Genomic DNA, 144,179 nt, shown 5'->3' with positions numbered 1-144,179 from the left:
AGACATCTTCAAATATGAAGAGTGGTTATTTTTTAGTGTTGAAAGTTAAGTGAGTTCTTTAAACTATTATGTATATTTTAAATTTCCTGTTTTAAAAGTGCATTACTTTTGCAATTAAAAAAAAATGAAGTTTGTACAAGTGTGGGGAAGGGATAAGAAAAAGTCCAGGATTCAGGGTATTTTTATCTGTTTCTCAATGCGATTTGTGTTTTGTTTGCTAAGGTGCTAAGTCACTTTTAGTGAAGAACAAAATGAACTGGCGAAAACAAACAACATGGCAAACTCCCAGGATTCTACTTTACTTCAAAAATACTAATATTTCTGAAAATTTTCTTCTGTATGTTTCTAAGGAAAGAAAGAGGTACAGTAGAGGGAAATGGACTTTAAGTGATAAGAAAATATGGTAGATTGAATTAACTGGATTCTGGCTTTGGTTTTGTCATCTGTCTGTGTAACTTGGGTACATTTTATCCACTTTCTACTTCCATTTCAACCTTGGAGTCATGGAGATCAAAAGCCTGGAATTCTTTTCCTGTCTAGCCATCGCATTTCTCTATCTGAGAAAGATAATAAAGAGGAAGGAAGGCAAAATAATGACTTTATTGTAATTCCTCTGAAGAGTGGTTAATGAGAGTAGGAATCTGGTCCCCTTTTTTATGCTGTATAGTTACTGACTAATACAAAGCACAGTATAGACAGTATTCAATTTCTGCTGTTGAATGGACTTGGAAAAATTCCCATTAACAACATAATTTCACATTTTTAAAGCATAGCCAAACAAATATAGATGGCTTAGCTGGAGAAATTCTTTCTTTTTTGATTGTTCTTTTCTTTACAAATCATTTATACTGAGCACTAACTATGTGGCAGATAGTCTGCTAGATATGGACAAAACTAAGATAAATAGGCCCAAAGTCCCTGAAATTGTGTGTATTTATGTTTTCAAGGGTGAAAATCATTAACATCATTTTACTATACAAGTGATTATTTTGTTTTTACAAACAGACCGTTGTGCCTAAAATGCCCACTGTTCTTCTCAAAGTAAATACTATGAATCAATTTCAATGTCCTCACAAAATAAAGTAGTTTTAACTTTCTATTTTTGATTTTGTCTTCAGAATCTATTGAAATAGGCTTTGAGTGTCCTCAATAGTAGCAAATTTTGCCTTTTACTGATAAATTTAAGCTTCTGAAACAAGAGACAACTTAGCATTGCAGTGAAGAACATAAGCTTTAGCACTAAATTGAGTTTAAGTCTTGGTTATTTGATATTAGACTATTTTTAAAGCTTTTCTTTTTTATTTGTTTAATTTTACCTCTTTATTTTTTCACAATCTAGGATTTCTTCTCTCAGGGGTGGTCCCTATAATTTTCCCACAACCAAAGCATGATAGTCCTCCACCATAGTCCATTGTATTCCCTCTCCCTGCTTTTCTCCTCTCCCTCTCTCTCCCCAGCCCCTGCTGAAATGACCCAGATCTATAGTCTGCTTTTAAGGTACATCCTAAAGTTTGTCTTTGATATTGAACTTTATTTATTCTCTGTGCAAGTGAAATTCATTTGTAAAATGACTCAGTAAATGTAAAGAAGTTTGCTGAATTCCTGAAAGTTTATTTCTGTTGTTCTGTTGTTATTACTGAAACTAGTGAGGAACTTAATTGAGAGAAATTTCAGTAAAATATAAACTATGGCTGTAAAGTATTAAGTGCAGTTTTCTTATATGCTTAGTAAATTTATTCTGAAGATTATTACTGAAGGTAAATTTCTTTAAGCTTCAATACTTATTTGATTGGCTCGATCCTTGTATATATATCCATTTAATCATTTTCTTACTTTATAGTGAAACCTTTTGCCCTCAGACTTTAACACTGAGGAGTTCCTAACATCATAATAACAACATCACTCTATGTAGTTTTTGAATTTGCAGAGATCATAAAAAAGGTTATTTCCTTTTCAGTTTTTAATTGCTTTATGATTCATTGACTTTGAACATGCCTAATCTTAAATGAACTCTCTCCTGGGAACAAGGTCAACTCAGTTCAAAGGACTGATGTTCTCTCACTTTTTTTTTTTTTAAAGGCTTGTATTATTTCAAAAGACAAATCTACTTAGACAATGCATACTTTGTTTGATCTGTTTCTAAAGTTGTAGCTTAAATTAGAGAATGTTTCATTTCAAGTTTGTATTAGGAATTCACTCATTCATTCATTCATTCAACAATATTGAGAACAGAGTTATGTCATGTGCTAGTCTAGATTCTTGGCATACACTCATGATCAAAACAAGCAGAAAACTCTGGCCAGTAGAACTTATATTTGGTGGTGAGGGCAGGTAGATTGAAAAATTTTTTTTAAAGTAAGTATATTGGGCCTCCCTGGTGGCGCAGCAGTTGAGCGCTGGGTTGTGAAGCTGCCCGCAGCCTCTGCGGCGCCGGTTCGATCCCCGGCTGCTCCCAGGCCACCGGAGGAGGGTCCCACATGGTGCAGACCTCTCCTGCCGCCCGCTGCACCCCTCAGCAGTGTACTTCAGTCCTTCTTCCTGCTCTGCTTCCTGCTCTGGCTCTGGTGAATTCTCTCACCCTCCCGTGCTTCTGACTGTACCCAGTGCATGTATAAACAAACAAACAAATAAATAAATAAAATAAAAAACATGCCTCTATATAAAAAAAAATGTAAAATGCCATTTTAAAAAAAAAAGTAAGTATATTAAGTAAGTATTATTAAGTAAGTAGTATATTGAGGTAGAAAATGCTATGGGAGAAACAAGAGAAAGAGACTGGGTGTGCTAGTTGGGGAAAAATTGCAATTTTCAGTAGGATGACCAGGGTAGACAATTTTCAGTAGGATGACCAGGGTAGACAGGATAGAGCTAAGGAAAGTTTTAGTGGTTCCATTAAGATTTTGAAAATCCTTGAATATTAATACTTTTACAATTATTTCTGTAAAATAATTTTTATTGTAGGGTAATTTTCATGCTCCTGTGGCTTTCTCTAGGTTTAAACTTGTAAGAGAATGTCATCTTTTGCAGTACTTTCAATACACTGTGTCTCTCAAATGCTAAGGAACTTGACCTAAGCTATATAATCAGTAAAAAAAAAAAATTAAGTAACAACATAGGTTTTCTGACACTGCCTTTGCTATTCTTTCTGTCATGTTGAAAGAGGATTCTAATAGGAGGTTAGATTGGGTAGTGTGGGATACATGTTGGAGATGAAGCAATCATATTCTCTTCACTTTTGTATAAAATTTTGTTCATCTTGATTTTATTTTTGCCCTTGATCAAACTTGCCTGTTTTAATTACCATCCTTCAGGATGCAGGAGAATTATAGGTTCTGAGTATCTTTTTCTATTTGCCTGAGTAGTATCTACAATCCAATTATTCAGGATTCTAAAGCCAACCAACTGGCCCAAGGTTTATTCTATTGTACAAAGCTTGAAAAAAAAAAAGGATAAAAGAAATTAAAAACTTGTATTTTTTGTTATAATTAATATAAAAGTATTAAAATACCTGAAATGATATTAACATGGAAAATGAGGGGATGATGGTAGCTACGGTAATGTAAAAAATTACAAAACAATTTTTGCACATAGACTTAAATTTATTGTGTGACCTTTTCTTGAGACATGGATGAATTGCGATTCTTATCTTTAGTTGATTTCCCTTGCGTTAGTCCCAGCTAGGTATTCTGTAATTCTGCCAAATATTTGACTGTATTGTCTCTACTGCTTGCAATAGCACACTGTGACCTTGTAGCTGTTGTGTTCCTTCTAATTGGTAAGTCATACATCAGTATTCCTTTCTAGTTCTGACAATTTAGTTTGCAATTGATATTTTTCTATTAGTTCTACCTTTGTTCCTTTTCTTTTATTTGATTACTATGTGTTACAATCAAATTATGCTCACACAAGCCTAGTATATTATCCTTTTTCCATTTCATCACAAGGCAAAATCAAACTGTCTTACTCTTCTGTACACAAGTTTTCCTCATTCTCCATCATTTTGGTTAAAGGCAGTAAAGTCTAAAGATCACACTGTGGAAATTGCCACCAGGATAGCACTATCATCTCACATTAAGCACTGAGCTCTTCTTGATCCTGTCTCCAAATTGGCCTGTTTTTTAGAATTCAAGTCTAAGTAAACAACACCACCATTTACTTTTTATCAGAAACCTAAGGGGAAGGGGGGAAGGGAGGAGTCATGCCTGACACCCTCTTCTCCCTTACCTTCTCTGTCCAATCAGATCCATCTTCAAAATGATAGCAATAACCTTGTGCAAACTGCTCTTCTCTCTTACTATTAATTGACCAGCACTACCTAATTAGTTTCTCCACATCCATTGCACAGCCTCTCTTACTGGCATTCAAAATAGTAGCCAAATTTATGAAAATGCACATATGACCAAGTCATACCCCTAGTAAAATTTGCAAAAGATTTCCCTTGATCTCAGGTTCAGCTCCAAAGGCACTCCAGAATCTGTTTTTCTCCTCATCTATCTAGCCTTAGGCTACTTCACTCCTTGCTCACTTAAAATCCAGCCACAAGTTTACTTCTAGTTTGATGCCTTTATGATCAGAAAAGATTGCTGGTATGATTTTAATCTTAACGTATCTATTGATGTTTGTCTTGTGGCCCTGTATGTGAGAGGAGCAATCAAGCATTGTACAAAAATGAACAATGATGTAATATATATATATTAAAATAAATAGAATAAAATAAATAAATATAAAATATATTAAAAGACAAAATGATATATATATTTAAAAAATAAATAAAATCCAGCCATATTAACCTTTAGTCAGAGCCTTGGAGCTTTGCTGTGCTTTGTTTCCCTACTGTCAGACCTCTCGGCCCTCTACTGCCTATTAAAATTGCCCAACATGTGCTTGCATGTACACACACACATCATCATCCTCATCCTCCTCCTCATCATCATCACCTGACTAGTAATTTTTCATTCTGGCTTAGTTTAAAAGCTACTTTCTTAGGAAATGTTTCCTATGCTACCAGCAAATCATCTTTACTGAAGAAAATAAAAAGATATCATATAACTTGGAAATTTGGGGGAGACTGATGTGATCAAATTTGTGAACAATATTGGGAGGAGTTCCCTGCTCTTTGCCACCACATACTGTGCTCTGGCAATATGATGCCCCAGGTCATACATTATTATTTTTTTTAATTTAGCATAATGCAGATGGTTCCATTAGAGATAAGAATTTCATAACAACAAAATATATCGTATTTATTGAGCAATTGCATTGCGCATTATAGGTATAAAGAGAAATGATCAAGTCCTTGCCCTTAAAGAACTCCTAATGCATTTGAGGAAAGAAATTAAAATTAATGACTAACATTTATTGAACTCTGAGTCATGTGCTTCCTCACTTAATCCTTAATCCTGACCCAAGAAGGGCTATGACTATATTTATTTTAAAGAAGAGAATCTAAGAGATCATGAAATTTAAAAGCTGTGTAATATAATACAATCAGTAAATGGCAGATGGAAATTTGGATCCAGGATCCCATACAGAAATTTGAACTCAAATACACATTTTTAACCACTTCTCTAAGTTTCTTTAGGTTTAGAACATTATATATATAAAAAGCAGAACTGAGCTTTTTTAGCCAGCTAGTATTCTATGTAAGAATAGAACAATCTTTTTTCTTTTTTTTTGAGAGTCTATAGTACCAGTTTTTCCCCCAGATTAAATAAATTACAAAAGTTAATGCTAAATTCAGCTATGCTAGGGTTTGAGAAAACGAATATTTGAAGTACATTGTTTTGTTGTTGGAAGGAAACTTAAAATGGTCTCCACCTATGTCCCAAGGAATTAAATGAACTTCATGAAGACTTTAAGCCAAACTGAATTGGTAATTGTTACATCTTTTCAACAGTTTCTTAATAGTAAAATTAGACCTGTTAAAACTAATGAGGTGAAGTATGTCTGAATGGATTGATAAGCAGATTTCAGACATAGGTTTCAGATAACATGGCTTCAGAGTAGCCTTGGCACATGGGAAGATTTGCAATTAAATCCAGAAAGGTGTTGTCATAGTTCCTATGTTTGAAATGTTGGTGAGAGTGAGTTTTAGTAACTGCTGTCAGTTTGGGAGTGATGTTCTGAAATCTTAGTCTAGATGTACAAGTACACGTATTCCATGTTTTCATGAATAGAGGCTAAAAGAGTGTCTCATATGCTGATTTTAGGATCAAGAAGGACTACAGGTGTCCTATTTTAGTGGCTTCATGATGAAACAAGGACAGATAAGAAACAAAATTCTGTAGGATTTATCCCTAGTGGATGTAGATGTCAGTTTGCTCAAGATATCTCTTCTAGAGCCTGTTAGCGTAATGCTAGCATTATGTTAGAGCTCAAAAAGAAGGTATAAAGGCATTGCTAACCTCTATGACAATGAGAAAATGCTGCAAGAATTTCAATCTTACAATTAAACTTGATGGAAATGTCCCAAGTCTGCTCTGATGAGACAGTCTAAACGGTACAAAAATTATATCCAAAAATAATTATTAGTATATGGGTAACATTAATATAATTATTAATAATATACATTATTTCAATGAATATCTTAACCTTCTAGATATTGTAGAGGATGCACCAATTTATATTCCCACTAACAGAGTACTGTTTCTTTTTCTCCACATCCTCATCAACATTTGTGGTTTCCTCTCTTTTTTATGTAGGCCGTTCTCACGGAGGGGAGGTGATATCTCACTGTAGTTTCGATTTGCATTTTCCTCATAATGAGTGATGTTGAGCATTTTTTCATGTGTCTATCTGCCTCTAAATGTCTTTCCTGGAGAAGCATCAATGTCTTTTGCCCATTTTTTTTAAAGATTCATTCATCTATGCATACAAGAACTGGGGTACAGGCCAGAGGCGTGGGTGGTGAGAGGCCCCACCAGAGAGAGTGGGAAACATAACAGGCAGACTAAAACACATTGCTGAGGGGAGCAGTGGGCAAGCCAGGAGAGGTCCACTGTGCCATGTGGGTAGCTCCCTGGTCGGGGAACAAATGCCCATTTTTTTTTTTTTTAATGGAGGCATGTTTTATTTATTTATTTGTTTGTTTGTTTGTTTTGTTTATACATGCACTGGGTACAGTCAGAAGTGCAGGAGGGTGAGAGAATTCACCAGAGCCAGAGCGGGGAGCAGAGCAGGCAGAAGGACTGAAGTACACTGCTGAGGGGTGCAGCGGGCGGCAGGAGAGGTCTGCGCGCCATGTGGGACCCTCCTCTGGTGGCCGGGGAGCAGCCGGGGATCGAACCGGCGCCGCAGAGGCCGCGGGCAGCTTCGCAACCCAGCGCTCAACCGCTGCGCCACCGGGGAGGCCCTTTTTTTTTTTTTTTTTTTTTTTTTTTTGATTGGGGTTGTTATTGTTAGGTTGTATGAATTCTTTACATATTTTTGGAAATTCACTCCTTATTGGACAGTTGATGGTCAAATATCTTCTCCCAGTCTATAGGTTGATTTTTGTTTTTGTGGTGGTTTCTTTCACTGTTTAAAAACTTTTTAGTTTGATATAGTCCTATTTGTTAATTTTTGCTCTTGTTTCCTTTCCCAGCTCTGAAGCTGATATACAAGAGTGCATTACCAATATTTCTTTCTATGCATTTTATGGTTTTGGGGATTATATTCAAGTCTTTAATCTACTTTTAATTAATTTTTGCATATGAAACTAGATAATGATGTTGTTAACATATTTTTGTATGTGGCTCTCCATCAATTAATTGTTTTATATATATATTTTAAAGATATATTTATTTATTTATACAAGAACCAGGGTACAGGCCAGATACATGGGGGTGAGAGGATTCAGCAGAGACAGAGCTGGGAACAGAACAGGTAGACTGACGAAATACACTGCTGAGGGGAGCTGTGGGTGCAACAGGAGAGGTCTCCCGCGCCATGTGGGACCCTTGCCGGCAGGCCAGGATGGAACTGGTGCTGCAGAGGCTGCTGACAGCTTCACAACACTGGGCTCAACTGCCTGCACCACCAGGGGCGGCCCAGATTTTTATGCAGAGTGAGTTTATTTATTTATTTATTTATTTTTAAAGAGGCATGGATTTTTATTTATTTATTTGTTTGTTTGTTTGTTTATACATGCGCTGGGTACAGTCAGAAGCGCGGGAGGGTGAGAGAATTCACCAGAGCCAGAGCGGGGAGCAGAGCAGGCAGAAGGACCGAAGTACACTGCTGAGGGGAGCAGCGGGCGGCAGGAGAGGTCTGTGCGCCATGTGGGACCCTCCTGCGGTGGCTGGGGAGCAGCCGGGGATTGAACCAGCGCCGCAGAGGCCGCAGAGGCTTCGCAACCCAGCACTCAACCGCTGCGCCACCGGGGAGGCCCTCTCTCTCCTTTTTTCTTATTTTGCAATATATTTTTCCAGAGATAACTGAATTAAAGTTCAGTAACTTTATTGAAAAATTCTTCCTCAGATACAAAGTCTAAATATCAAAAATCGGATTTAAAAAAAGGAAATAACCAGCTTTGGAAGCCTTATTCCTTTTTATTAACCTATACAGACTTGACTGTTAAATTCTCCTTGGAGTCATGATAATATTTGATATCTTCTACTTATTTGCTCCTCTGTTTAGCCAAACTACTTTAAGTATTTTAATACTTTTTTTAATACTTTTTTTTATTTTATTAATTCTCTACCCAAACTCCCTCACCCCTCCCCCAATTATAATATGATGACAGGACAAATACATGACTGAAATTTATGTACTGTTGCTTACAACATTTCCTAATTTATAGCATTTCAGAGTTCATGCATGACCTTGCATTACAAGGCATAAGATCAAAATAAAGATATTCTTCAAGGTAAATGTTCATTGAATAAGAAGAGTGATGCAATCTAAAATAAAACAAACTCAAATATGTTAAAATAGAGCCTGTTTTGGTATTTACAATAATTTCTATTGTTTTTATCTGCTATTATTTGTTTCCTGTTTTCTGCTAAACTATAAATTTGTTAAGGAAGGAGCTCTGTCTATCTTGTCCACTTGTATAATCCCCAAAAAGTTTGCACCCAGAGTAGGACTTAATCCATATTGGTTGAATTAATGAATAAGATTTCACTGTGTTTAGTCCACTGAGAGTAAACGAGAGAACTAGGAGTGAAGAAAGGAAACATCAGGAATTACTCCAAAATAATCTTCCTGCACCTTGCCTCTGATGACAATCCCCTCCCATCTAAATTTCATCGTACCAGTAGACCTCTCTAAAGTCGCTAGAAAACAAGCCTAACCTAACACCTTCCTGACTAAAAGGTTTCAATGACTTTCAACTTCTTAAATAGAATGGTTCAGACTCCTAGCACATAAAGGCTTCCAAATTCTGGGCTTTTCTTACCTTTTTCAATCTTCTCTCCTGCCACCTTTTACTCTAGTTTTACTAACCAATTGCAGCTCCAATATCTGTTTTTTTCCAGACTATTACTGTCCTTTCTGCTTGGAAATCCTGTGGCTACCTACTCTCTGCTTCTGAAATCCAGTAGCTACTTACTCAGCAAGTCTTTTCCTATCTTTGACACTGATGTAAAACTAGTCACTTTCCCTTGCTCAAGCGCTGGGCCGCCGGGGAGGCCCTCATTTCACAATTTTATGTAATGAAATGGTTTATTTCATTAAACTTCATAAACCACCCTCTGTTACCTATAAACTCTTCTTCTGCAGCCTTCCACCTCTCCCAGCCTTCACAGACCTGAAGAGAATAAAGGATTTTGTTCTGGATTCAGCTCTGGCTTGAAGGAATGATCTGACAGGTTAGATCTATCCAGACCACTAAAATTTCCTCTGATCAGCAATAAGGTTGTTTCACATTTTTATCACACATGTGTTCACTGGAGTAGCATTTTAAAAATCTGTCAAGCAGTTTTTCTTTGCATTCACACTTGACTAGCTGTTTGACACAAGCGCCTAGTTGTTGGGCTGTTTTCAATATGCCTTTCTTACTAAGTTTAATCATTTCTCATTGTTGATTCAAAGTGAAAGACATGTGACTCCTACTTTCACTTGAACATTTAAGGGCCATTATAGCGCTATTAATTGACCAAATTTAGATATCATTGTGTCTTAGGGAATAAGGAGGCTCAAGAGGTTACTGAGGAAGGGAATGACTGGTCAGTGAAGCACTCAGAAGATACATTTATCAATTAAGTTTACTGTGTTAAATGGGTACCATTTGAGGCACCCCCAAACAATTACAATAGTAACATCAAAGATCACCGATGATCATCATATTTAAAAATAACGAAAAAGTTTAAAATATTGCAAAAATTACCAAAATGTGACAATGAAATAAAGTGAGCAAATGCTACTGGAAAAACAGCACCTATAGACTTGCTTGACTTCAGGTTACCACAAACTTTCAATTTGTAAGGAACTTACTATCTCTGCAAAACACAATGAAACCAAGCATGTCTTTATATATCAAGTACTATTCTAATAAGCGAACAAAGCAAAATTAAGTTTTTACACTAACGAAGATTTACATCTTAGGGAGAGAAGAAAAATAAATGGATGAGTGGAAGATGCAGAGTATTGAGACTGTGATAAGCACTAGAAACAAAGCAACGAAAAAAGATAAGGAATTCACAGGAAAGGAGTTTCTAATTTAAGTAGGGTACGTAGGAAGGCCACAATGAATAGGTGACTGAAGCAAGTAAAAGAATTGACCCTGCTGACATCTGGGGTACAAGAGTGCAAAGACCCCATGGTGAGAGTATCCTGTTATGTCCCAGGAGCAGCAAAGAGCTAGTGTGGCTAGAACAGAGTAACCAGGGAAATAAGCAGTGGGAAATGATGTCAAAGAAGTGACAACAATGTGTAATCCAATCTTGTAGAGCCTTATATTCAAATGAGAGCAGAATTATTGAAGAGTTTGGTGTAGAGGTATAACATAATTTTATCATTCTGACTGCTAAATTGAAAACAGGCTAGGGGTCAAGGGAAGAATCAGGAAGCCAGATGGAAAGTTGTTCCAATAATTCAGGTAAACCTAGAAGAACAGGAGTGTTCAGATTCTGGCCATATATTGAAGATATTGCCAAGAAGGTTGTAGAAGGCCTTAAATGCAATGATGACATCGTTTGTAGATTTTTGCAATAAAGTTGCTAACATAGCTTATTAAAAGGGAGTGATCAAAGGAAGAAAGAGAAGAATAGCAAGAGGTGATATCATAATTTCAAGGGTTTGTGAGTTTGAAAAGTCATGTTTGGCTTAATTTTACATAGGAAAATATGGATTTTGAAATACAGAGAACAGAAAGCAAAGACCTACAAAATCTTTTTGACTGCTATGGATGGGGAATACACAGAAGATCAAAGAAGAGAGCAGTAAGAGAGAACCTAACAATCAATCAACCTTGTGCTTGCCTTTTATAATAAGTATGGTCAAAGTAAATGAGAGGTATAATTTATACTGTTATGATTATTGCTTAGAGTAAGTATAACATGTTTTAAGGAGAGTAGAATTAACATAAAGTTTGAGTTTATAGCAATGAGATAAAATATGAATGTCATAAAAATTAGGTAGCTGTGTGCTATTTTATCTTATATTTGTATTTTCTATTACTTGGAATAAAAAAATATTAATATAGCCTGAGCTTTTAGTGGACTGTGAAGATTTTGAAGTCTTGTACAACATGTAGGTATATAAGAAAAGGAAAAAGATCATTAAAAACACTCTACTGGTGGGTCTCTCCGTCAGTGCAGCAGTTGAGCGCTGGGCTGCAAAGCTGCCCCACAGCCTCTGCAGTGCCGGTTTGATCCCTGCCTGCCAGCGAGGGTCCCACATGGTGCGACAGACCTCTCTTGCCATGCCCGCTGCTCCCCTCAGCAGTGTACTTCGTCAATCTGCCTGTTCTGTTCCCCACTCTGGTCTGGTGAATTCTCTCACCCTCCTGTGCTTCTGACTGTACCCAGTGTTTGTATAAATAAATAAATAAATCTTCAAAAAAACAAAACACTCTACTGGGATATTCAAGGAATGATAAGATGTTCGTTATAAGATTATGAAGAAGAAATGTCTGATAAGGAAGGACAGATGTTCTGCCAATCTGGAACTGACACAATTTCTTGTGCTTAAAACAATGTGAAGGTCAAATTCATAAAGCCCCAGGCAAGCCATGTAATAGAATTGTAGAAACACTAGCTGAATCCAGAATCAATGTTCTGGTGCCCATTCCAGAAAGAACAATTAATAATAATAGCTAACACTCATGGAACATTTACTATATACAGACCTTGTTTTAAAAGCTTCATTTGATTTCCATTTTATGTTCCTCCAAATCCTATGAAATAGGTATTATCATCATTATCCCAACCTTAGCAGAAGAAGGAAGTACATAAAAATTATTTAACTTCCCTAAGGTCATAGAGATCATGAAGGACAAAGCTAAAAATCTATTATATAACCCTGTGGTAAGGGTAGATAGAATTTGTCTGAAAAGAACTCAGTAGGACATATTCACTGCATCATTCGTCAAAGAGATAACAAAAATTGCATGTATTATTAATGAAGAATAGGTAGTATGATAATTAATTTTATGCGTTTACTTGATGGCTACAGAGTACCCAGTTTAAACAGTATTTCTGGGTGTGTTTGTGAGATTTTTTTTTGCATGAGATTAGCATTTGAATAGCAGTTTCAGTAAAATGAGGGTTTGAAGAAAATAAAGAGCAGGTAAAGAGGAGGAATTTATGGGCCTCCCAGGTGGCACAGCAGGATAAGCACAGTGCTGTGAATCTGTCCACAGCCTCTGCAACGGGGTTTGATTCCCGGCCAGCCAGGGAGAAACCCACATGGCATGGCAGGCCTCTCCTGTCTCACCTGCTGCTCCCCTCAGCAGTGTATTTCATCAGTCTACCTGTTCTGTTCCCTGCTCTGTCTCTGGTGAATCCTCTCACCCTTCCATGCCTCTGGCCTGTACCCCAGTTCTTATATAAAATAAAATTTTAAAAAAAGAGGAAGAATTTATCCCATTTCCCCCCCACCCCCTTGCTTCACTGATTGAGCTCAGACATCTCATCGTCTCCCCTAGGACTATGGTTTATTCCATTGGCTTACCTGCTTCTCACACCTTTCAACTCAGACTGAATCACACCATGGCTTTCCTAGGTCACCAGGTTGCGGATGGCAGTGTGGACTTCTTGGCCTCCACAATTGAGCCAATTATAGATGTATAAATAAGTGACATACATATGTGCTACTGATTCTGCTTCTCTACCCCTAATCCAGGTAAGAATTGTATATGTGTGGCAAGACAGAGCAGGGGACAAGTCCATGAGAGTGTGGGCTGATTTAGGTTATATATTTAATGTAGTATATCATTAATTAGAGTTCTGCCTCATCCTGCAAACAAGGAATCACAAACTATTGAATAGTAAAATAAGATTTCCTAGTTATGCAGGCCAGGGGTTTGTTAAATAGTTTAGGACATTGGTCTGATTGCTAAATTTCATTTATGTGGAAGGGAGCTTAGACCTAGACAGCAGAATCTTGCACTCAGACATTGACTTTATAAATTATGTATCAGTTGTCCAGGAAAGTCTCACTTTCTTATCTGTTTGTTCTCTAATTTTTTTTTTCTTTTGGGTAGAAGACAATAACGGCCCATGTCACCAAAACTGATGAGGCGTATGTTAAGTGGATATTTCCTTATATTATAAAGGAAATATAATAAAGGGGTTTTTCCATTAACAACCTCACAATTGTTGCTGGTTAGAAAATAGTGAAGAACAAAAGAGGTGAAAGACCTATACAAAGAAAGTTACAAAATATTGTTGTTGTTGTTTTTTTTTTTGCCACATCAATCTGATTTTATCTTTTTAATTATTTTTATTTTTTACAGCATTGCTCATTTTTAAACAAGTGTTTGCTTCCCCCATCCCCTCAGGTGTAGTCCCCATAGAGTTTCCTTCACCAGTGCACCCATGCACCATCACCTCAGTCCCCTGTGCTCCTCCCTACCTCCCTCTGATGCCTCTCCCTCCTCCTCCCATGCAGTATGTCTCTGATTTATAATTGTCCATTTTTGCTTTGTTGTGTTTGAAAATTATATAACATTGTTAAAAGAAGTAAAAGAAGACACAAAGAAATGGAGTGACATTCCCTGCTCCTGGATTGGAAGAATTAATATTATAAAAATGGTCATCCTGCCAAAAGCAATTTACAGACTCAATGCAATTCCAATAAAAATCTCAATGGCATTCTTCAAAAAATATTAGAACAAATATTACCAAAATTCATATGAAATCACAAAAAACCTCATATAGCCAAAACTCTCCTTAATAAAGGAAAGAAAACAGATATTACACAGTTAGACTTCAAACTATACTACAAAGCCATAATAATAAAAACAGCATGGTACTGGAACAAAAACAGATACACAGACCAATGGAATCAAATTGAAAACCCAGAAATAAAGACACACATATGTAGTCAACTAATATGTGACAAAGGAGCAAAGAATACCCACTGGAATAAGGACAGTGTCTTCAACAATTGGTGCTGGGAAAACTGGACCGCCACATGCAAAAGATTGGAACTAGACTACCACATCATGCCATAGAGAAAAACCAACCCAAAATGGATTAAATACTTGAAAATAAGACTTGAAACTATAAAACATGTAGACAAAAACATAGGCAAAAGACTCCATGAAATACACTTCAGAAACATCTTTGAAGACTCATCCCCAGAAGCAAGGAAAATGAAGGAAAAGATAAGCAGCTGGGACTACATTAAACTAAAAAGCTTCTGCACAGAAAGAGACAGTAACCAAAAGGAAGTGACACCCCATGGAATGGGAGAAAATATTTGCACACCATGCAACTGATAAGGGGCTGTATCAAAGATCTACAAAGAGCTTACACAACTCAACAAAAACAAAGCAACAACCCAATAAAAAAATGGGCAGCAGAGAGAAAAAGACACTTTTTAAAAGTAGAAATACAAATGGCCAACAAGTATTTGAAAAAATGTACAACACTTATAATCATGGAAATGCAAGTCAAATCACAATGAGATACCATCTTACACCTATGAGAATGGCTCATATTAAAAAAAAAAAAAAACAACTGGTAACAACATATGTTGGTGAGGATGCAGAGAAAAAGGAATACTCTTACATTGTTGGTGGGAATGCAACTGATTGTTCCAGCCACTGTGGAAAGCTGTGTGGAGGATCCTTAAAACACTAAAAATGGATCTACCATATTACCCAGAGATTCCACTCCTGGCAATATACTCAAAGGACACAAAAATATTTGAAGGGAAACCTGAATTCCTATGCTTATTTGCAGCACTATTTACAATAGCAAAGATATGGAAACAACTAAATGACCCAAAATAGACAAATGGATTAAGAAGATGTGGTGTATATACACAGTAGAATACTACTCAGCAATCAAAAAAGATAAACTCATGCCATTTGTGGCAGCAATCAAAAAAGATAAATTCATGCCATTTGTGGCAACATGGATGGAGCTAGAAGGGATTATGCTAAGTAAAATAAGTCAGAAGGAAAAATATTGAATGGTCATAATTATAAGGGGAATATAGGGCAACTGAACAGAAGATACAAAAGATCAGGAAAAAAGACAAAACTTACAGACAAAAAGACAAAACTAACATAGATTGGAGACATACAGGGTGGGGAGAGCACAGGGTGTCAAAACAGGGGAGGGAAGAACATAAGGATCTACGGTGATGGTCAGAGAGCAGCGGTGGTGGGAGAATTATGGGGACTGCACATGAGGGGAGAAATCAAATGTACAAAAAAGAACGATATAAGAAAAAAATAAAAATAAACCACTGAGGAATGACAACATGTCGTTTTCTCATTTGAAGCAAAACCACAGGTGCATTATTGAAAAAAATGGTGGAAGTTTTTTTGTCTTGTTATTTTTCTTCTTCTACAAAGTATACCTTGTCTCAGTACATGAGATTGACTGTGTATTAGCACTGATTTTAAGGAACCTACTAAATATTTAAAGCAAAAACTTGAGACTTCAATAACAAAACCTAGAAAACCCTAAATCTGTAGAGAATCTAATGAAGTCTTATTGTCAAACCTCATGTATGGTGCTGTCTGCCTTTTGTTTTGAACTGTTTCAAGGACTTCTCAGTGCTCTTAAGATTAAATGTAAAATTGTTTGATGTGACTCGTGATAGCACTCGTGATAGCAAGTCCTGTCTTTCCAGTCCTATGTTCAACAATATCCTGCTAGTCCCCCTCATTCTGAGTTCCAGTCACACTCACCAGTCACAGATAATTTTTACAAGCCAGCATGCTTTCCATACCATAAGTCACTCTAACTAATAAATTCCTAATTCTTCTTTCACACTTCAGCTCAACCATTACTTCCTTCCCTGACATCTCAAGAATTACACTGAGTGTTGACAATGAATCCAATGGGAGTAGTGACTCCTGGGTTCCTATTTCAAACTGACTTCCCCTTTTATATGTTCTTCTGAACTTTGGAGTTGTGTCATACTTTTTAAGTTTATATGTGTGTACTTAGTTTATGATTAATACCTGTTTCTCCTATCCAAAGCTCAAACTCTATGAAATCTGAAACTTTTGCTTACCATTCACTCACATAACTTAGAATAATATCTGGCACACAATGGGCAACTTTGATGGTTAATTTTATGATTCATGCTGACCAGGCTAAGAGATTTACACATAGCTGGTAAAATGATATTTCTGTTTGTGACTGAAAGAAATTAACATTTGAATCAGTAAGTTCACATTCAACAATTTAGGTAAACATTGTCCAATCTTCTGAGGGCTTGAAAAAGACAAAATGGGAAGGTCAAAATTGGCTCTCTTTGCTGCAGCTGAGTATTCCACTGTCTCCTGCCTGTGTACCACTAGGTCACAAATGATAAATCAATAGATTAGAATTGAAAATCCAGCAATAGATGCAAATATCTACAAACATGCAGCACCAGACAAAGGTAGCATTTCATATCAGTTGAGAAAGGATCCATTGTTTACTAGCTTTGCATAACTATTGGTCATTTAAAAAAATTATTTTTCACCAATTGGCTCTCACATCATTGGTGCTCCTTATTGTCTAGTCTTTCTACTCAGACCATGACTTCCTTTCACCCCTTACCCACCATTTACCCTTGTCTGATTCTTGGACTCAGACTTATACCATCCACTGCTTGATTCTTTTTTTTTTTTTTTTTTTTTTATAGAGGCATGCTTTTTATTTATTTGTTTGCTGGTTTGTTTGTTTGTTTTGTTTATACATGCACTGGGTACAGTCAGAAGCGCGGGAGGGCGAGAGAATTCACCAGAGCCAGAGTGGGGAGCAGAGCAGGCAGAAGGACCGAAGTACACTGCTGAGGGGAGCAGCGGGCGGCAGGAGAGGTCTGCGCGCCATGTGGGACCCTCCTCTGGTGGCCGGGGAGCAGCCGGGAACGAGCCGGCGCCGCAGAGGCCGCGCGCAGCTTCGCAACCCAGCGCTCAACCGCTGCGCCACCGGGGAGGCCCCACTGCTTGATTCTTAAACCTTCAGTCTTGTATTGAATAATACTCCCATTTGCAGTTTCTGGGATACATATATATAGTAATTATATATATATATATATATATATATATATATATATATATGTTCCCCTCCTATACATATATATTATATTATCATGAACACTCATATTTGAATATGAAAAATATACAAAATATATGATTAAATTATCTTTAAAAATTTAGGGCAACAACTATTACTCTCATTGTCAGTTTGGTATGCAGGTATAAGCAAAACTCATCTGTGTATCAAATAAATTGGTACTAAGATTACCTTTGATTCATTTGACTTTATTGATCACTCAAAGAAGATTTTCTTGAAATTTAACTTAAGGAGAAAATGTCTCATTTAGTCTTTCTGAAGGAAGAATTAAAGCAATATTTTTTGAGTCCTTAATAGTATGGCTTAAAATTTGATTTACAAGTTTGTGAGTAGCCTGTTTTTCACTGATGTCTAACTTTTGCAGTAATATCCCCAAGATGATTATTTTTTTTCAGAACTAATATCTGTAAAATAACTTACAGAAATTTACTTTCAGAATTGTTATTCATAGATATTTAGCTATGAAAATAATTTTTTAACTATGAAAAATAATATTTGAAATGCACTTGTGTTGTTACTTAACTAGTCTTACTATTAATATTTTTATTTTTGATCTAGTATCTTGCCATTTTTTAATATAATTTATATTCTTTAGAATATATTTTAATTCTGGGCTTCCCCGGTGGCACAGTGCGTTGAGCGCAGCGCTGTGAAATTGTCCGCAGCCCCTGCAGCTCGAGTTTGATTCCCAGCCGGCCAGGGAGCAACCCATATGGTGCAGCAGACCTCTCTTGATTCGCCCACTGCTCCCCTCAGCAGTGTACTTCAGTCTGTCTGTTCTGTTCCCTGCTCTGTCTCTAATGGATCCTCTCACCTCCCACTCTTCTGGCCTGTACCCCAGTTCTTGTTCTTGTAATCATAAATAAATAAATCTTAATATATATATATTTTAATTCTGATAAGCCAAGTTTTCCTTTGTTACTCTTACCAAATAGTCTTGGCTGTATTTACATGTTTATACTTAGAGATGAAATTTAGAATCCTCTTGCCAAGATCTGAAAATGTAAACCTATCTACATTATCATGGACAATTTAGTCTTTCTGATAACTTACAAATATAAATAATAACAAGAATCTTAACACTCACACCTAATGCTTATTAAATACTTTCAAATGTCTCTCAGTATTACAAGTTCTGTATGAGTAATTCAGACGATACAACTTTTTACCTGGACAACTAAGAGAAACAACTGAAAACTTATTAAAAGCAGTAAACACACTTAGGCAAGTAAAAAAAATTGTAAGTTGTGGAATGGAAAAGAAAATAACCACTCACAGTGTCACTATGGAACTCTATGACAAGAATTATAAAATAGTAAAATAAAAGAACATGTGAGGAAATAAAAAAATTAGATGATCTTAGAACATTGCAAATTTTGAAGAGATATTAAATTTAACCTATTATGTAAGTGCAAGTTAATCAGAGTCTCAATAGGTTTCTTGGGGAAATTATTTCAAAATGATTCAAATGTTTGTATGACAGAATAGGCATTCTGGAATTACTTAAAAACATTCTGAAACAGGATAATTATATTCAAGCTCTACTAGATATTTAAGTCACTTATAAAACTTCAGCACTTATTGTACCACTAGGTCACAAATGATAAATCAATAGATCAGAATTGAAAATCCAGCAATAGATGCAAATATCTACAAACATTTAGCACCAGACAAAGGTAGCATTTCACATCAGTTGAGAAAGGATCCATTGTTTACTAGCTTTGCATAACTATTGGTCATTTAAAAAAGTTATTTTTCACCAATTGGCTCTCACATCAATAAACATATCACTGAAAGATAGGTAAACATTTTAATAATCTTAAGTGTACAGAAAGCTTTTCTGACCATGAAACACCCCACTTCATAAACCAAAAATATACAAATTTGACTGCATAAAAACACAACTTGTTTTAAAGGAAGAAAACATAAACAACCACAAACAAATAGTGACAGTGAAAATATATGTTGGCTATACAAACATGAACCTATATAGGTAAAATTAAGTCCATATATCTCTATCATATGTCTAGAGAGAAATCTAGAAAACAATTGCTGTAAAACATTTATGGTAGCTGTCTCTGTGGATTTATTATCATGAGCAAACAATGTTATTGCAAATATAAAATTACTATTAAAATTATTACATGATAGATTTAATATTTCAAATGAATAAGGAAAAAATGGATCATTTAATAAGTAGATTTGGATAACTGGCTAATTATTTGGAAAAAATAGTTACGGCCTAATTTCACACCTTCATTATCCATACAGATGGACTATTTTTAATTCAAAAAATATTTATTCAATACTAACATCAACATGTCAGATGCTGAACATAATAAAAATGTTATCTGTCCTCCTAGAATCATTGTGCATATTAATTCTAGGGAAATGTATTTTTAAATGAGAACAATAGATGATCTATTTTTGATAAAAGAAATTATAAAATACCTGTAATTTTAAGGGGTGGCAAAGGTCTTTCCAAAGTGACTAAATTAAAAACATTAAAAGAGAATATTGATGAATTTCATTTATATAAAATATTTCAGTATCTCTCTCTATAATAGCTCTATAATGCCACCATAAACAAGGCAACAACAAACTAGAACAGTATGATAAGACAGTATAAAAAAGACTAATATATTTTTGGAAAATGTGGGTAGGCAAAGTACATGAATGGGTAAAAACCAAAGACAAAACCTAAATGTGTAATAATTACATGAAATAAAGTACATGAAACATGAAAGTTAAAATATAATTAGCAATTTGATCTTATTTATATAGAAACGTAGCAAAAACAATGACAGTTCTTAGAGTAAGCAAGGGTGAAAGGAAATGCTCTAATGTACTATTAGTAGATTGTAAATTGGTAAAAAAAATCTGAAGAAATGTTTAACTTGTAACTATTATATTGTTTTTATATTCTTTGACTTGATAAATATTGGAATCAAAAAGTATATGGAAGAATTTCTCTTAAATCAGTAAACTTGGATATGCAAATAGTGCATATCTACAATAAAAGTTGAACAATATGGGGTTGATTTAATAAATTAATATAGTACTTATACCATAGAAAATTATTTTGTTATGATATTTTAGTATTCGTTGACATTAAGGTGACATAGAATATTGATAGTGTCTGTTAATAGAAAATTAACAAACAAGTGGTTTATCCACACAATGAAATACTATTCACTCATAAGAAAAGATGAAATGTTGCCATTTACAGCAAAATAGAAGGACTGCAAAGGAATTATGTGTAATAAAGATAGTTGGAATGGCAAAGACAAATACTGGACATTTACATAGCAGACACTTTCACAAAGTACTGGATACCACACTTGGAGAACCCCTGGTCTAGAACCAAACTGCCCAATGTGGTAGCCACTACTCACACACAGCTATTAAGTGCCTGAAATATACTTGAATATTTGAAATTTGTCTAAAGCAAATTGACATGTGCAGTTTATGTAAAAGACACACTGGGCTTCAAAGATTTAGCATAAAAAGAAGAAATAGCTAATTTTTATATGGATTACATGTTAAGATTGTAGACTCTATTGTGTTAAATAAAATGTATTCAAGTTAAAAATGTACTTATAAAACTACCAAAGATTAATAAATGAAATAAATTTCCTGAGCTTTAAGGAAGAAGAAGGGGGAAAACATTCATGGGCATATAAGGGGTGGTGCTGAGGATCAAAGAAAAAATAATAAAATATTGAGAAAGACATTGATAGAAACACAGAAAAGGAGGGGAGTGTGTAGAAAACTAAATTATCGTGTTGGCATATGCTGACAATTACCTTTGGTATAAAGGTATTCTATCTCACACTATATGAGACTAGGGTTCTAAAGTAAAGAGAAGAGTAAGAGGAGAAATGAAAGAATTGCTGCCTTCTCTAAGTTTATCAGGTTAACTGCCTTGCTGGTTCCCATGGTGAAACTCACTCCAAATTTCTTATAAGGACTTTTAGAGGCCTGAGCTCCGCTGCTTTCACCTCCCTGCATTCCATAGATAATGCAACTGATCCTTGTACTTGCCCTTCTTTTTTTTTTTTTTTTTTAAACAGTTGCAATTACTTAATTATCCTTGATTTCCAGGTCTGTTTTATGGTGTGCACCAAATTTTCCAGTGCACAAGAATTTACTGAATTTACTTGGGATTGCTTGTTTTCTTCAGGATGACTTTTGAATTCCATGCTGTGGCTTATGGAGAGTCATGACATTTGATTTGGGAAAATGAGATATTTTATCTTGGAGGTTTTCTTATCACATTGTTATCTGCTGAAGTGTCCACTGTCCTACCTGATGTAACAATATAGTCCACGCTGATTTTTCCTCCAGTTTTATTGAGATATCTTTGACCTGTGTTACTATATAAGTTTAAGGTACACAGCATAATGGTTTGACTTACACAAATATGAAATGATTACCACAATAAATTTTATTACCATCCATCATTTCAGATGGGTACAATAAAAAGAGGAGAAAAAAAAATTCTGTGGGATGGAAACTTTCAGAATTTACTTTCTTAATAATTTACATACACGTAATACAACATTAACTATAGTCATCACATTGCATACTGCATTGCCAGTGTTTATTCATCTTGTAACTAGAACTTTGAACCTTTTGACCACATTCCTTTCCTCTAGTCCCCATCTTTCTCTAATTTACTTCTTGATTCTTAAGCACTATGGGAACAAAGCAGAATTTTTGTGTTTAAGCTTTATCTAGAGTTATTTTCTCAAAAGACATTAAAACATGTGAGAAAAAAGGACGATAGATTCATTTTGTCTTAAGATTTTAATCTTGACTATGTCACTTATTGTGTGACTTTTTGCAAGACCTAAGTCTCTGTTTCCTTGCTTGCAAATGGGAGAATATAACCATACCTACTTCAGAGAATGGCTGTGAAGATTAATTAATAGAACTCATGCACTGTCTATCGTCTGCATTTTTGGCTTAATGTCTTTCTCCAAGATAAAAAAAAGAAAAGCTCTCTAAGCTAAGAACACTTTAAAAAAAAAGCTGGAGTACAAAATCCATCTTATTTTGGTCAACCCTTATTCAAAGAGTAAGCCACTTTACAAAGAACAATTTGTGAGACCTGTCAAGGTACTTCTTCAACATAGCCTGTAAGGCCCTTCTCACCATCTGTATACTACCTACCAAAATGCTTTGCACTGCCATGCCCTTGACTTTGTCGCCACTCCCTTCCATGATGTCCTCTGGAACTTTGGCTCTCTGGGCACTATTTCCTTAAATCCTCCCCTTCTTTTGAATGGTCCCTCCACCCAATTTCCTCAACGGAAATCTGGATTTCTCCCGAGGACTCTGCTTCCCTTGTTGTACTCTCAAACGGATGTTTTTGTTTTGTTTTGTTTTAAGTATTTTCACCCCTTTCATACCTCAGGACCAGAGGAATAGTATCCTCCTGGTTTCTGTTGCCATCTCTAGACTATTATTTCCCCATCTTTTGTAAAAAATCAAGCAAACCAACAAAATTTATTCTCAGTCCTTGTATCTTAAGTAATTTGAAAGTATTGCCATCTAGCAGTCTCCCTCTTATTGTCCCTAAATTACTAAAGATAAAACAGCAGCTACTGTGTACTCTATATTCTGCCATAATTCTGGGACACTTCATAATAACATAACTGGCCATTCAACACCCTGACTTCTGATTTTTTTTTAAACCTCCTTCTATCATCAAACCTATCCTTCTACTCCTCATTATCACATATTACCATATTAGATCTTGGATGTTGTCATCACACATAACAGTTCAATTTCCAAAAGTGCTAATTCAAACACATCATTTTCTGACCACAGTCATCAATGGCCATTCCTAGCTTGCTTGTTTAACTGTATCTATTATGATTATTCTTTAAACTCAACAGATCATCCCTCTTTGTTACTCCAATCCATAACTTATTTTTTCTTCATTTCAAACCAACTGAAAATGCTACTAGAGTCACCTCTTGTTAATATCCCAAACTTTTTGTATTTGCCCTTTCCTTTCACCCTCTCATAAAATCCCAATCCTGCATGAAATAAACATCTTCCTTATTATCCACATACCAACAGTCTAACTATTCTGGATGGAATGCTTGACCTAAGCAAGTTCCCATCTGATAGCTTCTGCTTTGACTGAAAAAATAAAAATCACCAGCTGCAAGATTCAAACAGACCTTTTTATAGTGAGTATTAGAATAACTTGACTAATGAAATTTAGTCCCAAAATTCATAATTGAAGCCATAACACTCAATGTGATGGTATTTGAAGATGGAGCCTTTGGGAGGTAATTAGTGTTGGATGGTATCATGAGGTTAGGCCTTACTGATGGCTTTGGTACCTTGATAAGAAGAGACATGATAGAGTTCTCTCTCCCATCCCTCACACAATCCCCTACATGCAAAGAAGACATGTGAGCATGTGGAGATGAAGGCTACCAATAAGGCAGGAATAGAGTTATCAACTGGAAGCAAATCAACTGGCATTTTGATCTTGGACTTCCCAGCCTTTAGAACTGTGAAAAAATAAATCGGTTGTTTAAACCACTTAGGCTTTAGTATTTTGCTATGACTGCTATGTTTAAGACACTGACAACGTCCAAGAAAGTGACACAATTATAAATTCATCATTTCCCTTCTCAAGTGGATCCTCAAAAACTCACAAGGAGTTCTAAATTTCATTAGTCAAGTTATTCCAATACTCACTATAAAAAGGACTTTGAATCTTGCTGCTGGCGATTTTTATTTTTTCAGTCAAAGCAGAAGCTATCAGATGGGAACTTGTTCAATTCCCTAATAATAGCAGTTCAACTCCAAACCTTGTCTCTAGTTACATTTGAGAATTGGTATCTTTAACTAAAGTTCAGTGATCCATCTGTGCTTTGGATCCCAATACTTTTCTGCATTCTTCACTTTTGATCATTCCACCTCCCGCCTCTTGCATTACTAACCTTTTCCATCTAGTAAAGTCATTTCATCAGCTTTAAATTGTGCTCAAGTCTATTCTGTGAAAAGTTAACAATACAGTAACAGGGATAAAATACCAACTTTCCCCTACTCAACATTCCCCTCTGCCACTCCTCTCTTTTTGTCCCCCTTCACAATTTCTTAAAAGAGTTGTGTGACCCTCTCTTCCCACTAACTCTTTTGCTTCCTTCTTTTTGCCTTCCATCTTCATTGTTCTACTGAAATAGTACTTATTGATTTATGGGAGTACCATGTATATAAAGGAAATTTATGTCCATATGTATCATTTTTCTTTTGATTTTGCTTCTGATTAAGATTACTTTGTGGATTAAAAAAACTTGTGTCTTCAATCTCATCAATCTTTTCTATACAGCTGTTGGGTTTGAGGCTTATTAGAAAGTCTACTCTGAGATTAAAATAAACAATGGTTTGGTAATCTCTCTGGCTTATAGCATTTTAGATTTGAAGATATTTTATATGTTATAGTTGTAATTGTGTCTTTTTTTTGATGGGGAGGATAAAGTTGGGAAAATGGGTCTACCAATTAAGGTCTACAGAATCTTCATAGTTTATATTAGACTGCCAGTGTTTTCATTATTTTAATACAAAGCAGACTTTTTTTTCACCTCTGAATAACCTTTGTGTAATGCTCAAATAAAGAATTGCAGTAGGTGCCACCAAAAGAAGTACAAAAAATAACACGAAACTCATGTGGCTCTCTAGTAGTAGTATACTTTGTACTGGTTATAAATGATTAACAATCTCCAGATTAGTAATCTAGAGAAAGAATGAGATCCAGGGCATACTGCTCAAGATGGTTAAGAAAAAGCATTATCAAATAAGGCCCCCATGTGGCAGTTTAATGAGTCACTGTACATGTAAAAAATGGTTTGCATTATTGTGAAATCTTGTTCAGCAAGTACTAATGTCAACTGAATGTCCCTAAAAGTAGCACTTGAAAACTAATATTATTACTTAATCACCTAAGATGCAGTTTTACTAACTTTTCATAGATAAAACATCATAGTATAAGTGATATGGAAATGTACTTGAGATAGAAAACCAATTTTGAGAATAATAATACCTAACTTTTCTCCATTTGATGTGATTTCTCAGTTTTGTCTTCTAAGTATATATGTGCTCGCTCTCCCTTAGGACAAACCAGCATGGGTGTCTCGGAATTTTTAATTGATGACTTTTCACTCTTTTCCCAATGCAGTTTTCATCTGTTTTAAACAATTGCAGTTTGAGTAGTATATGTCATTCATGAGTATCATATGTTTTTTGATGGTTACTTCAGAATTCAAACTATTGGGCTAGCAGTAAGTGATATACAGGACATGGTAAGCTGTAGCTTTTTAGGAGGGCAAATAGATGTATGTCACTATGGAGAAGACAAATGTGTGGAAACAAAGCACTGACCTAGAAAATCCTCCTGATTTTTATTAATGTGAAAGACAAAGTTTACAGATCATCTAGATTATTTTCTTACAATTTAAATGTGTGACTATCAATTGTAGTGAAGGAATTAAGACAATTTTTTCTATACATATTTTATTGTACTATGACTATACCTAGTGGCTGAAAAGTCCTTGCCCTGATGATTAAAAAAAAAGTTGTATCTCAGAAATTAGTAATCTACAACTTTATTATGCAAAGTCTTGTATTTAGAAGGCTTTCAATATAGAACTGTACTTCCTATAGTATTTTGTACTTTACACAAGAAGTATAGAGATATCTTACCTGAACTGCACAGTGTATTTTATCATATTCTTCTTTGACAGAAACTTCAAAACTGTAAGTGGAATTTATATGGATTTTGAAGCTACCAAAAACTTAACTGCAAACTTTCAACCAAATCATGCCAATTGTGACTTCAAGTTAAATTCAATGAACATTTACCAAAAACCTGTTTTATGCTCACCACCATGTTAGGCCTAAAAGGGACAGCAGTTACTAAGGATTTCACTCTAAAAGCTGGACTTACTGATGCAAAGGGAAGTGAAGTGCCAGAGAACACCGGCTGGCTCAGGGAAGCCTGGACCTTCTGGAAGGTTAAGCTGGAGGGGTGGTGATGAATCTCTATAAAGTGGATGCCACTTTCCGAACCCACGCGGCACGGGCGCCACTCCCAGTGGTTCTCAGGGAGCAACGGAGCAGGGCCCAAGGACGATTAAACCCCTAAGCTTACAACCACCCACCTAATACCGGGTCATTGCTCAGGACTGGAGAAGGGCGCAGGGAGAAGACCACACAGGCATCTTGAGTCTCATTACCGAGGCAGTCAGTCCGCTCCAGGCTGTCCTGGGAAATTAAGGGTTGTTGTGTCGCTGTAATTTATCAAGCTTGGGGAGAGCGTTAGAACAAAGGGAACCCGCCTTCCTTCCTGGGAGTCAGATCCTGGATCGGGAGTGGGAGCCCCAGTTGCTGCATTCTAGGTACTTGCAGCTACCGATGCCACAGAAACTGGGTGTCGGTTTCCGGGAAAATGATCAGTCCCGATAGAGATCCGAGCCGTTAAACCTGGGCACCAAGCCAGGGTCGGTCATCCGCACGGGGCTCACCTGGGCCCCCTGGTTCTCCAGCCCCCCGACACGCACTACCACCTCATCCCACAATCCCGAGGCAAACCACGGCGCTCCTGCCCTGGCTGCCGACTGCCCGCGGCACCCTGGTGGCGGCCGCGAGCCAGGCATCTTGACAGCTGCCCACGCGCCGGGGCGGAGCTCGGTGCACGCTGCTTATAAGGTGCCCACGGCTGGCGCCGCCCCTCACGCGCCACGATTGGCTCCAGACGGGGCGGTGTTGCCCCAAGGTGTAGGGAAGGCGGGACTGCGAGCGCGAGGCTCGTGGCCTCACCGCAGCTGCGGCTGCCGGGGTGGAGTGGCGGCCAAACGTGGGTGGTTGGGCTTGCGGGGCCTGCGGGCACGCGCGCGCTCGGCGGCCGAAGTCCCTCGGGAAGTAGCGGAGCGCCAGACGCCAGCCCGCACGCGCCGCCCGGCGGCCGACGGCGCACGCGGGGGCGGGGGTGGTGCGTGCGTGTGTGCGCGCGGGTATGTGTGGAGCGCGGGTGAGAAACGCGAGCCGTCGCTCCCCGGGTGCGAGTTCCCTGCCGTCTTCCACATCGCCCCTGCACCCCCGGTCCTCTCCGGCAGCCTCCAGTGCCCTCACAGTTGCGCACCGGGCGAACGCCGGAGGAAGCAGGTGTGGGGGGTGACGGAGGTGTCACCAGACAAAAGGGGCGCAGGGGTCAGCCCGCCATGGCCACCCGGAGCCTGGGGGGCCTGAGCGGGAGCCGCGCCGGCGGCAAGAAGAACCTGAGCGCACGAAACGCTGCGGTGGAGAGGAAGAACCTGATCACCGTGTGCAGGTACGGCGCGGCCCGCCGCTCGCCGCGAGGGAAGGGGGCCGCGGGCGCCGCGGGCTGAGGGTTTTGTGGAACGCGCGAATGCCTGGGGGTCCCGGCGACAGGGGACTGGGTCTGGGCGCCGCGACCCCAGCACCCCGGGCGTGTCCGCGGGCTCGGGCGCCCTGAGAGGAGTCCGGATCTGGGCACCGCTGAGGCCCGGACTTTTCGTCAGTTCCAGGGCTGGTGGCAGCTGAGGGTAGGGCTTGGGGCGGGGCTGGGGGAGGATTTGTTTTGAATGTGCAATCTTGTGTCAGAGTAAAAGAGGAGGGCAGGAGGAAGAGCTCTTTCATTTAGGGCGCATTAAGCTGTCAGCTGGCTTTTGGTAAACGCGTCGTTACTGTGATTATACTGTGTTGCCTCGGAATCGGCTCATTTTGGTTTTGTTTTGGCTTGTTTACATATTTACTCAGTCCTTTCATCCCACCGGTATTGAGTGCCTGCTACATGGCAGCCACTGTGTGCCAGTCTGTGTGTCTCTCTCCTTTTCAAGCGCAGTGCTAGTGCTGCTTCTGCAGTTACTGAGTGGGACATGAAGGATACCTAGTCTCCGTGGCAATGATTTGTTCCGAGGTCAGCCTTTCCTTCAGTGTTTTCTAATTATACGTGTGGTATTCCTCACTATAGAAAATATAGGAACAGCGCAGGCCTAATTACTACGTATAAGCTTAGGATTCAGAAATAACTCATTTATTTTAACATGCTGACTTTTTTCTTTTAGTTTTATTTGTGGTCGTTAAAAATTTGAAGTAATTGCCATCGATTTCTTAGGAAATTCTCTGAACCATTAGTCATTCAACATTACTTTGTTCCATCACATCCCTCATCCTCAGCCATGGATAATCCCCTAAGAATCAGAGAATGATGAAATCTTTTCCTCCTTTGCCATTAGCATCTCTGTTTTTTTTCTTGTGTATAGATGTGTCTGGCATCTTAAGTGAAATACAGATATATATACTATGACATAGTCAATGACTTTAAGTGACTTTTTTTTTTTTTTTTAATTTGGACTGGTACAAATGTTCACCTGTCTGGTAAGAAGACTGCCTCACTGAGAGTTATGGCAATTTGAGCTGTTATTAGTAAAAAATGATATGAAATCTGTTTAATTTACCATGTGTTCTATCTAGGATACAACCTTTTGAGGAAGATAGGTTGTATTAATTTTTTAAAAATCTAGGCAAATCTTAAGCAAACAGAATAATAAGCAAGACTGATTTTCTTACCTTTATTTTACAAATACTAAAATGAATATTCTTAAAAGGATGATTTAAAACTGGCCTCAACATATTTAGTGCTTCTAAATATGGAATGAATTTCATAAATATTCTATTAAACTTAAGCTTTACCTTGTCTGTCTTTTGCTAAGACTTTTTAAAAATATATAGGATTATTGTTGGTTGTGGGTACTATTTCTTTTGCTTCTCCATTTGTGTCATGTGTGGTTTTAGGTTACTTAGTGTTCATATACTCCCTTATGAGTGGCCATTTAGGAAAATAATGGGGCTTGTATGTCAACTTATTTAAATTATAGTTTAAGAACTTTTAGCGATATCACACTGACTGGGAGAACAACTGTTTGGGCTAGCTGAATTTTTGTTATTTTTATTTGCTTATTATTTTGTGAAATTAATATAAATGCTGACTGTAGTTATGTATTACACATAATAGCTAAATAAATTTCCCTCTGACTTGGATTTCCACTTGTGTATTTATGTGTATAGTATTACTAAGGTGGTTTTTCATGTCCAAGTAGTTGATGGTGCATATAAATTAGCCATTTTATGTTTTAAGTAGCCCTACCTCAAATTCAGCAAAATGAACAAATCGATGTTTATGAATTTCTGATGCTTTTCTCTGCCCATCAGAATTACTAAAAGCCATGACTCTAAATGAATTAGTTTTAAAATATTATATTAAATAAGAGGTGATCTCATCTTTAGGTTGGGACATAGTGGAAATGTAATTGGTTTCTAAATTTGTCTTTAACTAGCCATGCAACCTTCATTTTTTCCAGTTTCCTTGTTTGTAAAATAATTGTGAACTAGAGATTATTGGTAACCTTCAACTATAGCTCTAAAATTAATAATAACTTCAAGCAAATGTGTTCATATTCGATTTCAAGTTTCTCTAAATATGAGCAGAATAGTGGTAGACATGTTTAATGGTATCCAGATGAGGGATGTGCATTTTTGTCTGTACACAAAAAATCATTTTGAAGTGTGTTTTCCATTTGGTGATTCTCTGCTGACCGTTGTATAAATAATCAGTTTACAAAACCAAACCAAAACACCTTCCTCCATGTCATTCTAGTATTATCTGTAAATACTTACACAGTAATGCCAACATTTTAAACACCTAGGTATACTCTTAGTTTAGGTTTAAAAACTTATTCTATAACTAAATTCTTTAGGTTTAAAGTCTTTGAAAATAACATTATTCTTATACTTTGAACTTTGGAAGTGGGTTATTTGGTTAGGTAGGAGTTGAATTTTGGTTCATTGTGATTGTGTATGTAATTATTTCCATCAGTTTTTTTTCCAGTGAACTTTATATTTTGTAGACTAAAAACATTTTGGTATTTTCTTAACAAATCACTACTGTTTTATCACACTTTTCACAGGTTGTGGTAGAGAGAAAGTAGGTCATTTGAGGCCTCAAAATATTCCACACTCAACTCAAAAATATTCATGGACAGATTTTGCTAAGTGCATCAACTAGTATTTTCCTTGCTTTTCTCTAGCATTTGGAATTTTGAAAAATTAAATTGTTAATGTTTTTCTAAACCTGCATTTTTCATTCATGGGTAATCAGGTACTAGTCATTTTTGTCATTTTTAAGCTCCGTGGTTTATTGAAAAGTTTATGTATTACATTGATTTTAGTTCTGTTGACAAAAAGAACTAAAATCCAAAGTCTCTTTCTATGGGCTAACATTGTTTTGTAAGAACTTTTAAAATGCATATGTTTAAATATATATATGCACAAGCATTGTAAAAATTTGTTAAACTCGTAAATCAATACTTTAAGAGAAACTCCCCACTCCACGGTCATAATTTTCTGTGTTATGGATAGAAGGGACTAACAAGAGCAATTTAAGGAGATAGTGTGATGAGCTATGCAGGGTGGAAACAAATGATGATTTAAAAATGAAAGTACTTTTAATAAAATGTAATGGTTATCCTTAGTTTTCTGTAGATCAAGATATTATTTCATAGCTTGAATGTCTTCAAATAACAGTAAGATAACTTTTTTCTGTAGTCATGCTCATGTTTTCCTTGTAACTAATGTTTGCGTCAAGTTTAAAATTCTCCCAACAACTGTAGTGCTGTATTCAGAATTTATTGTGGAGTACAGTCTTTTATATAACTGACACTTGTAATTTCAGTATTTAAATTTAAACCACAGTAAACAATATTTAAAATATTTTGGATAAGTTGCTTCTGAAACAAGTATTGCATATATCCTTATGTTTCTTAGAAAGACTCTACAAAACTAATATTATCCTCATTAATAACTTTATTCTGAATCTGTTTCTGTCAATCTGCCCTGTACAGTGAATGTCCTTGGAGACTCTTAAGGTACATAGAGCTTTTTGCTACATGGTTCTAGAAGATTGTGTGTTTGTAGTTGTCTGCTTTTGTATTTTGCTGATTTTTCCTACCAAGTTAGCTATTTCTACCAGCGCTCTGTGTTTAGCAGTTCTTTGTATTCCCTATCCTACCTCGCTCAATACTATTGTGAACTGAGAAAGTCAACATGTTTTTAAATAACAACAGACGCCCATAGACTTAAGTGACTGAACTTTAATGGTCTGAACTTAATATTCTGATTGCTAGTAGTCAGAAAAACTGTATACTCCTATGTTTGAACCTGGTGAATGAAATGCAGATATGTGAAATGTTGCAGAAGGATAGCTAATACAATCTTTTAAACAACTTTAAATTCATTGACTTTTGTTATTCTTTACTTGAGTGTGCCTCATTAGAATGTTTAGAATGTTTATACCTTGACTATAATCAAATATAGTGGTTAAATTTTTGGTTAAAACTCTTGTTGTGCTATATGTAATAGAACTTTGGATTGGGATTCTGATATAACATTAGTTATATTTCTTTGGAGCAGAATCAATACCATTTCTAAGGAAAATACTTAAGAGATCTATAGTAGGTGTTTATAATAAAGTTAGCTTTAGGACGATCATCTTTTTAGGTACTAGTCTTGAGTGGACTTCTCAGCATTCAGGGACGGTTATTATCTCCTCCCTAGCTAAACTGGCTTCATATTCAAATGACAGCAAAGAATAGATGTCCCTCCCACATTCATCAGAAGATACTATCTTAACCTTACGGATGACTATTCAGTCAGAAGCTCTGTTGAGAGACAAAGTTTTCAAGGACAGATTCTGTGACGCATATCCACTCTTGAACTGCTTTGTCATTTCATATAACCAGGAAGCAATTGAATATGTAGATGGCATTGCTTCACACTATCCTATCCCTTGTTGATGTTCACTCACCTATGCTTTTGGAGGATTCCATCAGCCCACATGGAATGTCTGTCAGAACAGTCACAGAGGGTTTTTTTAAAGTTGTTGTCAAGAACATTGTTATGTCTAAAATGTCTTTTTTGTGAAGACTTCTATGAAAAATATGAGTTTTATTTTAGTGAATTATTTCTAGTCAGTGGATTTATATACATATACAAGACATGAATGTGTAACAGACAACTTCTCTTTCTTTCCTAATAGCTACAAGAAATCTTAGTGTTTTAAATCATTGGCCAACCTCTAAATAATGCATGTAGAACATCAAAGTAATGCATTTAATCTTATTGGTAGACTACTTTACTCCCACATTTATCATATAAATATTTTCTGGTATAATATGCACGCAGAAAATTACACTTAGAATAAGTGTACCACTCAATGACTTTCCTGCAAAGAGGAAAAACATTGTAACTAGTACCCAGGTCAAGAACAAGGATGTTACCCAAAGAAAATTAAATAAAATCTACTCCTACATTCATTGCCACATTATTTACAACAACAAAGACAGGGGATGAAAACAAGCCATTTGCTGTTTTCTGTTCTGATGGACCCTGGGATCTGTGGCAGAGACAGGAATAAATGCATTGTAAACCACATTATTGTCCACTCATCAGTATTAAATGCTGCCTTGAATCTGGTGAAATCAGGAGGGCCTTGCATGGCTTTAATGCAAGTGTCTTGCCCTATTCTACTCTCATGGATAAGGTTTCCTAGACAAACAGCACTCCTTACCAAATGGCCCAGGTATAGTTCCTGCTTCTCCCTGAGTCGCAGGTTCCCTGCCAGCCCTTATTCTTCAAATAATTCAATCGCTTCTTCCCACAGGAACCAGGGACTACCATAACCTTCTTAATACTACAAAAATTACCTCTACCACACTTGCTTGTTCACTCTGTTTCTAAATAAAATCTTGTGTAGCCTGGTGGTGTCCTCTTGCCCCATATGTGACCAATAAACTGCTCTCAATCTCAAAAAAAAAGAAGAGACATGGAAAGAAAATGTGGTGTATATATACACGAGAGATAATCATTCTGCTGTAAAAGGGAAGGAGGTGCTGCTATTTGTGACAAAACATGGATCAGCCCTGAGGGCATTATGCTAAATAAAGTAAGTCAAATGAGAAACAAATATGTGATCTTATTTGCATATGGAACCTTAAAACAACAAAACAAAACAGAAAAAATGAACTGATAGATTCAGAGAACAAATTGGTAGTTGCCAGAGATTGGAGGTGTGGGTTGAGGGGATGGGAATAGGCAAAATGGGTAAAAGTGATCAGATGGTCCAAACTTACAGTTTTAAGGTCAATAACTCCTGGGGAAATTTAAAAAATAAAGAACATTACTCATATCACAGATACCTCATCCTTGCTTTCTTTCACTTCTTACCTCTGTTGAGGGTGACTGCTCTCCTGGCCATTAACAACATGGTATAGTTTTGCTTTTTTTGGATTTTAAGTGAGTGGAATAATTGATACCTGAGATTACCTCAAATGAAAATAGTTTTGCACTGTGAAAAAATTTCAAGTGTATTAAAAAGACATTCTACTGAGTAGGAGAAAATATTTACACTTTACACAGCTGATAAGGGGTTAATATCCAAGATGTATAAAAAAAAACTTTTACAATTCAACAGTAAGAAAAACAAACAACTTAATCAATAAATGTGCAGCAGATCTAAACAGATAATTCACCTAAGAGGATATCCAGAGAGCCACTAGATAAATGGAAAAACGTTCATCATTGCTTTTAATAAGGGAGATGCAGATAAAACCATATACCTGTGAGAAAGGCACACGTTAAAAACAACAGGAACAAAATACTGGAGGGCACACGTTAAAAACAACAGGAACAAAATGCTGGAGGGGATGGAAAGAAAGAAGATTATATTGGTTTTGAGTACAACCATTTTGTAAAGCAATCTGAATTTACCTCGGAAAAACAAAAATGGAAATACCTATATGACCCAGCTATCCTACTCCTGGATATCTATCCGAAGAGCATGATACTATCAACTCAAAAACCCGTATGTTCTACAGCTCTACAGTATTTATTGCAGTATGATATACAATAGGTATGGCATAGAAACAATCTAAATGCCCATGAATAGAAGATTGGATCAGGAGAACATGGTGTATCCACACTGTAAAATATTTTTCAACCATAAGGAAAGACAAAATGTTGCCATCTATAGCAAAATGAAAGAAGTTTGAGGTAATTTTGTGTATTAAAGCAAGTCAGAATGACAAAGACAAATATTTGACCCTTAAATAGTAAGTGATTTCACAAAGTAAAATACTTGTCTTTAATAAATGAAATGAGCTTTCCAAGGTTAAGAGTGAGGTAGGAGGGAACAAGGATCAGAGACTATAAGGGATATTTACTAAATGAAAGGGATAGTGTAATATGTACCTTTTTGTATTTAACTTCTTTTGCTCAACATTGTTTCTGAGATTCATCCTTTTTGTTGAATGTAACTGTAGTGTGTTCATTTTCATTGTTGAATCTTATTCTGTTGCATGAATATACCACATTACATCTACTCTGCCTGATGGATATTTGAATTGTTTCCACTTTCTGAATATTACTAGCTGAATATTCGTGAATATATATTTTGGTGAATATATGTACATCTTTCAAATGTATATCTAGGAGTGGAATTGCTGGGTCATACAGCATCCATTTGTTCAGTTTCAGGAAATACAAGAGTTTTCCAAAGGAATTGTACCAGTTTATGTAGTTGTGTACAATATATAAGTTCTAGGTGCTTTGTATCCTCACTAACACTTGAAATTTTCTGTCTGATTTTAGCCATTCTAATGTGTTTGGTGGGTGTCATATGGTGGTTTTAATTTGTATTACTTGAATGAAGTTAAGGCCATTTGGAAGTGTGCTCTTTTGTGAAATATGATTCAAGTAATTTGTGAACTATCTGTGACTTTTTTACTCATTTTGTATGTAGCTGTGCCTTTTGTATACAGGTCTTTTACTGGATATATGTAATGCAAATATCTTCTCCCATTTGGTGGCTTGATTTTTCATTTTCTGTATAATGTCTTTTAATGAATAGGAGTTCTTAATTGTAAAGTAGTCCACAAATTTCCTTTATGATTAGTGCTTATTATGACCTATTAAGAAATCAGGCTGTTCCACAGTAATGACAATATTAACTTGTTTTCTATAAATAACTTTATTGTCATTCTTTTACATTTATATTCATAATTCACTGTAGTTTATTTTCATTTATTCTGGGAAGTGTGGAGGTCAAGATTAAATATATCCTGAAAGAAGATCAGTTACCTAGATCCATTTATTAAAAAGACTGGACTTTCCCCACGACAGTCATGTTTATCATAAGTCATGACTCCACTGGATCATTGGTGTGTTCCTTCTGGACACTCCTGTTCCATTATTTTGTCTATCCTTGAGCTAAGAGCAGACTATTTTAGTAATTATAACTTTATAATATATCTTGATATTTGGTAATATAAGTTCTTTAGCTTCGTTGTTCAAGATTATCTTGGCTACTCATGGCATTTGCAAACTAAATTTTAGAATCAGTTTGCTAATTTTCATTAAAAAGATCTGCTTGGAATTTTATTAAGACTGTACTGAATCTATAAATCAATTTTGGGAAAACTGTCGTCTTTACAATATTAAGACTTATATGCAGCCCATGAGCATAAGATATTCATGTATTTAAATAGTCTGAAATTTTCCTCAAAAGTGTTTTATGGTTTTGAATAAATAGATATTATATATCTAAGATTTTTCTTAGTTCCCTTTTACTTCTGGATTATTGAAAAATTTTACCATAAGTAGATACTGAATACTGTATTATTAAATACTTTTTCTTTCAACATAAACATGATTTCTCTCCCTTTTTATCTGTTTATGTGTCGAATTAGGTAGATTGACTTTTTGAATGCACAACCACTATGGAAAAATACCAGTTGGTTGGGCTGTATTATCTCTTTACATATATTTACCTCCTTTAATGAGTTAGTATTTTCTTTGGGAATATGTATGTTCATTTATGGAAGAGATTGATCTCTGTAACTGTCCTTTTACATAGTATGTACTCTTCTAGTTTTATCACTAAGAATACCTGACTTTTTAAAATTTTATATATTTTTTACATCATTTTTCATTTTTGCACAATGTATGCATTTTCATCTTGGTTATAGTCCCCATACAATTCCCACCCCCCCTTGTTTTAATCCCTCTCCCTTATAGTGACCCCCCCCCCATAGTGTGTTTCTGGTTTATAGTTGCTTGTTGATTTTGATTTTCACTTTATTATAATTAGTCTTTTTCCTGGCCCCTTTTTTAGGTTTTCTAAATTCCTGCTATGAGTGAGACCATCCAGAAGAATATCTGACTTTTAAAAACAAGTTGGAATATACACTTTAATCCTGTTCTAGAGAATAGTTTGGGTTATATTAATATTATTTCTTAAATTTTTGGAAGAATTCACCAGGGAAAAAATCTAAACCACAAATTGTCTTTGTGGGATATTACATATTCAGTTTACTTAATGGATGTTGAATATTCAGATTCCTGTTTCTTATATCAGTTTCAGTAAAGTCTTTGAAGAATAGCCCCATTTCATTTACATTATCAAATTTATTCTTAAAGTTTTTCTTAATATTCTCTTAATATCTTCTTGTCATTCAAAAAAGCTATGGCCATCCATTTTCTCTCTTGATATTCTTGATCATCTCTATTTTTCCCAGTTTATTTCCTGCTAGGAATTTATAATTTTTTAATAAGAACTTTCTCTTTGCTTTGTTAATTTTCTATGTCATGCATTTGTTTCTTAATTTATTGACTTCTCTTCTTGTCTTTATTTCCTGCCTTCCAGTTTCTTTGAGCTAAATTCCTGTACTTTTTGTAATTTCTTGAGATGGGAATTTAGATCATTATTTTTCAGCCTCCTTTTCTCATATGTGCATTTTAAGACTACAGATTTCCTTGTTTGCTTTGGGATGGTTTACAGGATTTTAAAATTATCCTCGTTATTAATTAATGTAAAACATTTTCTAATTTCTGTTGAGATTTCTTCTTTGACTCATGAATTATTTAAAAGGCTATTTAAATTTCAAACAGTTAAGGGTTGTCTAGTTACATTTATTTATTTTTTATTTTTTTTAAAGATTTATTTTATTCATTCATACAAGGACTGGGTAAAGTCAGACACACAGGAGGGTGAGAGAATTCACCAGAGCCAGAGCGGAGAGCAGAACAGGCAGACCGAGGAAACACACTGCTGAGGGGGAACAGCAAGCATGGCAGGAGAGGTCTGCGCACCATGTGGGACCCTCGCCAGGCAGCCTGGCATCGAACCAGCGCTGCAGAAGTTGTGGACAGCTTCACAACCCAGAACTCAACTGCTGCGCCACTGGGGAGGCCCTTGTCTAGTTACATTTAGATATTGACTTATAAACTAATTCTACTGGGCAGAGAATATAGTTGGAAAGATTTTAAACTTGAAATTTTGCTAATGCTTGCTTTATGACACAGCATATGGTTACTCTGACAAATACCTAATGTACATTGTTGATTGTCTATTCAGTATGTGCCAGTTAGATCTAGTGTTTTGATTGTATCATTCATATTTTCTGTACCCTTACTAGTATTTCATATGTGTAGTTAACCTGGTATTGAAAGAGATGTATTGAATTTTATCTCTGTGAGTGTAGATTTATCTGTTTTCCCTTTTAGTTATATCAGTTTTTTCTGTTAATATCTTGTTCCTCTATTAGTGGTGTATACAGATTTATAATTGTGATCTCTTCCTAGTTGTTAGGTTCCTTAGTATCATCAAGTATCTCTAATATTGTGACTGCCTTAAAGTCTATTTTGTCTGCTATCAATATAGTAAAAAAGTTTTCTTTTAATTGAATATATATTTTTCCATCCTTGACTTTTAATATTTCAGGGTCCTTAAACTTTAAGTGTCTTTTGCAGACAGGATATAATTGAATTTTGTATTTTATCTACATAGTCTTTAAAGTATTTAGCCCATTTACATTTAATGTTAATAAATTTGGGTTTATAGCACCATCTTAATATCTTTATGTTTACATAAAAATGTTTCACATATAAAATGTGAGAAAGGAAATAAACCTTCCAGTGAACAGATAAATGGATACTGTGCTCATTATCATTATAATTACTGTTTTACATATTTGGAATGGATTCTATCATATCTCTTTTTTTTTTAAAAAAGGTTTATTTATTTTTACATAGAAGAACTGGGGTGTAGGTCAGAGATGTGAGCGGGAGAGAGGAAGTGAGAGGATTCACCAGAGACAGAGTAGGGAGCAGTACAGGTGTATCTACTGAAATACATTGCTAAGGGCAGCAGCAGGCCAGACAGGAGAGGTCTTCTATGCTATATGTGGGTAAGTTATCTCCCAGGCTGGGGATTGAGATCAGGCCATAATAGTGATAGTGCTGAAACTTTGCCCCTCGAGCACCAGGGAGACCCTCCCTATCTTATCACTTGGTAACTATCACTTTGATGATGATTGATGATGAATATTATATTAATGGTAGAAGATAGTTGTTCCATCCCTTTAATAAAGTCTACTGGCAATCATATAAAGAATCCTGTAAATTTGGTGTGAAAGCACTTTTATTTCAGAACTTTGGTGCTTAAGTTCTAATAAAGTTACTCTTATTGAATGAATCTAACTTTTAGTTTCGAAATGCGATGATTCTGATTGCTTTTTTGTATTTTAATTATCTTCAGATATAATTCCACATAAAGGGAAATAGAAGTGTAAATAAACTTTTTCATGTGAAATTCATTTTTTTTCTGAAACTTGTTTGATAAGTAGTTAAGATGATATAAAAGGATGGAAATACATTTCTTACTAGAATGTTCTGAGTATATGTATATATTATTAATGCAGGATAAATATTAAAAATGAACTATTTTTTAAATTGTTTCTTTCAAGCTAAGAGTGTAGAAATCTAATAAAGTAATCATTTTATTTTTAATTGTTGTCACATTTTTTGCATTTTAACTTTTTGTAGTCAAATTATGTTACCAATTTATGAACTGTGGAAAAAATTAATTTGGTATGGTTTTAATGAAAATTTTTAAGCTTTGTTAACTGCCTCATTTTTCTTGATATTTGCCAAGGAGGGAAAGGTAATTAATGCTTTCTTAGGTTTGAAGATTTTCATCCAATCATCCTTTCTTATTGTTAAGCTCACAAAATTTCCTTTGGTCATTGAAGGTGGGAAAGAAAACCTTCTTAGACACGTTTCAAATTTTATAATTTCTACGTTTAATTATAAGAGTCTTTTATGTAAATTTTTGATTCTTATGTAAAAGCTGTTACACCGACTTGATTTGGTATTTTTAGACATTCATCAAATTGTCATTTCATTATTTTAAGATCATTCCTCTTCAGGAAATAGATGACTAATATTAATGTCATCGTTATCAGGAATAACTCAGCATCTGTGTGATATTTTTTAGATGTATTGAAATTCTCCACAAGTTTGGTTTTTATAGCATGTTTTAGCTAGTTACTGTCTTATGGAGGAAAAGATTCTCATTATTCTGGCATAATGGAGCTAGCTAGCTACATGATTCTACAGAAGTAAGTGTTGAGTGGGAAGACTTGGCTAACTAGAAGTAAAACATGGAATCTCTGGAACTAATCTGCATTGTGAAATTTGGGTTTTTGTATTGGCAAGAAGAGAGTGGGATATAAGTGATGAAGCAAAGCTGGGAAACATTCCTTTTTTAAAAAAGATTTATTTATTTATGCATACAAGAATTTATGCATACAAGTACAGGCCAGAGGTATGGGGCATGAGAGGATTCACTAGAGACAGAGTGGGGAATAGAACAGACGGATTGACTGAATTACACTGCTGAGGGGAGCAGAAGGTGAGTCAGGAGAGGCCTGGATCAAACTTATGCTGCAGTGGCTGCAGGCAGCTTGATAGGTTGCATCTTAACCCCTTGCACCAAAAGGGAGGCCCTGGGAAACATTTTTTCCCTTCGTTGTTAGCCTTGATGTAGTAGTAATTATTTAAAATATTTTCTCATCCTTGATTTATCTTCATGCTTGGAATTAACAGAAATCTTGTCTAATGGTATGTCTTGGGATATTTGCACTTTGTTTTGTTTTAGTTTTTAGTCCAATGTTGAGTTAAAAGTAATTCAGTACAGGAGTGTCACCTTTGTAAATTTTTGTCATGCAGATAGGTCTTATGTAGGAATGTAACCTACTGGTAGCGTGATTAAAAGACTCCTTTTGTTTACTGCTGATTGATAGGTACATGGCTCTTGATGTTACTGAAATGTGTTACTACCCATGGCTTTTTCTTCCCATTACATTTGACAAAGTAGATTGTTGGTTTTAGGACAATAGTGACTAAAATCTTATCAAACTATTACAGGTGGAACTTGGGTTCTAATGTAGCGCTTTTGATGAAATAAGCACTTTGTTATTTTTATCTTTAAATATAATTTTCAGTTAATTTTTACCAATATGCATTACTATCTTAAGGTGATGCCAGAATTTTTTTTCTAGCAATAACTTACTCCTACCTTGAAGGTGATTTCAGTGTCAATTTTTCTATTCCGTGCTACCTAGTAAGGATTAGAGAGAAACGCTCAAACATCCAGAAGTTTCCTTCTATTTAGATCAAAGGTGGAGGTGGAGACTGTGCAGTTTTTGTTTATTTATTTCAGGAGCACTTCCCTTTCATTCACTTACTGAATAAGAACATTATACTTATTTATTATTATTAAATGTTTGCTGAGGAGTGGCAGCATTTTTCTTCTGTTCGGTCAATGAAATGGACATAAAACTGAGTTTTTCAAGTCTTTCTTTAGTCTGGTTTCTGTTTACCTTCTTTATATTTCTATTCCATTTACTCATGCATCACATCCAATATTTATCTAACATTTTGACTGTCCTTTAAACAAGTTCTTCAGTGTTACTTCCTTTCTTTTACATTATGTTTTCCTCCTTTGAATTCCAGTGCAGTCATAGATAGTACTTTGTGGTTGAACATTAATTTCTCACTCACTTTTTCTAAGTCTAGTTTATTTGTCTGACCAAAGAAGACAGAAAATTACTTGAATAACTATTTTCTCACTTCTCTCACCATTCTTTGTTGTGTAGGGAAGAAGTTAATTTCCATTATATTCAAAGTATGTCTTAGGATAGTGGTTTTCAAAGTGTACTCTTAAACTGAGACCTTTTCACAAATCTGAAAGATCAGAATTTTTTTTTTAATATTTATTTATTTATGCACGAACTGGGGTACAGTCGGAGGCACAGGAGGGTGAGAGAATTCACCAGAGACAGTGCAATTTTCCAGAGGCTACATGGTTTATAATATTAAAATAGATTGAATTCAGAAGCAGATCTGAGAATATGGTGGTCTTCTATGAAACACAACATTGAAGATATTTGCAATGGTATAAAATGATGATATTCCTGCCCATTTTTTGTTGTTTAGGAAAATATACTTTTCATAAAATATTATTTATGCTTACATATAGCAGATCTATTTTGTTTATAATTAATAAATAAGGCAGTCCCCACATTGCACAGTTCCAATATGCACAGCATAAGTATTCAATATACAATATGTAATCATTTCAGTTATTACAGTTTAATTAAATAACCAACCCTACAACAACATGATTCTAATTGACTGTTGTCATATATTAACTGGGAGTAAACTGGTAAAACAAAATTTTACTGGTACTTACTTAGTTCACAAATCACTGTGTAAGTAACAAATGTACATCATAATTAGTAACCAGTCATATCTCTTTTTTCAGTCTGTCTAGGATTGGTCACTATACATCTATTATTAGTTCATGCACAGAAAACAAAACCTATAGTTGTATTGTCTTCTTGTCTCTTGGTGATAAACAGATATGCTTTGCTAAGTAATGGATAGAGTGAATTGGCCAAAAAAGATGAAAGTATGGCAAAGAAACAGAAAGTAATAGCACTGGAAGTGAAAATTATATATGGAAAGCAAAAGGAATTATGAAAAAATAGTTGATCATAGGATATGCAGGTAGAGGAACTTAGTGAAAGCAAACATTGACATAAATGAGCAAGGTGTTTATGACAAAGAGAATGATGTCCCAGAAGAAGTGATACTGTGAAACCACTTCACATCTTAAGGCCTCTTAGAGACTTTTACTATGAAAATGCACAGGACACATTGTTGTAAACTGGTCCAAATACACTACTATGATGGCGTACCAAGGCATAGGAAATATGCTCAATCTTAAATTTTAAATTATGGAATGAGGAGGCAAGCTTGGTTGAAAATACTTTTGATAAGATTTTTCCAAAGAAAATACTTTAATTCTTAGAGTTTTCAGTGTTTCACAGTGTGTACTAAATAGTGTCTCCCCCATTTCCCTATACATCATGACTGTCAGTGGCTTTTTAATGTTTTGACAAAAGTTTGTAAAGGTCACAGAATAATTGTAATTCTTTCCACTAGTGAGGTCACATTGCATAGTTTCAACTTATAGTCATTTTATTCTCCTGGCTACTCTGCAAAATGAGGACTGCTTGTATTTAAAATTCTTCAGTTTAATTACTACTGTGATAAATATTGATAGATATAATCCATAAAATAAGTCTTTCTGTATTTCCCTTTATACTTGCTGCCTTGGCTTTCTGTCTTCTTTCAATAGCATAACCAACAAGGCTAAACCTAAGAAACAGTTTGTATTCCTTTATCTCCCTCAGATTTTACATTTCTAATTATTTAGTAACTGTCATTTCTCCTATAGCTCGTAAAAACTTTGAATCTATACTTTCCGAATACTCACATCTTTTTTTATGCTCCAAAACTCTTTTTTTTTTTTTTAAAGATTTATTTATTTATTTATACAAGCACTGGGTACAGTCAGAAGTGTGGGAGGGTGAGAGAATTCACCAGAGCCAGAGCGGGGAGCAGAGCAGGTGGAAGGACCAAAGTACACTGCTGAGGGGAGCAGCGGGCAGCAGGAGAGGTCTTCGCGCCATGTGGGACCCTCCTCCGGTGACGGGGAGCAGCCAGGGATCAAACCGGCGCTGCAGCTTCTTCGCAACCCAGTGCTCAACCGCTGCACCACGGGGGGAGGCCCTATGCTCCAAAACTCTTAAAAGCATCTGGATCTGACAATCAAGTTTCTTGCAAGTAGAATTATGACTTTTAGTATTTTGTAGTTAATAAATATAGGTCTTTTTAATTGTCCTTTTATTGACTATGAAGATCGTGAGCTATTCCTAAATTTTAACTTTGTCAGTAGATGGTGGTAAATATGTAAGTGAAAATCCTGATATTTCTGTAAAATTTTCTGTTTGCAAAGTGAATATGAATAAATTGAGTTTTCAGAATATATAATCTTTTCAGTGTTTCTGTAATACTCAAATTGCCCACCTCTCATTTTTCCTACTTAGGTGAATGAATCAGCTCTGTTTGAAAGCTATTGTAATCTCCCTTTTTTTCATAGGTTTTCTGTGAAGACCCTGATTGATCGGTCTTGCTTTGAGACAATTGATGACTCTTCTCCTGAATTTAACAATTTTGCGGCTATATTGGAACAGATCCTAAGTCACCGGCTAAAAGGTAACAACAGTAATATATGTTTATTATCTCAATAGTTGTTTTTAGTGTACTTGAAATTTTAGAAACTATATAGTCAGGTTTGATTTAGATAATATATTCAGAAACAAAACTGATTTTAGAATATCTTATCTTTTGGCCCGTGTATCTGAAAAGATTTTCTATACTCTGATTTGAACCTTTTTCCAGGATACTTTAAAAATATTGTCAAGTGTATTAGTTTCGCATACAAGGAACAGGGACACCTCCATAAGTGATGGAAACTAAAAGCTTAAATTAAAAGATAGCTTACTAGATGGTACTTTAATCAGTTTACAAAGAAACATCAAGGCATTAAGTTTGTTTGCTTAATCTCTCTATTAAGCTGTGATCTCTGACAACTTTTTAACAGTAAATATGTTAAAAAAAGAGATATGTAAAAAAGATTCTCTGCTTCAGTTTTCTTAAATGAGTAGTTATATTTATATCAAAAGCATGAATATCTTAAAATGTTTTTAAGGGCATGATGTAAACCATGCTCTCCCAGATATAAAATATTTTTATCTCAGCAGACAGATAAAAACATTATCTATTAAATTTGGCTAATAACATAAAGAAATATGTAGTTAAATCTTAATAATAATAAATACTAACCATTCCACATTATTCCATTATCTAGTCTTCCCAAAGAAAGCCAGATCATCAAATAATTTCACTTAAGTTTTCATTATCTTTACAACCTTAATAGTATAGTTTCAAATCAGTAATCTCCTTTGTATTACCAAAGATTAAGATGAAAGGTAATTCTGTCCCGTACTATTTGATACTGACTTGTATCAAAAGTTTTACTATAAATATCTAAGTTGAGCAGTCCTATAGGTCTATTAAAAAAGGTTGAATTTAATTACACGATGAGACAAAATTTGAATTCATTTAACCCTCTGTACTTTAACATGACTCCATAGTCATGATTGACTTTCTGTTAAAAGTTGATTATTTTACATTTTAAAAGGATAGTTTTTTCCTTATTTTTGTTTTTATATGTTTTTCTAAACTTTCTGCCTTGTTACCCTTTATAACAAAATAAGTTTTATAAAAGCAAAGGACATACAAGTATTTGGGGATATTTTCAATGGTACTGTGTTGTGTGATGATCATATTTTAAATTTTCATATGTAAATTGGTAAATAGTACCTAACTAAAAAACACATGTGATATACTAGTACTAGATGTATTTTTATTTTCACAAGTCTTTTTTTATCATGACCTCAGTACCCTTTATTGGTGTTACCACTTAGCATATTACAACTATTAACAGAGAACATGTTGAAATATCCATTCTGAGTGATTGGACAGACTTGCTACCATGTAAGTGGTTCCCTCCTGCATGTTTGGAGTCATGCCCCAGCAAAATATAGATCATAGGCATTAGAATTACTTCTTAATCAAATCTGTAGATGTTTTTCCTAAGAGGTCAGTGAATTACCACATGAAAAAAAAAAAGAATGTTTAGTTGAGTTATGGGTTAAAATTCCACTGACATAATAAGAAAGGTGATGTAGTGAGGTTTGTGTTAATTTTTAAACTAGGTAAGACTAATGATTAAAAGAATGCTTAAAAAATTGTATAGTGGAGGATTGTGCTGACTGATTAGTATAGTTATGAATCACAAATTGATCAGTAATTTTTGAAATGAGGTATTTTAAGTACTCTAGTGTCTACAGACTTCCACATACTTTTCTTTTTTGGATAGCCTAATTTATAACAAATTGCATTTACTTTTAGAGAAATTATTTTTTTTGATATTAAACTGTTCACTTAAAATTTAATTATACAACAATCAACTTTTCTTATGTTTTTCATTATGTAAGAACAGATTAAAATGTATAACTTCATAGTTTATAAAATTTACTTTTCTCCAGCTTTTATTTTTAATTTTTGAAATAAAATTGTATTTAGTTTAAATATTAAATTCTTTCAGGAAAAGATAAAATACACTGTTCTTAGGGATAGTATAGGTTATGCTGACATAGGTAAAATGGAGAACTGAGAGTTACCTACTTAGTTCAGTTTAAAGCCTCATTATTAAAGAAAAAGAGGCTTTTTAAAATCACATACATTAATCTTGCTTACAGTTAATCATTGTCTTTTTTGAATATTAGCTGAGGATTAGGAATTAATCACAGAATATAAAATTCAAAGTTCAGTTCAGTAATTTTTGAACTTTTCTTTTTAAATCATAATTCCTTTCTCCACCCTGTCCTCACCTACCCTAATAACAACCACCGAAGCTGCTGGATACATAAATGGAATGTCTTATTAAAGCAGGGTGGGGAAATCATTCATTTTGCCTGCTCAGCTGTAATCCCATTCTACCCAGAAACTCCCAGCACCACTTCAGATACCACCATGGATTATAAATCAGAAATCACCATTTTAGTCACTCTTTTGCTGAATCAGTCCACTCAGCAATCTTTCTAACTAGCAGATATATAGTCTTTTAATACTTCTGTTATCTGGGTACTTAGGATAAGCAGTCCATTATATTTTGGGACAATTCAAATAATTAGAAATTTCTTAGGTAAATGAAGCAACTTGATCTATTTTTGGTCACTTTTTTCACTTGTCAGCTAATAAATATTAAAAGGTTACTATTATATAACCCTTTGTTCTCAGTTTCCCATTTTCTTTTTTGTACAAGAACCCTAGTTCTTCAGTCTTTTGGAACAACCACAATCTTAGTTAATATTCTGGTTTATCAATAGATTTTTAGTATTGCCCTTAAAGTCTTGTACTCACCTGAGGAAAGTGCTTCAGATAGCCCTAATCTCTGTACCAGTCAGAATTTAAGATTACATTTTGATTCCCCTATGACTCTTTTGGTTCATCTTAAAGTTGAGGCCAAGTAAAATTCCAAGGCTTCTAAAAATTTTAACTATTACTTTTCTTTAGTTGCTTGAGTTCAAGTTTGATAGGAAAAATGCAGTATTATTTTCTTTCTTATTGACCTTAGAGATGGATGATGCAACTGACCAAATGAAATTTAGGAGGACTTCTTCTTTCAGGAAGATAAGTTGGTCATATTTTTCTGTATTTCTCCCAAGTGTAATCAGATACCCTGGACATTGTACATAAAGCATTTCAAGGAGACTCCAAAAGATAGAAATAAGAAAGATGACTCTCTAGGTACTGCTGGACATTAGGAATGACATGATGCTAGGTTCCTTAGATTTTCTGGTTGCCTCATATATCCAGAACTGGTGCTAAGTAAACCAGTGACCTGGGAAAGTTAACAGGCACAGGAATACAAATGCTGACAAGTACTTGCTCTAGCTAGAAGACCGGTAATACAACCTAACAAGATAATACAAGGTAAACAGCCTAACAAGATAAAGATAATATAAATGGAAGACTTTCACATAGCTGCGGTCCCAGAAAGGCTCTGATATTACTCCCCACCTAGACCAAAAAAGTATCATGAGGTGTCCTTAACACCACTGTCAGAGTGATTATCAGAGGAGACCAAGTAGAGAGCTGGGACTTCTTCCCTCTTGGATGGCTGTGAGGCTTCTCTACCCACCTCCTCCTGCACTGCCCAGCACCCATGAAGAGCCTGAATTTCCATCCCCACCCAGCAGTAATGAGGTGCTGCTTCCCTGCCACATTGAGTTTGTATCAGAAGAGGTCTATTGGAAAATTACATCCTTCACTGTCATCTAGTAGGAAAAAGGCTGTCTGCAGTGGAGACCACTTAGGAAAACTACACCTAGCAGTAATGAGGACTTTTCCCTTGTGTCAATAGAGACTAAGTGGGAAACTTGTACTTTCACTACATTTGGCAGTGACAAAGTAATGACTTATAAATACCACAGAAATACTTATAAATACCACCTTCTCTTGCACTGCAGTAATATAAAAAGTCAGTTAACACAAAAAGTTTAAATAACTTCCAGAGTCTCATAAAATAATATGAGCATGTGTGTATTACATTTGAAGACCAGAATTATCTCAGATGACAAAAGATAACTGACGTCAATATGTTATGAAATAGTCATGATAAAAATGCCTCATGGGGCAGTGACAAACATGCTTGCAGCAAATGAAAACATAGGAAACTTTAGAAACAGAGAAGCTATACGAACCAAAACTAAATAAACCCAAAACTAAAAGGCTCAACAGGAAAATGAAGGGGACAGAGGAAAAAATCAGAACTAGAAGATGGAACATAGAAGTTTTCTAATTTAAATAACAGTAATCAAATAGTCTAAATATAGAAAACAGACCCTCCCCCCCCCCAAAATGCACAGAGCTTCAGAAATCTGTGAACTACAACAAAAGACCAAATATTCTTGTAATCAGAGTCCTTAATGGAAAGGATAAAGAGGAAAGAAAAATACTCAAAAAATACTTGGAGAAATAGTGATTGAAAATTATCCAAAGTTGGCAAGAGAAAAACATGGATTCAAGAAGCCAAGTGAATCCCAAACAGAATAAATTCATGGAGATGCCTATCAAGACACATATAATTAAACTTTTGAAAAGAGAAAGAAAGGTTCATAGTAGCTAGAAAAGCAATACTTTGTCTATTAGGGAAAACCAATTTGACTGATAGCAGGTCTCTCATCAGAAACCATGGAGGTGAGAAGGAAGCAGATTTTTATTAGAAACAATGGAAGTACTTCTTCCTAGTGCTAAAAGAAAAGAAATGTCAACAAAAAAGTCCTATATCCAACAGGAAGGAAATTATAAGAGAAGGAACTTTTGGAAAGAATAACTTGATAAACAAAAGTATGGGTAAATACAATAGACTTTCCATATTATTTAGCTTTGTGTGTTTCCTCTGGTTTTTATTTTTCTGTTTTCTTACACCTATCTTCCTGTAGGTTACTTGAACCACTTTTGGAACTCCATTTTTATTTATCTCTGTTGAGTGTATCTTTTTGTATGAATTTTTTAGTGGTTCTAGGTATTACATTATATGTGCATAACTTACTGCAGTCTACTAGCATCATCATTATCCAGTCTGAAATTTAAAAACCTTTCCTTTCTCATGTTTCTTTACTCTCCTCCATTTATAATGTAATTTTTTTAAAATATTTTCTCTACATTGGCCTGCCTGGTGGTGCAGGGATTAAATCATAGCTCTGACAAGCTATCGCCAGCCACTGCAGCATTGAGTTCAATCCCTGGTCAGGGAGTTAACCCACATGATGAAGCAGACCTCTCCTGTCTTGCCTGCTGCTCCCCTCAGCAGTGTATTGCAGTAGATCTGCCTGTTCTGCTCCCCACTGTGTCTCTGGTGAATCCTCTTACCCCCCCGCACCTCTGGCCTAAGCCCCAGTTCTTGTATGCATAAATACATCTTTAAAAAATATAATTTGTCTAAAATTTAGAACCACGTTTTCCTATATAATTCAGAGCCACACTAGTCTTAGTATTTTTGTTTCCATATTCAAACAGAATTTAGAAAACTCAAGAGGAGAGGTGAGCTTACTATTTCAGGTTATTGACGTATGAGGCAGAAAGAAAACCTAGGATCTTTTATGTTCATTTTGTATATAACTTTCCAGGATCTTCACTGTATTTAGTGGTAGGAAGGTACTTCTGCTTTATCTTATCTGGACCCAGAAATCTCCTTGAATTTTTTAACGTGAAGAATTTCAGCAATAGTTTTTTCTATTTTAAATCATCTATCCTTGGGGTAAATCTAAATTGAGCCTCATGCACTGTTTTAGTATACCTTGCTATATTTAGGATTTAGCTTGCTAATACTTTATAATTTTGGTTCTGTGTTTATAAGAAAAATATGTGTAACTTTTTTGCTTTGTACTTGTTTTGGTTTTGTTATCAAGATTGTATTAGCCTCGTTAAATGAACGGGAGGTATTTTGTCTTTTTAGTCTTTTGGAATAATCTTACCTAAAGTTGTAATCTTTTATTAGGTAGAATTCACCAATAAAAATTCTGGGTGAAGTGGAGTGTGTATGCATGCTCTTTAACTACTAATTCACTTTCTTTAATGCTTGTGTCAGTTTGGGTCGTTGATTTCTTTCAGTCTGTATTCTGTTTTACGGTGGTTGTTTTTTCTGTAGACTTAATTATTTGATTTCTAATTAGATGCAGTTTTTCCTTTCAATATGAAACACTTAAAATAGAGAAATTCTACTGAATTGTTTAAAAAGTTAAAGCTCACTAAAGTCTGAAATTTAAGGCATATGTCCATATCTTTACAGCATTGTTAAAAGCTAAAGTTCTATTTTTATTTTATTTTTAAAACACCTACTTCCTACCCTCATCATTTGCTAGCCATCCCCCTCCTCTGAAGGACGTGAAATATTTAATTCAGGTTACTGTTGAGGAGTAAAACCAAAATATTCCATCAATAAATTCCTATTATTTTCTACATGTATACCAGCTAGTTGGTCAGTTTTTACATCCTTAATATCAGTTATAATTCCTTTTCTCTCTTTTCGTGAACCTGATTTTGTCAATTTTATTAGTCTTTCAAATAACCTAATGGCTTTGTTGATCATTTATGTATACTCATGGCAGCTTTACGTCTTGCATCATATCTTCTTTGAGTGAATTCTGTTAATGTGGAATACTCACTACATTAACGCTCAGGCTTGTCTCCGGTATGCAAATAATTTTTGCATATTTAAAACTTTATTCATACTCATTTTTAAGTGATTTCTACTTTAGTCTTCTTTGGCTTATGTGTTTTTGGAAATTTATTTTGACATATTTGAAAATAGAAACTTTTTTTGCTAGTCTAAAATACCTTTTACTGAGGTAGCATTGGTTTACAACATTGTATGTAATTCAGATACATAGAGTCACACATCCTCAAATGCATGTCCTCATATAATACCCACCATCAAGGCACCCACAGTCCTCTACCATAGTGCCACCTTCCACACTGAATTTTCCTTTGCCCCTGTTGTTGCCTGATTCCACAATCAGTTTTATAGGCTACTGATTTGGTTTCATCTGAGCCTATTTTTTAAATCTTATTTCACATGTAAGTGATATCATCCAGTATTTACCATTTTCCTGACTTATATCATGAAGTGTTATTTCCTCCATATTGTTGCAATTGTTCATGTTTTTCATAGCAGAGTAGTATTCCATTATGTATGTATACCACAATTTTCTACTCCTCCTCTCTTTCACTTAGGTGGAGCACTTAGGTTGTTTCCATAGTGTGGTTATTATAAATAGTGCTGCAGTGAACATAGGAGTGCACATTTCCCTTCAAATTAGTGTTTCTTTATTCCTCATATAAACACCTGGGAGTAGAATTTCTGGGTCATATGGTAGCTCCATTATGAATATTTTGAGGCACTTCTATACTGTTTTCCATAGGGGCTGGACCAGTCTACATTACAACAACAGTTGACGAGAGTTCCTTTTTTCCTATACCTCACCAACACTTGTTGTTTCTGGTCTTTTTGATATGGGTCATTCTTATAGGTGTGAAGTGGTATCTCATTGTGATTTTGGTTTGTAGTTCCTTGATAAGTGATGATGAGCATTTTTTCATGTGCCTGTTGACCATCTTTCTGTCTTCTTTGGAGAAGTTGCCTATTAGTTCTTCAGTCATTCATTTTTGCTTTTTTTGTTGAGTTGTATATGTTCTCTGCTTATCTTGAATATCAGTCCCTTGCTGGAAAAATATTTTCTCTCATTCATTAAGGTGCTTTTAGTTTTAGCGGCATTTCTTTCACTGTGCAGAAGCTTTTCCTTGACTGTACTAGACACATTCCTGCCATAGTGTACCATTCACTGGTTTTTCCCCCTGAATTGATCACACTTCTAGATATCAGAATGGTTAACTACCCCACTGTTAACCATTTATGGCCTCTTTATGGCCTCTTTCATCATAGTTTAAATTATAATTCACCTCCCCTGAATTAAATTATACTTTTACCCCCAATTACTACCGACCTCTTTTCCATTAATTTCTGACATATTATTTGATTTACTTATTAAGTTTATTGTCTGTCTTTACCACCTCTGAAATGTAAGCTTCATCATGGCAAAGACCTTTGTTTATATATCCAAAACTTGTAGAACTTATTACTGACATCCTTTCTGTTAATTTCTAACATATTATGTGATTTACTTATTAAGTTTTTTTTCAATCTGTCTTTACCTCCTTGGAAATGTAAGCTTCATCATGGCAAAGATCTTGATTTTGTTTCTATATCCAAATCTGAAGAACAGTGCTTGGCATATAGTAGGCATTCAGCGAATATTTGTTGAAAAATCGAATTTTGATGCAAGAATGATAATCTGACTTTTTTTCCCTAATAGCATCATCTGGATTCAGACCCTTAAAATGAGTTAGAATGCCTATTGCTTGACATTTTAGAAGTTATCCAGTCCAATCGAACTGTTATGATACCTAAGCATTGGTCAGGAACACTGGCTTGAACCTCAAAGCTCTTCCTGACTTAGATGATAAATAGTTACCTCCCCATGAGGCCACCTTTTGAAGTGAAGTATAAACACTGTTAGAAACAATGGGTAAAGATAAACCTGATCATTTGGCTTTTGAATTTTCTTTGTTCATTTTTGAAGGTTTTCCAACTTTTGATTCTTGGTTTGCATACAAAATGAAACTTGAATTGTTTCTGTTGTAGCATATGAACACAACTCATTCAATAAAAACCCATATACTCAGGCCAAAACATGATATGAGAGATAAGAAAGTAACTCTGAAGGTTAGACCTTGGCTTGTAGACAATGGACAAGGTCTCTCAGAGAAACACCCTTTTAAGTTATGTACTTGAAAATTTAAGGAACGCTTCAGCAGATTTTGTGTCTCAGAAAATCATAATACTCAAGTTACTCTTGAAACATCTATGGTATATTTGTTACAATATCTTAAATTGTATAGGAAATAAAATTAATCTCTATATTAATGTTTTATGGTAAATTTAAGTTTCTGTAGTAAGTATGCAGATGCTAAAAAAACAAAAACAACTTAGTGTCTAGAGCATGCATGGTGAACAAGTTTAGTAACTGGAAACATTTAGGTATCAAATTTCCACATTTTTTCTGTACCTTTTTGAAATCATACTCCTATGTTTTCTTTTAAATGTTATAATTCTCTTGTTTTTATGATACCTTTTGAAAAGCCTCTTTCTTCATTTTAAGAATTTATCTTGTAACAGTAAAGTAGACGACTTGACTTTTTTTGCATTCTTATTAATGATCTACTATGCTAAGAAAGAAGGAAAGTAAGGAAAGAATAATTTTCTATTTTAATTCTTTAATGTAACCTGTTTGTGTGTATATATTTTTGTCTTATTGAGCTACCAGTTTTTGCCTTCTGTCTTCATCAAAAAAGGGAGGAAAGGTTCAGTTATAAAGATGTAGGCTCTAAATAAAAACTTCTAGAAATCCCAGATAGAATTGCAGGTAGCAAATTTGCTCATCTGTCATGTGTGTAATATATGTAAATTCCTATGAGTATGTGTGTATATACATATATATTATATATATGATATGTGTATGTGTATATTTTCTTTCATATCAACTGTATTTTACCCTTGCTATATTGTAGGTATTTTGTCATTACCATACTGTACTTTTCATTATTTTTTATTTTTTAGTATTTTTAAACTTGATGTTAAATTCATATAACTTAAAATTCACTATTTTAACTATTTACTACTGTCTAGTTCTAGAATATTGTTATCATCTTAGAAAGACTATATACCTATTAAGTGTTTGCTTCCTTTTCTCTCCTCCCCCCATTACCTGAGAAATTCTGATCTAATTTTGATCTTTAGAGATTACTTATTCTGGACATTTCATATGAATGTGCCCTTTTGTGTCTCACATCTTTCTCTTACCAGTGTTTTCATGGTTCATCCATGTTATAGTGTGTATCAGTACTTTGTTCTTTATGGTGTAATAATATTCTATTAATATGGATATGTCACATACCATATTTTGTTTATCTGCTAATAATTTAATGGACATTTAGATTGTTTTAATATTTTTTCTTATAAATTATGCTCCTGTAAACATTTATTTATACATTTTTGCTTGAACATGTATCTTTTCTTCTAAATGTATTTCCATATTATACATAGAAAATTCTAAAGACTCTATCAAAAAGACTATTAGAAATAATAATCAAATATAGTAAAAGTTTCAAACTACAAAATCAATATGCAAAAACCCATTATGTCTCTCTATTATAAATAATGAACTAACAGAAAGAGAAATGAGGAATCAATGCCATTCACAGTTGCATCAAAAAAATATAAAATACCAAGGAACAAATTTAACCAAGGAAGTGTAGTCCTATGCACTGAAAACTGTAAGACACTATTGAAAGAATTAAGGAAGACACAATGAAATAGAAAGACATTGCATGCTCATGTATCAGAAGAATCAATGTTGTCAAAGTGGCCATTCTACCTAAGGCAGAACACAAATTCAGTGTAATCCCTATTAAGATGCTAATGGTATTCACAAAAATCCTCAAATTTGTATAGGACCATGAAAGAGCTTGAATACTCAAAACGTTTCCAAGAAAAAAGAATGAAAGTGGAGGCATTCTTCTCCCTGATTTCAAAGTATGTTACAAAGGTTTAATAATCAGAACAGAAAGTTATTGAAATAAAAATAAGTGCTCAGGTCAATGAAATAGAATTGAAAGCCTAGGGAGAAAAAAATCACACCTATGTGGACAGCTAATTTATGACAGAGGAATCAATAGATAAAGAAAGTATCTTTAATAAATGGCGCTGGAGAAAGCAGCCAATCAACATGTAAAAGAATGAAACTCGATCACTATGTTATGTCACATGTTAAAATCAACTAATGGGTTAAAATCAATTAAATGGATTAAATAACTGAATATAAGACCTGAAACCATAAAGTACATTGAAGAAAACATAGGTTAAGTGCTCTTTGACATTGGTCTAAATGATGTCTTTGTGAATGTGTCTCTTGCAGCAAGAGAAATGAGAATATAAACAAATGGAACTATATTAAATTAAAAGTGTTGTGCAAAGCAGAAGAAACTGTCACTAAAATGAAAAGCCTGTTGAATGAAAGAAGATACTGATAAATCATTTATCAGATAAGAGGTTAATATCCAATATATATAAGCAATTTATACAACTGAACAATAAAAAATAAACAACTATTAAAAAATAGGCAGAGGATCTAAATAGGCATTTCACTGAAGATATATAGATGACCAATAGAACCATGAAAAGATGCTCTATATTGCTTATTACTAGGGAAATGCAAATTAAAACTATAGTGAAATTCATCTCACACCAATTAGAAAGGTTGTTATCAAAAAAGTCAAGAAAGAATAAAAGTTGGCAAGCATGTGGAGGGAAAGGAAAACCCTTGTTCATTATTGGTGGGAATGGAAATTGATGCAACCATTATGAAAACAGTATAGAGATTCCTTAAAATTAAAAATAGAAATTCCATGTGATCCAATAATCCTATTTCTGGATATTTATCTGAAGAATATGAAAACACTAACTCAAAAGGACATATACACGCCTATGTTCATTGTAGCACTATTCACAATGGCCAAGATATCAAAACATACAAGTGCGCAATGACATTGAAATGAATAAAGAAGCTGTGGTATACATACTCAAAGAAATACCACTCAGCCATAAAAAATGATGTGACGTTTGTGACAGCATGGATGGACCTTGACAGTATTATGTTAAGTGAAATAAGTTAAAGGAGAAAAACAAAACTCTATGATTTCACTCATTTGTGGAATATAAAGAAAAAAACCAAACCTTTAGACTCTGACAACAGAATGGTGGCTGCCAACATAGGGGAAGGCAGGGGAAGGATTAGATTCAAGAGGGGCAGATTGGTGCATGGTAAATGGACATTTTGGTGGCACACAGGGAGAGAAAATGTAATCTTAGAATCTTTACAGCATTGTAAACAAATATTACCCCAAATACAAATAAGAACTAATGAATTCTTAGAATTGCAATTACTGAAACCAAAGGGTATGCACAGTTTGATATATCTACTATATTATATTTAATATATGTTGTCATATTGTCTACCAGAAAGGTTGAACCTACAATAATATATGTGATTGTTATTTTTCTCATAATCTCCTTGTACTGTTAATTAATATTTAAAAATTTTAACTTAATGGGAAAATATTTTTGGCCTTCTGTTAATATGTAATATATAAAAATATTTTGATATTTTAATTTGTATTTGTTTGCCCATGAAATTGAATGTATTTTCTTTTTTTTTTTTTTTTTTTTTATTTTATAGAGGCATGTTTATTTATTTATTTGTTTGTTTGTTTGTTTTGTTTACACATGCACTGGGTACAGCCAGAAGCACGGGAGGGTGAGAGAATTCACCAGAGCCAGAGAAGGGAGCAGAGCAGGCAGAAGGACCGAAGTACACTGCTGAGGGGAGCAGCGGGCGGCAGGAGAGGTCTGCGCGCCATGTGGGACCCTCCTCTGGTGGCCGGGGAGCAGACGGGGATCGAACCAGTGCCGTAGAGGCCGCGGGCAGGTTCGCAACCCAGCGCTCAACCGCTGCGCCACCGGGGAGGCCCTGTATTTTCATACTCATTAATCGTTTTTCCTAATTTCCTGACTCTGACTTTGCCTTCTTTTGTGAAGTGAGTTTTTTAATTACCCTAGAAAAGAAAAAAACTAATTTTTTTATATCACATGGAACTAGTTTTTTTATAGCACATTTTGATCAGTAATGACTTTTTTCTCTCTTGAGATTAGTCTTCTTACACTATTTCTCTTGGTAGTTTATTATTTTATGTTTATCATTTTTCATTTGACAGTTTTGAAACCTCCGAAATATTTTACTTGTCTTAGTATTGTAACGTTTTATATAATTTTGAATGTCTAAAATTCTAAAACATACACTCTGCATATTTGGTTATTTCTGTTTACGGCTATTTGATTATCATGATACTCTTAATTACTACATTTGTTGTAGGCATTTGTGAGTGAAGAGCAAAAAAATAGCTCAAATATTTGTACTTGCTAAGAGATATGGACTAAATTATCTTTATATGTTACAAACAAACCAGAATTTTCAAGAGTCATTTAAATTGATACCACAATTTAGTGGACTTGCTTTAATTTTGAGGGCATCATATTAATTTCAGTTCCTATATCTTTCTGGTTTTTTAATTTCAGTAAGTTGCTCATTCAGATAACCTAATATTTTTACTTTATTAATTTTTTCCTACATTTCTTTCCTTAAAGTCACTATGATTTTTAAAATGTAACATAGTTGTATATTTTTGGTACTCAGTTTTTAAAAATTGTTGAATTGGTGAACAAATACTTCCATTTTTAATGCACCTATCATCTTCCAATAAATGGTATTTTTAAATCAGCCTTTTAAAACTTTAAGATAAATTATATATAATATTACATTTTAATTTCTAAACTTATTAAGAAATGAAAAATGGCTGCATATAAAAGATAACATTGTTTTGTTGTTCACTAGATTGCACTGCATGTTGCAATTGTAAATATTGCTTCATTAAATTTTTTTTCCTCTATATAAATAACATGGTTGAAGATTCAGAGTTTCAAACAATAAGAACTTGCATTAATATTTTCATTCACAGAATAGAGTATATTCTATTTGATATTGACAATTTAAAAAGAAAACTTGAGTATTGCATATTACTATCTGGTAACTTATTATCAAATTTGTTGGTTGCCTTACAAATAGTAATTAACTTACAAATTGATACTTGGAGTATATTTAATAATCCATCTTGGATCATTTATAAACAAAGTCATGTACCTTTACTTTATTAGAAATATATATTTACACATATCTAGAGAGAATTAGAATAAATGTAGCAAAGGAAATATTCACCATCTACATTTAGCAAATTATTTCAATCAGAACAGCTCAGTCACGAACATAATTGAAATAAATAGAAAGCTGAAGTTGGAACAAGTGCTAACATGAAAGAAAATGGAAGAGAAAATGTTATATTCAGTCTCATTACCAAAGTAAATTCAATCATTTAAAGCAGTGGTCAGTAATATTTTTAGAATGAGGGTCAACTTCATCCTTTTATTCCATTCATCTCCCAAGAGATTCTTTTGGCTAGAATTTCACAAACTAAATAACTAATATAATTATATATAATATTATAATGGAACATTTGAATGGATTTTGTTCGTCAACAAAACATATTCTGTTTACTTGACTCTTGGTTTTGTCTCAGCTGTTTTTCTAAGCTACTTAATGGTAAAATACAGTTTTACTTTCTCTTAACATTATATATTTCACACAAAGGATTTTATTTTAGTTGCTAATAAAAACTTTTTTTCTGCAGACAAGCATTCCTTGGGCCACTTTAAAATAATGTGAACTTTGTTACTAACATTTTCTGCATTAGTGGCAACTACACTAAAGATTTTAATTTTATATGAAAAATATTCACCCCAGTCACATTACATATTTACCACTTCATTTTTTTTCCTTCTTATTTTTTGAGGATGTCAGTAAGAACTCATAACCAAGAAAACCAACTGACTCATTTCCCTGCATCTATCAAATATAATCTATAGCCAAAGGAGTAGATCAACATGAGGCTCTGGGGAACAGCGATATGCTGGGTCTAGGCATTTTCTCTCCGTGCCTCTCCTTTCCCATCCCAAATGGAGGGGTATGGCAATTTTACTACAACTTCGAGATTCTGGAATCTAGTGGGTTGTCGGTTGTCATTTGTTGTGGATGCTTCTGGTTGCTTATAACTTACATAGCGTGATATATCAAGTTGTGACTAAAGCAGTTAATGTCTGCAAATAAGTGAAGATGTTTTAATTTTTAAACTTTTCACAAGATGTTTCACAGCCAAGATCAAAATAATATGCATAATCAGGGCATAAATGCTAATATTAACAGCTTAAAAAAAGTCTATCTATAAATTGAGTCTTATAATTGATTCAGTAATTATTTCCCACTTTATATCACAGATTGTTTAAGCCGTGTCATAAATCTGGACATGATATATCTCATTTGATACACTTTTGAAGAAAATTTCTTTAAGATTTTCTTGGAAATTGTTTTTACTTTGGTAACCTTCTGACTGCGCTAATAACTACAAATAAGATACATAATTTGATTTTCAGGGTGGTGATACACAGTAAATGTGATTTAAACATTAATAATTAATATTTGCAATGAAAAGCATTATGTTCTGATTTACATTTCAGTGCTGAGACACTTATTTTTGTTTATTGTACTTGTAGCAAGATATTATGTCTAATATAGCCATGAACTCAGATACCAAATTATAAATTTTTTTGGACATGTGTTTGCAAATGTAATATTTTTTTAAATATTGCATATGAAGTTAGGAGTATAGAGAATATATGGTAGAAATATAGCCAGTAGCACAACTGTATATATCGCCTTCCTTCCATTTTTCATAAAACATTGGTAACTCTATGTGTTTGGTTCTTGTTTAGTTTCAGAAATGATCTAAATATTTGGAAAGGTGTGGGATCATGTTCTATTAGAGATTTCAGTGTTTGCTTATGAGAGAAGAAAATATCCTTTTTTTAGGAATGTGACTTCAGAAATTTGGCTTTGTAATTTTCCTGTATAATTATACTAGGAATTTCCAAACAAATTGCAAGAATTTACAGTGCTTTTCCAGATGTGATTGTTAAACAATAATTGGAAGCTCTACAGTAGTATTTTGCCTAGAGTAGACATTAGTCACTGTTGGTTAAACTGAACATTATTTTACTTGATATCTAGTGCTAGTCTCAAAATTAAGGAAAAAACAAAAACATACATTTTAACTCATCTTAGACTGAAGAAAGAGAATGCTCTTCAAAATGTACTTTTGTATAACTTTCAGAAAACTTAACAGTAAAAAAAAAGTATTTTTAAAGTTAAAACTTTCTGATAGTTCATTAAGTAATTTTCCTAACCAGTCTTATAAATTCTGACACAGAAGACTACCAATTTCCGTCAAGCATTTTGCTCATTTTATATTCTGTCTTTATCCTTTCAACATATTTGGAGAATGATGGAAATGAAAGTAAACAGGGAGCAATTGCTTCTCATTTATTTCTGATTTAAAGACACCTTAGCTTCTCCAATGGAATATATATGAAGGATCAGCTTGGTTTATATGCTGAGTGTAGCTCAAATTCATCTTGAGTTCATTTTACTTACTAAGTAAAAGTTGTGTTTATTGTTTCAAGATTATTTGTAGCCATCTTACTTGGACTGTTCAGTTTGCAATTGTAAACTTGATGGCAGGTTTCTTAAATATCTGTGTATTGTTGTTGTTGTTTATTTTTTTAAAGAGATATCCCAAAGTTGCAGATGGCTGGCTCATCTCCAAATACCTCTTCAAGGTACTCTATGCTGGTGATGTCTCCCGCCACTGAGCTGCACGGGAGCATGGAATTGACTTACTGGGGAGGGCTGTATCAGTTAAGTGATCTTTTTTAGTATGTTGCATGGGTTTTGCAAAGCATTCTGTTTTTGTTAATCCAGAGGGCACAGACATATTTATGCAAATTTTAACATTAAAATCTGTGTTGTAAACCCACACAATAATCTGTTTGCTCTCTTTCTTCTCCCTTGTAACCCCCTTCAGATTTCTATTAAGTTTGTGATTTTCATCAAGATTTTATTACTCAGGCATATCTGTCTTATTTACATTTATTCTAACTCTTAGTGATATAAGAATTATTGGTTATTTTCTTAATTTGTAAGTGCTGTGTGATAACGTTGGTATTACATTCAAACTGGGAGCTCAGGGAAGTTATGTGAAATTTTCAAAGCCACTCAGTAAAACTTCCGTGGGTGCTATCAGCAGTACCTGCTTTGCTGAACTTAAACCATTAGTGGGAACATATTTCTTAGTTTCCTTTTTCCCATCTAGAATGCATGCCTTTATACACTTATGTCAAAAATATTTTACTGAACTCTGTTGTATACAAAACACAGCTAGGTTTCTGTACTTACACCTAGATTTTTATTATATTTTTTAATTTGAAGTGAAATGCAGTCATTATTTTTAAACATTATAGTAGGACAAAAGATATAAAGTAGAAGACAAATATTTCCTCAATTCTGGTTTCACAAGTAATCATTTTAATCACTTTCTTTTGTTGTGTCCCTACATGTAAACTTAACCACTGTTGAAACAAATTACACTTTATTCCTCAGGGCTACACATTTATGTATAGCACTATGTATGGACTTCACCCTTTGGTTCTCTAATTCAATCTACAAATATTTAAGCTTTATGTTAAAAAAAAATGCCAGTGGGAGAAGAAAGAAGAAAGGACTTTTGTACTCTTCTTGAAAAGATGGTAAAATTACTGGGATAAAAGAAAGATCTTGCTGTCATTCAGTTTCCAAATTTTTGGTGAATCTTAAATTTTTTGTTTTTAAGCGTTGACAAATATTTATTGTATAGTTACATACTTTTATTATTTGTGATAAATTCCTTACCAGTGAACAAGACATCATCAGTAACAAAGGAAAATAATTACATTTTACAGATTAATAACTATAATTCATAGTTACTAAATGAAGGTATCCTGTAAGTAATATACAGAGCTGATAGTGTAAATACAATTGAGTAACTTAGGATTAGATTTCTTTTGATTCAGTTTAAAGTATAAATAAAATCATTTTTAAAGTTTAAATTCACATCGTTTTAGAACATTAATATGAGATTTTACTTAGAAAATTAGTCAAAGTCACAAAATAAATATGTACCTTAATAGTAGTACTTTTTATAAAAGAAGACTCTGAACTCCTGCAAAAAAGGGACTTTAGTTAGCAAGAAATGGAAAATATTAAACTGACTTTCATAAATAAGTTCTGATGCTACAAAATTTAAAGTATAAAGTTGAAAGTATGTGAATATTAATTAATGGCAACAATAAATCCACAACTAACCTATCTCCTTTAAGTATCTAAAAACTCTTACAGTAGTCAGAGTGGCTTATTAAAATTTGATGGGACTATCTTTTATTGTTTGTCTAGATGAATAGTAGTTCCAAGGTAGTAGTCTTTGATAATGTCGTCTGAGTGATGTATTGAAATACTAATAGAACTTCAGTTTGTGAGATGTTTTTCATTTGCTATTTACCTAGCTAGACACAATTACAAAGGGTGGAGAGAGGAAGTCACTTAACAGATTCATTTATATTTTATATTATCTAAAGACGATATGTCATTAGCCACCACTTAGTAGAGAATCACTTTAGAAAATTTAGTTCCTGTTCTTAGAAGATCTCATTTGGCCATAAAATAAGATAAAAAATGAACATATTGCATGATATGAATAGATGTCTACCTTATTGAGTATAGGAGCGGTTTGAGAATAACATTGATTCCCAGAAAGTAAGGTTATTTTTTAGATGCTGAAATTTAGGCAGTTTAGTGGAAAATAACATCACATATATGGTTAGTAGTAGGAAGTCTTTTGGACACTTATTTTCTGTGTGTAAAATGAATTAGAGTTGGCCTGATGAAATGGAAATCTATTTTTAAAACACTTTGTCATTGTTAGAAAGCAAAAAAAGGCAATTGCTAAGAACACATATAATTAAAAGCATGTCATACAGTCACAGTCATCAAGATCTTTAAAAGAGAATTTTATTAGTTACAGCTTATCTTTGGAATGAAATTTCTTCAAAATATAGACTGGTCAGTTTTATGCTGTGTGATTGCCTTCTGTAGTTATTTTTTTTTAAAGAAAATGGGACTATCTTGGGAGTTATTTTTTTCAATAGTTGTTTTTAAAGGTATAATCGTCTTTTAGCTTTGCTTTTTCATTTTTTTGTTGGATACTAGTTACAGATTAAAAGTCCACCTTTTATTAGTAGTTTTTCTGTGTTTAAGTAAAAGTGATCTTCAAATAATATCTCAACCAATTGAACCCTTCTATTAAATTAAATCCTTTTCATAGATGTAGAAATTATTTAAATAAAATTTTAGGATATACAAACAATTTACTTGGGAATTTGTTTGAGGGTTCTGAGTTTATAAATTTCATTATTTTGAACTAAGAACTTCACTTTGGAAATGATGCACATGGTATAAAAAGGAAGGCAGAATCAACCAAGTCGTTTTCACATTTAGTCTGTTGGTTTATTTAAGATCCTACAAGTCATAAAAATATGTCATTCTGTTAGTTGTTTAGTTTCTCAGCTTGTAATGTAAGAGGTCTTGTTGTTATCTTTTGGGTGGAAGTCTTGTAGATAGCATAACCTATCCATAGCAGGAAAGGATTTAGTGTCTCTTCCTTCTCTGTTTATCCTAGGCCTACATTTTTAGTTTTTGTATAGATTTGTTTCCTTGCCTCCAAATGGTACTTTATTAAATTCTTTTGGTATCTGACAGCTCTACTTTAAAACATCTTGTAAATGGTTTTCCTTAGTGTAGGGTAAAGAAAATGTCAGGCTTTTCTGCCCTTCCGCCATCAGGATAGATGATGGATCCTTGTCCTGAATGCATGCCTGATGGCGGGCACCTGGAATAGGGTGTGGGCATAGGTAGATGGGATTCAGCTGAGTTAAGACTGTGCTTTTAAGGGCGGCGTCTCGGGGGGACGCCAGCAGCCCCAGCCAGCAGCAGCAGAACCTGAAGGAGAAGCCGACGCAGAAGCAGAGAACGCCAGAGAGCCCAGATAGAGTAAAGATTTGCTGGGGGCTGGGAGGCCTGCCAGCCTCCCAGCCCCCCAGCCAGCACCCCTGCCTGCCATATGCCTGGTGAACCCCAATAAAGGACCTGCAAAACTACTGAGGACTCTGACTCCTCCTTTACCCGGTCTGCATGGGATCAGAAAACCTGCACTCTGCCAATTCCTGCCCCTACAATTGGCGTATGTCGGCAAGATCCATGCAGACGGGTATTGGAGCCCTCCGAAGACCTGGAGGGACTAAGGAGAACAGACTTTGCCTGTGACGACGCTGGAGGCACCATGGCGGTATAGAAGATGGATACGTCCACGAGCTACAGGATGAGACCTGGCGTGAAGGAGACGCCCGAAAGGACCAGCCAACGACACCGGAAAGGACCAGCCAACGACACCGGATAGGACCAGCCAACGACACTGGATAGGACCAGCCAACGACACCAGATAGGACCAGCCAACGACACCGGAAAGGACCAGCCAATGACCCCTGAGGCAGCAGGCCATTGCTGAAGCAGGGAGAGGCCAATGGACTGATAGACTGATTAACTGATGATTTTGGACTGACAATCCCGCCAGAAGGCGGAGGACCTTAGCAGGTTGTTTATTTTTTGAGAATCTGGGGGTGGCCAGTGGGCCTAGATGGCCAAAAGCAGCCTGTGTATGCCCAGTGGCCAGGTGGAGGAGAAAAGCCAACTAAGGTGGCAAAAGCTGGTACTGATGCTAAGTTGAGAAGCCCTAAAGCGGCTGTTAAGCAGCCTGGGTATGCTGAAGCCCTGTGAGTCTCGTAAAATCACCTATGGGTGATGCCCTGCTCATTCTTGAGTGAGGGTGAGGAGCTGAGGAGCCCGTCCTTGGGGGACGGGTGGGGAATGTGGCTTGGGGTGGAGCCCAAGCCAAATGCAAAGTTTGGATCCCCAACCCATGTGCTTGTGCAGTGGGTTGGCTTGAGAGCAGGGGTCTGTGAGTCGCATGGGTGGCCATGAAGGCCGAGTGTTGGAGCGACTGCAGACAGAAACCCTGAGGGTTGGCGATTACCCCCAACAGAATAAAATTGCCAATCCCAGAGCTAGTGCATCCTGGGGGTGGATGCTGTGTGTGCCTTGTAGCCTAGACTACAGCCGGAGAAGGCCAGGAAGCCTGACGGCTCCTGGTATGTTATAGTAGATGCCGTGAGTGATTCCCCTCCCTTATATGAGCAGTGCCTTCGGCAGCAGATTTGGTGGCTCATCTGCTGGTACCAATAATTGTCTTTTGCACTTGGTTGGTGCCCTGCCTGGACTTATTTGTGTTCTGTTGTATTTTGTTATATTGTATTTTGTTATATTTGATGTATTTGCTTTTGTGGGCCATGGCTGCATTGTTTGTTTGCTTAGAAAATTGTATATACTGTATTGTATAGACTGTATGGCAGAAAATCCTGAGGGGGTGGACTGTAGGGTAAAGAAAATGTCAGGCTTTTCTGCCCTTCCGCCATCAGGATAGATGATGGATCCTTGTCCTGAATGCATGCCTGATGGCGGGCACCTGGAATAGGGTGTGGGCATAGGTAGATGGGATTCAGCTGAGTTAAGACTGTGCTTTTAAGGGCGGCGTCTCGGGGGGACGCCAGCAGCCCCAGCCAGCAGCAGCAGAACCTGAAGGAGAAGCCGACGCAGAAGCAGAGAACGCCAGAGAGCCCAGATAGAGTAAAGATTTGCTGGGGGCTGGGAGGCCTGCCAGCCTCCCAGCCCCCCAGCCAGCACCCCTGCCTGCCATATGCCTGGTGAACCCCAATAAAGGACCTGCAAAACTACTGAGGACTCTGACTCCTCCTTTACCCGGTCTGCATGGGATCAGAAAACCTGCACTCTGCCAATTCCTGCCCCTACACTTAGTCTGTGAAACTCGTGAGAAGGTTTAAAATTAATTCCCCAGTCAAACATTGTGATTCTCTCTTTTAGGATCCCTGTCAGTATTTTAGTATCCATTTCTTGAGAGAAATCTGATAGTTGTAGTTCTCATTTGAAAAATATGGAATGATATAATTAATAGGAGCCAGAGGAAATTAGTTGAAACTAAAAACATTTGGGGGAGGCAAATATATGGGAAAAGTTTGAATTAAGGAGAACATTTTAAAGATTGTTTTTTTCTAGATTCTAACCAAGTATGGGAAAAAGCTTAACTTTATATCTCATTTGCACTTTGTGGTATAAGAGGAGTTTGAGTCCCTTAACTGTTTGTATGATAATAGTGGTAAATTACAATAGTATAATTGTTAACATGTGTATTATATTAATTTCTAATTACTGCATGCATATTATCTAATTTAATCCTCATAGCAGTTATCAGGTAGGTTCTACCATTATTGTTAACTAATAGAAGAAACTTAGATTTGTAAAGTGACATTATTTGCTCAAGATTGTATAGTTAGAAAGTAATTTAATTCAGTTCCATCCAACTCAAAAGCCCGTAATAGCTTTTTTTTTTTTTAATTAAGGTTACATTCATTTACAACACTGTAAGTGTTGGAGTACATTTCAGGAATACATCTTCTCACCTCAGTAACCACATATATGTTATCACACCCAGCACTAAAGGTCCAGTTACTATCCACTAGTCAGCCCTTTCTCCCACTCCTTCCTCTCTCATAACCACCATTCTTTCATCAGAGTCTAAGGTTTTGGTTTTGTTTATATTTTGTTTGTTCATTTGCAAAAGCCCATATTCTTTTTTTTTTTTTAAGATTTATTTATTCATGCATACAAGAACTGGGGTACAGGCCAGATGTGCAGGAGGGTGAGAGGATTCACCAGAGACAGAGTGGGGAACAGAACAGGCAGACTGACTGAAATACACTGCTGAGGGGAGCAGTGGGTGAGACAGGAAGGTCCGCTGCACCGTGTGGGTATCTCCCCTGCCAGCCGGGATCGAATCTGCACTGCAAAGGCTGTGGACAGCTTCACAGCACTGCACTCAACTGTCTGTGCCACCAGGGAGGCCCAAAAGTCCATATTCTTAACCATCAACATTCCTGTCTCCTCCCACATGGCTAACAAGTTGATGACATGAAAATTGCCTTAAAGACAAACTCCACTGAGGTACTCTACTGTGAATTTTTTGTTTTTAACTCAAAGAAGATAAGGGATAAAAGAAAGTGATGGGTAAAAATTGAGAGGAAGAAGGGAGAGTATAAACATTCCTGTAGATTTTTATTTGTAGGTAAGACAGGTTTAACTTTTAAAGAGATGTAAAAATACATAGGCGTTTGAATAAGAATTTGTAGATTTTCAATATTTTTTAATATTCTTATTTATATATACTAAAGGTAAATGTACTTGTCTAGAATTTTTAATATTTGTAGTTAGCCATACAGACATCTTAATGCCAGATAGCACTGCAATTGTTACTAGAAAAAGATACATACTTTGCAAATAAGATTACCTGTTTTATGCTAACTTACCAAAACATTTGTTTAATAAGTATTTATTGAATGCCTACTGTGATCCAATGTGTCAAGCACTGGAGCTTGATTTAAAGACAATTAAGAAACAATCCCTGCCTTACTGATTTTACAACCTAATATTGGAGACAATCAAATGTATAGAAAATTATGAGGAAAGTAAGCACAGATTGTTATGTCAGCACATAAAGAGGGAATCAACCTACTGTATAGATCACTTATGGTTTATCAGCAGAGGAGGTCTTTAAAATGTCCTAAATTATAAGACTACCTATATTATGTAAGATTTCCATTGGTTGATTAACCATAAATATATTAGAAATATCATAAGGATCTTTTTAAAAATACCAATCCCATAGCCCCTTCCCTAAAGATTCTGATTATTTAGTTGGAATGAAACCCAGGCATGAGTATTTCTTAAAAGAGCCCTGTTATTCTTATGATTGTGAACTACTCAGATGCCATTTCAGGCAATTCTCCTAAAATATTGTTTGTTGACAAAACTCCTAGTGATGTTGTGGGAGAGAAACTATTACTGGGGAAAGGAAGATTTATTTTAATTAGTTCAAAACAAAAAAGCATAGATTTAATAATATAAAAGCAAATCTTTATACATTAAGATTAAAACAACTTCCCTAGGTAAGAATAATCTTGACAGACAGCTGAAGAAGGTATTAAGATATCGCTCATATCCTATTTAAAAACAACAACAAAGGATAAGACAATACTAAACCAAAACAAACCCTAGAAATCTGACTGTAGAATTAAGTCTATTGAGTAGGAAGGTGAAGGGTAGGGAGCAAAGTGGGAGGGGGGCACTGGATTATGGTAGAGGATTATTAAAGTTTTTGTAGTGGGTGAGGTCTGGTTACACATCTGAGGAAGCATGACCCTATTCCCTTAAATTGTACAAAGTTTTGTAAACAAACATTACCTCAATAAAAAATAATAGTTAAAAAAATTTTTTTAAATACTAAGAACAAAATTGTTCTGTCAACCTAGTACGCAGACGCTGCATGGTTCTGTAATATTAATATAAGAACATTTGTTCCTGAACAGACATGTAACTGCCCACATCTCAAAAAATTAGAATGGTACATGTCCACAGGACTTTTTCATGGGTTGGAACTAGAAAGGAGCAGATGAATGATGATATGGAGCTTTATGGCTTTATAGATGAGAGTAGTAGGAGATACATGAAAAGTTAGTAAAAGTAGCATTCTGGTTGATTATATAGTAGAGTAGACCACATATTGATTTATTTCTTTTAAATATCCCTATGCAGTAGAGGAAAGGTTTTTTTCTTTTCTTTTCTATTTCTAAGTAGAGAAAACTTTAGAATTCAGCTGTTGACATTTAAACTGGACCGCAGTAAAGGTTTTCTGTGTACTATCCAACAGACTATATTAGAACAGATAGATATTAAGCTGCAAGACTTTTTTTAGAGTCTAGTCTCCTTTTTATTTCATTTTGTTTTATTCTTAAAACACTATAATCAAAGTTATATAGTTTTTTTTTTTTTAAGATTTATTTATTTATACAAGAACCAGGGCAAAGGCCAGATGTGCGGGAGCATGAGAGAATTCACCAGAGACAAAGTGGGGAACAGAACAGGCATACTGACAAAATACACTGCTGAGGGGAGCAGCGGGTGAGACAGGAGAGGATGCTGCGCCATGTGGGATTCTTGCTGGCCGGCCGGGTTCGAACGCACGCTGCAGAGGTTGTGGACAGCTTCACAGTGCGATGCTCAACCATCTGTGCCACCAGGGAGGCCCTATATAGTTAGTTTTACAGCTAGTTAAACTTATAACAGGACTAGATTGAAGACTTTTTACACCAAAGTTAGTACCCTCTCCACTAGAGCATGCTATGTTATCTTTTATTTTTCAGAATTTTTGTGTTCCCGTTTTTTTGAATTTTCTAGTCTAGTTTTCTTTTATTTTGTATCACAATTTGTCTCCTGAAGGTCAAGTAACCTGGTTTGGTTATGAAAGTCCACGTAGCTTCTGGGACTATATCAGAGTGGCTTGCCGGAAAGTTTCACAGAATTGTATCTGCAGCATTGAAAATATGGAAAATGTCAGTTCCTCTAGAGCTAAGGTAAGATATCAATAATAATATGCAGCATATTTAATCTAATTGTAAGTGGTTTTGAACCAAAGGGAAAGTTGTTTTTTTATGTTGTATATTTTTTTCTTTGTTGATATTAAACACTTGATCAAATTTAACATCTTTCAGAGACCTATTTCCTTTTCTTTTAAATTGCATGTAGTTATTTTAGAAAGTTCTTAAATCTTTATTGTTTCCTTATGAATAGTAGGATGGTACATAGCTAGTCACTTTAGAAAGCATAATACAGTGTTTCCTATTTCATAAAGTTTCTACATTTTATGAATAATCTAAATCTGTTATGTAGAATCCAGAGAGTCCAAAATGTCAAAACTGTTTTCATTAAAATCAAGATATTATTTGCCTTTTGCACTGTGTTGATATTGTCCTACTAAGCAGAAGCAATGGTGAATAAAACTACTGCTGCCTTAGCATGAATTAAAGCAGTGGCATCAAACTATACCAGCTGCATTTGAGTTCTTTACTACCATGCACTCAGTCAAAAAAAAAAGAGAAAGAGAGAGAGAGAGAGAGAGAGAGAGAGAGAGAGAACGAAAGTCCCATTTTCACTTATATTTTCAATATTCTGAGTGACAAAATAGAAGATATGCATAAAACAGTATATTGAAATATTGCCTCAAGGAAATACACACATATAGTTCTTTGAGTTGTGAGCCAAGCATGAAACTTTTTTCCATGCAAAACTCTTTTTACTTGAAGAAAAGTCTACCTTTGAATCATATACAGTGTTGTATATATTACATCAATAAAAGAATAATAGAATAGAAAAAGAAAAATCTACAAGCTATATATTTTTAGACTTAAGCATTTGCTTTAAATAAAAATGAACAGAGTAAGCCTGTTACTTCAAGGACAACAGCTGACAGTATTTGTTGTCAATAGTAAAATAAAAGCTCGCCAGTAAAAATTAGTAACTTGGAAAACTTGTATTCACCATCTTAAATTTTATATCTTTTCAGAAATAAACACTTTTCTGATAACATTGGTGGCAAAATTAACAAATGCATTTTTTACTGGTTAATGAAATGTGTCAACATTTGGTAGACCTGCATGTCTCATTTTCCAAATGACTGATGCATGGAATTACAAAATCATGTATGGTTAAAAGATCTTTTTAAATAGAATATGGACTGATGAATTTAGTGTAAGGTAGTATGAAAAGTTCATTGATGTGGTTATAGATTCCATGTTGCAATTAATTTTAAAAAATTATCACTTACTGAGTTTTGATATAAAATCATACTATCCAGTTATCTGAAAAGGCTATTAAAAGACTCACTTTTTCAATGGTATATCTTTGTGAGACAACATTTTCCTCATATATTTGAATCAAAAAATACATTGTAACAGATGAAATGCAGAAGCAGATCTATTACTCTCTTTTCCCTAAGTCATTTTAAAGATTTGAAGTATGTAAAAAAGAGCCACTTTCACTAATATTTTTGTTTAGAAAAAAATGCTTCCATAAAAATACTAATGCAATGGGTTAATTATTTTTATTTGGAATAACCTAATATTTTTAAGTTTCCTGTTTTAAATTATAAAATAGTAAATATTGATAAATATAACCTATATCAAAGCTTTTTTGGGGGTTCTCTAATATATTTAAGATTGTGAAAAGTCTAAGCTGCTGATAATAAGCTTTATCAGCTTTTTGTTTTTTTATTGGATTTCCATAGTAGCTTTCCTTACTATTTTTGACACTTAAGAGAAAAAACAATTATAAAATGAAATGTAAATTGAATATAAAGATTACAAATGGATGTACAGTTTAAGACCAAGGCATCATTCATTATTTCATAATTATAAGTTTATAAATTACATATTTTTATAATAAATATGTCAAAAGAATAGTTTCTAAGTTTATTATTCCTAAGTTTATTATTTCTAAGTTTATTATTCTAAGTTTATTATATAATAAATATGTTAAAAGAATAGTTTCTAAGTTTATTTTTCCTGCACTCATTGTTATTTAGGAATTTTTTTCTTTTGGAAAAATTTTGTTTGGTAAAATTGAAAATTATATGTCAAAATTTAATAAAATAATTTGTAAAACATCAACTTGATATCTTATTTTTAAAAGATGCTATTTATAAAATTTAAATTTAGTGACAATAATTAAAAATGTAGCTAAAACATATCAAACTTCATAATATGGAAAAGTACAGATAAAGTTGATAGCTATGATTTTTGACATCTTTTGAAGACTCTGAGAGGCAGAAGAATATTCAGAAGAGACCCCCAAATACTAGAACTTCACAATAATATGTAATATTGCAAAGAGATTGCTTTAATGACCACTTTCTATTATGACTCATAAAACTTTATCTCCTCTTTTAACCACCACTTGACATTTCCTGTCCCCAGTTCTGATTGTTTTATACTCTATTCATATTAAATACTAATTTCATACGAATTTTTGTGAAATACTGTTTTCCTCATATTGTGCCTTTTCTGCACTTCTCATGGGTAATTCCAGTGCCCAGTAGCTAAATTACTTTAGTTCTTTACTTTTTATCCATATTCAGCAAGTGTTTATATTGAGTGTGTCAGAAATTGTAAATACATAGGATACAGTGACAATGGTGAAAAAGATGACCAAGAAACAAGTGATATGTATATTGCTTTTCATTAATGCAACAAATATGTATTTAATCTCAGAAAATAAAACTAAAAGGTTAGAAAAAGAAATGGTGGAAGAGGGAAGATTGGATAGTTAGGGATGCCTTCTACGAAGAAACATTTGAACCAGGATGTGACTAATTGGAATTGTGCTGTGCAAATCTTGACCAACTCTTTGTATCTTATGAATGAGAGTTTGTAGATATATAATGCAAATAGATTTGTCTGCTTTGTGGTTTGTCTTTTCACTCTCTTAAATGATTTTAGTTCCCCCCTGAAACATAGGGAAATGTATGCATGAGTATTAATTCAATGAGGTTGGTTGGTTTGGCTCTGAGAAGATGCATTTCCTGACTTACAGTTGTTTCTTTGTTTTGTTTCTTCATACATAAGGTAGTGACCATGGTGTAACCTAACTCCCACAACTCTTGGGAAGATTAAGTATCTTTATGTATTATAAAGTTCTTAAAACAGATCTGTGTGTGTGTGTGTGTGTGTGTGTGTGTGAGTGAGTGAATTGCATTCTTTATATATATGCAATTGATATATATTGTTCTATCAATTGTTTTATCAATTGATATATATAACAATATATATCAATATTTATAAATATTGAGTACTGTTATTGACTTTTTTCCCCCAAAAGCCTTCAACAGCCTTCGTCATTATTTAGCTGATAGAGTCTAAAACATTAAACCTATTTTGCTACTTTCCACTTAATGGACACAACAGACTTTATAAGGCTGTTTGCCTTTTGTTCTATCAGTTTTTTTGTTGAAAGAAAAGAGCCGTTAAAATTAGAACAATTTATTATCACAGTCTAATGAAAAATTCCACAAACATCCAGGGACAGGAAACTGGGTGCAGCCCAGTTTTGTATGGGTTGAAATTAATAAATTTGGAAACAGGGCTTTCTCCACATTTCTTATATAGCAATAGCACAGTCTCCTTTGTCTAACTTTCTGGAGAACAATTTTCTCTGCTTTTGTACTGGTGAAATTGTAGCCTTTTGATTCAAAACCCCACTACTAGTGTCTGAATCTTTTAAATGAAATGTTAAGAGAGAATTTGGAGATTGCTGGCTAGGGACTGACTTGCCTCTTCCTTTTTCTGTTCTAATCAGGTAATTGTAGGTTCTAAACTTACTAAGAAGGACCTATGAACTAACAGGTACTGGGCAAGCTGAAAGTGAGTGTTGAGCCTGGCAGGCAAACTGGATGGCATACTGACTACACTCATATCATTCCTTTTTTTTCCAATACTACTACTGCTTATAGTATAGCCTTTCATTACATTCTTATTTTTTTTATTCTAAACAAAGAATCCAGAAGAAATGCTTTGGATTATTTAAAAAAAGTTAATTCACTAGTCCCAACTATTGAAACGATGTCACGCTTTTTCAAAAGTAAAATTTGATTATTCATATTTAATATTTTCTGTTTCTGTGATTATGTGCTAGAATATTCATTTTGAGGCATTTTTGTTGTTCGTTTTTTTCTGATTTAAATATTCAGTAGTAGTTTTTAGTATTCTCTGGGGTTAACTCATGATTTGTATGCATGACAAGTAATGAAATTTCAGGTTCATTATTAATTGCATAAACTTCCATCTGGAACAATAGGTAGGAAATTGTTTCACACACTGATGTGAGTATAATGATTTTTATTAACAAGAATGAAATCTGTTCCTCATGTTTTATAAGGGAACACAATTTTAATTAGCATGTTGATTTTGGGTGTTGAAGTAGAGAGTTACAACTTAAATTACATTATATGATTCAAAAGTTTTCTCTAACACAAGAAATTCAATAGTAATGGTTCTGTTCCTTCAGAGGATAGAAAGTTAATCTGACATTCTGTACCCTCTACCTTCAGAGAAACAAAATTTGTGATTATATATAATTAAAATTTACCTATTTTATCTACTTAAATATTTTCTCAATCTTTATTGTGTATTCTGAATGAGTTGTTCTTTACATATTGAAATGCTTATGATTTTTGATGCCACAGTGGGCAAAATATTTTTAACTTACAATTTTTTTCATATTGATTCTTTCTTTCTTCCTTTTAGGGTAGAGCCTGGATCAGAGTAGCACTCATGGAAAAACATTTATCTGAATACATCTCTGCAGCCTTGAGAGACTTCAAAACAACCAGGTTTAAAAGTCCTTTATTTTCAAATATATATGTGAAAAAGTCCTCTAAAATTTTAAAATAAGAATAGAATGAGGCATCATTCCATTTCCAAAATCTTCAGCTATTTTATTTCCCCCCTTTTTTTTTGTACTGCTCAGAAAAACCCATATTTTCTCAGGAAAATATAATATGTCAACTAAACATACATCTACCTTGGTTTATCTTTTCAGGCTTGAGATTATGCCTGGAATCTCGTATCTGAATTATTTCCAGTTCCTTCTCTTTCAACACTTAAAGTTTCATTCTCTCCACAGACTTTATTGGCCAGTTTGAAGAAAAGCCTAACTGTGAAATTTCTGTGGTACTCCTTTTCTTACCACATTACAACATTTCTTTCTTTTTTTTTAAAGATTTATTTATTTATTTATTTTTATTATTATTATTTTTTAATAGAGACATGTTATTTATTTATTTATTTGTTTGTTTGTTTTGTTTATACATGCACTGGGTACAGTCAGAAGTGCGGGAGGGTGAGAGAATTCATCAGAGCCAGAGCGGGGAGCAGAACAGGCAGGAGGACCGAAGTACACTGCTGAGGGAAGCAGCGGGCGGCAGGAGAGGTCTGCGCGCCATGTGGGACCCTCCTCTGGTGGCCGGGGAGCAGCTGGGGATCGAATCGGCACTGCAGGGGCCGCGGGCAGCTTCGCAACCCAGTGCTCAACCGCTGCGCCACCGGGGAGGCCCTAAAGATTTATTTATTTTTATGCAAGAACTGGAGTACAGGCCAGAGGCGCGGGAGGGTGACAGGATTCACCAGAGACAAAGCAGGGCTCAGAATAGGCAGATGACCAAAATACACTCCTGAGGCGAGCAGCGGGCGAGACAAGAAAGGTCTGCCACACTATGTGGGAATCTCCATGACCGGCTGGGAATCAAACCCGTGCTGCAGAGGCTGTGGACAGCTTCCCAGTGCTGTGCTCAACATGCTATACCACTGGAGAGGCCCTACAACCAACCCTCCCTCCCTCCCTCCCTCCCTCCCTCCCTCCCTCCCTCCCTCCCTCCCTTCCTTCCTCCCTCCCTCCCTCCCTCCCTCCCTCCTTCATAAAGACTATAAATAAATTATTTATTTCATTCGTATGTATATATTACTACGTTGTAGTTATGTATAAATTAATGATTGCTCTATTGCCTTTTTAGGGCAATCTATACCAATGTTGTTTTTCTTGGGTTGTATAATAGACTTAAGAGATGATACCCTGGCCCATAGGAAAATAGGACTTCATTAATTTTTTATGATGGAAATAATGCTCATATTAGGGCCTCCCCGGTGGCTCAGCATTTGAGCGCTGGGTTGCGAAGCTGCCCGCAGCCTCTGCAGTGCCAGTTTGATCCCCGGCCACCAGGTGAGGGTCCCACATGGCACGCAGACCTCTCCTGCCGCCCGCTGCTCCCCTCCGCAGTACTTCAGTACTTCTGCCTGCTCTGCTCCCTGCTCTGGCTCTGGTGAATTCTCTCACCCTCCCTCGCTTCTGACTGTATCCAGTGCTTTTATAAATAAATAAATAAATCTTTAAGAAAAATGCTCATATTAGACAACAGTCACTCCTATATTAAAGTCTGGTCCACTGATCAGTTTTTGTAGCTTTTGTTAAATTGTGTTTCTCCCATATCGAAAGCATTTTTAAATATAAGTATTCAATAATGTCAGTGCTTTAGACATGTATTGTTCAATACAATAGACACATGCCACTATGTAAATTAAAATTGATAATGATTAAAATACTAATTCAGTTTTCAGTCACTGTGTCACATTTCAGGTGTTCATTAACTGTGTGTGACTAATGACTATGAAATTGTATAGCATAGAGACAGAACATTTGTTCAATAAAGTTCTGTAATGCCTCATACAGTGCAGCTTCCTACAATTCTAAATTGGTCTACTTATTGCTACCTCAGCTATATTTCTGAAAGAGAGGAAAGAGTGACAACTATACACCAGTATGATGGAGAAAATTAGGAATCTATATAAAGCTATCTTACCTTGAATATTTATTTACAAGTCCTGATACAGTATTTGACATTTCAGATTTTGAGTAAATTTCATCTTTTTTTTTAGTTAATCAACTGATACAAATTATATCTTTACTTAGGAGCCTCTTTGTTTTTAGATAATAAAAGTGTAAGTTTCTCATTTGGTGAGTACAAAATAATCATGTTTATAAATTCAGCCAGGATAAGAGAGTTCTTAACTAAAAGAAGTATCTGTGTTATTGAGATTTATATTTGTTGAATTATTTTAAAGCAACATGATACCATAATATACTTTTGGGATATTTCTATAGATGAACAATGATGACAGGCTTTTAGACATCATTTTTTGAGTTTGCAATGAACTTTAGGAAATGAAACGTGGTTCTTTCATTTATTATCACTAATAAATTAAAGTTTAATTATGAAAGATACTATATATTGAAGCTACTAAGACCTTGAAAATAAAAATAGTATTTGAATCTCATACCTTAAACCTAAAAATCCTAAGTAAAAAAATCAAAACCAGTTTACAATGAAGTCATCTCCCATGCAATGACAAGATTGCATTATAATTATGATAGTCTTTTCAAAATAGAATTTTAAAGCGTTAGTCATCTCTAAATTGCTAGTTTTTTTTTTTAGTTTAGATTGGGTGGGGTAGAAATAATTCTTGAATAGATTACTTTTAGAATTTGTAGTTTAAATATTTAAAAGGAAATGCTTTTTCTTTTGTTCATAGGTGTTAGATATCATTTTTTGATAAAAAGGAAATGATCCTATTCTAAAAATGTCCATGAAGTGAAAATATTCCTGTATAAATTGTGAATTAGCATTATTCAAACAGAAACATGGCTTAGCATATAATATGGTGTATACACTCACAAATACGTGATGTTTATATATTTGCATGTGAATATAGTAGTTCTGTGATTCCCAAGACAGAAGTAGTTATTTCAGAATTCTTATCATTTAAATTATCATTTAAAAATTTTTAAAAAATTAAAAAAACTTATCATTTAAAACACATTTGTGGAAAGACAAGAAATTCTCCCTCATTAAATATGATTTTTACTTTCCCCAAAATCAATCTAGAAACTTTTTAATTATGTTAAAGTAGATTTGATGGCAACCTTTTAGCCAAAACATATATATTTGGAAAATGAGGTTTTTAAAATACTAGCAGACTGTTGGAAAGAATAGTTGTATCTTACTTTATGTCTGGATGCTTCCTGATATAAGTGATTGTAGAACAATGAAATATCTCTAATCCTTAGGACTCTTGAAAGAATCTGAATCAAGTGATTTCTTCTTGTTCTACCCTTCACAGTTAAGGATTAAAAGACATCCTCTTACATGTAATATAAGTATTAATCCCAATACAGAAGGAGAAGGTACATGAACTAAGATGGGGAAGTTTGAAAGTATTGATCAGTGAAAATCCAAAGAAGGATAAGATTGGGTGGAGAATGTGTGGGGAACAGAAATACAATAACTTTTCTTGAAGTACAAGGTGATGGCGCCAAAGTTTATGAGAAATTCATGTGTTCTTTATGCTAAGGTAAAGGATGTCTTGGTGAACAATTGAAAAAAGCCATTGAAGAATTTTATGGTTTAGCAGTTGAAGTATTATTGGAACATAACTAGAGTTGGGAAGTTTGGCAGAGACAAAATTGGAATCCAAGCTTAAAGGAAAAAATGGGGAATTGTTTGGGTAGGTTACTGGAAAGATCTAGAAACAGAGAAGTAAGGAAGAATCTGAATTAATTTGCTTTCAAGATTTAATTTTCCCCCAACCACAGAGTAAAAATTTAATTAGAAAATGTAAGCAAAAGATTGCCAAAGCAACATTTAAAACAACATTAAAGGTATTCTGAGTTAAAGAATTTAAATTAACTAATAGGAAAACAAAGTTAGAGATACTGCCTATAATGACAGAAGTTGTGTTAAGAAATGCTAGTTTTCTTGATATTAAAGTAGGAATAGGAGGATTAAAATATAAAGTAACTTCAAAAATTACTAAACTGTCACAGCTTGAAAAAACCAAGTTGATAAAAGCTTTTTTGAATTATAGAAAAGTAGATAGAATAATGACAAATTAACATTCTTTCAAGAACTAAGAAAGACTTGGTATCTGAATCTGTCTGAAAGCTTTACACTATGAAGATGAAAAAATAAACATTATTAAAAGGTGCTTATGGACTGTTGCCTCACAGCTTTAAAAGATTAACTCAAAATTGGTCAGATTTAAATGGAAAACTTTTAGAAAATAGCATAGATAATAAATCTTTATGATCATACAGTAGTCAGTAGTTCCCTAGATATGATACTAAATACATAAGCAACAAGAGAAAATATATAAATTGGATAGTTAAAGATTAAAAACTTAGTGCTTTGAAGAATGCCACCAAGAAAGTAAAAAAGACCCACCAAATAGGAGAAAAAAATTGCAAAGCTTGTATATGGTGTCTACTGTACACACACACACACACACACGCTATAGTAATATAATGGATATATATTTGTATATTATATATAGGAACTCTTACAACTCAATAATTAAAAAAGTAAACAATTTTAATTGGCAATAAATCTGAATAGACATTTTTCCAAAGAAGATATTCAGGTGACCAGCAAACACATGAAAAATGCTCAACATCATTAGACATCAGGGAAATTCAAATCAAAACACAATGAGATACCACTGAACACCCACTATGATGACTATAGTGACAGAACATGTAATAACAAGTTGGCAAGGATCTGGAAAATTGGAACCCTCATACATTGATGATATGAAAGTGAAATAATACAAGTTTGAAAATCAGTCTTTCTATTTCTTAAAAGGTTAAACAGAATTACCATATGGCCTGGGACATGACTTTTAGTTATAGAGATGCAGATACAGAGATATAGATAAAATCTCTAAGTAAATTGAAAGCATGTTCACAAAATATGTGTTCTCAAATATTCACAACAGCATTATTTATGGCAGCCAAAAGTGGAAGCAACCCAGTGGTCAATCAAGTGATGAATGAGTAAATAAAATGTGTATTCCAGACAGTGGAATGTTACTCAGTTGTATGAAAGGATCAAAGTTCTTCTTCTGCCCCTTCTAGTGTTTGTATGAGTGTATGCCCTTTCATAAAGACCAACAATCTTATTAATTTGAAGGTTAATGGCTGGATGGTACTGTGGTGAGATATAAGATTAAGAGGTATACACCACTTAGTAAATCTACTGTGAATGACAGTGTTTGGCATGAAACAGATCAGATTCCAGTTTAAGGGTAGTCAGTCAACACAACAGACACTTCTTACACAGTTGCAGATGAAGAATGATGATGCAATACTGGTGATGTTTATAGCAGCAGGCAGAAATTATCTACTAGGGAGGGAACCTGCTACTTTGTTCTAGAATTATTCCTATAGACCAAGAATACATTCTCAGTTAGAAAAATAACAATTTGACTTTACTACATCCTGATTACTTTAGTATAGTTTTCTTTCATCCATTTATTATTCACAAATCAACTGGTGTATGTACATCATAAGCATATTGCTTTTTTTATCAAGTGTCCATTGGTATGTTTTGATAAATGAAAGTGGGGTGGGGAAAAATCACTGCTTCCTTCTCCATTGGCAGTATGATCAATTTATTCCTTTCTATTACAATAAGTTATTTTGTTTTTACTCTTCAAAAAAAAAAGAATAAGGTAAAAATATTTGTGTACCTTATTTAATTGGGAAATTTAATATTTCTCATTTATCATTGAAAAACCAAAGATGATTTTATGTTTTTGTGCATAGCCATTATATATAGAGTGCTATATATTTAAGTGGGAATAAATTACTCTTAAAAGAAATGAATCCTAGAAACTTTTCTACTCAAGTGTTTTGTTATCTAAACAAACTCTTTTCTTTTTTTTGAAAGGAAGGAATGAAATACAGATACATGTTATAACATAATAAACTTTGAAAAGATTATACTGTCAAGCCAGTCAGGAAAGACCAGATAGTGTACACAACAAATTACATGAAATGTTCAGAATAAATCAGTACAAACAGAAAGTATATCAGTGATTGTGGGTAGGGTGGAAATGTACAGGTTTGAAGGAAAATGGGATGTGATTGGTAATGGATACTTGATACCTATTCTAGGGTAATGAAGGTATGTTACAATTGGTTGTGACAATTGCACATCTCTATGAATATATTAAAACCATTGACTTATACTTTAAATGGTGAATTGTATGGTATGTGAATAGTATCTCAATAAAGTTTTAACTTTTTTTAAATTATTGAAATTTTATGTCAGGTGGGAAAATAATTCAGGTTTTTATAACTGAAGAAAGAGAAGTGAGTTTTCTTGCATGGGGAAAATATAAAACGTAAGACGTTCACTTAAAAGGTGATTGATATTCAATTTTTGTCTTTTTGTCTTGTCTATGAAAATAATTTTACACCTATTAAATATATGAAAGGACTTTTATTAATTTTGTTTCAGACATTTGTCCTTGTTTTTAAATTTGTATACAAGCAATAATTCCACATTTTCCTGGACACCAGAAAAAACTTCAGAATTTTTTCTATAGTAATATAAGAATAATCTTCCTGGTGTTCCATACAGACATGTGACCTGAGAGTAATAAGTACTCTAACTTTTAAAATTGCTAATTAGAAAGAACTAAATATTTATTTTGACATACTAGTACAAGATCTCCTTTCAGAATTGAAACTTTATAAATTAATGGTGTTATTTCTATCACCAAGCACACCTTAGCCATATTATCTTTTGTGTTTTCTTACAGTGTGGCATGTCTCTTCTATCAGAGCTACTTTCTTCTGGATTCTATTCCATTACATTTTCCTTTACCTTTCCCAGCAGTCTCCCACTGCTGAGTCATGTCTACCCATGTGGAAATATATGCAGTAATCTCCTCCCCTAAAAAGAAAAACTATTGAACCTGTATTACCCACTACTATTGCTCATTTACATGTTCTATTTCATCACCAAACTTTTCAAAAATGTCTATATACACTGTCATTTTCTTATCTTAGAATCACTCTTGTATCCACTTTTGTCTAGCTTCTGCTCTAAATAGGAGAGAACTATATTTGCATTAAATTATATATAATAAGAGAAAAGGTGTTATTTTTATTGGAATGTTATTTTTAAAGTATGTTTGTATTGTCTTCAGACTTTTTTTTTAAAGATTTATTTATTTATGCATACAAGGGCTGGGGTACAGGCCAGAGGCATGTGTGTTGTGGGGGCTGGTGAGAGAGGATTCACCAGAGACAGAATGGGGAACAGAACAGGCAGATTGACCTAAGTACACTGCCGAGGGGAGCAGGTGAGTCAGGAGAGGTCTGCTGCGCCATGTGGGTTGCTCCCTAGCCAGCCAGGGATTGAACTCGTGCTGCAGAGGCTGCAGACAGCTTCATCGGCTGCGTGCTAACCCCTTGCGCCACCAGGGAGGCCCTGGGATGTTATTTTAAATATTTCTCTAGTTTCTAATATTTTCTAGTCAACATACAATTAATTTGAATAAGAAGTGGTGGCTTTCAGATCACAGTAATAGCAAATTTGTCTTCTAAAATACATATTTAAAGATAGTCTACTATACACTTGTGACTGGTTGGGATACCTGAAAAATTAGGGACCAAGTTAATAGACTATTTTCATTTGCAAAGCACATTTCATAGCACTTTTGAAAACAAATGTCATCAAAATTTTTCCTTCTAGGAATTACTAGGCGGAAATCTCTTAAGACCAAATTTCAAGGTGGACTCCACATTCATGTTCTTACAATTCTATTTATCAGCTTCTTCCCATCCTATTACACCTGAAAATGGAAGATTAGAACAATTAAGAAGGACTCATCTGACCACACTTAATCTAGACTAAGATATGGTCTTAAAGCTCCCTAAGTAAAGGAATTATCTCTGATTCATTTGCACACTCCCCCCTAACAAGGCCTTATACTGTACCCTACAAGTACTAGGCACTTAACAAATATTAAGATTTTTTTCAGTTTTAAACTGGTGTTATCTCCACTAAAAAAAAATACAGTCAGTAAAATTTTTATTATTAAAAAATTAAACTTGGGAACAATAAATACATTTTTAAAAAATTCCTTTAAAAAATATTCTAAGATAAATAAAGGAAATTTTTTTATATCTTTTCACCTGAATACTTGCAATATTTATAATACTTTCTTGCAACTCAGTACACTGTTTTGGTTAGATCCTTCTCATAAAAATATTTTCTTTAGAACAAAAAATATTTTCAACAAAAGAAAGGGAATTTTTTTTAGTGTATCCTTTACTATTATTGGATTAGTCATCATAGACTTTACTCGGCTCATTTGTTACGTAATCTTGGTTGTAAAAGCAAACTTTATTAATGCTCCAATTTTCTTTGAGATCAAATGAAGAGGCTGAAGCTTACAATCTTTTGAAGTCTTTAAAAGTATTGATAATAGGAATCAGATTTTCAGTCAAAATTATTGATATGTTGGTTTGATTAAGGAAATAAAGAATTAATTTTTCCTATCAGCTTCTGTTACTTAGTGCAAGTGAATGACTTAAGTCTTTGATTATTTGTTAGTATCTTTTTTAGATCATTTCAATTTGGTACTTTTTTAAATGATACATTGTTATTTTTAAAATATGTAAAACATAGAAGTGTAATTTGGGGGAAAAATGCTTTTTTTCTTAACTAGAACTAATAATGAAAACATTAGCATACAGTGGACAGTTTTGTTAACTAGCTCTTCCTCTTCCATTCTCTCTTCCTATTGCAGTAAGGACATATTAAATCAGGTTTGCAATACTATGTTTCAAGAATAGTTTCATTTAAATAGAATTATTGATTTCATATATAGCAAACATTTCACTTCTATTGGTTAGCTTAAGAAATGATTAGTAAAACTAAAGGCCCCAAAATTCATTGGAACAGATGAATACTTCAGATGCAGCCATCTTGGTAGCCTATTAGCCCTACTAGTATTTCGTTGTTAAAGGTTTGCATAAATTAGTAATGATTGAGTTAATAACTTGAAATTAAAGAAAAAATGTATTTCTTCACTTTAGAGAACAATAGTCTACATAGTATGGAAAACAGGCCAGTATAAATGACCCCAAATTTGTACCTTTTCTGATTACATTTGTATTGCCTCACTATTAGGGAAAATTCTAGGTACTGTAGGCCCAGTCAAAGATTCACTTTGGAGATTCTTTTTAAGATAGATGGAAATTCTTTGAATGATTTTTTTGTTCTTACATGGAAGTTTTTTTAAATTTTCCTAAGTGTCTAAATGACTTAGGTGATCCAAGTATTTTTTTTTATTAAGTAAGTAAAATTTTGTTCTTTCTATTTTAGTTTGAGCTCTAAGTGATTTTGCTAGATGAAACTTAACTCCATTTTTAATATTTATATATTCACCCATTTTTTTTTTCAGGAGATTTTATGAAGATGGAGCAATTGTCTTGGGTGAGGAAGCAAATATGCTTGCTGGCATGCTGCTTGGACTCAATGCTATTGATTTCAGGTACTTAATCTAAATATATTTGTATTTTAAATTATTCCACTTCATAATAGTTTATACTTATGTTGTTTTCTTTCAGTTGTCTAAGTAAAGCACATAGTTGTATATTGATATTTGATACATGTTGTGCCCTTTCAGATGACATCATTTTTCTAAATGGTTTCTAAATACTATTAGAAATGGTTTCTAAATGCTATTAGAAAAGGGATTAATTGACAGGCTTGCTCTCTAGCTTGGGCAAAAAAAATTAGACTATATTACTCCAAGTAGAAAAACCCTGTACTCTGATAGCGTTGGGGAGGTTTTTGGTCTTACCTCTTAGTATTTTTCACCTACTGCTTTAAAATGGAAAGAAATATGCTAAAAAGTAGACTCAAAGCCAGAAAGATTTTCATTATCTCTTGTATTAAGTTCTGACAGATATGCTAGTGTTAGGTATATTACTTGTGTGATGTATCTAGAATATTAAAAATTGCTAATATTTGATTTTGTTATCAACAAAATGAATTGATTTCATGCTAAGATTAAGTATTAAAAATGGACAATGTGAGCTCTTTTTATATTTATGGAAACATTTTATTGACTTTATTTACTTGATCAAAAATTTCACATTATAGGGCCTCCCCGGTGGTGTAGTGGTTGAGTGCTGGGTTGCGAAGCTCCCCGTGGTCTCTGCAGCGCCTGTTCGATCCCCAGCTGCTCCCCAGCCACCGGAGGAGGGTCCCACATGGCGCGCAGACCTCTCCTGCCGCCCACTGCTCCCCTCAGCAGTGTACTTCGGTCCTTCTGCCTGCTCTGCTCCCCGCTTTGGCTCTGGTGAATTCTCTCACCCTCCTGAGCTTCTGACTATACCCAGTGCTTGTATAAATAAATAAATAAATCTTTAAAAATTTTTTTTTTAAAAAAATTCACATTATAATAAAAAAAACCCTGACCATAACAAGAACTCAAACATAAGAATGAAGGAAATGCATTTTTATAGAACATCACTTCAATGTTTAAATGTATTAGGTATGCTACATCACTTAAATATTTAAGTATATTAACATAGTAAGTATAACACTTGAATGAAAACCTGCTTTAAGTCTTGAATTAAAAGTAATGCCCATTTTCACCAAGATTACCTTTTTCTAGCAAACTACTGCCTTTTCAAAGTATTTTTTACTTGATAAGTATAATTTTCCTCTATTTAAAATTTAATAATGTAGTGTGAGGTTGACTAGCTTAATCAGGTTTAAGATGACGATGATAGATGCAATATAAAGGCTGTCTTTTTTATTTCCATAATTGTATTTACTTTTACATAGCATGTTGCTGACTTTGTCTAAATCCTGTACAGAATTTCTTTTTTTAGGTTAAATAAAAGCCAAACTCTAAGTTAAGAATGTGTACTGTTGATATAACAAATTGAAACTGTGTAATTAGCTGAAAGCATAAACTAATTACACGAGTAATGTTTCAGTAAATAAAGGAAAACTCATATAAAGTGTTTCCACTTTGATTATAGCCTTATTCAAGTCTTGAAAGATAACATACACACCCTTGATATTAATATATTACAACAAGAACTTCAACAGGCAAACTTTCCAAAGAAACCAGAAGGTGGGAGTTCATAGAGGGATTTATTCCTTTGAAAGATCAACCTTATAAATATTTCTGTTTATCTTCTTAGAAGATGTACTTTATTCTAATAACAGTAATCATAAAATAAACTTTATTTTAAAAATTTACAGAACTGGATATAGCATCATACAAAACAAAGATTGCTGAATTGGGTAACTGAGAGACTTAGATTTTTTTTTTTACTGACTTTATAGACAGACTTTGGGGAAGTCTTGTTGCCATAGTCACAAAAAGGATAGACTGGAGATTAGATTTTTAGCTTTCTTTTAGGTATAGACTTTTCAGATATTCAAATACTTTAAAAAAGCCTTATTTTCTAGTTAGGTCTTTCTAGGAAATATTCCTTATTAGCTGAAAATTTTTATCTAAATATGAACAGTTCCTTATTTGAAAATTCTTTAGTGATATCTGAAAAGTCCAGTGAAGGGCCTCCCCAGTGGCGCAGCGGTTGAGTGCTGGGTTGCGAAGCTGCCCACGGCCTCTGCAGCGCCGGTTCGATCCCCGGCTGCTCCCCGGCCACTGGAGGAGGGTCCCACATGGCGCGCAGACCTCTCCTGCCGCCTGCTGCTCCCCTCAGCAGTGTACTTCGTCAGTCTGCCTGTTCTCTTCCCCGCTCTGGCTCTGGTGAATTCTCTTACCCTCCCGCGCTTCTGACTGTACCCAGTGCTTGTATAAATAAATAAAAAAATCTTTAAAAAAAAAAAAAAAGTCCAGTGAAGACCAGGAGTGTCAAATATATAAACCAAGGTTGAACAAGTTTCTCAGTAAGTTTTACTTTTATGTGATATGTTTATATAACAGTATATTAATTTTTGCAATGCTTTCTCTTTGAATTGAAGGTAGAATATCTTTATTGAGGAGTTTATTTGTAACAAGTGACATTTAAATTATAAACAAAATATTCACTTGCAATTTGATGAAACAAATGTCTCTTACAAAATATTTTTATAATACTTAAATTTTATTTAAAAATTTCATGTAATAATTTACAAATATATGTAACTCATATGTCTGTTGTCTTAGCTTCTGTTTAAAGGGAGAAGGATTGGATGGCAACTTTCCTGCTGTAATAGACTATACACCATATTTGAAGTTTACCCAAAGGTATTTTGACATTTTTAAATATGTTATTAAAATCTTTAATTGAACATCTTGTTTTGCATTATATTCATCTAATTAAAATGACTTTTTTAAAAAACATTTGAATATCAAAAATCATTCAAAAATACAAATTGTGGTTTGATAGGGATTACATTGTCTGTGTTCTCTTTGGGTAAGATGGCCATTTTAGCAATGTTAATTCTTCCAATCTATGAGCAGGGAACATCTTTCCATTTTTTTTGTGTATTGTCTTCTATTTCTTTTAACAATGTCATATAGTTTTCATTGTATAGTTCCTTTATGTCCTTTGTTAAGTTTACTCCTAGGTATTTCTTTTTTGATGTTTGTGAATGAGGGTGTTTACTTGATTACTTTCTCCTAGTTTTCTGTTTGCCAGTAGGAATGCAGCTGATGTTGTATATTGATTTTTGTAAACTACAACTTTGCTGAACTGATTATTAGTTTTTTAATGGAGTCTTTAGGTTTTTCTGTGTATATTATTATATATTATATCATCTGCAAGTAGTCAAGTTTTACTTCTTCTCTCCTAACTTTGATTCCTTTTATAGTCTTCTCATCTAGTTGCTCTAGCTAGAATTTCCAATACTATGTTGAATAATAGTGATGAAGGTGAGTATTCTTTTCTTGTACCACATCTTAGTGTAGAAGCTTTCAATTTTTCACCATTGAGAGTGATATTAGGTATGAGTTTGTCATATATGGCCTTTATTATATTGAGGTATGTTTCACCTATCCCCATATTCCTAAGGTTTTTCTTTTTTTTTTTTTTTATCACAAATGGACATTGAATCTTATCAGATACTTTCTCAACATTCATTGATCTGTTCATATGATTTTTATCTTTCCTTTCATTGATGTGGTGAGTAATATTGATTGATTTTTGGATGTTGAACTATCCCTGTGTCCTAGAACAAGTTCTGCTTAGTCATTGTGTGTGATCTTTTTAATGCATTATTGAATTTGGTTTGCTAAGATTTTGTGAATGATTTTGTCTCTATATTTGCAAGGGAATTGATGTGTAGTTTTCTCTTTTTGTGATTTCTTTGATTTTGGTATCAGGGTACTATTCACTTCATAAATATGTCTGAATGTATTGTCATTCACTTTTTTGATACAGTTTGATGAGAATATGAGAATAGTTATGTAGTTCATCTCTGAACTGGTAGAACCACTAATGCGAAGTCCTGGACTTTTGTTTTTTTGGGAATTTTGACTATTGTTTCAGTTTACTTGCTTGTGATTGGTCTGTTTAGGCTATCTATTTCTACCTGTTCAGTCTTGTATGGTTGTATATTTCAAAGAATTTGGCCATGTCCTCTACCCAATAATATTGGCTCTAATTAATTTGGCTCTAATTCAATAATATTGAATTATTCAATAACATACAAATGTTCACAGTAATATCTTTTTTTCCCCTTACACTTCTGAGATGCTATTGTAACCTTTCCTTTTTCATTTCTGATTGTATTTATATGAGTTTTCTCCAGTTTTTTTCTTAGTGTGCCCAGCTAGAGGCTTGTCTATTTTGTTTATTTTTTAAAAAGAACCAGCTTTTGGTTATTAATCAAATTTTCATTAATCTCTTGGACTGTCTTTTTTATTTATACTTGATTTCTCTAATTTTTACTATTTCCTTCTTTCTCTTGCCTTTTGTTTTTCTTTTTCATTTGTTCATCTTTTTCTAGTTCCTTAAGGTGATGCAGATTATTTATTTGAACTATTTCTTGTTTCTTGATGTGGTCCTGTTTTACTGTGTAATTTCCTCTTACTGCTACTTTTGCTGTGTGCCATAGGTTCTGGTTGGTTGTGCCTCATTTTCATTTGTTTTGAGGTATATTTTAATTTCTTCTTTGGTTCCCTCATTAGCTCAATAGTGATTCTGTTGTGTGCTGTGTAGTCTCCACATATTAGATTTTTTTTCTGCTTTCTTTTTTGTTTGATTTCTAGTTTGATACCATTGTCATCAGCAAAGTTATTTGATATGATTTTAATTCTTCATGAATTTATTGATACTTATTTTGTAACCCAGTATGTGGTCTATCCTGGAGATTGTCCCATGTGTTCAGCTTTTTGGGATTACAGTGCCCTATAAATGTCTATTAAGCCTATATGGTCTAACTATTTAAGGTTTCTGTTTTGTTGCTTATTTTTGTCTGGTTCATCTATCTGTTGGTGAAAATGGAATGCGGAAGTCCCCAACCACTACTATGTTGCTGCCTCGGTCTGTTTTCAGATTTTATCATCATTGCCTTACATTTTCTAATGCATCCTCATTAGATGATACATAATAATACTATGTATTCCTGACTTATTGTTCCTTTAATCATATAATTCCATCCCTATTTCTTGTTACTTTTATTTTTTAGCTAGAAAGCTATTTTATTCTATATAAATATGACTGTCCCTACCATCCTTTGCTCTCATTTGCTTGTAGGATTACTTTCCAACTCTTTAGTTTGAGCCTACTTTTATATTTGGAGCTCATGTGCATTTCCTAGAGACAGCAAAAAGTTGGATTTTTGTTTTTTGATTCACACAGCTGCTCTGTGCCATTTGATTGGTGAGTTCAGTCCATTTAAATTTAAAGTAATTATTGATATAATGGGTCTTCTACTTCCATTTTGTCCTCAGTTTCTGGTTCTATCTATTTTATTGTTGAGTTTTTATGGATGGTCTCTTTGATTCAAATAGGAGTGCTCCTTTCACCATATCTTATAGGGAAGTCTAGTATTTGCATACTTCTGTTGTCTGAGAAGGCCTTTATTTCTCCCTCATATCTGAAGGAGAGTCTTGCAGGATGTATTATTCTTGCTGGCAGTTTTTATCTTTAACTATTTTGAACACATCATTCCATTTTCACCTTGCCCAAAGTGTTTCACACTCAGAGAAGTCTGATATAGCCTGGTAGACATAGCTTTATAGGTTATCAGCTTCATCCCCACTAGACACCTTTGATATTCTTTCTTGGTCCTGAACTCTTGGAAATTTCATGACTGTGTCTTGTTGTAGTTCTCATTACATTTAGGTTACCAGTTGATCTTTTAGCTTCATGTGCTTATACATTTAGTTTCTTCCCCAGGCTTGGGAAATTTTCCTCTGTCGTTTCTTTGAATAAGTTCTGTGTTACCGTCTTTTTCTCATCTCCTTTTAATATACCTGTTACTGTTATAGTGCCTTTACTCATGAAGTTGGGTGAGATGTTTCTTCATTTTTCCCCTTCATATTCTTTCTTCTCCCACCTAGATTCTTTGTACATTATCATTTTCAAGGTCACTGTTTCAGTCTTCCATTTTGTCTGTTCTGTTTCCATACCTTCTCTAGAAATTTATGGCTCCCCTATTGCTCTTTTTTTACATTCTGCCATCTCATTAATATTATATATTATTAATTTTACGTATTTTTATTTTTATAATTTTATTTATTATTAATTTTATTTTTCAAGATACCCATTTGTATTTCCGAGTTTTCTTACATATCTTTTATCAACTTTTCTGGAGATTTATTCTCTCTTACAGTGAAATATCTCCTTGAGGACTCCAGGTGTCTTGTGTTTCGTTTTACCATCTGCCCATTTTGCCCACTTTACTATCAAGTACAATCATTAGAAGTTATTTTTATGAAAATTTAGTTTTCTAAAATGTGCTTATACTGCCCTCTTCCTGGGAAGATTGTTTTGCTGTCCTCAGGTTGCAGTGCTTCCACTTTTTAGCAGATGGTGTTATTGGTTTGTTTGTTTTAGCTTTTCCTAGGCTGATGTTTTAGTATATTGTATGATGTTGTATGTCAGAGAGAACTGATCTGCAGCTGCAGAGTCAGGAGGTGGGAATGGGGCTTGAAGAAGTCCTGTCATGGTGAACATGGTGTGTGGTGTGGCTCATGTTTTTGGTAGCGCTGATAACCTTCCTTTCTGGATTTTCATAGCTGATAACCCTCCTCTCTGCATTTTTATAGCTGGTAGGTTGAATTTTCAGCACCACTTCATGGGATAAACTCAAGACCCAAAACAGGTGGAAGAGGGGGACCACAATTTCCCACACTGTCCTCTTCATTGTACACCCTTCCCAACTAGCTCACCCCAGCACCTCTATATGCATCACCCCTCGGTTAAGGATGTAACTTCACACTAACCAACATTCCTCCCCCTAAGGCTGCCATTAAAACATGGGAACACACCTTTGAAACCTGCTTAAGTATCATTTTTTCCACTAAAATATATTTTCAGATTGCTATTTTATTTTGAATAAGAGATGCTTTCAGGGCTATTAACTTTTCATTGTCCATAGGATAAAATAACTAACTCAGCAGAACTTACATATGTTCCATGACAGGTGTAAATTTGCCTTATTAGCCATGTTATTTATTTATTACACATTCAGCTTTTTTTGACATCTGTAGCAATAGGCATTGTAATACTGAGAGGCAATGTGATAATTGCTTTAAAAAGGTATAGTATAATACCATATTACCTTACTGGGGTGACTTAGAGCAAATTACTTGCCATTTCTTATTGTCATTCTTTGTTAAATAAATCCATTAAATAATAGAGCAGTACCTCATAGAGTTATCATGAGGATTAATGAGATGGTGTATAGAAGTGTTTGTACAGTTCTTGCAATCATTGTAGGTATTTTCTTCCTTGTCCTTACAGGAAACTTTCCTAGTACAGTTCTCCCTTTCTACTCTTGTGGAGAGTTAATTTACTGAATTCCTAGAAAGTTAAGCTTTTAAAATTTAATTTTCTTGTGTAATTCTGTCTCTGATTAATTATGTCATATTAAAAATGAACCTAATTCACCCGTTAGCATTTTAAATTAAACTTAACTTTTAAGATTAATGTGATTAAAAGTAAACTGTTTGTTGATATGAATTATTTTTAGAAACTTATGTTGACTAATTGACTTATAATGCAACTTATAAAAAGTGTGTCTAGTTAAGGATAATGGGTTGAACACATGTATTTATCTTCTCTATTTCTTGTGACTGCTGAAATTATACCAAGGAATAAATGTGCAAATATAGTGAAACAAAGAGAATTAGAAAGTGTTTATTAGGTGGAAAAAATATTCAACCAGTGTTTATTGAATCCTTACTATGTTCTGGACATTGTTCTGGATACTGAGGAAAAGTTTCCAGTGAAACTGAAAAGTGAATAAAACTTGCAAAAGTTTCTTTGTTATGTCTTTTACATAAATGAAATATATAGTATGTTACATAGTGATAGATGTTATAAGATAGAAAAGGCAAGTAGGATGATATGGGTGGTAGGTGGTAGATTGCAATTAAAATTATTTTCTTACTGTTCCACCTTAGCTTATTTTCCTTTACTATCAAGTATAATCATTAGAAGTTATTTTTATGAAAATTTAGTTTTCTAAAATGTGCTTATACTGCCCTCTTCCTGGGAAGATTGTTTTGCTGGCTTTGCTATCCTAGTGTAACAGTTATTTTTTCTTAGCATTTTGAAAATCTTTGCTAATACTATAATTTCTTCATATATATATATATTGTATTTTACTAAATCCTTTACAATTACATCTGCTTCATTTTTAATGTGAAATATCATTTTTAAAGTTGTATTTGTCTGTTTTTCAAGAACAGAACTTTAGTCATTGCTTTCTTCCCTCCAATTTACCCAAAATCATGCCTAAGAGAGACAAATTTCCTTTAGTCTGTGTTTGTTTTTTGGTTTATTTCTCAGACCACTGGCTAAAAACATCTCCTTTGCTAGGCCTTCCTTTGATGCAGAAGTCTTCTGATTCACATTTGCAACATGCATAGATTCCAGACTGGTATCCAGCAAATTACTGAGGATGAACTATTTAATGTATTTCCTTCATCCTTTTGATATTTCCATAATTTTCTCTATGTTAATCAATGAAATCATTGTTTCTGACCTGAATTTCTTTGGGTAGATTTTTTTTTTATGTATTACCATGTCTTTTATTTTAATTATTCTGTAGTCATGTGTCCCTTGTTATTGGCTCTTTTTTGACTTAATCAAACCTGAGCATCTGGCTTTTGATTCTTGAATTATAAATGTTGGTTCAACATTTATGATTATAACTATTCATAATTATATGAGTTTCATATTTTCTTTTTGTATTTGTTATTTTTCTCATGATAGATCAGAGTTTCTTTTTATACTTTGAAGCTTATTTAGACTATTTTTAATTCCCTGTTTTATAGATGGTAATTACTTTTTATATTTTGAATTTTATTTTTCTCTGATCCTTTTAAAATATGCAGCTGTATATTTCTTCTAAACCCAGCAGCCATTTTAGCATACGTTCCTCTCCATGTAGTTTCCCCGCTTCAGTTTTTTCCACCTTATTCTGGCTCCTTTATTCTATTGATGTCATAAGTAATTTTGTTTTTTATGATATGTTTTTAAAAATTTTAGATAATGCATTTTAATGGATGATCTCTCTGCTACACCTCTACTTCTCTTTCTTCCCCTAGTAGAAAATGCTTAGGGATAAATAGTTTTTCTGAACTTGTGGTTACCTGCTCTTTGCCAAAGCTGAGCTGACTTTGAACCTGTTATACCCTACTGGAATTAGGCTGGTAGTACTGTTTTTCTGCTTTGCGTGGGATTAGACAGAAAGGTCCCCCTTGGACCAGAGGACCTGCTAGTAAGCTCTTCCCTACACATCTGGAGTTTCTGATTCTTTTCTTTGAAAACCTTTTCTTTCTCCTTAGGACAGTCTCACAGTTTTAATGTTAGTTCCTGTGTCTATAAACCTCACTTAAACATCAGTGGCATCTCGAAGCTTGACTTCGTAAGAGGAATAAGCAGCCCCTACTTTTCATTTTTATGAGGAAGACTTTAGAACATTATCATAATTGTATTATTTTGTGTAAACATTTTGGAGTTTGCTTACCAGTAACTTGCAAATTCAGAAGTATTCCTTAAAATCAAAGTGTAACATTATTAATTTTAATTTTCTAAAATATTAATCTTTCCAGTTCTGGTAGTATCAGCAGTGATGAGGAAGAACTAAGGACTTTGGGAAGCAGTGGTAGTGAAAGCAGCACTCCAGAGAATGTTGGGCCTCCATTCATCACCGATGAGAATAGTTGGTTCAACAAATGTAAAAGAGTTAAACAAAAGTATCAACTAACCCTGGAGCAGAAGGTATTTATCAGTTGTCAAAATCATTTGAATTGGTTCTAGTTACTGCCTTTAGACTGTGACAAAAGGTTTCAGCTGAATGAAACTATTTACCCATTGCTACTTCCTTTCTGTTCTTAAATTTATTAAATTGTTCTCCTCTTAATTAAAAATCAGCTAAAGTTTTTGTTTGTTAAGTTTTGAGAGGTTTTTGTTTGTTAAGTTTTGTTTAATTTTGTGTTTTAATGTAAAAATGAGCCACTTATTTTTCTGAATGCAGTTTTATTTATTATTTTTGAAAATGTAATGATTGCCTAAACAAATTCCATCTATTTTGTTTTTTTAATCAGATTTTTCAGCAACTCTTTTGTGCGAAGCACTGTACTAGGCAAAGTGGAGTAGATATCAGAAAGGAAAATAAACTCCATTATATTTTTAAAATATTTATTTATTCATGCATAGAAGAACTGGGGTGTAGGCCAGAGGTGGGGGGCGAGAGGATTCACCAGAGACAGAGTGAGCAGAACAGGCAGACCTACTGAAATACACTGCTGAGGGGAGCAGTGGGTGAGACAGGAGAGGTCTGCTGTGTTATATGTGGGTAGCTCCCTGCCTGGGGATCAGACTCAGGCCACAGCAATGAATAAACTCCATTTTCTGGAGAGTTTATTTAAAAAATAAATTATTTTTTATTTTCCCGTCTTTTTCATTTTCCCGTCTATCTTTCCTTTCCAAGTTTATTATTCATTATTCATAAGGAACATGCAATGGAATTAGTGATAAAGATATAGAACATTTAAATATGTTCTATCAGGAAAATGGTTATCAAATGAATTTACAAATATGAATGGATTTCCTATACATAAACAACTACTAATTAGAAAATATAAAGAGGCATTTATAATAGCTACAAAAATGTGCCTAATATACTTGAATAAACTCTAATGCCCTATTAAAGACTTCTGGTACTAGCAAAAAGTCAGAAAGAGATAATCTGAAAAGCTTTAAATCACAGACATCTGAAATCCTTTACTATAATACAGTTTTTTAAAGAGTTTCATGCAGAGGCACTCTCTCATTGAACAGGAGCTCACTAAGGACCAGAAATATAAGAAGTACCTAAAAAAACATGTAGAATAACTCATAACTTAAAACACATTGTAGGGACCTAGTGCTGGAGCTAAGGGGCCATCCTCTTGTAATTAAACACCAGAAGGGAAACCACAGAGGTAGGCCACAATCATTGAAGTTATACTGAAACTAGAAGGCAGGAATGAAATGCAAAATAGCAGAGTAAATACAGAATTTGGTAAGTAAGGTTTGACAATATGAAACAACTACAGTATTACTATTATGGGGTGGTAATGGTATAAAGGATATTTAATAATTGACTTGTAGAGAAAATAGATAGAGAAAATAGAGGATTTCAAATTTTTTAGCTTTTGCTAATTTTGCAGCAAATGGGTAAATACCCCCATGGTGGTCATTGACATCACTTTTGCAAAATTGGGAAGAGATGCATAGTAGCACACCATTATGTGGTATTTCTACCAGGCAGAGAAAATAGATGTACATGACTTCAAAAGATAGCTAATAATAGTAAAAATACTTCGAAACTGATGAGGTTTAGTAGTTATTTCCTTTTTATATATAATTAAAACTTTATTAATAGCATTATTTAACCAATAAATTACTAACTTTTTAAAATTTAACAATTAGCTCTTCTAAGCTGGATGGACTTGGAAGAGTATCCCACCACTTAGAGCAAAATGGAATTAAAACACTAACAGTATTAGAAAGGGTGGTAGAGGATGCTTGAAAATAAATCTTTTTGAAATTTTTGTATTATAGTGAAGGAATGTAGACTCATTTTTTTAATACTTTTTATTTTTTTATTTTTATTTTTTTAAGATTTATTTATTTATTTATACAAGCATTGGGTACAGTCAGAAGCACGGGAGGGTGAGAGAATTCACCAGAGCCAGAGCAGGGAGCAGAGCAGGCAGAAGGACCGAAGTACACTGCTGAGGGGAGCAGTGGGCGGCAGGAGAGGTCTGCGCGCCATGTGGGATCCTCCTCCCGTGGCTGGGGAGCAGCCGGGGAACGAACAGGTGCTGCAGAAGCTGCGGGCAGCCACGCAACCCAGCACTCCACCGCTGCGCCACCGGGGAGGCCCTGTAGACTCATCTTTAAATGTGCATACCTGTTTCCAAAGTTGCAGTTATAAGAGGTGTAGGATATTTAACTTACAAATTAATAGTGAGAAAAAGAATAAGGAAAATTTGGTTAATACAATAGAAAGGAGCAAATGAGAAAAAAATGAGGATGATTAAAAAGCAAACACAAAACAAAGTAGTAGAAATAAATCTTAATATCTTTAAGAGTCAGCATGATAAAAATAAATGTTAACTTGCTGGTTAACATTGCCTATATGTATAAAAAAAAGAATTCACCAGAAGAATATAACAGTGCTAAACTTACATGCATTTAACAATGTACATGTGAAAAATATGAGTAGACTATCCAGGAGAAATTTAATAAATTCATAATTATAGTAGGAAATGTTAACATTTTCAAACTAATGCATAAAGTGAATAGACAGAAAAAATAGGTAGTCAAACAACACAATAAGTTTTATATAAAATATGTTAAGTGCTAACAATTAGAATACCAATTCTTTTCAAGTATCCATAGGACAGCTATTTAATTTTTATGTAGCATGTTTTGTCACAAAGCAAATGCCCACAAATACCAAAGAAGTGATATTAGTCATCATAATGCAATAAAGATAGAGGCAATACAAAAAGCTTGCTACCACCAGGGGATTTTAAAAAAAAATAAAGACTTCTAATTCTGGTCAAAAGAATTAAGAAATAAATAAGAATGAAAATAATTGACTGTAAGTTTCAAATGTGCAGTACTTAGAAAAGAAAAAATAAAAATTAATTATGTATAAAAGTGTTTAAAAACCAAAACAGGAAGGAAAATAATAAAAATAAAAGCTGTATTGATTAAATTAAAAAATGGAAATAGAAATAACAAACCAAAAACTGATTATTATAAAATTTAATGAAATAGAGAAATCTTCTCAAGAATAATTAAATTCATAAAAAAAATTAAGGCAGAGACAGATGATTTCACGAATGCAGAGAGGCAGGCAGCATAAACTATTTGGAGCAGAGATTCCATTCAATAATTACAGAAAATAATTTTGGAAATTCGGTGTCAATACCTTAGAAAAATTAGATGAAGAATTTTTATAAATATCACTTCTCAAAAATGATAGGTTTTAGCTATTAAAGAAATAAAATAAGGGGGCCTCCCCAGTGGCGCAGCGGGTTGAGCGCAGCACTGTGAAGCTGTCCCACAGCCTCTGCAGGGCCGGTTTGATTCCTGCCTCAGCAGTGTACTTCGGTCCTTCTGCCTGTTCTGCTCCCTGCTCTGTCTCTGGTAAATTCTCTCACCCTCCCGCGCCTCTGGCCTGTACCCCAGTGCTTGTATAAATAAGTCTTTTTTTGGGGGGGGGGCCTCCCCGGTGGCGTAGCGGTTCAGCGCTGGGCTGAGAAGCTGCCCGCAGCCTCTGCAGCGCCAGTTCGATCCCCGGCTGCTCCCCGGTCACCAGAGGAGGGTCCCACATGGCGTGCAGACCTCTCCTGCCGCCCACTGCTCCCCTCAGCAGTGTGCTTCGGTCCTTCTGCCTGCTCTGCTCCCCACTCTGGCTCTGGTGAATTCTCTCACCCTCCTGAGCTTCTGACTATACCCAGTGCTTGTATAAATAAATAAAATCTTAAAAAAAATATACATATATATATCCATCCCTTCATACACACCACAATCACCAAACTTGTTTGGTTCTGGAAGTAGGCTCTGCCAAATATTCAAAGGGTAGTGATAACTAAACCTAAAATAAGCTAATGGACCATTTACAGTGGAGTGAATAAATAAGCAACAACACTCAATCTTGAGAGTAAATAAATAATACATAATCTCATCAGTGTAGATCTAAGCAATGGGATAAAAAAACAAGTTTCAAAAAAGTATAGACAAACCCAGCAAAACCATTGTATTATTCAAGGGAACATATATTTGTGATAAAGCTAAAAGGAAAATAAGCAAAGTGCCTCCCTGGTGGCACAAGGGGTTGTGTCTCAGCACTTTGAAGGTATGGGCAGCCGCTGCAGCGCCAGTTAGATCCCCAGAGCAGACCTCTCCTGTCAGCCCTCCTTCTCCCCTCAGCAGTATATTTCAGTAGATCTGCCTGTTCTGCTCCCCACTCCCCACTCTGTCTCTGGTGAATCTTCTCAACCCCACCCCTGTACCTCTGGCTTATACTCCAGCTCTTATATGCATAAATAAATAAATCTTTAAAAAAAAATCAAGGGGATGACTAACACTGATCTGAAGAAATTAGTATTTTTTTTTATTTTATTTTTATATTCCCCATACAATTGCAACCCCCTTATTTTGGCCCCAGTCCCACCTTAGAAATTATTGTCCTTGCAGAGGAAAACAAGGAGTGTGTGTGATCAGGGAAAGGCATTATAGGGACTGTATAAGTATTAGCATTAATATAGATGGTGGGTATATGAATATTCTTTAAATACTAATGTTAGATGTTGGAGGCGGCCACCCCGCGTAGTGAGCAGAAGGGCCTTGACCTGAGTCCCTAAGGCATGTGAAAACACATGCGTCTCGGAGGAAAACCTCTGAGTGACAGGACTTGGTGTTGAGAGCCTGAAAAGTGACCCGCGTGGAGTCAGGCTTCCACATCTCCACAGTCTGAGAATAACAAAATGGAGAGACCCTGCGCAGTGAGCAGAAGGGCCTTGACCTGAGTCCTTAAGGCATGTGAAAACACATGTGTCTCGGAGGAAAACCTCTGGGTGACAGGACTTGGTGTTGAGAGCCTGGAAGTGAACTGCGTACATCTCCACAGTTTGAGAACAACAAAATAATGAGCGAACTTCCCAGGCTCTGGCTAGGAGTTGATAAGATTATGTGTATGAGAACTAACCACCTGGTACCCTACTATCTGAAGTAAATAGATAATAGTAAGAAAATAGACTAATCGTTCATACATGTTATCATTATATGGTATGCTTTGATGTTACACCTGCTGCAATTAAAATAGTATATAATGAGCACTAAGACAATAAAGATTTACTGCATGCTGGACATGACAGCCCCCCATGTCTGATTTCCCTCCCCATGGTGTCCCAGGTTCGGACTCACTAGAAGTCCACAGTTAATAAATAGCCATATTTAGCTTATGTTAATTTGTATATATGGAGGACATTTATTTTTGAGATTTTATTATGAAAAAAAACAAATATTTGAGAATCTTCAGGGAAAAATATTACAGAAAGCTCATGTGGGGACAGGAGTAGTATCTACTGTTAATGTGTCATAAAGTTAAAATAGCGAAAACAGTTTGTTAATGATACGGGAATAGGATAACAATAGAGGAATACTTAAGAAAAAAATTCTAATTACCATATTGAGAGCACTCTGAAAGCACATTGCTACTGAAAAGAATAGGATGCCATGAGAGGGGAACAACCACATAGTATGAAAGATCTGTTGAAAATTAATAGATGATTACCTGAATTTAAAAATTTATCAGAAGCATTGGAAGAATAAATTCGGTTAAGTCTCCCAGAAAGCAGAGCTGAAAGACAAAGAAACAGTAAATGAGTAAAAAGATAAGAGACAGAGGGTCAGTAAAAATTATCTATTTGGTGTTTTGCTAATAATAGTAAGTATTTATCACATATGGTATATCAGGCACCATTTACCTATATTGATTAATTTAATCCTCCTAAACAGGCACACTTATTCCCACTTCTTTAGGTGATGAGACTATGCCTCAGAGCAATTAAGTTGCTCACCCAAGGACACTTAGCTGATAAATAATAGAAGTGGTATGACACTAAGCAAGGAGTCATATCCTTGACAAAGTCTGCAGGTCTAAACAAAATATTATATTGCTTGCTACTTATTTGTTAAGGCTAATTGTTAATCTCTGCTTTTGAACAATAATCACATAGAGACAACTTTTGTGGCTTTTTTTAAAGATTTATTTTATTTATTTATGCCTGGGGTGCAGGCCAGAGGTGCGGGGTGGGGGGTGAGAGGATTCACCGGCAACAGAGTAGGGAGCAGAACAGGCAGAACTACTGAAACACACTGCTGAGGGGAGCAGCAGGTAAAACTGGAGAGGTCTGTTGCCCCATGTGGGTTAGCTCCCTGGCCAGGGATCAAACTTGTGCTGCAGTGGCTGCTGATAGCTTCATACTGCTGAGATTTAACACCTTGTGCCACCAGGGAGGCCCTAGAGACAACCTTTAAATTGGTCATTCTGTAATTAGATCTGAATATTGATGTCCTTGGAGGCATATAGAATATTTAACACTGATGTGGGGTTTAGAAATCAAAATATATTAACTAAGTTTTACTTTAAATTACAAACTTTTTATGAAACTTTAGAGCTGTGAGTAATGGAGAACATATTAAATTTTTGTGTTAATTGAAATTTTTTACGATTTTATTAGATGCTTTGATATTGTTTCATTGCAGTATAGATAAGTTGCAGCTCTCCTGCCAGCCTCTGACTATGCAGCTTATCTCTTTTCTTTCTCCTTTCCTGATAAACCTATCCTTTTAAAAATGTAAAATAAATTTATAGATAAAAAGAACATGTAAGTTAGTTAGCATTCATCTTTAAGATATATTTTTTGAAATTTGTGGTTACTGTATTTTAATGATACTATATTTCCAGGGTTATCTTGAAGAACTGTTACGACTTCGAGAGAACCAGCTGTCTGAATCAGTCTCCCAGAACAAAATACTACTTCAAAGGATTGAAGATTCTGATTTGGCCCATAAATTGGAAAAAGAACAATTAGAATATATAATTGTGGAACTTCAAGATCAGCTGTAAGTGCGATCCTTTTGGAAAAATTTTTGGTGGTATGTAAACAGAAGAAAATGTCATGTTTTGACAGTGGATTCATTACATTGGTATAGCTGACTTTTTCCCATGGCAAGAACTTATTTGATTAAGACATTTATTGATGTATATGCTAGCACAAACTTCTTGTCACTGTTCAAATAATTTTTACTAATCATACCATTTTGTCAAACTTGATTTTATCAGTTTTTATCATGAAAATCTTTTCACATTAATATTAATCCTTAAGGATAATTTAAAATTTTTCACTTTGAAATAATTTCAAACTTTCAGAAAAGTTGCAAGGATAGTGCAAAGAATTTCCATGTGCCCTAACCTAGAGCCACCAGTTTTCAACATTCTACCATATTTGGCCTGTAATTCTCTCCCTCTTGAATACATCATTCATTTTTACTCCTTAACTTCAGTTGTGTCTTTCCTAAAGACAAAGATGGTCTTTCATATAACCATATTTGAGCTATGAGTTTAAAAAATTTAAATTGATGTAATAGTTTCCATCTTATCTGTAACTCATTTAATTTCATCAGTTGTCCAAATAATGTCCTTTATTACAACTTTTGTTTTTCTGATACAGGGTCCAATCCAGGATTATATTTTGCATTTGGTTGTCAACGTCTTCAGTCACTTTTAGTTTAGAACAGTTTCTCAGTCTTTTTTTTTTTTTTTTTTTTTTTTTGCAGGATATTGATCTTTTGAAGAGTATAGGCTAGTAACTCTCTAGACTTACTATAAAATCACTCATAGAATTACTATAAAATCACTGATTAATTTACTTTTCTTTACGACTAGAATGAGTTTTTCCATTTTGACTGAAATATTTAAGCAGTGTTCCCAAATGAGAACAAAAGGAAGGAATTTTAAATAAAACATAAAAATAAAAGCAAAAAATAATACACAGAAACAATGGTGTTTTCTCAGATTATTATGTTCAGTGGTTCATGAAGTCTGTTGGTCTTTAATTAGCGATATTAATTTTAATCTTTTGGTTAAGGTGTTTTTCTCTTCTGTGTAGCTACTGTTGTTACTTTTGTAATCAATGTGTAGTTTACAAAGAGATACTGTGAGACTAAGTAAAAATAAAAGATGATTTTTTTTTAGCAGAAAATTTTAAGGAACATAAAGATAATGATGTTTTCTAGGACTTTGTATCTTGATGAAAAGAATTATGTTCACATATCATTTCTTATATTTTTTCCTGATATTTTAAAGAGAATTTGTCCTATGGTGCTAACCTGCCCTGTCACTCATTGAGGAGAAGAGTAACATCTTCCATTGTCCTTTGCTTCTATAAACAGGGAGAACCCAACAGTAGAGATTATTTATTTCTTTACAATTAGAAGTTTAGGGAGATAATTTCATTTTATGTTATAGATTGTATAGTGGTTTGACTGAAGTCTTTAAAATAATTTTGAGATTTGTTCCTATTTTATCTAAAGAAATATTTGTCAAAATTAAATTTTAATGTGTCACATTCATTTTACTTTTGTTAATTTTAAGGAAATAAAATCTCTCAAGCTTTTTAGTTTTATTAAATAATCTACCAGTTTTATGGTTTTATCATACCTCTATGATAGAAGAATATAATTGATCCTCTTGATTTTGCAGCTGAACTTTATGATTGCTTTGTATTTCTGGGAGATTTTAACTAAACAAATATTAATAGAACAACAAATGAAAAATTAGGGCTCTGATTAGAATTAGACTATTTTCTTGGGTTTAGAAGTTAAAGATTTACTTTTTATATGGCATCACTGCAGGTCTGTGTAAACTAGTCTCATAAGATTCCTTTATATAAAAACTACTTTCAAGGATATTGAACAGAAAAAAATACACCTCTCTTTGAGAATATTCATAATTCATCCCTTTATCATAGTCATTTTAAGGCACAGAATATTCTGGACTTTCTTGCAACTCTGGAAAGAGAATGGGCTTTTTTTTTTTCTTTTAAAAATTTTTCACTAACCAGAGGCCTGCAGTCAAAGTTGGGCACTGAAATTCCCTTTTGTTAATCCTGAGAAGATAAAAATGGTCCTGGGAAGATTAAAATTCATAATGTATAAATTAAAAAGTCAGAACTTCCTCTAAATATATGAAATAGAATATGAAGCATGTAATATATACTTTTACATTGTGTTGATGATACTTTCCTGGGTGATTTAAATTCTTTGTCACTTTAGTTTTTAAATATTTCTCAGTGGTTAGATGAGGGCTCCTTAGTAAAGGTAACTGAAGAGTCTAAATAGAAGTAAGGAACCATGCATTGCTCAAAGTAGGCCATTGTTACCATCCAGTAACCAATTTGAAATTTGGTGTAGTTCCTGGTGAATAGTGATAGTGTGATAGATTTGCCTGCAAATTTTAAGTCACAGATGTGATGGCGTCCTGCTTCACAAATTTTAGGGTTAATAGTATAAGCCTATTGAGAGAGTGCAATGATGTCATCATTGCCCATTTCATAGTAGACAGATTATGACACTTCTTGGTCATATATATTTTTGGCAGGTAACAGTGTTATTAAAATAAAAAATTATAATCATGCTAATATATTTAGCATACTCTGTTATCCATATAAGAACAAAAAAAAATCAAGAAAATACATCTGAAAGGGAAAAAGGTTGGGTATTAGACAGTTAGGTAAAAATGTGTTCTATTGTAGTTTCTAGGGTATTAATGAGAAATTAGATATTACAACAGGAAAGGGTACCAATATGATATAACATTATTTTGTTGCTGATAATCATGATGTTTCATTAAAAAATGCTGGCAGATTTTTTTTGAAGAGGAGATATAGATATCCTTATATTTGGACCAGGAGATTAGCAATATTTGGGACTACCACACAGTATTTCACATAGAAGTAACTCATTCGAACAGAAAAATAATTACTTTTGGTATCCTTGTTTAGTAAATGTTTTTACATTGAATACTTGAAAAAAGGAAGTCTCCTTAACTAATAATTTTAAATAATAAATAATTATCAATACTCAAATATTTTTATTTTCATTCTTTAACTTTTAATTCATCCTTAAAATTTAGTTTTTATATTCTAAAGCTATTGTATTTTTAATGTTTAAGAAGTTTTTGATTGTGCACAAAAGAGAATTAATTATACTGATTAGCATGTGGTTATAGATGGAAACTAGACTTTTGGTAGTGATTTTGATATAGTGTATATAGATTTTAAGACATACAAATGTTCTAAGCTAATGTTACCTCAATAAAAATTAAAAAAAAAGACCTTCCTGATTACCCATTGCCCAGATTTAAGTTACTGAAGAGAAATAAGATACCAAAAAAACCTGAAGAAATGCTTCAAGAGCTATCTAACCTCATTAGAAAAGGGAACATAAGGGTAATAGGTATACCAGAAGGTGAAGAGAGGGACAAGGGAACTTGGTGCTTACACTAACAGCTGAAAATTTCCCAGACCTGGGGAAGGAATTGACTCTATAAGTCCATGAAGCTAACTGAACACCTGTTTATCTAAATCAACAGTTAACAAGAGGTGACATTTGCTTTACTTTTTTCTTTAGTTTATAAGCAGTTATGGAGCAAATCATAGTCTTTCATTCTTACATACTTTTAGCTTTGAGTTTTTTAAAAATGGTTTTTGAAAATTGAGGGCGCCTGACTGAGTCACATCTGTTCCAAAGTGTTTCTGATATCCAGTCAGGTTGGGGAATCACTTTCGTAAGCCACTGGATTAAATTTGAGTTTAACTTTTTTGACAAGAATATTTTGTAGATGGTTTTGTGCACTACATATTGGAAAGCTCACCTATCGTTCTTCACGTAGAGATCTTAAGATATATGGTGTATTCAGTTGTGACAGCCTTATTTCCACTTTGTAAAAGTTCAGTAAGTTTTATACTGTGGATGAACATTACCTGGAGCAACTACTTCATGGTGACTTGTAAAATAGTGATTTCCTATTGTTGTTCCTTCCACACTTACCGACTTTAATCATCTATAAAAAAGAACTTTCCCTCATCAGGGCTATTTGGTGGTTACCATAACAGTTCTTGTAGGGAATTATTTTCAGACTAAGATGTTGATACCCTACATAGTTATTGATGAGATAAAGATCTTGCTTTTTGTTTCATTTTGCTTTATCTCTTTATTTCTCAGAGTATTATGAACTTGTTGCATATAATCTCTTCTGTAATGTGAATTAGTTCATACAATATTCGCAAATAGGGGGATGATGTCAGGAAGGCAAAGAAATCACCTTGATTCATAGTTCGTTTTTTTCCTGGAGGTTGTTTCTCAACAAAAAACCCCAGCAGAACACAAGATGGTAATATAGGCAAGTACTACAAACCGCCAATAGATGGCAGTTTCTCACTCTGCAAAATACTGTCACCAGTCATTCTTCTAGTTCAGTTGAAGTATGTCTTGGATGTGCTTATTTTGAGTTATGCAGCTTTGTGTGTTTAAATTGGGTTTGAAAAAAAAAATTTTTAGGAGTTTATCGTTTTTCTTAGTGTTCTAGTTAGAAAGTGGGATAAGCTGCAAGGTAGAGGAAGCCCTCCCTGTGTCCACATACAAATCTCTCCCATTCTGTTGGATGGTGTTGGACCTTCCACACCAGATGAAATGGTCTCTGCAAGGCTTTTGTTTCTGACTGAAGTTCTGGATCCTGAGGCTGCTTTCCTTCTCTCTTCCTGTGCATCCCTGCGACAGATGGTCATCCCCCACTGTTAGAGGAAGGCTTTTGGAATTGGGGCAAATAAAAGTTGTCTTCTGACCTTGGCTCTTTCCATTCTTTGCTGATAGCTATGGATCAGTGTAATCCCTGGAGCATAGCACTTGGCACAGTGTTAAAAAAGCAAATTCTCATCTCCACCCCAGGCTTTCTCAGTCAGAAACTCTGGAAGTATAACCCAGTAATAGTAATCTGTGTTTCTGATGAGTGAGAGGGGAGGAAAAGGGAAGAAACCTTTAATGTTATCATTCAGAGTTAGGAATATATAAATTCTTTTTTTCTTGCATTTTATCTCTGAAGATAGAGCTTTAAAAAAAATTGAATCATGCTACATAAAAAGTATAATATTGTTTTCTTCTTTATATCTTTAATTTTCTCGCATTAGTAAATACTTTTCAAAACATGATTTTGAATCACCACCTGTTATTCTGTCTTGTAGATGTACCATAATTTAATTATTTTTATCATTGAGTTTTGGTTTATAACCAGTTTTCTCTATTAAATGTTGGGCTGAATTTTCTGCATCTCTAATTATTTCTTTCTAATTTGTTCACAGAATTGGAATTGCTGGGTCAAAGAGTATTATTTGTTTAAGGCCATGGACTAATTGACACATTACATTTCAGAAAAGTGTACTAAATTACATTCTAATTCAGCAATGTAAAATAATGTTTGTTTCACCAGAACCTTGAAAGAACTGATTCTTACCAAACTTATAGGTAGACTTCTGCTTCTTGCATTGGCTGACTAGATTGTTAAAGAAAGATCTTCTAGCTCAGAATAACCAGAAATACTGGATCCAAAGTTAACAAAAGGCTTTCCTATCTCCTACCACATCCTCCAGATGGAAAAAATTCAGGCCCAGCTTTTCTCACTTCTCATCTTTGGGCTGACTCTATCTTTTTCCGCTTTACCATTTCTCTCTGAGTGAGCCTGCACTTGACCCTGGGTATGCAGTCTGAGAGCTGCATATAAGTTGGAGTGGGAAGGATGGAGTCTGAGTGGAGCTCAGCAGATGGATCCCAAGAGCACAGAGGCTTACTAGCCCTCCTGTGGTTATTATCTTCCTATGTTTAAAAATCTCACCCCCTGCTCCTTTGTTTTGCTCTATTAGGGAACTACAGTTCTGAATTTACTGGAACCAGATCTGCTATTTCAAGGAATTACAGTTGTTTGCTTTGGTGGGTGGCTTGAAAGGGGGATTTTTTCCACCTTAACTTTCCCACCCACCACCACCCCCTGCCTCCTGTAGACTCTGCTGCCTCACTTATCATCCCATGAAACATTGGTTGTAGAAGCTGACTTTTGCCTTTGATTATTTGGCTGGGGCTGCAGTAAAGTCAGTGATGGATCTTATTTTGAGGTATTATACTGATTCTTTTCAATCAGCCTACCAGAAGTGATTGCCTATTCCTCCACATGAGATTGCACAGCCAGACAGTGAAGCTTTCTGAGGTCCCACCAGTTCCCAGGGCAGAAAACATGCATAGCTACTCATACCTCAAGCTGGGACTGCTCCCTTCTAAGATTGTTAGTTTTCTTACCATTAGCCCCTAATGAGAGTCAGTCTGTCCTTTGAACTTTTGAAGCCAGGTATTGGCTGCTCTTTAACAACAAAAGTCCTAAATAGCATCTTCTTCTAATAGGAGGCTATTTAGTCTATATTAGAAATTTGTTGTTTGGTGTAACCACCTTCAGTTATCTTAGCTAGATCTCTGGGTGACTTCCTGCAACTTCTACATCAGCACTTGCTGCTTCACCTTGCACTCTTATGTTATAGAGGTGGCTTCTTTCTTTAAACCTCATGAACCAAACTCTGCTAGTTCTAAACTTTTTCTGCAGCTTCCTCACCTCTCTCAGCCTTCTTAGAACTGAAGAGTTAGGGCTTTGCTCTGGAATAGGCTTTGATTTAAGGGGAATGTTGTGGTTGGCTTATCTTCTGTCCAAATCACTTATACTTTCTCCATATTGAAAATAGGTCTGTTTTGCTAGTTTGTCATTTGTGTGTTCATTGGAATAACACTTTTTAATTTCCTTCAAGAATTTTTCCTTCACATTCCCAACTTGCCTAACTGATACAGGAGTTCTTTTGATCTCCCTTATCCTTTGACAAGCATTCCTTACTAAGCTTGATCTTTCCTAACTTTTGATGTCAAGTGAGATATACATAACACTTCCTTTCACTTGAACACTTAAAGGACATTGTAGGGCTATTAAGTATCCTAATTTCAATATTGTTGTCTTAGAGAATACCAAAGAAGACCAAGACAGATGGGGAATGATTGGGAAGACTGTGAAGCAGTCAGAACACACACATTTATTGATAGAGTATAAGGGCTAATATGGGTGCAATTTATGTTGCCCCAGAACAATTACAAAGATAGTAACATCAGAAATCACTAAACATAGGTCACCATAAAAGATACAGTCAAAATAGAAATATTGAAATATTTGAAAATGAAATATTTGAAAATTTGAAGTATTGAGAAAGAATTACCAAGATGTGACACAGAGACATGAAGTAAGCCCACGCTGTTAGAAAAATAGTGCCGATAGAGTGGCTCTATGAAGGGTTGCCACAAAACTCCAATTTGTGAAAATTGCAGTATCTGTGAAGTGTAATAAAGCATTGGGCAATAAAGTGTGAGGTATGCCTTTCATTTGCCCAGGCTGCGCTCCCTAAGTGACTATAGCCTGGTATTGATGTTTTACTGCATTTTGTGATCTTTTTTGAAAGAGACTAACCAAATTTAGCCCATCTGGTGTCTTCTTTAATTCAGAATACTCTCTTGCCTTACCCCTTCCAAATACCAGCTTTTGGAAGGAAAAAAAATGTTTATTGGTTTCTGTGGCCAGTTTGGTCCCAGTGACAGGCAATGGATACAAATTAACATACTTAACCCCTTGCAAGTTCAGTGCACTAATATGGAAACTCTTGGACTCCAAATTAGGATGCTTACCCAGCTTGCAAGCTATTATTTTCTTCTCATTCAGAAAAGGTACATGACTTTTCTGCTACTGAAATGATTTTTCTTTCTCTTTTGTTCTATCTGTTCACTTCATGATGCTCTCTTCCTCTACAGATCTCCCTCTTTTCGGTTCACTCTCAACTGCCTGAGGGCTTGTCAACCTGAATAGATAATGATGCATGGTGCTATTACTGGCATACATGATTTGCCTCAGGTATACTTAACATTGCTAGCCCAAGTATGTAACTGCAGTTGTCCAACCTCTAGCTCTTCATGTTTATTAATTTCCTCCCTGAGTTAACATTTAACCCTAGGTGAGTATAAAATTAGTCCATAGAGCAGTTATAACTTCCAGAGAGCTACACAAGGCAATTCCTGAGTTCTGGGACAAGCTCAGGAGAAACCAACCGCAGATGTAGTCCCAGCCTAGTCACCTAAAGTGTGTGAGCAGGTCTGGTGTCTTCACTGAGTTCAGTTTTTACCCATAATACATAGAGAAGTTCAAGAAGTGTTTCTCTTCTCACTAGTTCTTTGACTATTATTGTGTATTTGAACTTAATGAAAAAGGATGCTGTAGCATGGAATTCACAAACTCACTCCAGGTTTATCACCTTGTATTTCAAAATCTTGACGGATATGGTATGTTTTTACCAGTCCCGTGAACAATTTCAAAAAGAACTCAATTTCTTGTAAGACCAGACAACTCAGAGATTTTAACTTATTTTTCTTGGTAAGGTGATCTTCAAGGCCCATCTTGAAGGACAGTCAGGAGTTTTTTCAACACTCTCAATCATTCCTTTTAGAAATATTCCTTCCCTGCTCTACCTGTACCACACCAGAAATTTTTAAAAAGCCAATAGTAAATACTCATCAGAAATTACCTTAAATGTAAATGGATTAAAAACACCAATCAAAAGGAATACAGTGAGTGAATGATCTTAAAAATAAGATCTAGCAGTATGCTGCCGATAAGGGACTCACTCATACTTGACACACTTATGGACTAAAAGTGAAGGAATGAAAAAAAAAAATGTTTCATACAAATGATAACCAAAAGAAACCAGGCTATCTATATTTATATCAGACAAAATAGATTTTAATCCTAAAAGTATTTAGAGAAAAAGAAATTTCTTTTTAGAGAAAAAGAAATTTATTATGATAAAAAGGATCAATTCAACAGGAAATTACGATAATTATAAATATATATGTACTCAATATTGGAACTCTTGAATACATAAAGCTAATGAAGACAACAACTGCAATAACAACAAAAACTGTTAGAACTAATAAATTTAACATAGTTACAAGATAAAAAAACAAGATACAAAAGAAAATTCATCATGTTTCTGTGTACAATCAAGAAGCTGTCTGAGAAGGAAATTTAAAAATAGTCCTACTCACAATAGCAACAGGAAGAATAAGATATATTAGACTAAACTTAACCAAAGACGTGAAAGACTTATACACTGAAAATTTTTTAAATATACATGAAGAAAATTAAAGATACAGATAAATAGAAAAGCATCCTGTTTTCATGGATTGGAAGGTTAAATATTATTAAAATCTGGACTACCCAAAGTGAGATACAGATTCAACACAATCCATGCCGAAATCCCAATGGCAATTTTTACAGAAATAGAAAAAAAAATTCTAAATTTCATATGGAACACACACACACAACAAATAGCCAGAGCAATCCTTTTTCTTTTTTATCATGTTGTAGGCCAGAGGCACAGAGGTAAAAGAATTCACCAGAAATAGAGTAGAGAACAGAAAAGGAGAATTTATTGAGATACACTGCTAAGAGGAGCGGTGGTTGAGACAGGAGAGGTGTGCTGCCACCAAAGCAATCTTGAGAAAGAAAAGCAAAGCTGAAGGTATCACACTTCCTGATTTCAAAATAATATTATTAATCAGCAATAATCAAAACAGTATAATGCTGACATTGACATAGGTATAAGTCCTTACAATAGATAGCCCAGAAAGAAACCCAAGCATCTATAGTAAAATGATCTTTTGACAAGAATATCAAGAACACGCAATGGGGAGAAGATAGTCTCTACAGTAAATGGTGTGAAAACTGAATATCCACCTGCAGAAAAATTTAATTGGACCTATTTTCATACCATTTACAAAAACCAACTCAAAGTGGATTAAAAACTTAAATGTATGATCTGAATCTGTAAAAGTACCAGAAGATAACAGGAAAATGGCTTCTTGCCATTGCCCTGGGCAATGAATTTTTGGCTATGACAAAAAAGTATAGGCAACAAAAAGAAAAATAGAAGAATGGGACTGCATCAAATTAAAAAGATCTGCACAGCAAACGAAAATAATCAGCAGAGTGAAAAGTAAACTGTAGAATGAAAAAAAATGTATTTACAACATCTGACAGGGTGTTAATATCCAAAATATATAAGGAACTCATATAATTCAGTAGCAAAAAATGAGTAACCCAATTTAAAAGATTCTAACAAACTTGAATAGACATTTCTTCAAAGATGATATAAAGATGACCAACAGCAATCCCACTGCTAAGTAACTAAGTAGCCAACAGATCTTGAAGAGAGATATGCAACATTATTCACAATAGCAACCTCAATATCTATTGACATATGAATGGGTAAAGAAATGTGAGATACACACAAACATATATGCACACAGAGCAGCTATTATTTAGCTATAAAAAAGAAGGAAATACTACCATTTGCTAAAAAATGGCTGAACCTAGAGGACATTATGCTCACTGAAGTAAACCAGATGCAGAAAGATATATACTACTTAATCTCACTTATATGTGGAAACTGAAATAGTCAAACTCATAGAAGCAGAGAGTAGAATGGTGGTAACCAGGGTGGGGGAGAGGGAGAAATGGTGAGATTTTGATAAAAGGGTACAATGATTCAGTTATGGAAAATGAATAGTTCTGGAGATCTCATGTGCAACAATGTGACTATAGTTAACAGTAATGTATTGAACACTTGAAATTTTCTAAGAGGGTATATTCTAAGCTCTTAAGTGTTCTTATAGGAAAAAAAAGGGTAATTCGAGGATGGTACAAAAGTAATTAGCTTGTGTGTGGTGATTATTTCACAATGTTTATATATCAAATCAAGTTGTACAATTTAAGTATGCACATAATTTTAAATTGTCAGTTACACCTAGAGTTCAATAAAGATTAAATTTTTATTTGTGTTCAAATTCCTGAATAATTTCTGTTGAGAATCAGAAGGGAAATAAGCTGACTAGCAGTTTAGTAGTAGATACAACAGAAAGTCCTTAAAATCAACTGTGATATATTATGGCTACTTTCTTAGTAAATTAAACAAATTTCCTTTACGTATCTTTATGTAGAATTATTACTTTAATGAAAGAAAGCTAAATTTACTTGTATCACAGATATAAATGACAAGTATAATTAATCTCAATTTTTCAATTCACTCAGTAACATTAGCATTAGTTACAATCTTGGTTAAAATTAAATGCTGACTATCACATATTTTTATCTCTAATTGCCACTGATTTTATCCTATGAAATAATATCAATTGTTGAGTAACTTAGTAATTGTAAGCTATTTTTAAGGCAGGTCAAATGAGAAAAATGTTATTCTTTATGCTAACATCAGTTGAATTACCTTTAAGTAGGTCTTGAAGTTAATTAGGTATAGTTTGCTTGTTCTAAGGTAAGCAATAGCATTCTTTGTAAACAATCACAGCCAACTCTTAAATACAAACAGAATTTTGTAAATCCGTATCAACTCATGGACTTGATTTTAAAAAAATGAGTAACAGGCCAGGAAACAGGTAGACTTAGTTACTCCAGAAGACAAGGAAATAGGAACTTCAGTAATGTCTTTGCTTGTACATTTTGAGCAGGACCCCATTGCTGAAATGAAGAAATTGCTTTGTTTATTTATAACTCTAAATAGACACTAGTCAACATTCAGAATTCAGGGGTGAGGTTTTCAGCCCAACTTACTTCATTTGTCTGTCCCAGTGGTATGCTAGAGTAGTGAAAGAAGGGCCTTGCATGAGGTTTCTCTCCTTTTCAGAGTGGCAAGGCAAGTGCCTAGATTACCATCTCCACATTCCTTTCAAAAGCAGCATCCATGCTGCTCCAAACACATGCAGCATGGGTGAAAACTCTGCCTCTCCATACACTGAAATCTCTTATCTTCTGTTTCAGAGGACCAGGAAACTTCCCACAGAAAACAGTTTTACTAGGATTTCTTAGTACCAATGTCTAAAGACAATACTTAATTTGTCACTATGTGAAAATTCTCCACTGACATAGATAGTGTGCAAAAAAATGTTTGAGTAACTTTAGTTTCTTTCTCAATGTTACGGGGTATAAAGCTTTTTTTACCTTTCAGAATGACTATCCTCTAAATTGGAGTATGTTCAATTATTTGTCATTACCTGAGTTCTACCTCACAGGCTCACATTTACCTTTTTTCATTCTGCTCTAGATATTTCCTATAAACCAATTATGGCATTGAAGTTGAGTTTTCCAGTGACACTCACTAGAGACCCTAGAGAGAGGGACCATGTGAAAGAAAAATCTTTCAAGAAAACCCAAAATAATGGCAGTTTATTATGATAGATTCTCTGGCAAGTAATCCCTGTTTCTGCTTTACATGATGTTTTTGGTTAATCTTAACATGTTTTGGTTACTCTTTACTGTTTTCATTAAAAAAAGTATCTTCAAAGTCCATTTAAATTTTTTCATTCCTTTTCCAGTGAAATGAAATTGTTGTAACTAGTTTACCTTGATGGATGGGCTACATTCTCACTTCTTCCCTGTTTCACCAATAGTATTTAAATCATTAGAGGAAATTTAGTGTTTGCATCAAATAATTTTTCTTTGTGGACACAGTGGAGCAAGTCTTTTTAAATGTACACAGATAACCTGTAAAATTAGAAATAATAATATGAGCCTCTTTGAGACATAAATGGGGTTATCCCATTAGAATCAGGGCCAAAGGTGATGTGCACCTGATTATCTAGCCAGTGACACTGCTGACTCTGTCATAACAGAATTATTGTCTCCAAAAGTTAGTGGCAAGCTCATTTTCTCTGCATCTTAGCCGATGACTCAGAAGCTTGGTATGCTAAAGCCATGCACTCCTCTCTGAGGGTACAGGATATTTAGGTGATAATTTAGAGCCTTTTAGAGGTAGAATAAGACACTTGCAAACTGAATTATGCTTTTAAATTTTCTTTAAACACCCACATTCAAATGTTGAATTAGTCTTGTGACAATGAGCAGGTGGTTAATGAAGCTGAAATTTTGGCAAAAACCTAGTTATGAGTAATAGCTCTACAAAAATGACAATAAACCATGAGTTGGCCTAATGACTTCATTCTGTAGTTGAAATATTTCCAATAAAGTATACTGTTTGATGCAGCTGTCGTTGATTTAATTATTTTAAGAATACTTAGTAGTAGTCATTTCCATCAAAAACAACTATGGAAACCTTACGTATTTTTTACTGCATTCAGTTTTTTTTATTCATTTGTCTTTTTTTTTTTTTTACTGAGTTAAATTTAATTGTGAAATTTGAAGCTAGAAAATCACTAACTTCATATTTTAGCATCTAATAGCCTGTAGCTTTACGATATTACCGTTGTTTTCTAGTTAATGTAAAATACAGCTTGAATTCTTTACTCCTTCAGTAGTAAGTTTACTCCTTTATTAGTAGTTTTGTTTTAAAAGATAGAAAGTCTGGATTTCCTAAGTAGTGATTGTTGTAGCCAGCAGAGAAAGAATGAACAACACATATTGCAGGAGACAAAACAGTTATATCACCAACCAATCTTATTGTAGTTCTGTCCACAATCTGTTAACATACCACTTTAAAAAGATGAATTTTGGGGACCTAAATTGATACCATTAGGTTCCTCTGCCATTACAGAACAGTGAAGACAAAAGCACTCACCATCTTAATATTCACAGGACTGTGCTAAAGAATAATGATTTAAGATCAAGACAAGAGTTAACTGCCCACCTCACCAACCAGTGGCCTTCCCCAGGAGCTCTGGATGTCAATGCTGTTGCCTTGGATACGTTGCTTTACCGAAAACACAATAAACAGTGGTATGAGTAAGTGTAACACTTTTTTTTCCAACTAATTACAAATTTAGTTGTACCAAAAAATAGGACTATCCACTTTGGTTTCTGAGTTATTCTTTTATTTTTAAATTCATTTTTGACTTAGCGCAAAATAGGATTTAAAACTACATTGATTTAATTAAGTTAGATTAAGGCATTGAATATGTTTTGTTTTAAAGCCAAGGCATCCTGGGGAAGTAAAATATCTAAGATATTATCAGGCAGTTTTATAGCAGATACCTAATTCTTTAGTTAATCTTCAGCCAGTCCTTCAGTTAAGTCTATGAGCACATAGTTAATAAGCTATCTGTTTTGGAATTCTAACTTTGGTTTTTGTATTTGCCTTAGGATTAAATTTCCTGCTAGTTAAAAACTAAATTCCATTACATGAAAATGTTACAGATGCATCTGAAAAAAGATATTTATTACTTGTTTTTGGTGGGTCTGAAAGAATTTTGTTAATTATCACTGAACTACTTTTTGGAGGCTATAAAAATTTATAATCACACTACCTGTAGGTCAAAAGCTATTTTTCCCATTTCTTTGTCCCAGTTCAGGGCTGTTTCATTTAGTCATAGTGGCCTAATGTTGAGAGAGCCACAAAATCTTAAATCATCTGCCTTTAGATAATCTTCATTTTGGACCTTATAAATTAGCTTTTTTGCTTTTAGTGACTTTCCCATTTTGATAATTTTTTATTTCAATATTGTCTGTCTGCAGCTAATTTTCTGATTTTCCCTTTTGTCTCTCCATCTCCTTATTTTCTCTCTTCCCTTGCTCTTTTCTCCTTCCTCTCCTCTCTTCTTGCCGTCCCTCTTTTATCTTAGGACCTTGTTTTTAAATTCCACTGGTAGAGCTACACACTTCATCTGTACTTCTTAGGATATTTTTCTCTGGGTAACTAATAGCCAGATAGTTCTATAAGGAATGCTTTAGCACAAACACAATTTCTACCTGCTATTTTTTATTTTTATTATTTTTAATGAAAAGTAGAATTCAAATAAATTTGGCCTTTTCTTATTAAAAATTTTCTAGGGACTTGAATTATTTTGTTTCACTGATTGAGAGAGATAATTGGGGAAAAGTGAGCGGATTATCAATAGAACTTGGTTCAACATGTAAACCATGCTGCTTGGTATGATACCGGGTATTGACTGAATCTTTCATGGATTGTAAGATAGTTACTTTATATACACTTATGAAAATTATGAATAGGGTGTATTATCTTACGGTGCTATATAGTTTTATCTTTCTGTGGCATATTTAATAGAAGAGTATTGTTTTATTTGCATTTCTAATTTGAGTAAAAACTGAGTTTATAACAATACTTGGTACACTTGTTTTGGCTATATATATGCCATATATACATACACAACACACATATAGATATAAACACACACACACATACACACACACACACACACACACGAGGTGTTCCTGCTTTTTTTAACGGCAAAAATACAGCATTAAATCCTGATGCAAGAAAGACTAAAAACTCTGCCTTTTAATGGCCGTACACACATTATCAGTTTAAATAGTGGGAGGTAAAATATTTTAGCCAAAAGACAGACATGTATCCTTGCCTGCCTACAAAGCTACCTATTGAAGAGCCAATGAGGAGTCTAAGTGGAAGTTTTATTTCTAGCTTTCATTATATGTCATAATAATCACTGCTTTTTTTTTTTTTAAAAAAAAAACAAAGTATTAATAATAGCAGCAAAGAAAACAATGAAATTGTTTGTTAGTTTGTTTAGCATGGATTCAAATTTTATAGTTCTTAACTCATTTACTCCATTTAGCTCTCTTGATAATTTGGAGAAAGAAAATGAAACTATAATTAGTCATTTTACTATAATTTCCTGCTAAGAATATGGGCTATCTATAGCTATTTCCCTAGGAACTCTGTAACCTCATTCATCTAATCAGCTTTGAGAAGAGAGAATTTGTTATTTTATTTAATGAATTTCTTGGTCTTGTTGACATTTCTTACAATGAGCCATTGGATAACTTAGCTATATTGTTACCTACTTACAGAAAGATCCCTTTCATGGTAAAATGTCTTAAATTTCTATCCACTTACTATGCTGTTTATAAAACTTTAATAACATAATTTCCAGTTTATTTTATAATTATTTCTACCTGGCAGATTAGTTATGCTGAATATTATATCTTCATTTCAAACATAGGAATATCATGTTAAAAATTTTTAAAGCATTACAGACTAACTATAAAAATTCAAGAACAAATAAGCATATAAAACACATTTGTTTAACACACACATAAACGATTATTTTTTATTTCCAAGAAGTTCTATTTCGGTTTCTTTATTTGTAAAGTCTCGGTCATGTAACAGTGATCAATTATTAGATACCAATTATATCATCATGTTAGATTATCTCTTATGTAGTTTTATTACGTTATTGCCTAATCTGCTCATTCTCATCCCAAAACTTTGGATTTATTGTCATGGTGCCCATATTTTCTACTTAAGCATATATAATCTTCCATGTTTATCATTGTCCCTAATTTGGTTATCATTCACAAAATTATTGAGAATTAGGATCTTTTATATGCCCTTCATGATCTCTGTAAACTAATTTTTCTTAATTTTTGGTGGATTGCTATATAATCACTTCAGATGCATTAGAATTTCTCCTTTCTATGTGTGTCTTTCCACTATTTTTGAAATATGAGTCCCTAAAGAACTGAGCCTGTAAAACCTTTTATATCTTGTAGGTTTTGCATTAACCTAACTCATATATATATATCTCCTTTTCAGGCTCCCTTGCATCCTTCTATTAATTGTAACAGATTGTTTATCCTGCTATGACAAATGCTAATTTTGTTCCTTAAGCATATTACTATGAAAAACAAATCATAATAAAAAGAATAGCATATATGTTTTTATGCACATTTATTTGCCTCTGTGTATACAGTGTACATATATTTGTTTTTATTTACATGTGGATGGCTCCTGTGCATCACACTCTGTTGCTCAATGACTACCAGATAATGTAAATTATTATTAACCTCAAAACATTTATTATTAAACCTCAAGCTTAAAAATGTAGATTATGTACATTATTACTTCTGATCAATGATATGAAGTATAATATAATAGAAAAACTTATGGATAGGTGAATTCAGCCTGTTGCTCAATTTCCTTTTACCTTGCCTTTATTTGGCATCTAATTCTGTGTATAGAAATTTGCATTTGAGTGACTTAATAATACTTAAGTCATTAGATGTTGAATATATTGGATTTTGTTATGTCCGAAATGTTTGTGACATAAGACATAATTCCTACAAGTTAAAATTATATTGAATAATGATATAAATAATAACCTTTTATATAGTCGTAATACAAGACTCTCCCTATGTTGGGTTACTTTAAGTAAACTGCAGTTTTAAAAATTTTATTCTGAGAAGTACAGCTAGCCCTTGAACAGCATGGATTTGAACTGTGCAGGTCTACTTATATGCAGATTTTTTTGTCTCTGGATTATTCAACCACAGATACGTCCAACTGACACCCCATACAGCCAACTCTATGGAACTTGAGCATCTGGGGATTTGCATTAGTTTGTCTGAATAGAGGTGGGGGCAGGGCAAGGTTGTGTGTGCTGACACCAATTCCCTGGAAATACTGCAGACCAACTAGGGTTAAGTTTTGGGGAGTCAAAAGTTATAGATTCTAGACTGAAGGAGGTCAGTGCCACTGACACCCATACCCTTTTATTCAAGGGTTAACTGTAGTTACAGATTATTGTTTATATTGATGTTTCTGGTATGTTACATATAAGTCTTAAAGTATGATGTTTATGAGTCTAGAATTCTAAGATAGAACTTAGTAGTGATCTTTTTAAGACAGAATTCCCATAGACAGTTTACTTCATAACAACAACATATTTGTCAGACGTAGTAGCTGCCAGTCACTTTGGAAATAAAGTCAGAATGTGGAAACCAAACCATTTTTAATTACTGAAAGTGGTTGAACTAGATTTCCTCCCAGATGTTGGGTGTTCAGTCATTTTCATGCAAAAAAGATGCTGTTCTTAATATCTTACGAATTAGGTGGTTTGTTTTGACTTGAAACTTTTGTTATTGCTTCAGAACATTATTGTCTACCAAATTCTGTTTCTGTATTCATTGGCGTTTGGTTCAGTTAGAGACTATGAACTCAAGGATAGTTCACTGTGACAAAATTAAAGGGTGGAAAGCTTCCAGAATCACTTTGGAAGTGTGATACTCTAAAAGGAACTACAGTAAGTCCAGCAGAAAGCTCATTTTGTGTTGCTGTTTTTATAGGTGTTCCTCTTTCAAGTGGGTGATAGTCCTTGAGATTACTTTAAATATGTGTTGTGAAATTCAGTCCTTACTTAAAATATTCAAGTGAATTAAATTTTGTTTCTTGTTTTCATTATATGTAATATTTCTACATGTAATTCTTAATATTTTAATATATTAACTAAGTTTTCTGTGAGGAAAAATTAATGTCAGAAAATCATTTGATCCCATTCAGTTTAAGAGGCAAAAGAGATGCTGTATGCAAACATTTTTTTTTACTTATAGGCACAGAAAAATAATTTGAAAAAGAAGTGTGTTTATAACTTTATTAGATTCAGAGCCTCCCTGGTGGCACAGGGATTAAAGACACGGTGCTATCAAGATATTGGCAGCCACTGTAGTAAGAGTTTGATCCCTGGCCTGGGAGCTAACCCACATGGCACAGCAGACCTCTTCTGTCTTGACCACTGCTCCCCTCAGCAGTATATTTCAGTAGATCCACCTGTTCTGTTCCCCACTCTGTCTCCGGAGAATTTTCTCACTCTCCATCCACATCCCTGCCTGTATTCCAGTTCTTGTATGCATAAATAAATAAAAACAAATTTTAAAAATAGGGTTTCTAATAAAATAAGCTGAATTGTTTCTTCCTATATGAAAGGAGGTAGCATAGTAGTTAAAATTAAGGACAGAATAGAATTAGAGCCTAGCTGGCAGCTTCAAATCTCATCTTTCTGTGTTTGTACCCTCTGCTATAAAATGGGGTGGTAATAATTCCAACCTCTTAGGGTAATTATGAAAATTTAAATAAGTTGCTGTGTGTAAATAGTGCCTAACATTTGGTGAGTGCTGTATAAATAATTGGTATTATGTACAACTCAAATATATGTTATTGTAATTACCACAATTATTCTATAATAGAATTCCTTACTACTTCAAAATATAATTCAGAACTTTTATCTTCTCAAAATTTGAAGTCATCATATTATAAAGTAAGAAAACTGCTTGCATTGTATGCTAATAAAGTTATCCCATCACCACATTCTTCATTTCCTAGAGGAAATAACAAATAGGTAATTGTTTGGTATTTCCCCCTATATTTAATATACATACCTTTGATACATTTCTAGCATTAAAATTATATGTTTTCCTATAACATCATAGAATATATGACATTTCTAGAATTTCAAATAGTTTGGCTACTCTGAAAAATAGATGCTGAACCTGAGAAACACATTCATTTATATTTGAAAATAATAATGAGTTATGTTCTTACTTGAAATGTCAGTAACAACAAAACTGAATATATCTCTTGAGTTGGTTTTATCCTGAAAAAACAATATGAGGAAAGTTTAATAATAAATCTTCATTAACTTCTTTTCACTTATGATGAAACTTTTCCTCTATTGTAATTCATTACTAGTTAATTTAATAAGAATTGTGCTCACAATAGCAAACAGATAAGGGAAGGTGGTTAATTATCTTCAGTGTTTTTACACAAACAGATATTTTATTACACATTTTTTAAACTTCTAAATTATAGGACTTACAGTAACAATTTTTTATTGTTATGTAATAATCACCCATATCAAGGCAATGAAGAATTTTGAAGTACTTAGGAAACACTAGGTCATCGTTATGTCAGTTTTGTTTCTTCATTAAGAGTAATATGTAGATTTTCTGCTCACTTGACAGTTGATAATATCCAGAAGTTCCCTTTTCTTAACCTACTGGATAATCAAAAATTGTAAGGATTTTAATTTTTTGACAAGTATTATTTTCTTTTCCTTTTTTGGTAGACTGAAGACTTCAAAGAAGATGGAGGGAAAAGTAAAGTGGAAATCATATTGCAACCATAATTAGGGGAGACATCAATAAAAAATTCAATAAATTGAAGAAGACCATTTAAAAATTATTTTTAGAATTTTTTTATGTGAGAACAGCTTCAAGTAATACTTCATCCTTGTCTTACAGAAAAAGTTATCAAAGTCTTGACCAGTTATCAGCTGAAGTTAGCCTTTCTCAGACTTCACTGGATCCAGGTCAATCACAAGAAGGAGATGGAAAACAGGACACATTAAATTTAATCAGTGAAGGTAAGAAAAAGATCTGTTTAAATATTTTTTTCTGCACTATACTTGGTTGCAGAGAGTTACAGAAGACTAATAGTGATATTGTGAAGCATGCTATAGCATTTAAGCTACAATTATGATTTAGAATGATCTGCTTGTGTTTTTTTCTCTCGTGTTTGTCACCTTGTCGCATGGGGGGAGGCATGTAGGAAGCAGCATGAGATGAGGGAAAGATTACTCAAAGTCCATGTGGAGTAATGAGAAGCCTAGAGGGCTACACCCATACAAAGACAGCCTCATATTTATTAACATCCAGTACAAAGGTGGGGCAAGTAAGTAGGGAGCGTACATGTCTGGGGGAAGCAGTTATTGGGGATGTATACCAGGGTGGAGTGACCAGGGCTGTTGCAGGGGTTGGGGGGCCTTCATTGTTCCTGCTGGTCAAAGCATATTATCTCTATTATCTGCCTACTGTTTTCAGCAGATAATGGTTTCCCAGAAGGTATCTCATACCTGGACTTTTGCCTTTGGTGAGAGGCCCCCTGCCTGACCCTACACCTAGCTGACAAGAAGGAACTCTGGGTACCAAGGCAATATAGCCAAGAACAGGGGAGCTGGGGATCCCACAGTTTATGGATAACCTTCTCAAAAGATGACCTGTAATTGTTACCTTCATTTCCTCATTTCTAGTACTTTTTTTAAACCACTCTGATTTGCCTCTTGTGTCTCTACCATTTCCTAAAATGACTTTTATCAATCACTGCTATAATGCTGAACTAAGTTCTCTGTCTTCTTCATACTGAACTTTTCAACTGTTTTTGATACAACTGACCACTTCCTTATTCTTGAATCCCTTTGTACCTGGTTTATGAGTACTCTGAAAAACTTGGGGAATAAATATTTGGACTTTTATTTATCTCCATTACCATTTCAGCTGTGTTCTATCGAGCTCTCTTTCCATTGGTTTGCATGCTCCAGTTCTTTCCAGGTCACTTTCAATTAAATGATGACAATTCAATTTTTAACTTTCAGCGTATTCATTTTAAACTATAGTAGCTTAGTTGGTTCCAAGTTCTCGTCTTTCCTCTCCACAGCATAGGCTATTAGCTGTGACTCTAGCACTTCATATTGTACAGGTGGTACTTATATAATCTGGTGCTCACATGCCTTATCTCTCCTCCTCTGTTCTTCCTCTGCTAGTGTGTGTGAGCGCAAGGGAGACAACTGTTCCTAACATCAGTGGAACCTGCATTCCTCTAGGCCTCCAGCTTTTTCCCTTGTTCTCCATTGCAAAAAAAATGGCATTACTATAGGCATTCCCTAGATTCTACTCTTGCCCCTTAAATAAGTCAGTTTATTGTAAATCCTGTCATTTCCCCATACAAAACATGTTATATGTATTCACATCAGTTTCCCTATCACTACAACCCTAGACTAAAGCACCTGGAATAAGCCTCTTGAATGGAATACTGTAATAGCTTTATAATTGGCCTTTCATTTCTTTCTTGTTCCCTCACTTGCTATTCTCTGTTCAATAATCAGTAATCTTTAAAACCAAAAATCAGAAAGTATCATATATCTGTTTAAAATTCTCCAGTTGTTCTCAATGAAAATTACAATAGAACCCTAACCATTTATGACCTCCCACATGATCTAACTTTGACAGCTTCTGCTTCATTTTATACCGTTCTTTTTTGCTTGTTCTATACACTTCAACAAACTGACATGTTCTTTAAGGCTGTTTTTTTCTTCAGCTATCTTGGCACTTGTTTTTCCCACTGCCCTTAAACTTCTTTCTGAAGGTCTTTGCATAGCAGCCTCTTTATCAGGTCTCTGTTCAGAGATTATCTCCTTAAAGATGTTTTCCTTGACTGTCTTACCTTAACTAATCACTTCTATCTTCATATCCATCCCATCCCAGGCATTCTCTCATATTGCATATATTGTGATTCTTGTGTATATTTTTCACCACTTGTTTTCCAGTGAACAAATGTCATAAAATGTACAGAGTGGGATATGGGTAAGATAAAGTAAAAATTTAACCAGAAGTCTAAAACAATGGAAAAATTGCCTTATGCTGAATATTGTTCCTTTTAAGATGGTTGCTAAAAGGGTTTTAGTCTATTTTCATAGTTTAGTGAATGTTGACTACAAATGAATCCTTTTGGTGATGTGAGTAATAAACAGCATACTAAAAATTCTTAGTGGCACTAATTTTATTCCAAGAGAATAAACTAGATTTACTGTCATATAATTTAGAATATGTAGATTTTAAAAACTAATCCAATCTGTGAATGCATTTTTTTAGTGATGACTCTTATGTAAAAGACATTATAAATGTCTTTATATTGTCATTTATAAATGACAATTATAAATGACATTATAAAAGACATTATAAGTGATTTTAATAAAGTTTTTAATTGCAGATATTTTAATAGCAATAGGTCAAGATGAGCAATATTTTTACACTATAAAAACCAATTCATAGAGGAGGAGGAAAGGATAAATAGGTAAAGCACAGAGAATTTTTAGGGCAGTAAAAAAACTGTATGACACTAAATTGTGGATACATCTACAAATTTGTCCAGTTAATAGAATGTAGAACACTATGAGTAAATTAATGTAACTGAGGATACGAGATGATAATGATGTGTCATTGTAAGTTTCTCACAAAGTCTCTATATATGTAAAAAAAAAAAAAAAAACGAAAAGAAAATATTGGCTTTAAGAACTCAAAGTTAGGGCCTCTTGGTGGTGTAGACAGTTGAGCACAGCACTGTGAAGCTGTCCACAGCCTCTGCAGTGCGGGTTTGATCCCAGCTGGCCAGGGAGCTACCCACGTGGCGCAGCAGACCTCTCCTGTCTCGCCCTCTGCTCCCCTCAGCAGTGTATTTGTCAGCCTGTCTGTTCTGTTCCCTGCTCTGTCTCTGGTGAATCCTCTCACCCTCCCACACATCTGGCATGTACCCCAGTTCTTGCATAAATAAATAAAATCTTAAAAAAAAGAAAGAAAACAAGAATTCAAAGTTAAATAACAGACTAAATATCACTAATGTAATTTCCATACCGCAATACTTTAATTAAATGACCAAAAAAAATTTTTAGTCAAAAAATATCACCAATTGAAACCCAACAACAAAAAGGAATATAGTAAAATAGAAAATGTTTTTAAAATGAAAGACACATCCTTTCCACTCACTAGTGTCATAATAGTAATGAAACTATACTTCAATACACTGAAATGTAGGTTCTCGTGAATAAAAAATTTCATAACACGTACAAATCAGCTATTCCTCTCACAGAAAATCTCAGTGAACACAAAATTACAATTTCAAAAAAAATCATATTTCAGAAAAAAAATCAGCCAATGATTTTCAAAATCTCTCTTCTGGAAAAAACAATAGTGAAATGGGAAAAAAAAATAATACAAGCACATTTTATTAAATGTTTTCAAACAGGCATTTAGAGATATGATACAAATATTTTAAATGAAAAATCAAAAATCAACCAGAAATGTTCAAGAAACAGGAAGAAAGTAACTCACAGATGATTAAAATCAGAAATAGAAGAAAGACCAAAATTATATCAGAAGTAAATATTAAATTATAATGTGTCTTATGAAAAATAGATTTGAATGAAAATATATTTTATGTTGTAACCATTTTTATTTTAACCATTATGGTAGAGATACAATAATTTCTTTGTGGTTTTAATTTGCACTTCTCTGATGGCAAATGATATTCAACATCTTTTCATGAGCTATATATCCTCTATAGATCTATATCCACTGGTGATGTATCTTCTGATATTATTTACCAGTTCTCTAATTGGATTAGTTTGCTTTTGGGTTTCGTTTCTTACTCTTAACTTGTCCTTTCTCTCCAGTTTTATTGACCTACCACTCATTTACATATCTGAATAATTTTGGGAGTATAAATTACCCGTTCGTAAGTGTACTTACCTCATTCTCCCCCTACCAAATCTCTTGTGCCACTATTCTATCACTGTGACTCCCATATCTCTCCCCCATCCCATAATCCCAAGGTAACCAGTGTTCTGACAGCTGCTTTGCTTTGGTTGTGTTCCAATATAAATGAAACCATCCAGCATTTTTGACTTTCACCTTTTGACTGTTTTTACTTAGTCTAATCATCTCAAGCTCCATCCATTTTGTCCCAAAAGGTAACATTTCATCTTTGTAAATAGCTGAGTAGTAGTCCATTGAGTACATGCTCCATAATTTCTTTGTGCATTTATCACTGGGCATTTATGTTGGTTCCCTGATTTGGCTATTGTGAATATTGCTACTGTGAATATAGTATAAATCTTTTTGTATTGCATTCTTCAGATAAATACCTAGACTGGTATTGCTGAATCATATGGTTTTTCCATTTTAATTTTTAAGGAATCTCCATACTGTTTTCCCTAGAGGGTGCACCAAATTACATTACTAATAACAGTGGATGAGTATTCCTTTTTCTCCACATCCTCATCAATATTTGTGAGTCCTGTCTTTTTGATATACGCCATTATTGATATGGGGGTAAGATGAAGCACAAATAATCCTCTCTATTTTTTATTTTAAGGGTGACATTGAAACTACTGATAGATCAGACATGTTGATACATAGGTCTTTGATTTTACAGTTAGATGTGTTTGCACTATTTTTTAAAGTTTGGAAGTTTTTAAGGGTATCATTCTTCAAGGGCAGTTCATTATTTTTTTTTATCCTAATTTTTAGGTAAAGAAGATACTCCTTCATTACTTGGTCTCTGTGGGTCTCTAACATCAGTGGCAAGTTACAAATCTCTAACAAGTCTAAAATCTAATGACTACCTTGCAAGTCCTACAACAGAGATGACAAGTCCGGGTCTAACTCCATCCTGAAAATTCTTATGTAAAAGTCAAAAGGTTTTATGTTCCATAGGTTCTCTTTACACACATTGGACTGCTGGGAAAGCCCTGGGAATTTTATATTGTTCTGGCACATGTCTGGAGTTCTATTGCTCATATTAGAGAATTCAAATTACTCCATGTAAACTTGTGTAAAAAAAAAAAAATCCTGCCATTTTTTTTTTATTCTTATATTTGTCACTGGGATGTTTAAAAATGAATAGGCTTAAAAAAACTTTCAAAGATTCTCTAAATTATTAGTCCATTGCACACTGTATGTTGCATATTTATTCAGTTGAATTTCATATATTTAAACATCATAGTTCCTAGAGAGTAGGCTTGCTATTTTATTACAGAGACTTGTTATGCATTTTCTTTTGGTTTTTTTCAATGATTAAGTTTTCTAGAATGAAAATTTAATTTTTCATTATTTTTTGTTTAGGCTCTAGCATTCAGATACCTTGTTTTTAATGTGAGATGGTTCTTGGCTACAGTTTCTCAATGATTTATTCAGTTTTTCTTTAACAGTTATCATTTAATGTCAACTTAACATTCCACTTACTGTTTTATAAATTTTGTAGGAATGTACCTTTAGGTGGTAATTAAGTTAGGGTTCTAGAGAAAATATTTTGCAGTATTTGAGACCATTTAGGTAAAATGAATAAATTTCATATTTTTGTTTTACCAAGATTTTCTTAAAAGGTTATCAATTTAAAAATTGATCAAATATGCATCAAAAGTTGGAAACTTTTAAAAGTGTAGACCAGAAGTTTAAAAAAATATTTTATCAGAAAAGATTTCAAATTCAATTAAGGATCTGAGAACTTTTTAAGAATCAGAAAGGTAATCACCAAACTTAATATCTGACACATAGTACTATTTTATCTTCCCTTATATGCACAATGAATTGTGTCATTTATGTTTTGCAGGTTCTAGCACTAATCATGCCATAATCTCATTTAGAAACTGATGCTAATATAAAAATCCCTGTACTTCTGCAGATGAAAGATTTTCTTAAAAAAAAAAAACAACAACACAACAAAACCACAACTCTGAGCTGTATTTTAAATCTTTTTGCACTATTTGGAACAACTCTACATTTTTTCCCTAAAAATTCCACCACATTGAAAGAGAAAATCATAGGAAGTATATTTTCTATAGTAAGTAATATGAGGAAAACATGATCAGTTGTGCCAAAGAAGTTTTATACACTATTTACATGAAGAAGCTACACTTATTGGGGACTTCATATGCTATTTTTGTTTATTAAAACATTACATTCAACATAGTAGCTTTGACATATGGAAAAACTGTTCTTCCTAAAACAGTATATTTTATTGAGAGGAGGCAAGAAGAACTGAACTTATCACATTCATTCTTTGAATTAGAAATGTAGGAGTGTGGAGGTTTTATACAATATTTAGAGCTTTACTCTCATAATTTGGAATTTAAGATAATAATAATAAGGCTAGTCTTACATGTAAGACAGTTCAAACAATATCATTTCAGGGACAAAAGAGGCCTAGAAGCCCTTATAAGAAGTTACTTTAGATGTATCAGAACATATTCAGAGCTTTATTCCTTTAGCTTAAGGCTTTAGTACTTGTAGAAACACAAATATTCTTGAGAAATGGTACTTTCAATCAATTCTTAACTCTGTATGCTTTACTGTGAGTGAGGTATGATCAGCATGGGGGATGGAAGGAAGGTGTAAAATGAGAGGACAGGAAACCTTGGGAGAAGGGAGTAAGAACTGGCTATGGAGGAAGAGAACTACAAAAACTTGAGACTGGCCTTAAGCACTTTTGCTGCTTTCCTAATCAGAATGTTAGGCTTTATCATTTATGGTGCACTCTCAGCTGAAATTTATGGTCCTTCAGTAACTAAAAAAAATCACTGATAAATTTTTTTCATACATTTTTATAGAAAGGAAAATTCAAGATTCCATAATTGAGAAAAAATTTTCAGATTTGTTTAATGTTTACAGTAACTTGTGCATCTTAACATACTGCTAAATGCAGATTTAAACATGACATCTGAGAATCATAACTTTTCCTCCTTTCTTGGAGCTCTTGGTATAAAATTCATCTGCTAATTTGAATTCAGATTTCTACACAGTTCATTCCACACTAGCTGTAAGGGTAGTTTGTTAATGTTTGCATGAAGAAACAATGTACGTCCCAATCTTTAATTTTAGGTGGTAGTATTTATTGTTTGTACAGCCTCTCCAAAATAGAATGCTGAATTATATGCTAATATTTAAATGTGCATTTTGTTGCCTTGATGTACTATACTTGTTGCATGTATATTAAACATTTTGTACCATGTATTAGTAGTCTTATTTTCCTCTTGACAAAAAGTTACTTGGATATAATTGTTCACTGAACTTTTGTTTCAACAAATGTGGTAAATGTCTGTTCACACCTGAAATACTAATATGAAAATGGTTTTGGAGAAATCCTTTTTTCTCATAAATTAAATACTTTTTATTTAAAAAAAATAACATGACAAGCTTTAGCATACACAGTAGCTACTGAAGTGGTACAATACAGCAGTGGTGTTGACAGTGTTGCTAATTTATATAATCACCATGTTTGTTTTCTCATTTGTAAGATAGAAACATCGCCAAGGTGATGATATCAGCATTAAATACAGTCATATGCCTAAATCCTTAAGAGGTAAATGCCAAATATAAGCTATTATTATAACCAACAGGAACCTTAAAATGCAGGTGAATAAGTTTTTATTTGTCATCTTTATTAAATTTACATGTACGTTTCAAGTGGCTAAAAATGTGTTTCAAATTTACATTTATGGAACTTGGTTAAAGTTCCTATCAGCAGGCAGTAGATCTCCACTTTTGATAAAATAATATATTGGGGAGCCTCCCTGGTGGCGCAAGGGTTAAGACACAACCTATGAAGCTATCTGCAGCCACTGCAGCATGAGTTCGATTCCCAGCCAGCCAGGGAGCAACCCAAATGGCGCAGCAGAACTCTCCTTACTCGCCCACTGCTCCCCTCAGCAGTGTACTTTGGTCAATCTGCCTGTTCCATTCCCCACTCTGTTTCTGGTGAATCCTCTCACCCCACCCCCCATATGCCTCTGGCCTGTACCCCAGCTCTTGTATGCATAAATAAATAAATCTTAAAAAAATAATATATTGGGTTACCTCTGAAATGTCATATTATTGCTTTGAACATCAGGACTCTTAAATTTTTTAACATTTAATTGCTATATGTATATTGTATATACCCTTTGCCCAAGTCACTTCTGTAAGCAAAGCAGCTTTTCTTTCTCTTCAGCACTTTTTCTTTTCAACTGATGGGAAGAGGAAGCTAAAATTATACTTATGTAATTGTGACACCTCTTAAAAGTATATTCAGTCCAAACCAAAACTTTTAGTTTGTTCTTAAATAGATTACCTATTTATAATTTTATTTTCCATATTGCTTATTGTTCTAAAATACAACTAAAACTAAAGTTTCACAATACAACAGTAGGCCTTAGTACATGTGGCAGGTTTTGGGGTTTTCTGTTCTATGCTATACTAAAAGACTATGCAATCTTGTTTTCTTTCAGTAAAAAATTGCTGGTCTTGGGTGGAGGGAAACCAATCTTTCATTAATCAGAGCTGTGCCAAAAATCTTTCCTTGGTTTCCTGTTGACTTTCTTGTTCTCCTTTTAGGACACAGGCCTTCAACAACATTTCTAGTTTGCTCTCAAAGCCACTGTGACTAACTTCCTTTTCCTGATTAAGACTTGCAGGGACAGGTATATCTGTTGGATCACCTATCCTGATCTTAGAAACATTTCCTGATCACTTTCCATCTGCCTCAGGCTGAGTAGAGTTCCTCTGATTTTCCATCACTCCTTTTGCATACTTCTATCAAAAAAAGCTCAGAAATCTCCTTGAGGCAGTGAGAATCTCTGCAGTTCTTTCACCATCTTTAGTGCTTTTTATATAGCCTACCACTTGAAAGATCTCAGTAAGTATTGAATGATATATTAAAATACAAAAGCAGTAATTTATTTTAAAAGTTCATGTTAGAAAAAAATTTAAGTGGTCCATTAAACTTTCTTCACACCCCTTGAATTTGTATCCTAGAAAAAGGTAAGAATTTAAAGGTGTCATGTGGCTAAGTATAGTGTAATTTTCCTTGAAATAAGTGAAAAATTTATTTTAACTCCATATCTAGGAATTCAAATGTATTATTAAATGAAATGTAGCAAACTAGTAATAACTGAATAAGATATTTCTTAAAATTTACATGTAGAAAATTAAAGGTGTATATTAAAAAATGCAACATTAATAGAATAAAAGTGCTTTCTTTTAAAAACATTACCAAAAACACAATTTCTAGCCAAACCCTTTTTGGTTGCTACTATTTTTTTTTAACAGAAGTATTAATGCTTCTTTACCACTTAAGTGTAGAGAGAGAGCTTCAATTCAGCCTTCTTTGCATCCAGATACAGTACATGCAATATATGTTAAAAAAACTACTAGTAAATTGGACTTACTTATTTTAGTCATAAAAAGATTTTTCCTAAGTGCAGTTAATATGACATTGGGGAACTGTAAATATCCCTCCTGGTATTTTATAAGTGATACTAAGTTGAGATAAATGACTTTTTTTAGAGCATAATTCTAAATTTTTCTACCTTTCCCAATTATCAAAAAACAGAGAAAAATCAAGGTAAATTTAATTGTGTAAAACAGCATATATAGTTCAAGTTAAGTTTTCGTGTGTGCATGCATGCATGTACATACACACACAGCATTAACATATAATGAATTCATATGAAAATAACTAGAAGCACAGTAATAATTTTAGCTCAGAATGCATAAAACATTTTAATGAAAATGTAAGTTAAAGTCAAATATTTATATTTTATGGATATATGTGGCAAATTTAAGGTAATTCAACACAGGATAAAATAAACACAAAGTTACATACTACTGTATGTAGTTTATTTCTGGTGTATCAATACTTTTCTACTACAATAAAGAATACATGAATTCCTCTAGCAATACTGAGTAAAGTATTCTATTTTAGGGGTAAAAAAATGCATCATTTTCATAAGATACACATAGACTATAATAAAATGTTCTTTCTTATAGGATATAGATCCTGAGAAGTCAAACAAAACTATAAAATTAGATATCATTCTTGTCATGCCATCATATAATTTAGTCATAAGCTAAATTACTTAGGCACTAAGCACTAAGTGACAGGACGCTATTCTGCAAGGAAACTACTATTCTTGGTCTATCATACTAATTGAGATTTATAGACTCAAAGGACATTTTATAAATATTTTGTGACGGATAACTGTATTTTAACCTTAATTTTGTTAGAATAATAGAAGGGAAAGAGAGAACGCCACAATGATACTTGAGTTAGAAGATGACTGAAACCAGAGACTCTTCCTCTTTGGAAACATTTTTACCAGTCTAAATACAATATACTTTTTGACTCACACCCGTTTGACTGCAGTAAACATTTCATACATTCAGTGAAAAAAAAAAAAAAAAAAAAACCCTCTCTGTTGCAAATGCCAGTAGTTAATACTGAATCTTTAGTCATCAAAAATAGCAGCATTTAATATCAGCATTTATATTAAATATATTTTTGGTCAGAAAGGTGAACTAAGCGTGCCTTTGGTTAGAGAAATCCCAACACATAAAAACCTTAAGACAAAAGCAGGGTTAAAAAGAAAACCTTACACATTTGAACTAAAAAAATAGCAAGTAATATTTAGGAAATGTCAATAATGTTATTTAAAGACAACCTTTTATTATCTACTTCTGAAAGAATTTAAAATATATATAAACCTGATTTCAAAGTATATGATAGATTTGGGCATTTTTCTTCTAGATTATATATCATTCAACACAAAATTAAAAATATTATTCGTTGTGATAAATTCCCAGTAAGATTAAGTAAAACCAAAACCTATAACATCAACCTCTTAGAGCTTGTTAGCAGTACAATGGAATAATTTCATTTCTTTACAAGAATGCTCAATGATTGTGGTATCTAGAAATCTTTGATCTCAAAAATTAGAATAACAATTTATTTTAAAACTAGGATTATGTATTAGAGGCAAAGTAGAAATTAATATTCACTTAAATTGAAGGAAATACAAAGTCATGAAAGATAATGATGAAAACAGTTTTTGCCTACGAGTCTCCACCTTATTATTTGGCTATGGTTGTTATTTCAAGTTGAAATGGCATCACTAGTATTGCTGTCTTTGAGCATTCTGTTTCTGGAAGAAAGACTTTCCAAATTCATATGTACTGATCATAATGGCACAAGCAGGAGCAATTTTAATTAAACGAGGAATTAAGCCTGAAAAGAAGAGAAAAAAAGCAGAATGTTACCTTTAAAAAAGGCAATTTATGTGGCTTCATTCTGATAATGATATAATGAAATGAAATAGTATATAAAGTTTTGTGTGATAAGCTGGTAGCAAAGAAAGACCAAACTGCTCACTCCCAATTTTAGTTCAATTCCATGTTACTTTATGTGAAAATTTTCTCTTATCAATAGCAAATCTATTGTCATTTAACTTTTTTTTTTTTAACTTACAGCAAAGATGTTTAGGAGGAAATCATAAACGTGGAATGTTTTCAATAATTTCCTGCTTAAAGCTAATTCAGGAAGGTGTAAACTTTAAAAATGTTGTATTCAGTGATTTGGTTAAATAAGTATTTTTACCTGTAAATAATCCAGAAAGTCCATTCTTAGCAACAATGTTCTTCATTATAGCCCAAGTTGACATATGCAAAGGCATAGAAACTAAAATTAAAATAAAGAAATACTATCATAAATTGCACTTAATTTCATATATAGATAATACATATAAAATAATGTTTATTGCCTTTGGGTGTATATTACTTCATTATAATAAGAACAGATGTGTTTGTCTAAAGAGCTTTAAATATTCTAGTAGTTTAATTCATTATAAGAAAAATCAGGAAAAAAAGGCTACAAGTTTAAAGGTTTATAGGACTGGATGCAGTTAAGGAGTTATCTATAGAACAGAAGGCTTCTTCTGAATTGATGTTTGTTTTTTAAGTTGTGGTCATCCTTTATGTTTTTCCCATATCTTTCTCAATGATTTTTAAGTCTTTTACAAGATACACAAAAACTTCTATTGGGTTGCCAAAGCCAAAGAAAAACCAAAATTTAATTTTCATTACAACATTAAAATTTTTTTTTCTAAATGAAGTTCTGAGGAAAATAGATCTTTCTCCTTAGTAAGGACTCAGTTTATTACAACCACTCTGAATAGATATAACGGTCTTAAAATAGATTAGTCCTGCCTCCTCCAGGACTGATTTATCCTTTAACAATAACATCTCACATAGGTGCAACCATTCAAATATTGGGAACATAGTAAGAAATTAAATTTAAAAAAAAAGCCCAGCAAAAATAGGTGTCACTGGGCCTCCCCGGTGGCGCAGCGGTTGAGCGCTGGGTTGCGAAGTTGCCCGCGGCCGCTGGTTCGATCCCCGGCTGCTCCCCGGCCACCGGCGGAAGATCCCACATGGCGCGCAGACCTCTCCTGCCGCCCGCTGCTCCCCTCAGCAGTGTACTTCAGTCCTTCTGCCTGCTCTGCTCCCCACTCTGGCTCTGGTGAATTCTCTCACCCTCCCGCGCTTCTGACTGTACCCAGTGCATGTATAAACAAAACAAACAAACAAATAAAATAAATAAATAAAACATGCCTCTATAAAAAAAAAAAAATAAGTGTCACTGAAGTTCAAACATATGTTTATGAATGAGTCAGATGTTCATACACAAAGTTCACTTACCTTCATTTTACATAATAATTCCAAACAGTTGGTTTAGCTCAGAGACTAAATTCAATACATTTATTTTACTTATTTTTTGCTAAGGAGCAGGTCACTACTTTGTGAAAAACGTGACAGTTGACAAGCTGAAGATTTCAAAGTTTTGGTTTGAGATCAGCAATTCTGCTCCTAGGTATCCACTAAGACTACAAAAACACTAAAGGGATATATATGCACTCCTGTATTTACTGAAGCACTATTTACTATAACCAAGTTAGGAAGCAACCTAAGTGCCCAAGGGCAGATGAGTGGATTAAGATGTGGTATACATACACTGTGGTATTCTCCTCAGCTATAAAAAGGAGATGAAACCTTGCCAGGTGTGACAAAATGGATTGAGCTTGAGGGAATTATGTTAAGAGAAATAAGTCAGAAGGAGAAAGACAGCTATCTGATGGTTTCACTCATGAAATAAAGAGAAATGAAACAAAGAGTCAGACAAAACCAACCCCAAAACAAGCCCTAGAAATGACTGTAAAACTGAAGCTACCAGTGAGGGTGAGGAGGAAGAACAAAAGAGGACTCAGTGGGCTATGGTGGAGGACTATGGGTGCCTTTATGGGAGTATGGTCTTAAAGCTAAAAAGATGTGCTCCTATGCCTGAATCATATACGGTAAATTGTAAACCAATGTTACTGCAATAAAAATATTGCATAAAGAAAATAAAATAGAATTATCAACTGAAGTAAGCCATGGCAGAGCTCTGATGGAACCTGAAAAGTATCTCTTGCCTTGAGTCCCAAAGGGCTATTCCTACCACTAATAAGCAACTTCTTACACTCTAAGGAAAAAGTTTGATTAAATATTTCAAGCATATAAAACAATAAACATTCATTTACTGGCCATTCAAATTTATCAAATCTTAGTTGTATCTTTAGCTACAATTGAATGCACTGTATATCCCTTCCCAATCTTATCCTTTCCTTATGTCCAAAGAGGCAACCAATCTCCTCTTTTTTATTGTTCACAAGCGTGTTTCAACTTTTACTACATCTGAACATACTCATAAACATACCCAAAACTGCACTCATTTTTCATACTTTTATAATGTATTTTTAGGATTATCTCTCTTGGCAAATATTGCTATATTTTATTTACTTTAATTGCTGTATAATACTGCATTATATGGATTATCACAGTTTACCTATTTCCCTATAACAGAACATTTAGGTGGTTTCTTGCTTTTGGGATTAATGATGCTTCAGTGAATATCCTTGTATACTTCTCTAGGACACATATTTGGGAGTGGAAGAACCCTCCCATTTTGATTATGAACTCTGATTACTTCCAGGTTTTAAAGACTATAATACGAGAAGGGAGTAGGACTTTGATAAGTCAAGGACAAAGCTGTCACTGGTATTCATCAGATTTATTTCAGAGGTCTGTAATCAATGTTTTTTTCAATACCTATTTTACTTGGTATGTAAAACATTATTCAGATGGGTTAGGATAATCTATATTATAATAGGCTTAGTACAAGGCTTATGTGACAAATTTTGTAATGGATATTTCAAATGGGTGTACTATAATTTCTATAGATAATGACAGAGGGGATCTAATGGAAGCCACTAAAAGAAATTTTTGTAATAGATGAAATTACAGGTTACAAAGAAGTAAAAACAGGGGATAATAAGTGGAAAACAACTTATCAATAGAAGATAAGCTAAAAAATAAACAGGAAAAAAAGAATTGTAGATGCATACTAATGAGACAAAACAAAAGAAAAAGGTTTCCTACTAATTTCCTATTCTTCACCCCGTATGCCTAGATTTATTTGAAAGGATACTCTCATAATTCAATCTTCTATATAGCTGTTATGAGATTTAACAGAAGCCAGGTCAAAAACATAGATTGTAAAATTTCTTAAATTTCTGTGTGTGTTCAGAGTATTTTTTTTCTGGCATTCCATTCTAAGTTTATTCATTAGTTAAATAAAGTTAAATAAAGAATAAGGCTGCAGAGGGGGAAAATATTTTTCTTGTTTTTACATATTGCTAACAGAATTTGGAAAGAAAAGAAACATTTTCATAGTATCTTGTTAAGCTTTAAATTAATTAAACTTACATTTAGCGGGCCTCCCTGGTAGAGCAAGGGGTTAAGCACTGCACTGTGAAACAATCCACAGTCTTTGCAGCACGAGTTCAAACCCGGCTGGCCAGCGAACAACCCACATGGTGAAGCAGACCTCTCCTGTCTCACCCGCTGCTCCCCTCAGCAGTATATTTCAGTCAATCCGCCTGTTCTGTTCCCCACTCTCTCTGGTGAATCCTCTCACCCCCCGCATCTCTGGCTGGTACCCCAGCTCTTGTATGCATAAATAAATCTTAACAAAATTAAACTTACTTTTAGGATTTTCATATATCCAAAGCTGTGTCTGCTTTTGTGTTTTTACCACATCAAATGGCAAAGTTACAATAGCTGCAAACTATCAAAAAGTAAAATTGATTAATTTAAATCTACCTTTAAATTCTTCCTAAAATATTTTTACATTCTTCTATTGCACATTACCTAATAAGGATGCTAATGAAAATCATAGCTAAATAGCAACTTAAACTAAAACCAGATATATTCAAAGAGAAGCTTTTATTAAATAAAAACGCCACTGAGGTATTTCTCCCAAAATTCAGAAGTTGGTGAAAAATATTAGAAAAATTTGCCTATTTTCTTAAGGTCACACAACTACTTAGTGACAGAGTCAGAATTCCAAGACCTCTGACTCCAAAACCAGTATTGAAAATTTCTGATATTCTTCTACACATGAAGTATAATACAAACAAAAGTATTCCAGTATCTAGTGAGAACTGAAAATTTTTCAGCAAACATTTTAAAAATAGAATAAAAAATGAACTTTGAACTTTTAGTTCTATATACCTTTTCTTTATGGGTTTCAACATGCCTATTAAGTTTAGTTCCAAAAGTTCACAAACTACATTTAAAAAAAAATCTCAAAATGAATCAACAATTACCTTCACAGTGCCCCAATGAAGCAAAGAAATTTTTTAAAGAACAGTCTTCAAGTACCTCATATATTTGGTATAATAGCCATCCATACAAAGTAAAACTGGTCTCTATTTGTTTGCTTCCCAACTCACATTTGTCAAAACTTAATAAAGTGCCTCTTAAAAATCACCTGTATTTTATTTCACTTTAACAATGCTTAAGTTCTTGAAATGAAATCAGTTTCAAAGATATCAGTTAAGATAAATTGAATTTTTAATTCTCCATCTCTACAATCTAACATGTAGTAGAAAAGGGTAACAACAATATAATGTAAAACTCTGATACTCTGTAAAATGATATAGTTTAGCCTATTCTGTTTTCTGGCTCAAAGCCTAGACATCACAATGATGTACTTCTTCTATTGCAGACATTTTTATTCAAAGACTGTCCAAAGGCTGTTAATAGTAATAGATTACTAAAATTTATTTTAATAATTTTTCTATGTTAAACTAAAAAATAAAATAGACAACTTTCCTTTATATTACTAGAAAGCTGTTATAACTTCCTGAAGTCATTATTCAACAACAGTAATGGCTTTTTTGGATCAACAGGCTTATAACCACCGGCCTTAATTTCACAGATTTCAAACCTAGAGATATTCCTAGCATTTAAATTCAACTGTAGTGTCTTTCTTAGCCTAGGTTCTCTGATGCAATTGTTCTTATATTTTTCTGAAGGTATCCAACACTGAGCTTATGCTTCTTTCACTTTTGTGGTTTTTTTTTTTTTTTATGGTTTAATAATAAGCACCTCTCTGTGAATCATCCTTCACATTCATTTTATAAGTGTGTAGTTATAAGAAAACTCTTCATGCAAAGATCATGGTGATATGAATCTCCATAAAGGAAAGCCACCACATGACTTTTCATTATTTGGAAGAGTGGGAAAAGGTGAACTCTCTACTACCCAAAAATGGTCATTTGAGATTGCTCCCACTGATAGTGATTTTTATTAAAACTCTTCTAAGAAGTATTTAATTTCTTAAAAATGTTTCCAAAGAAACAAGAATTAGCATGAGAGGATAAAATTAATTCTATTCAATCTGTTTATACATATGTAATGGAACTTCATGAAATAATTTTTTTTTTATTTCATGATATACTGCCTAACAAGATCTAGCAATTTAATGAATGAATGGCTAAATACTTTGAAAATAAGAAAATACTATTTAAACTGTTATCATTATCATGAACTGTAATGCCTTAAATAAAAAAGGCTTTTAGAAAAATATAATAATGTATTTGTAATATGATAAAAATATGCAAAGTGCATTTTAAAATATTTAATGGCTAAAAGTAATTTTCTCAAAATAGGATAGTAAATATATAGAAAAATGTATAACAAGTACAGTCTAAAAGTATTATCTCAGTAGACACAAAATGTTACATAGTATTTTGTCCTGTTTTAATACAATTATCATTATTCTGAAATAGTAGCAAGAAAAGAATAAACTTACAGAACCAGACAATGCACCTGAGGTAAAGTTGACCATAAATGTTGGTTCATATAAACCAGATTTCACACACAACCACTTCTTTAAAACTTCATAGTTATACCAATACATTGCTATAAAAACAGAGAATAAAAAGAATACATAATTAAAAATGAAATGTGAACTTCAAAGAAAATATTTATGAGGTTATACTTTAAAGGAAAAGAAAAATTCTATCTTTGACAAACTTTGCTTTCTGCTTAGACACAAACTAGGTGAGATTTTAAAAAAATTCTCAGTAATTTTCTAGCAAGCTGATTAAAAGCAAAGAAAAAACTGAAGAATCAGTAAAGTAGGACTTTAATTCCAAAACCTGACAAGAACAGTGGGATTAAAAAAAAAAAAAAAAAAAAAAAAGGACAGACCAATCTCATTCATGAACATAGAAGTAAAAAAATAAAAAAAATAAAAAATAACCAATTGAAACCAAAGTATTTCATGAACATAGAAGTAAAAAAATAAAAAAAATAAAAAATAACCAATTGAAACCAAAGTATTTCATAGAAGATAATATACTATAACTAAATTGGGTTATCTGAATCATACAAAGGCAATAATTATAATAATTTTTATTTATCTTTTTTTAAAGATTTATTTATTTATTTATTTATTTATACAAGCACTGGGTACAGCCATTAGCGCGGGAGGGCGAGAGAATTCACCAGAGTCAGAGCGGAGAGCAGAGCAGGCTGACTGACGAAGTACACTGCTGAGGGGAGCAGCAGGCGGCAGGAGAGGTCTGCGTGCCATGTGGGCCCCTCACCCTGTGGCCAGGGATTGAGCTGTCGCTGCAGAGGCTGTGGGCAGCTTCGCAACCCAGCGCTCAACCGCTGCGCCACCCGGGAGGCCCAATTATAATAATTTTTAAACAACATACATCATATTAGGGGGTCTCTTTGGTGGCCCTGGGGCTAAGTCTCAGTGCGATCATGCTATTGGTGCTGCGGCCTCGCCCACTGCTCCCCTTAGCAGTGTATTTCAGTAGATCTGCCTGTTCTGCTCCCCACTCTGTCTCTGGTGAATCCTCCCACCCCTTCCCCAACCGGCACCTCTGGCTTAGGCCCCAGTTTTTGTATGCATAATAAATAAAAATAAATCTTAAAAAAATATCTCATATTAACTTTAAAAACCACATACCACAATAAAGGCCCATGGGATCATGTAAAATGATGAAAAAACATTTTATAAAATCCACATTTTCATTTAAGGCAAATATAGAAATGTTTCAGAAACCAAGGGATAAAAGGAAACTTCTTAAATGAAATGCATCAAGAACATGTAGCAAAAAATGATTATTAATGGTGAAACAACAGAGCTATTCCATTTAACCAAATAGAATAGGGATGCAACATTATCATTGCTAATATTCAAAACTCTATTAGGAAGCACAGTAAGGTAGAAAAAAATAAGGAGAATAATGATTTAAAAGATCATAATTAACAAAATAGTCATATTTTATTTATTATTTTCTACATAGAAAATCCACGAGCTATGCAAACAAATTAGAATTTATAAGTTTTTTAAAAAATATAACAAACAAAAATAAACTGTTAACACTGAACTAGCCACAGAGATTTTGAAATCTTTTTTTACCATATGACTGAGTAATTTTACTCCTGAGTATCTTCTTAAAGAACACAAAGCACCAATTCAAATGTTCACTGTAGCACTATTTACAACAGCCAGACTATGGAAATAATCTAAGCACCCCCAAACAGATGCGTGGATCAGAAAGATATGGTATATATATACAATGGAATATTACTTAGCTATCAAAAAAGATAAACCCTTGCCATTCACATCTCCATGGATGGAGTTGGAATGGATAATGCTGTGTGAAGTAAGTCAGGAGAAAAATGATAAGTACTAGATGATTTCACTTATATGCAGAACAGAGAGAGACCAAGCAAGTCAGGAAAAAAAGAAAAAAAAAAGGCAAAACTTGCAAACTGACCATAAATCACAGGCATACAGCAAGGGAGGGGGAGATGAAAAGGGAGGGATCAAAATAGGACAGGGAAGAGCACAAGGAACTGTGGTGATAGATCACAGGTACTATGGTGGTGGGATAACTACAGGGACTACATTGGGAGAAATAAAAAACTATTCAAAAATTAACAAAGATGTAAGAAAACAAACTATAAAAAAAAGGAGAAAGACAAATACCAGATGATGTCACTTAGATGTGGAATACAGAGAAACAAAACAAAGGGTTAGATAAAGCCAAGCTAGTAACAAACCCTAGAAATCTGATACTGGGGGGGCAGAGTAGCACAATGGATTATGGATGCCTTGGTTGTGGTTATGGAACAACAGCTGAAAAGAGAGGTCCTATACTTTAAAATACAATGTTGTAAAGCAATATTACCTCAATTTTTAAAAATATAGAGCTTTAAAAGTAGCTACCAAAAGCTAGGGGTGGGTGTGTATATCATAAATAATTTAAAAAGACTGTATACAAGTTTTATAAGGAAAAAATTTTATCTCTACTAAAACCCTTTAAAGAAGAGTTATTGAATAAAGGGATAGGATATTTCTAGGGAAAACAATAATGTCAAAATTTTTAATAAAGCACCAACACTTGGGACAATATTTTCAATCCATAACCCCAAATCAATTTCAGATAAATAAGTGGCCAAGAAACAGTGTCCAACTTCATTAATAACCAACTTCATTCATAACAAGTTAAAGTGAGATACTACTTAAAATTACTACATAAACAAAAACTAAGAAATTTGACAATAAAAAGTGCTGTTGAGAGTATAAAGTAAGTCAGCATCAAGGTAGTAGGTATGATGACCTGCATAATCACTTTAGAAAAGGGTTTGATGTAACAATAAAATTTAAAATGTATATGTTTATATGAACCAGTAGATACACTATTAAAAATGTACAGTAGCATTGTTCACTTCATTATTCACACATAAACAAATAACTGAAAGCAGTTACACATAAAAAAGAATACCATATTGTTTTTATTTTTTATTTTTTTATTTTATACACTTTTTACATCATTTTTCATTTTTGCACAATGTATGCATTTTCATATTGGTTATAGTCCCCATACAATTCCCACCCCCCCTTGTTTTGATCCTACTCCCTCCTCCCCACCCCGTAGTGTGTCTCTGGTTTATAGTTGCTTGTTGATTTTGATTTTTACTTTATTATAATTAGGTTTTTTCCTGGTGCCTTATTTAGGTTTTCTAAATTCATGCTATGAGTGAGACCATGTGGTATTTTTCTTTTTCTTTCTGGCTTATTTCGCTGAGCATGATCCCTTAAAGTAGCAGGATACAAAATCAACACACAAAAATCAGTAGCCTTCCTATATACAAACAATAAATCTGAAGAAGAAGAAATCAAGAAAACCATCCCTTTTATTATTGAAACAAAAAAAATCAAATACTTGAGAAAAAACCTAACAAAAGAGGTAAAGGACCTATACAAAGAAAACTATAAAACACTGTTAAAAGAAATAGAAGAAGACACAAAGAAATGGAAAGACATCCCTTGCTCATGGATTGGAAGAATAAAAATTATTAAAATGGCCATCCTACCAAAAGCAATATACAGATTCAATGCTATTCCAATAAAATTTTCAATGACATTCTTCAAAGAAATAGAACAAATATTGATGAAATTCATATGGAGCCACCAAAAACCCTGAATAACCAAAGCTCTCCTGAAAAAAAAAAAAAGAAGGGGATGGAGGTATCACACTCCCAGACTTCAAACTATACTACAAAGCCATAATAATCATAACTGCATGGTATTGGAACAAAAGAGAATCTTAAGAGAAAATTTTAAAATAAGCATTTTTTAAAGCTCAAAAAGGAAAAACTAAATAATATATTGTTTAACAGTAATGCACATGTGATAAAACATGTTTAAAACTGAAAAGAATAATAAAGAAAAATTCATATAGTGGTTACCACTAAGGATGTGACAATGGAGAAGGATCTATATAATTTCAGAAATGAAAAATGTGCAATGTTCTAGAGTAAAGTGGGAATTTCACAGGTGTTCATCTCATTAATATACCTAGTAATTTTATTTTTTTAAAGATTTATTTATTTATGCATACAGGAGCTGGGGTACAGGCCAGAGATGTGGGGGTGGGGGAGTGGTGGTGAGAGGATTCACCAGAGACAGAGTGAGGAACAGAACAGACATACTGGCTGAAATACACTGCTGAGGGGAGCAGTAGGAGAGACAGGAGAGGTCTGCTGCGCCATGTGGGTTGCTCCCTGGCCGGCTGGGGATCAAACTTCTGTGGCAGAGGCTGTGGGTTGCTTCATAGGTTGCATCTTAACCCCTTGCACCACCAGGGAGGCCCTATACCTAGTAATTTTAAACTATATATTTTTTAATCTATCAAAGATCTGCAATAAACATTTTTTATAAACTGGCCTAGGAATCTTTTATTAATTATACCATGCTAAGTTTCTAAACAGCATAACTCAACAATAAAGAGTGATGAAAAATACTGTACTATTGAAAAGGGAAAAAAATATTGATAAGAGCCCAAGAAAATGATTAACTCAAAGGAAAAAGAAAGGATGAGGAATGTCAATTCAAGGGTTTTCAATGATTATTTCTCTCAGGTCTTAAATGGAAACTCCTGTGATTCATAAGCAACATTCTAGTGAAGTATACATGTTGTACAAGTTGTTTAGTTTTGTACTTATTTTTTTAAAGATTTATTTATTTATGCACACAAGAACTGGGGTACAGGCCAGAGGTGTGGGGGTGAGAGGATTCACCGGAGATAGGGTGGGGAACAGAACAGCTGGATTGACTGAAATACACTGCTAAGGGGAGCAGCGGGCGAGTCAGGAGAGGTCTGCTGCACCATTTGGGTAACTACCTGGCTGGGGATCAAACTCATGCTGCAGTGGCTGCGGACAGTTTCATAGATTGTGTCTTAACCCCTTGCGCCACCAAGGAGGCCCCTAGTTTTGTACTTATTTTTCATGATTTTTTTCCTTTTCATAGTTCAGGGAGTAGCATGATCTTCTGATTTATAATTGCCTCTCATAGGGCACTCATTTAATGGGGGGAATTTTTATCTTTAATAATTAAAAAAGTAGACATCAATATAATTTATAGGTGGTGTTAAATTAATTTTAAAATATTTTAATTTGTAATAGATTATTAATTATGGTTTATTTAGAATAATGTAGTTTTGCATTCTATAAATATGAATACACACCAGTGTTTAAAAAGAAACATAGAGAAAAGAAAACCACAGACTATTCATTCAATAAAGACATGAAGAGATCTGAGAGCCCAATAATGAATCAGGACTGAGGTCACTAAAGAAAGATAACTTACCTTTATTCTTAAAGGGTTAAAAATTTAGCTGATTTTAACATAACTCAAATTTAACACAAAGTAACCTAAAATTTAGCAGATACTAACAAGATAAATCCTACCTGAGAATGGCACGTCTCTAAGAACAGTAGGAGCCCAGCCTTTCCAAAGGGAAATCCAACCATCTTCAGATACTTTCTTGCTGACAAACTGATGCAGTTCCTTATAAGAAAACTTCTTAGATTGCATCTTGGTTCTAATCAATTCTAATGGACTTATAACAGTTACTGCACCAACTATATAAACAAGCAAATATAAGAAAATATAAGCAAATATAAGAAAATGAAAACAAAAAGCTATGTACTATACACACACAAGCAAAAAACTAATATTACATGCATTTTATATTTTAATCTCTCATTCTGAAATGTCTGCAAATCCAAAAATAAAGTGTCTAACAATGCCAACATATTGATATAACTTTTTTCCTTGATAAAGGCATGTCTTAAAAGTATGTTTTCATAAAAACCTTATGTTTTCTGTCTTCAACTCTAACAAAGGTAGTTCCAGAAATATACATCAATTAGGACTACTGACAAACCCTCATTTTAGTTAGTACTCCAATAACCCTAACTCCTACTACACAGAAAAAAATTTCCCTTGGCATAGAGGTAAATTAAACTCTTTATGGAAATGATTCTGGACTTTGGCATTAATCTGATATCATCCTAAAATTTAGGATCTAAAGTCTAAAATTTATAATCTCCAGGATGGGTTGATCCCCAATCTCATTCTGATGGCAATCATCACACCATATTATTTCTGAA

At 34.0% G+C, this 144,179-nt stretch overlaps 2 protein-coding genes across 7 annotated transcripts in view; one reads left to right on the top strand and one right to left on the bottom strand.

Moving 5' to 3' along the window:
- Nucleotides 1–27,522: 27,522 nt before the first annotated feature.
- RUNDC3B (RUN domain containing 3B) lies at nucleotides 27,523–128,546 on the top strand. 4 transcript variants are annotated; one of them, XM_037510536.2, is made up of 12 exons: nucleotides 27,523–28,023; nucleotides 44,116–44,231; nucleotides 60,556–60,606; nucleotides 69,320–69,453; nucleotides 74,176–74,261; nucleotides 83,737–83,826; nucleotides 86,470–86,550; nucleotides 93,535–93,703; nucleotides 100,458–100,615; nucleotides 114,279–114,425; nucleotides 120,693–120,814; nucleotides 125,532–128,546. In XM_037510536.2, the coding sequence occupies exons 1-12, from the start codon at nucleotides 27,914–27,916 to the stop codon at nucleotides 125,675–125,677; spliced, it is 1,410 nt and encodes a 469-aa protein (XP_037366433.1). In that variant the 5' UTR covers nucleotides 27,523–27,913; the 3' UTR covers nucleotides 125,678–128,546. The 4 variants fall into 4 exon arrangements, with proteins under 4 accessions (XP_037366433.1, XP_037366442.1, XP_037366451.1 ...); XM_037510545.2 differs by lacking the exon at nucleotides 60,556–60,606 and having other exon boundaries at nucleotides 27,707–28,023; XM_037510554.2 differs by lacking the exon at nucleotides 114,279–114,425 and having other exon boundaries at nucleotides 27,717–28,023.
- Nucleotides 128,547–131,784: 3,238 nt separating this feature from the next.
- The window catches only part of SLC25A40 (solute carrier family 25 member 40), a 27,919-nt gene continuing 15,524 nt past the window's right edge, over nucleotides 131,785–144,179 (bottom strand). For 2 of the 3 annotated variants that reach the window (XM_037510504.2, XM_037510493.2), the window contains 5 exons: nucleotides 143,475–143,648; nucleotides 138,004–138,113; nucleotides 135,891–135,972; nucleotides 132,409–132,489; nucleotides 131,785–132,039 (listed from right to left, as the gene is read on the bottom strand). In XM_037510504.2, coding sequence (XP_037366401.1) covers nucleotides 131,927–132,039; nucleotides 132,409–132,489; nucleotides 135,891–135,972; nucleotides 138,004–138,113; nucleotides 143,475–143,648 — 560 coding nt within the window. In that variant the 3' untranslated portion in view covers nucleotides 131,785–131,926. The remainder of the gene's footprint in view (nucleotides 132,040–132,408; nucleotides 132,490–135,890; nucleotides 135,973–138,003; nucleotides 138,114–143,474; nucleotides 143,649–144,179) is intronic. The other variant, XM_037510524.2, reaches the window with a different exon arrangement.

This window comes from Talpa occidentalis, unplaced genomic scaffold (assembly GCF_014898055.3).
Source record: "Talpa occidentalis isolate TD23 unplaced genomic scaffold, MPIMG_talOcc4v2.1, whole genome shotgun sequence".
Taxonomy (NCBI): Eukaryota; Metazoa; Chordata; class Mammalia; order Eulipotyphla; family Talpidae; genus Talpa; species Talpa occidentalis.
The sequence above is the reverse complement of the archived record's forward strand: the minus strand, read 5'-3'. Positions and strand labels throughout refer to the sequence as shown.

Bases quoted from the DNA above. Each gene is read 5' to 3' on its own strand.
- RUNDC3B (XM_037510536.2), top strand. From the start codon at position 27,914: ATGGCCACCCGGAGCCTGGGGGGCCTGAGCGGGAGCCGCGCCGGCGGC. The intron at 28,024-44,115 runs GTACGGCGCGGC...TTTTTTTCATAG, and splicing joins AACCTGATCACCGTGTGCAG to GTTTTCTGTGAAGACCCTGA. The intron at 60,607-69,319 runs GTACTCTATGCT...TGTCTCCTGAAG, and splicing joins TCTCCAAATACCTCTTCAAG to GTCAAGTAACCTGGTTTGGT.